The sequence below is a fragment of the Hevea brasiliensis genome, chromosome 6, assembly GCF_030052815.1.
Source record: "Hevea brasiliensis isolate MT/VB/25A 57/8 chromosome 6, ASM3005281v1, whole genome shotgun sequence".
Classification (NCBI taxonomy): domain Eukaryota; kingdom Viridiplantae; phylum Streptophyta; class Magnoliopsida; order Malpighiales; family Euphorbiaceae; genus Hevea; species Hevea brasiliensis.
In genome coordinates, this window is record NC_079498.1 from 108,762,465 (window position 1) to 108,906,643 (window position 144,179).

Sequence of the window (144,179 nt, forward strand, 5' to 3'; positions counted from 1 at the left end):
TTGCACAATATTTTCCACCTGGAAAAACTCAAGAATTGAGAAACCAAATGACAGCTTTCAGACCAAGAGAAGATGAAACTCTTTATGAATCATGGATGAGATGGAAAGAATTAGAGAGACAATGCCCACATCATGCCATTCCAAAATGGATGATAAATCAGAATTTTTACACAAATGTCACCCCTGCAATTAGAGGGATTATTGATGCCCAAACAGGAGGAGAATTTATTATGAACCATGAAGATGAAGCTTATGAGCTACTGGAGAAAATTGCAAAGAATACTCATCTTTGGAGTAGTCCAAGAGAACCAGCTCCAACTAAAAAAAGGCAAGCTGCTGAAATGTATGATCTTGATCCGTTCAACATGATTAATGCGAAGTTTGATGCACTTACAAATGTCTTGGCTAAGAAGATGGAAGATTTGAGTATGTTGGTTAGTTCATCATCATCATCTGGAAGTTCATAACAAGTTGCTTATGCAGAGGGAACTACCAGCTGTGGAGTAGACTATGGAGAGCAAGCAGCATATGTTGGTAATTATGGAAACAAGCAAATGGGGAATCCTTATTCTCAAACTTATAATCTAACTTGGAGGAATCATCCCAACTTTTCATGGGGAAATCAGCAAAGTCAAGTTCCAAACCAGAATTTTCAACCACAACAGCAACAAGGAATTCCATATCAGCAAAATAGGCAACCATTGCCTAATTTTCAGCAGAAAAATATGAATCCTCCACCAAAACAGAAAGAACAAAGTTCCACCACAAAAGCTTTATTACAACAGATTCTTGCTAACCAACTAAGCATGATGAGGAGATGAGAGAGATGAAAGCAAGGCTAGAATAGATGAAAACACATAACAGAATGCTGGAAAATCAGATTGCACAACAAGCATCTTTCTCAAGTACCAAGTCTTTTGGAAAGCTTCCAAGTCAACCAGAAAACCCAAGAGAGCAGTGTCAAGCTATTACTTTAAGAAGTGGGAAAGTTGTAAATAATGAGAAGAGTGAAAAAAATGAGAAAAGTGAAAATAGTGAGAGGAGAGAAAATGAGAAAGAAATTGATGAGAATGAAAAACAAGAAAGTGAAAAACAAGAGAGTGCAGAAAAATGTAAAGAGAAAATTGAAGAGAAGGAAGAGAAGTATATAACTCCAGAGCCTTACAAGCCACAACTTCCCTTTCCACAGAGATTTCACAAAGCCAAGCTTGATAAGCAATTTGGGAAGTTCTTAGAGGTTTTGAAGAAGCTATACATAAATGTGCCTTTTGTTGATGCTCTTTCACAAATGCCCTCTTATGCAAAATTCTTAAAAGAAATTCTCTCAAACAAGAGGAAAGTTGAAGACCATGAAACTGTAGCTTTGACAGAAGAATGTAGTGCTATCCTCCAAAGGAAACTTCCTCCAAAGCTCAAGGATCCAGGGAGTTTTTCAATTCCATGCCACATTGGGAAATCATGTTCTACATAAGCTTTATGTGATTTAGGGGCTAGTGTTAGCCTTATGCCCCTTTCCATTTATGAGAAGCTCAATATGGGAGATCTTAAGCCAACCCACATTTCTCTTCAGTTAGCTGACAGATCAATTAAGTATCCTGAAGGGATTTTGGAGAACGTGCCTCTGAAGGTTGGGAAGTTCTATATACCTGTTGACTTTGTCATCTTGGACATGGAAGAAGATTCTAATATTCCAATTATCTTGGGAAGACCCTTTCTAGCTACAGCAGGAGCATTGATTGATGTTAAGGGAGAAAAATTGACTCTTAGAGTTGGTGAAGATCAATTGGTTTTCAACATTAATAACTCTATGAAGAAGCATCATTCTGAAGCTGATACTTGCTTGAGAATTGATATTATTGATGAGCTGTTTGAAGAACATTTCAAAAAGAAATATCCAGAAGATCCACTTGAAAATTGTTTGGTTCATGGAGGAGGCATAGACTATGACAACCCTCATGTGGCTGCATATGCTCAACATTTAGAGGGTAGTTCATCATTCATTTCTGCTCTAGTTTTTCAACTCACACAAAAGGAAAAAGTCGAATCTAAGCAACCATCATTCAAGGAAGAAGATGCACCTAAGGTAGAACTTAAGCAACTTCCTTCTCAGCTCAGGTATGAATTTCTTGGCACTAATAACACTTATCCAGTAATTGTAAATGCAAACTTGAGTACTTTAAAGGCTGATAAGTTGTTAAAAGTGTTGAGGCAATTTAGAAAAGTTTTAGGATATACTATAGATGACATTAAGGGAATAAGCCCACACTTTTGCATGCATAGAATTATTTTGGAAGAAAATTGTAAGCCATCTATTGAACATCAGAGGAGGTTGAACCCAAATATGAAATAAGTTGTTAAAAAGGAAATTTTGAAGTTGCTTGATGCAGGGATCATATACCCTATCTCAGACAGTACTTGGGTGAGCCCAGTACATATTGTCCCAAAAAAAGGTGGAATGACAGTGGTCAAAAATGAAAATAATGAATTAATTCCCACCAGAACAGTGACTAGTTGGCGAATGTGCATAGATTACAGAAAACTAAATGTTGCCACTAGAAAAGATCATTTTCCACTTCCCTTCATTGATCAAATGTTAGAAAGACTGGCTAGGCATTCTTATTTTTGCTATTTAGATGGATACTCAGGTTTTTTTCAAATCCCTATCCATCCAAATGATCAAGAGAAATGCTTGTCACCTTGTAAAAGTGCTAGTATATGTGTTTTTCACCATTGTCATTCAAAATGAAAGAAATCCACCCAAAGTATTAAAAGAAATGAGTTTGGGGGTGGCAAATTTTAGGGACAATCATCAAAAGAAAATGCAAAATACAAGTTTAAAGAAGCAAATGTCCCTCCATTTTTATGTGTTTTGTAAACTATGCTAGCACTTGACAATCCTCATAGTGTATTTCTCTCCCCCTTATATATAAAAAAAGAGAAAAATATATAATAAAATAACAAATGTACCTTATGTTGTCAAAAATTGAAAATATTCTCATGCTTTGAATCCTTTTTACCCATCTTTCTTCTTAGCCTCATTTTAAACCCCATGGCCCCATTGCATCTCTAAAAAGACATTTGATTTCTTGATAGTACTTGCTACATTAGTGGAGATAGGAGTAGGAAATTTGCCTATGGGATTGGAGAAATTATCTATTCATTCATTTAATTCCATCATTCTATATAGAGACACTTTGCCTATTGATTGTCCTAGAATTCCTTTTAAGCATGACTTTCTCTTTTGATTGGTTGGTTTGGAGATTTTGAATGATAATTGACTTGATGGCTAAGCGGTGAAAGCTTGGATAGGCATTAGATTCTTTGTATTTTGAAGGATGGGTATATGGATTGTTGGTATGGCTAAAGGTGTGTTAAGTTACTTTAATAGGTGATTTTCATAGCTCTTTGGATAAGGCACCCCTAAAAATTTTTTGCATCACATTTTAAAGTTTGCTTGAGGACAAGCAAAAGTTTGAGTTTGGGGGTATTTGATGCATACATTTTGCATAGTCACTTAGGTCTAATTTCATAGCCATTTTTATTTTATTATTAGTCATTTTTAGCCAATTTCATTAGTTATTTAGTTAGTTTTTCATAGTTGTCAATTTTGCATTAATTTGTAATTTTTACTTTGTTTTGTAGGAAAAATGGTGTTTTTGAAGGACTGAAGAGAATTTTTGCCATTGAGGAGTGACTTCTACAGCCAAAGATGTCAAAAACAAGTTTTCAAGTTGAAATATGCATTGACCAAATTGTGCATAACTTGCCGCATAAGCTATGCAGATCTGCATAAGGAGAAAAATCACTGTTCCAATACCTGCCGAATGGTGCATAAGGAGAGTGCATGGCTTATGCAGATTCACGCCTCCCTTATGCACTCTCACGGAATTGTGCATAACCTATACGCCAAGTCATGCAGTTTTGCATAAGTGAACTGGAATAATTAAAATCGCATAAGGGACTGCATAACTTATGCAGTCCACTTATGCAGTCCCACAAAGGTTTAATTAATGAGCTGGCAGAAGATTCCCTCAGAAAATCCCTCCTTAAACACACCATTTTAGGGCTCCATGTCAGAAAATGCTATAAATAGCCCCATTTCCCATTTTAGAAAGGGACAAGAAGGAGAGCAGAAAAGGAAAGGAAGAAGAGGAAAGGCAGCAGCTGAAGAGCCACAAATCTTTTCCATACCATTTCCAACCAGATTTGGAGATTTCTTTCCTTTCTTACATTTTTCCTACATTTCTAGTATTTAGTTTCTTGTTTCCTAGCTTAGATTAAAGCTTTATTTCCATTTAAACTAAGGATATCTTGTAAACATTATGGGTAGTGAGTAGTTTTATTTGATTCTGGAGTAAGGGTTGTAATATTTGAGATATTTTGTGGATTTTGATTGGGTAATCCATATTTTGTGGTCTTAATGAGTTTTATTCATTTCTTGTGTGCTTAATGACATGCTTAGTGTAGGATCCCATTAAGTGATGTTCTTAATCCATGGTTGAGGCACCGAAAGGAGAAGGTCTTGTGATAGATAATCAAGAAATTGGACTTAATTAACTTAGATCTAGAAATAGACTAAGGATTAAGAGGATTTACAGATTAATTAAAGAACTTAATGGGTCTTAATTAACTCTAACTCCACGAAAGTAGGATTAGATTGATTAAGGCACTCTTTGTCTCACTCGAAAGGGTATTCAAAGGATTTAAGAATTAATCTCCTTAAAACCCGTAAGTTCCACAAGATTGGATAACCAATTTAAAATTCCAAAGTAACTCGAATATGAAATCCCGAACTCCGGAATCGCCTTTTATCATTTTTAATTTCTAATCGAATTTAATTAGTTGCCAATTTAAATCTTGCCATATTTGAATTTGCTTATTTCAATTTGGTGCAATTTTAGTTTAATTAATACATTGTTGGATAGATTATTAATTTTACACATATAGATCTCATACTCCAATACCCATCAATTTATTGCTTTAATTTCAAAAATAGTTCAATTTAATCAACTTTTTATATCTAAAATTCAATCATTAACACAACTCCTCGTGGAAACGATATCTTTTCTATATTACTTGTACGACCCGTGCACTTGCGGTTGGGCCACATCAGTTGCTGAGGGTTGTAGAGATCTAGAGAGCCTACATCTTGCTGGATGCAGATTTGTTACTGATGGTGTGTTAAAGTCTCTTTCTAAGAACTGTCCTAATCTCCAGGAGTTGGGCCTGCAAGGATGCACCAACATAACTGACCACGGGCTCACAGATCTTGTTAGTGGTTGCCAGCGGATCCAGTACTTAGACATCAATAAATGCAGCAATATTGGGGACATTGGAATTTCCACTCTTTCAAAGGCATGTTCATCTTGTCTCAAGACACTGAAGTTGTTGGATTGCTACAAAGTTGGGGATGAATCAATATCATCTTTAGCCAAATTTTGCAATAATCTTGAAACCCTTATCATTGGTGGCTGCCGAGACATCTCTATAAAATCATTGGCTGCAGCCTGTAAAAATAGTTTAAGGAATTTGCGTATGGACTGGTGTTTAAGTATCTCTGACTCTTCATTAAGCTGCATCCTCACTGAGTGCAGAAACCTAGAGGCTCTTGACATTGGATGCTGTGAGGAGGTTACAGATGCTGTTTTTCAAGGTTTAAGAACTGTAGAAACAAAATTGAGGCTGAAGGTTTTGAAAGTTAGCAACTGTCCAAAGGTAACAGTGACTGGGATAGGCATGCTTTTGGAGAAGTGCAACACTTTAGAATATCTTGATGTGAGATCCTGCCCACATGTTACAAAGTCAGGTTTTGATGAGGCTGGCTTGCAGTTTCCTGAATGTTGTAAAGTAAATTACACAGGTAGCTTAAATGAACCAGATGTTCTAGTTTGAGAACCCAGATTTTAACACATTGGAAAGTTGTGTCATTGGAAACTTTAAAGCAATCCCTTCCTGAGCAAGTCAACTGGGTATAAGAATGAACAAGGGCTTTTGCTGTTAAGTTTTCTCCTGTTCTTGTACAAACCCTGCATTTGACTTGGATTGAGTAATGTTTGGCATCTTATTGATCACCTTGGATGTTTATTTGTATTTTGCATGTACATTGTTTCTTTTGTTATTTTGCATTCCTATTTTATCTTTGTCTTTGGTTTTCCCTTAGTTCTTTCAGCAGTGGAGTGTTATTGTAAGATGTTCATTATCTTAGTATAATAATAATAAGATGCTCTTTATGATCCCTCTATCTCTCTTTTGCTCATTCTTCCTATAGAAGATTTATATACTTTGCAATGGCGTATGCTAAGTCTTTTTAGATTTCTTAAGAAAATTATATTGCTTATTAAAAAAAAATGTTATAATGCAGTTTGGGGTTGTAGGTAGGGATTTTTGGGAAAGCATTTTTCTTCTAATTTATTTAGTTTTTTAGATGAATTGAAAGAAGCCAACTTTAGACTTCATTGATTGCAAATTAATTAGGTGATATTTAAAACGATTCCAGGTGATAGCCAACCAAACAATACTTGAACCGATTAAAATGTGAAATGCATTCTAGGTGTTACCTGAAGATTCCATCTGATTTATTTCCATGGTGATGGTCTATGAGTTTGCTTCCAGCTATGGATCTTACATTAGGTGCTTTGGCAGTTACGGATTAATGATGGAAAATGTGGGTCCTGATGTTGGAGTTTGTTAGATATGCAATACCAGCAGTGTTTATGCCTACCATGTGAAGGAATGGACAGAGAATCGTGACCTGCTTCGGATGACACACACCAACGATAGAAGGCACACCCTTTCTCTTTTGTCATGAAAGGCTCATCTGGTAGGGTTCTAAATTCCTAAAGATTCTTTTCAACACCAGCCACCAACTTTTGCTTCATAATTTATTCGGCTGTGGGGGATTAATGGTCTGAAAAGCAAGTTGCTTTCAATAACCAGATTAACGGTGCTGCAAATGCTAATTCTTCCAGGCTAAGTTATCATATAACATTCATCAAGTTACCTAATAGCCTAGTTGCTCCACTAGTTTTTGATGAGGCTGCAAGCACACGCTTGGTTACTGGTTTTCAAGTACTTGTCAAGCAGCTTAATAATTGCAATTAGCCTATTGACTTGCTTAAACCAAGCTTCATCTTAACAAACCATCCTTCCAAATGTGCTTCTGGGGTACAGAATTAGCTAAAAGAAGATGCCTCTTAGCTTGTTTAGAAGTCTTTCTAGTGTGCAGAAGACACAAAAATAAGTGATTATATAGCTCCAAAAGAATTCCGACCACACCAATAGGCTATAACCAAATAAGTTGACTCTTCAAATAAGATTGATTAATGGAAGTTGAAAATCACAAACCATTCTCATTGAAAAGAAACTTTGTACAATTTTTATGGTCAACTGTTTTCGTTGACATGTCATCATGCCGTTTAGTTACATCTGATGAAGAAAAGAAGTAAGCTTTGTTTAGACATTTGGATGACTTGTATTCATCCAAACTTGTGATATTGCTTGCTGAAGACAATTGAAAGCTTTCTGATAATTTAAGAAACCCATAAACCAGAAATCAAAATCATCAACAGTTACTATTTCTATGTACTTTTGTGATGGCTTCTTCACATTTTCACTTTGGTTCACAGTCTTTATCTTTCTTAGCGGGATCAAGACCTGCATGAAGTTGGAAAATTCAGGGTTGTTAGCAAGTAGAAATGTTACTATTGCTTAAAGATATCAGAAAGCAAGGGGAGGGAGAGAGATAGGGAGATGCGATGGCATTTTCTTGATTACCTTGTAATGGATTCTGACCATTTTTCCTTCTGAAGAAGACAATTTAATTGCTCTCTCACTGCAGAAGGCAATCTTGTCTGTCGAGATAAAGAGCAATCCTGCAATAGGGCCGGCTGTGGTTGACAAATAACATTGGCAAGCCTTCAACAATCTCTCTCCTTCTCTCACACTAAATAACTGCCTAAAAACTTTCTTCACTCCTCCTACTTGGAGAATTCTAGCTCCCAAGCTGAGCTTCCCCTTCAGAGTTTCAGTGATCTTGGTCCCCAGTCTCACTGCAGTCACACAAAATTGAGATGAATTTAGCTATCATCCATTGTTCATTGAGGTTCTCATAGTGCATGTTTATACAAAATTGGATGATCCTTAATCACAAGGGAATTGCTACCATCTTACCATGCTCTCGGATGCCATGTGCAAATTTGTCAGCTTTTTTCCCTAGTTTGTTCATCCTTTTAAGCACCGAGTCTACTTTATCTGCAATGTGAACGCTAGCTGATTAGTAAAATTGCATCATTAAATTGTTTGGAAGGGCGAGATAGAGAGAGAGGGGAAAAGAGGGATACCATGCTTGACCGTGAGAGATTTATTTGCAGGAGTTGGAACATAACATTGGGAAGCATTTTCAAGTAAAAATCTTGGCATTTTCTGAACTGGTTTTGCTGATGTTGTGTTTGGAACTCCAAAAACTTGTTCCTGAGGAAAATTCTTCATATTTGATAAATAGGGAATGAAGAAGATTCACTTCTAGCCTTTTGCCTTAGAACTTCTGTGTGGATTGTTGGAACAACAGAAGGTGCTTTGCTGTGAGAAATAGAGGGAGCTAAGCTGCTTTGGTTGACGAAAACATGCATTCTGCAAGCTTATATAAAGGATAGCTGTGGTTGGTGATCTCAACTTTTCATTGCATGAGTCATCCATGGCTCATCCACAATGATAAAGTTACACATATTGACTCGACATGATATATTTTAAGGAAAGATAAAAGAAAAGATGACGTGTCTGATTTCTTTTAAGAAAAGATATTGTAGGCCCAATTCTTCCTATCTTCAGTTCTCCAAAAATCACATTAATTAAACAATATCTCTCACCACAAATTTCCTAATATTTGAAATTCATTCTCTATATATGGCCAGTAAATTTAGAATTTGAAGGCTGTGATTCTGGTTATACTGCATGTATTATGGCCCCACTTTCTGACCTATGGAAACCAAATGAGATCATTCTGTTGCAGAGTTAGGGTGAGAACATTCTAGGGTTCTTGAAACTTTCTTTGAAGAAAAAAGGATATCTTCCTTGGAAATCAGTGGAAAATCTCATCTCCATCCAAATGGGACCAAAGGAAAAAGAAATTTTCCTGATCAGTTGAGACATTCTTTTCAGTCACAATCCTAACCAACACCATATTTCTTTCTTTTGATCTTTTATCCCAAATGCTGACTGTGTAGGGGAGTGTCACTAAAACCTTTTGAGCTGTCATTTTAGCTTTCTGATGGAAGCATCTCTCTTCTATTTGCTATAAAAAAAGGGTGAAACCATCAAAAGTCATTGGAAGTACCATGTGTTAGATCAATCACAATTTAAAATGAAAGGCAGCGGGCAGTTGGATTTCATCAAACTACCAAATTGGATTGCTGACTTTTTCTTAGATTGTGAAATTCCCATTAACATTGGGATTGGGATAAGAAAAAGCTCTCTGCAGAAAGGAAATCTTTTTATCCTTTTTTTTTTTTAAATTTTAATCTTAGTGGTGATGAGGTGGGGGTGACTGGGCAGGAGAGGTTTGTGAAGTTGGTATTGAGAGAGAATACCTTATAGGACTTTGAATAAATCTTCATTGTTTACATGCTTAAGGAAAGGAAAGGCAATTAAGCATTCGCCATATCACATCAGCCTCGTTTCCCACATGTTATAGAATCTGGAGTTGGAATACTGCTTATGTCATATGGTGTAAGATTTGTAATACTGCTTATGTTATATGGTGTAAGATTGAATTGTAGAGTTATGAAAAAAGAAAAAAAATTTAGAATAGAATTTGTCTATATCTGAATCTAGCTATAGAAGATTCCTCTCAAGGAATAAGGAGGATGCTGCATAAGCGAAAAAGGTGGAAAACTGAGGGAAAAGCAAAGCCGGTCAATGGCCGTTGCAGAGTGATCAAAGCCTCTTGAATAAATCTTTTTTGGAAGTAAAGTGTTAAAATAATATTTGATGGTATCTTTCAAGGAATAGCTACAGAAACTTCAAATTCTTCTATGTCTTGAGCAATGAGCACCGTAGAACTCTTTTGTCAGTTTTTAAAAATTCAAGGAAACCAAAACCCACAAATACTCTCTTCTATAACCTCTCATATATTTCAAAGGAAATTGTTAAACCAAGTAATTTCTCAAGCCTGAAAGCGTGGTATGAGCATATTTTGATGCTTAGCTTTATTATATTTATATGAGTATAGATATAGATGAGGAGTCTATTATAACCTGGGTGCATGCAAACAATATCGTCAAGGGTTAAAACTGTTATTCCATCGAGGAAGAGCAAGTTTGTTAATGGAGTTATGCATTTCATTGATGGGAATTTGACACCACGAATGAGTTGTTTCTGTGATTTTAATCAATGGGTTAGGATTTTTAAGCTCAACTAACATAGATCTACAGGGCATTGCATGGAAGCTAGCCTCAGTTAATGGAGGTATCGCAATATTCATTTGTAAATACTAGAGGAAAGCCGCATTGAGATTGTTAGAAGTATGCTTCGATAGCTGCAAGACCTATTGACGTGGATGATATGCTGCTAAGTAATAAGTCTTCAAGAATATGTCGGTTTCTTAAAATAAGGAAATAAATTTGTTACAAATTTTTTAGACATTAATAGTTAAGATTTAGTTAGATTTTCATATTTTTGTTAAGATTTTTCATTTTTTTTAGGTTGTATAATTACAACTTTAATCAGTGAGTGTCAATATAGCTGTTCTCCTGGTAAAACCTTTACCTCTGCATTCTTCCTTCAAAAATCAACAAATGGTATCAAAGTTGAATTCTTGAGGACCTTGTGGGTTTACCACAAACACCAAGATATAAAACACAAATCAAAATCAAAACCAAATCATACTTCTTGAGGATCTGAGAGAGATTGAAGATGAAAAAAAAAATTAAAGAGCCATTGTTGAGAACCATGTGCAAGAAAAAAAAAATATAGATAAATGAAAAAAAAAAACAAGAATCCCTAACAAATTAGGCACAAACAGAATGTATGATTAACACAAGGTAGCCCATGAAAGGTTACTGTCATTCAGTCCAAATTTGAAGAAAAACATAACACTATGCCAGACAAGCCAGGAGTAGGACAAATTAAGAAGACTTCTCCAAAAACAACAAAGTTAAGCCAAGAAAAGGAGTAAACTATAACTGCATATGCAAATGACAACAAAATATACTTGACGTTCATCAGAAATGCTGTAATATTATGATCAAGCCTGTTAAATATGCAAGGCGTGCCATTGATGCTGCAAATCATTAAAAAAAAAAAAAAAGTCTACGGTGAAAGAGGAGTGATGGTGTGAAACCACAAACATCTATTCGTAACAAACTTAAGTCAAGTCTCTTATTTGAAAATATGAAAAACCTCAAAGCATTTTTTTTTTAATTTTTTCAATATTTTTAATGCATTAACAATATTTAATGGTGTTGGAGGGAAATGCTTCCTTACTAACAACGTATAACCATAAAATATCACTTTGTTACAAACTTAACCTCAAGTCTTAATTTAAAAATGTGTGCAACCACGTGATAGATTTTTATATTTTCTCCTTAATTTTTTATGAGTTATAATCGATTAGTGATTATTGCCGCCACTTTTTGAGGAGAGTAGAATTTAAAGCCCACACCTCCTTCACCATTTAGTGTTAGACTCAAATGATAGCCGACTAAACTTTTTTCTATCGAAGGAAAATATTTCATTGGCAGGTTAAAAGGTTGGAGCTAGTACAAATGTAGATAGATCCAACTAGGATCCAAAAGTCTATAAAAGAATGCCTAGCTTTAACAAAACGGCCCATAGGCTACCAACAACTAAACCCAAAGCTTGGAACCATGGCTTGAACAAAAGATAAGATCCTAAGCTAATAACCCCGCACCCACCCAAAAGGAAAGGCAAAACCTAAGAAAGAAAACCGTAGGGGCCAGGTAGTATGACCTAAGAGGAAGGATGTAACACCCTAATTTTTAAATTTATTATTTTATGGATAATATTAATATTTTATTTTATTTAAATTTTAAAAAATTATTTGAAATTTTTCTAATTTTAGAAATCGGATTTGATTTTCTGAAGATGTGAAACTTTGATGATTTTTAAAAATTAATTCCAAAACCATGTGATAAAACTAAAAATATATTTAGACTCTATAAATTTTTCTGAGTTTTATGAAATTTTTTCGAAATTTTTGGACCTCATTTTTTGTCCCAAGGCAGAGCAAAAATTCAATTTCGGATATCCTGAATCGAACCTGACCGGGTCTTACCAATCGAATCGGACCGGTCCTCTTCCTTTTCTCCTCTTCTTCCCCGTGCGTCCCAACTCCCTCTCTACCCTCTCCATTCTCTCTCTCCTCTATCCTCCCCTTGCCGCCCCACCGCCGCCCCTCTCTCCCCAGCTAGCCAGCGCACATCCAGGGACCCTCCTCGCCGCCGGTGGACGATTCAGGCTGCCGAAAAACTGCCCCAAAAACTCTCCTTCACGCAATGCGCCGTTTTGTCTTCCCGGATAGATTTCGGTTGATCCGGCTAACAATTAGACGGGGTTTTGTCCCAAAACCCATCTACACCTCTAGATCTTTTCATAGACATCAAAAACACAAAAATCCATTAAACGGTTTGTCTAATTTTTGTTCAGCAAGTTTTAGCTCATTTCAACTTTTGGACTAGATTTCTAGCAAACCGTGAACCCCACGAAAAATCTGAGAGTACCGGAGTGCTCCCCTCGATGAGAGCTTCGCGGCAATACAAATTTCAAATTTTTCCGACACTATTTTTCGGTGAGTCCCACGAACTTCACAGTATTTTTTCGAGCATTAAATGAGCTTAATAAATTTCGTAAAAATTATGTACTAACCCCATATTGTGGGCTTTGCGTAGGTATGCTCGTTTTACATAAATTCAACAGTTACTCGGGTTTGCAATTTCAGGTCAGGCATGCAGACTACCGGGAAAACTTCAAAATTGAGTCGAAGTTATAGGCTACCCCACCATTTTCAGACATCTCGGACGCGTCCCAAGGGTTTGAATTGACATAGATAAACCCGAAACCTCATTTTTCTTAATTATCTAGTGCCTGATTTCGATTAAAAATCTATAAAATATTCGTGGTAGGTTAAAAAATTATAATTCCTTTTGTATTAGTTTAATAATATTGCTAAGGACTGTGGGGCAAAGTTTTAGAATTTTTAGAGCTCATTTGGGCAATTTTTGCAAAATGGTTAATTGTATGGACTAATTTGTAATTTTTTAAATTGTGTTTGTTGACTATTTAAATGGGCCCAGGAGGGGCCATGTGATGTGATTGAGTTGTAATTGTGTTTCTTGCGAATATAGAAGTGTATTTTGAACCCTTTTGCAAGTTGGGTAGGTCCTAGGTATAGGAAAAACTCTGTCGAATTTTCAACACGACTTAGAATGTCTTTAGTCCTTTCTAAACTTGTATTGAGTCAAATATATTAAATAATTGCAATGAAATTGTCAGGTGAGCTGGGACAATCTTCCTCATCTGCCCAACCTTCGCAGTGACCTCGGTTCAAGTCTGTGAGTAAAATATTGATTTTAATTATAATTTTAATATTATTATGTGTTCAGGCATGCCCATGCATCACTTATAAATATGTATCTATGTAGTTAAACAGTAGGCACATTTTTATATTACATTCTTAATTGGTAATATGTTATGAATGTTGTTTTATGGTACTTTGGAGCAGTGCGCGTGTGTTGGCATGCGTGTAGTTTGTGGTATTGGTTACGGACAAGACGGGTAGACGTGGCTGGAGCTTGACTCGCTGGGACCCGATCCTTTTATAGATAAGTCGGGGTAGGCACGGCTCGAGATGATCTCGCTGGCCACCGCATTTTATTTATCAAGTGAAAATCCGGCTTGAGAGACACTCGCTAGCAGAGGTTGGATTAAGAGAATTATATAGGGGATCAGCTCCCATATATGTACTATTTGAACATTATTGGTTGTGTGAGTGCTCCAAATTGCCTTTTTGCTGTTATGATGTGATTTGTATGAAAATTTTGATGGTGCTGCATTTCACTTTTCAGGATGCATTAGCTTTAGATAGCTATAGAAATTATGGTTAAAGTCTACTGTATCCTATTCACCTTATTTTTTTAGGATACAGTAGACTTCTTGTTGAGTTCTAACCTGCCTCTCTCCTTCACAGACAATCTATTAATACTTGTTATGTTCTGTATAATTTTACTAACTTTTAGAATTCCACATGTGTTAAAAGTACTTATTTGATTTGGGTCTGTATTATAATTGCCATGTTAGATCTGTAAACTTATTAAATGCATGTATGATCGGATTGGATGAGGGAGCTGAGCTCCCATTTGATTTTATGTCATTATGAGTATGTGAAGGGTGAGCTGAGCTCCCCAAATTGTTATATATCGTGTTTACAGGTCGAGTGAATCAAAAAATCCCCATTGTATGGTCCATATTATGGCCAGACTCTATTCAGTTGAATTCTTGAAATTTGGCTTAAATGGGCCTTAGAATTGGGTTAAAAATTAGTCAGGCTTACTACGGGCCTCGGGAGCTTTAGGCTGGCTCAGGTCCTAGTGCCGGTCCAGCCTATAGGTTGGGTCGTGACAAAAGAGATTTGATAGACAAGATAAGGCAGCGCTGCCAATCACATCAGATGGACCGGCCTTAGGGTGATGACCAAATACATTGAGCACATAAGAGCCATTCAAGACAGTAACCACCATTTCAAAAGCCTCCAACAACACTTCAACCACAGGAAGCACCAAACCATAACTCAAAACAAGTTCATAGATCCATAAAGCCACACAGAGATGGAGAGCTGGATGAATTGAGTGGCTTGGCAGAGCTATGGCAATCTCATTCTCTTAGAGCCTTTTAGGGATTGGGAAGCCAACATAAGCAGCATTTATTGGAGCCATGAACATCCTTGAGATAAGCATCCACTAGCCACCGAGAAAGCTTATATATGAAATCACCTACAAAAGCACACACAACACAGAAAAAGAGGATACATAACAATACACAAAGCAACCATAAATGAAGCCTCCTCCCATACAAAGCCAATTGCATTATTAAGAACCAAAATGCTATCTCCATCTTGACCCAATAGTGGGGAAGGAACCCACTCATTGGGCTGGGGAGGCAACCTTCCCCTATCGGAGGGGGCAAAGAAAAGCTGCTAACGCAGCAAAAACAAAGAGCCTATGCCCTTGAGAAAAAGTGAAAAAGCAAAAAGAAAAGAAAAGAAAAGGAGAGCTCTGCTCTCTCTAAAAACTTAGAGAGTGAAGTTTTAGAGCCGACTAGGCTACCTTTTATTCATTTCCTCCTCGTTATGAAATTATAAGGTCTCCTTTCTGATATCATTAGACATAAGGTAAATTATGTTCTACTTCCTAGTGATGAAATCACATCACCCTTCATTCCACGTTTAACTAACACAGTGGTGCCAAGCTACCACTACTATGAAAACTCCTAATCCAGTGACTACACTAGACCCTGTGTTAACCCTTTCAATCCCTTTTTAACCATTCGCCAATCTCTTGGAAAACCTCAACATTATCATATACTGTAAACCTTATGCAACCCACCTTAACAACCCTTGCCCACAGCTAACCTAGTTATAATTCCTAGATAAGTGCTTTGCACCATCGCATATACTTACACCTGCAAGCATAACCTAGGCAAAAATTTGATAGCAATTCTCCAAAGAAGCACTTTATAAGAGGAATAAATTAATAGCTAGGCTAAGCATAATATGTGCCAACATATGTTACATAAAATGGTAAAAAGTATAAATGAGTTCTTTACAACTTTGGTCATTAAAAGTAAAATCCCATTAATTGACTACTATTGAGACTAAGCATTGTAAAGTAAAACCAAAAAAAGGTACTAAATTGTTGTCCTACCCATAAATGCTTTTATATTTTCCACAGCTACTGCCTATACAAATGCATGTACTTTCCTCCATATAGGCTTATTTTTTATTGCTACCAAAATAAACAAATGACATCATACAACTCTTGCTTGTAAATAAACAAGTCTTATTTAGGCTAAAATGGAGAAGCCATTAAGCTAACGCTAACACAAGCAACTAGTCTTCTGTCTTTGTACATTTTGTAGCTATACCATGCATATCACCTATGAGTTGTTGTAGATGGCATTGGATATGTAATAAGACCCAAGTTCATTATTGCACCAGGAACCACTACTCCTGGTATTGGGGCTCTAAAGCCATAAGCCATGTATGCAGGGCCAAGAAGATTCACAGGGGTGCCGACCGCTGAAACAAAGGGACCTCTTACTAGTTGCCCTATTATTGGAGGACCATACATGACAACTCCTGGAGGTCCAGCAAGATGTTATGGTTGTTTGACTGCTTTTCCAAAGGAACCTCCTACAATAGAACCATTTGCTTGGCCAGTTATTGGTCTTTGAGGTGCTGAAATGTCTCCATTGCCAACGCTAGTGATGTCATGTATGTTGGATTGCCTCCTATCTTTGTTCATCGAGATCAAACGAATGAAATACTTTTGTGTATGGCTAGCCACTTGTGTAGGCGTTCTTGTCATAACAAAGTTTCTTGAAATACTTTGCCAATCACCTTTCCCATATTTGTCCAAACTAAGAAGAAATAACTTGTTATCAAAGGATATAGAAAGTAATAGGCGTCAGTTAAATCCCAGTATGCTACCTTCCAAGATTCATCAAAATTTAGCCATTGGAAAATAATATTAATAATGCAATAAGAGAAATTCCCCAACCAAAAAATAATCATTTAATATGACATAAACCTATTTAGTCCAAAAATACAGCTTAACAAAAAGCTCATAATAGAAACCCATTTATTTAGCCATTACATAATGAAAGAGCTTCATGCTTTCACAAACTAAATATGCAAGATGCACATGAGAGAGAGAGAGAGAGAGAGCTTTCTGAATCAAAAAACATGAAGCTTCCCATGTCAACTCCTAATCAAAAAATGCAAGTTAGATAAGTTAATGGAAAAGCTGACTAATTTGACAAAACTTGGTTTAGTACTTCCAAGTTCCAATTAGTAAATGGGACAAACAAGTGTATTCTATCTCTTCAAAGAATAGAAAAAGGAGGAAAAAAAAGAGTAAATAGGTGGGTGAAGACTCTTAATTTCACCCAAAAAAAGTGAATTCTAATGGTAGAGTAGAAAGTACTAGGTATGCATAAGACGTCATTGTCATTCTCACAAAAAAAAGTAGCACCATCGCAAAAAAAACCAAATGATTTGATGGGATTTGTAATACATTAAATTCAATGTAATTCAAAAGAAAAAACAAAAATGAAATTTGTTTTAAATGCTCAAACAAATAAGGCAAAAAATTGATGTAGAACTGACAAATGAGATATCTTAAATATTTGGCAAAAAAGGTACGAAGACCACTTAAATAGAAGTAACACAACAAACTAAATAAATCAGCAACAACAAATTTACCTATGCTCCTCCTCCGTCCAAGCAATTCCTTTACGGCGTTCTTGATCTGACCGAGATGCCTTATTTCCATGTTTGAACTCATTGTTATGATACGCCAGATGGCCACCCTTCTTACTAGTTCCTTCATTGCCAGCATAGTTCATTGAACCCTCTGAAGAAGAGTAGTTAGGCAAAGGCACACAGCCAGCTTCAATCTGATTCAAATCCTCCACTAGAAGTTCATAGTGAAGTTTAATCTCTTCTAGAGTTTTCCCAAGTACATTAGCTGCAATTTTTCTCATCAATCTAGAGCATCCTCAGCATATGTTGCAAAGGCATTCTCAAATGCCTTATCCTGCTCTCTAGTCCACAAAGAGCTACAACTTGCTTCATCCACAATCATTTAGACTCGTTGGAATCCCTATCTAGAAGAAACACTCACAAGACAAGGAAAGAAATCTACAAAGTTGCTTTAGAAGGTAGGCTAACCTATAAGCCAATCTCTAAAAGCAAGGATTTTCTAGAACAATTCTTGAAATTTGGATTTGAATTATTTCTAAATTTGGTATCACTGACAACTGGAGGGACAGTAGACAAGAATTATGGGAAAAGCAAGATGTGTTAGGCTATAAAGGGAAGGAAAAGAGAGAAACAGATGAACCCCAAAAAAGGCCAAGACTGTTGAAGCAGAAATCAACTCCAATAAAAATCACAAAACCCCAGCAACGTGTGCGAAGAATTCAATGGTGATTTGCTTCATAATTCAAAAATTAGACTCTTGTGAATTGCTAACCTATTGTTGAATGAAAAGCAACAAAGTTTAGTTAGACCATGAGAAATATCTGAAAACAATTAAATCAAAGATACAATAAATGGGAATTTAAAGCGAATATAAAAAATTGCATAAACATAAATTAATGCGCAGGTGAATTAAATAGTGAATGGTAATTAGGGTTTCGAATAGTGAAATGTGAAAGAGACAAATAAGAAACCAAACAAAGAAGAAAAACCTAGAAACCTACAATGACTAAAAGGAATACTCACAGATGTAATTTCCAATTCCAACAGAAGTCTAATTAACTGTGTGCCCCACTTGATAAGAACAATTTTAATAGAATAAGCCCACAAAAATTCATCATAAATTTAACTTTCAATTTTATGTGCTTAAATTTTTACAACGTAAACTCTTGCTACTCATTCTTTTTATTCTTCTGCCAATCTAACCAAACACTATCATTACCATGCATCACAAATAAATTTGCACAATTGCTATCAAGAATCAAATTTATATTAACATAACGCTTTGAAAACCAGGGAGCCAATGCATCTCACTTTGGAATCAACAATGGCCATGCATAACCCATTTTGGGATCCAAATCATCTCTCTCTCTCTCTCTCTCTCTCTTTTTCTTTTTTTCAGTGAATTAAATCCAGAAAATAGAAATTACAAACTAATACCTCTATTATCAACCATAAATTTGAGTACCCACTAGACGATTCCTAGGGATAGAAAACCATCGATTGAAAATAGGCAAGCAGTAATCCAAGCTTTTTCAACTCCCTAATTAGAAATGAAAGATTTCTTCCTTTTTCATTGTTCAACTCTGGTAACCGTACAAAACATTACAAGAGAATCATTACTCACGAACTTAAGTATTAGCGCTATCAAGATTTTGATATTTCTACCAACATTCAAAAACTCTATTTTCAAAACTAGTACCATTAGTGACAGATTATGCAAAACATAATAATAATAAATAAATAAGTAAATTAATAAACCCTACTACCTTTATCTCTGTGTAACGTAAAGTTTTTAATAGAAAGCTTAGAGCCCTATCAAAATAAATCCAGATGTTAAGCAAAGCAAACACAAATCAATAAAATATAAAAGGGCTAAAAAGGAGTGAAATTTATAAGGGTACGCACAAAAATTATGAATGATGCTGATGGTTATCCTGAAAAGAACAATAAAGGAGGTGGTAAGGAGCAGGATGGGTGAATTGGTCCCACCCCCAACAACAACACCACCTACTTGCTTACGCTTACAAGGATAGTTGGGATTGAGAAAAGCTCGCTCCAGGTTGCCACACTGTGGAATCTGCAATACCCTTTAATATCTGACAAGATAATAGCCTCTAGAGAGATTAAAATAGAGGTTTTAAGAGTGGAAAAAACAGAGAGAGAATTGGGTTTCTCTTCCTCTCCTTTATTTTCTTTTTATCCAAATTTTTTTATTGTCAGTAAATGAGATAACCCAAAAAAGGAAGCAGCAGATTATACATATATTATACTTATACATACATGCATCTATATTCTACAATACAATATATATATAGATACTCATGGGAATTGAATAATTGATTACTTGTTCTTGGTCTCCTCTAAAGTAATTAAATTCAGAGCAAAGCTTCAGTCTTTGATTGGTGGCAGATGTGTTCTTCTCCTCCTCAGTTTAAGAAACTGATATATACCAGAGAAATGATGAGTCAAAAGGGAAGTATATATATTTATGTATATATTACAGATTAAGGATAGAAAGACAAGCATTTGTGTGGAAATCTAATATTTTATCTATTTATTTATTTATTTTAATTAGTTAACAATAATTTAATATACAACTCAACTCAACTAAAAAAAGAGAAATATTTTATTGAATGACATGTTTATATATATATATATATATATATATATATATATATATATATATATATATATATATATATATATATATATATATATATGTATAGACACATACACATATAACAACAACGAAAGATGATGAAAATACCTATTGAGAGTATTTAGTAGAAAAATGATGTGATAAACAGACTTTGCTCTGGAAACCTAATATTTTATCTATTTATTTATTTATTTTAATTAGATAACAATAATTTCATATATTTATCTAAAAAAAAGAGAAATATATACCCTAATCATCTCATTCTATACCTAATAAAACTCTTGAAATATATATACCCTAATCACCTATTTCTGCTAAACTTTGCTTTCAAAACCTGTTTATCACCTTCTTTTTCTACCAAATACTTTCAACAGGTATTTTCATAATCTTTCATTATTGTTATATATATACGATTTATAATCTGATGTGTGCAGAGAATTCAAAAGAGAAATATATACCCTAATCATCTCATTCTATACCTAATAAAACTCTTGAAATATATATACCCTAATCATCTATTTCTGCTAAACTTTGCTTTCAAAACCTGTTTATCACCTTCTTTTTCTACCAAATACTTTCAACAGGTATTTTCATAATCTTTCATTATTGTTATTTCATTATTGTTATATATATATATATATATATATATATATATATATATATATATATATATATATATATATATATATATATATATATATATACGATTTATAATCTGATGTGTGCAGAGAATTCATAAATTCTTACTTTTCTATTCATCACCTTGGATTTTATTTTCAAAGGTAAAAATTCCATTTCTTTGTTCAAGAATGGATGAATTTTATTTTATTTTCCTTCCTTGAATTATTACAACTATAATATAAAAATTCATTTTTTTTCTTTTTCTTTGACCATTGGTATTGAATTGGGTTGATCATGATTACTGTTGGACAATAGCTTATTTTATATCACAAAAAAAAAATATATATATATATATATAAGTTATTTTATTTTATTATTATTTGATATTTTTATCTTTTGAATCCATATCATAGGGTGTGACGAAATTTTTACGCTGGTTGTCACCTACCGCAACCCTCCTCCTTTATCCGGGCTTGGGACCGGCTAAGCGCAAACTACTTAGGCGGAGTCAATAGGAAGCTAGAACTTTGGAGAAGTACTCTAGAGTCAAAAGGTTTTAAGTTAAGTAGAATGAAGACAGAATACATGCATTGCAAGTTCAGTGAAGGCCAAACTGGTGATAGGGAAGGAGTTAGTTTGAATGGAGTGGTACTGTTCCAAAGTAATCACTTTAAATATCTAGGCTCAGTCCTTCAAGTAGATGGGGGATGTGAGGAGGACGTTAGTCATAGGATTAAAGCCGGATGGTTGAAGTAGAGACGTGCCACGGGAGTTTTATGTGATCGTAAGATTCCCAATAAATTAAAAAGAAAATTTTACCGTACAGTCATACGACCGGCTATGTTATATGGTAGTGAGTGTTGGGCACTGAAAGAATCGTATGCATCTAAGATAAGAGTTGCAGAGATGAGAATGTTAAGGTGGATGAGTGGCCATACTAGACTAGATAAAGTCCGTAATGAAAGTATTAGAGAAAAGGTAGGAGTGGTGCCAATTGAAGATAAGTTGAGAGAAGAGAGATTAAGGTGGTTTGGTCATGTGAAGCGTAGACATACGGAGGCTCCAGTTAGACAAGTAGAGCACATTAGGTTAGAGGATAGAAAGAAAAAAAGGGGTAGATCTAAATTGACTTGGAGGAGAGTAGTACAACATGACTTAGAAGCATTACACATTTCTGAGGATTTAATCCAAAATCGTTCAGAGTGAAAAAAGCGAATCCATATAGCCGACCCCAAATTTTTTGGATAAAGGCTTAGTTGAGTTGAGTTGAGTTGATATTTTTCTTTTATATTTTGAGTGTGTAGGAGATTCGAATATTCAATCTGTCAGTTGAAATTGTCTCTCTTTTATTGAATTTAACTATTGTTTTGGAGGTTTCAGGTGAGTGGTAAGGTGAGTGGTAATTATAGTACATGGCACTGTTTTAGTCCATTTTAAAATTTCTTAGCATTAAATTTATTATTTAATGACATTTTAAATCAACATTTTAACAATTATTTTACATGTGACTTTTTAGAGTTTTATTTTATTATTGAATTTTATTTTGATTTTGATTAAATAATTAATTTTGTCAATTATCTCTGCATTAGAGTCATTAAGATTCCGGGAACAAGCCTTTAATGTCTTTATATTGATTGATATCTGACTATAAAATTTACTGATGTGTTACACTGAATTGATTTGAGATTGATTTGATCTTATTGACTCCATGAAATTATTGAAATAAACAGTTGGAATTGCACTATCAGTTATTATTTGCTATGTGAAATTTTTTTGTTGACTTTGATTGATTTGTACAAGTTGATTTTTTTGTTTTGAATTGGAACATGTGCCCAATATCTGTATCTGTTATCTGACCCCACTGTGTAGACTATCACGGTATTAGGTTGCATTGTTGAGTCATGCATCATTGCAATTTATGGTTTGCATTAGTATCATATGCATTGATATCTGTGAAGGAAGAGGAAAGTATCTAATATCTGATAGCGCGCTTACCATCTGACCTTTGCTGATGTGGGGTATCATAACTTTGGTGTACTATACCATAAAATTTTTATTGAATGAATTTCTTTTATATATATGTTTTATAAAATTATTTTACTAATAATTTTGATAGCATAAACATGATTTTATTGAATAGAAAATTTATTATCAAATTAATCAAACATCTGCCTGTTCCTATTCCGTTGTGTGCTATAATTATCATTCACTGAGTATTAGCTCAAATCACGTTTTCTTTATCTGTTATCTGTTTCAGATCAGTAGAATTCTGCAGCTGATCCAAATATTCAATCCATTTTCTGGAGAGGAAAAATCTTTGATTTGTTCTCATGGTATGCCCGAATTCATATTTCCTTGGGCTAATAATTAGTTTAGTTTATTGAACAGTTTAAGTTTTTATTTGAAATCTGTAAAGACTCCGCAATTCACTTATGGGGTATTCATGATATTTATTCAGTATTTTGTTTATTTGAATTTTATCTATTTTTGGGATTAGTAAGTGATAATATATTTATTCAAGATACTCTAATAAGGCTTGCATGATTTAAGAATACTTAAATTATGCGCCGGTCGCGACACAAACTTTTGGGTCATGACAAAGTTGGTATTAGAGCCCGATTTAGGTTTAGTAAACTTGTGGAGCATAGGATCCTTAACATCTTTCTAGTTTATCATTGCTTTAGATATCTGCGTCCTTCGTACTTTTTCACCTATCTTAATTTGGCTCATATTTTCAGATTTAATGCTTGTTTATTAAAATGAATAGATGCCTGGGTCTGTTAAACGTAAGAGGAGAACTAGGGTCAAGGGTCTTAATGGTGCAAACCTTGATCTAATAGGGGAGGTACCACCTCAAACTATTAATCAGACATTTGAACAGAAGCTTATGGCTAAAACTGGAGCACAACCATTCCAATTAGCTACTGCAACTTAAGCACCTAGAGCTGGTCAGGTTACTGTGGTAGATCTGGCAGCAAGATTGTATACAGTGAATCATGCTGTTAATACTATAACTGAGTACCTTATAACTCAATAACAGCAACCAGTGGTTGGCCCTATTTTAGGGCCAGCTCGGGATAGGGCTCGATTTCTTGACTCTACAAACTTTCTCAAGCTAAAACCAAAGGAGTTCACTTAAGATTATGCATTAAGTGATCCCTTAGATTTTCTAGATGACATGGAGAAGTGTTATGATACTATGGGTTGCAATAGTGCTAGGATGGTTATGTTCGCAGGAAATCAGCTTAAGGGAGTTACTCGTGAGTGGTATCTCTCTAAGAAGAATGGGCAACCCGAAGGTTCTATCCTCTGGCTTGAGTTTCACTCTCTCTTCTTAGAGCGATTTCCCCCTCCTAGTGTTCAAGAGGCTAAGGCTTTGGAGTTTGAAACCTTGAAGCAAGGCAACATGACAGTTACAAAGTATGAGATGAAGTTTACCAAGTTATCCTGTTTTGGTAAACACTTGATTCCAAATGAGGAGAAGAAGGCTCACAGGTTTGAAAAGGGTTTACGAGATAGACTAATTGATTGTGTAGCTCCTTTACGACTACCTATATATGAGGAGGTGGTTGATCGGGCTAGACAGATGGAGATGTATGATGATAAACATTGGGCTCGTGAGTAGCGCAAGCGGTTTAAGAAAGATGGTCAGGATAATCAGTTTAACAGAGGACAAAGTCATCAGGGTTCTTATCAGGGTAATAAGCAGGGTTCTCAGTCTACAGTTGACAATAAGGCACATCAATCTGGAGTTGGTCAGGGACGTGAGCAGAGGACTCATACAGGGAATGCTCGGTATAGTCAGATTAGCACTGGGCTTGTTTCCACTCCTTGTCAGCATTGTGGTAAGCTACATAAGCGCACTTGTCATTGGGTCACTGGAGCATGCTTTGATTGTGGACAGCTGGGACACCGTAGACAGAACTATCATAGTAGTGGGACAACTCAGGGTGCTAGTTAGGCAGTACATTCTACTCCCTCTCAGGTTCAGCCAATTTCACAGTATAGTGGCAGAAGTCAGGGTTCTGGTGGTCGTGGTCAGGTTGGTAGAGGTTCTGGTGGTAGAGGATCTGCTCAAACTCAGGGACAGATATCTGGTGGTAGAGGTCAAGCTAGGGTTTTTGCTTTGACTCAACAGTATGCTCAGGCATCTAATGTCGTAGTGATAGGTACACTTTATATTTGTTTATTTAATGCTAGAGTACTGTTTGATCCTGGTTTCACTCATTCCTTTGTTTCTCCATACTTTTTCATGAGATTTAGTACACCACCTACTTTGTTAGAGTTTCCTTTATCTGTATCAATACCTATGGAGAATGCAATAGACACTGATATGGTGTATAAGGGATGTATAGTTCACATTGGAGATAGGGAATTAGCTGCTGATCTTGTTTCTTTGGATATGTTCGAGTTTGATGTGATTTTAGGCATTGACTGGTTAGCCACTTATCACGTTTCATTGGATTACCATAACAAAGTTGTATTCTTTAAAATTCCTGGGGAGGCAAAATTTCAATTTCAGGGAGATTGCAGTATAGCCTCTAGTAATCTTATCTCAGCAGTGAGTGCTAGCCGATTATTGCAAAAGAGGTGTAAAGGGTATCTAGCTTATGTTAGAGACATTCAGGCAAAAGGTGCAGGTGTGGAGAATGTTATAGTGGTTAAGGAGTTCCCTGATGTGTTTCCAGAAGATTTATCAGGTTTACCTCCGGAGCGAGAGGTAGAGTTTAGTATAGACTTATTTTCTAGAACTGAGCCTATATCTATGCCACCTTATCGTATGGCACCTGTAGAACTTAAGAAGTTGAAGGAGTAATTAGAAGACCTACTAGATAAGGGGTTTATTTGCCCTAGTGTTTCTCCATAGGGTGCTCCTGCGTTATTTGTGTGAAAGAAGGATGGGTCTTTAAGAATGTGCATTGATTACAGACAATTGAATAAAGTGACTGTGTGTAATAAGTATCCTCTTCCACGCATAGATGACCTGTATGACCAACTTTAAGGTGCAAAGTGCTTTGCCAAAATTGATATTCGATCTGGGTATCATCAATTGAGGGTCAAGAAAGAAGACATACTCAAGACTGCCTTTAGGACTAGGTATGGACATTATGAATTTCTTGTGATGCTTTTTGGTTTTACTAATGCTCCAATCGCTTTTATGGATCTCATGAATAGAGTTTTTAAACCTTTCTTAAATCAATTTGTTATAGTGTTCATTGATGACATTCTAGTGTACTCAAAGAGTAAGGAGGAGCATGAGCAGCATTTGAGAATTGTCTTTCAGACCTTACGAGAACACAAGCTATAAGCCAAGTTCCCAAAATGTGAGTTTTGGTCAGATAGTGTGGCTTTCCTAGGCCATACAGTATCTAAGGATGGGGTGTGTATTGATAAGAAGAAAGTTGAGGCAGTGCTTTATTGGCCTAGACCAACAATTGTGTCAGAGATTCATAGTTTCTTGGGTTTAGCAGGGTAATTATAGATGGTTTGTTCAAGATTTCTCTCGTATTGCAACACCTTTAACTAAGTTGATATAGAAGAATGTGAAATTTCAGTGGTTTGAAGCTTATGAAAAGAGTTTTCAGGAGCTTAAGAATCATTTGACTACAGCACTAGTGTTAGCTCTTCTGTCTGGATCAGGGGGTTATGCAGTGTATTGTGATGCTTCTAAGATTGGTTTAGGATGTGTTTTGATGCAGCATGGACGGGTTATTGCATATGCTGCTTGTCAGTTAAAAAGGCACGAGTAAAATTATCCAACTCATGATATGGAAATGGCTACAGAAATTTTTTATTTAAAAATTTGGAGGCACTATACATAGTGAGACTTGTAAAATCTTCACTGACCACAAAAGTCTCAAATACATCTTTGACCAATGTGATCTTAATCTTAATTAAATGATCATGGAGTTCTTTGTTATGGCACTAGACTTTGTGTCCCCAATGTTGATGAGTTGAGAAGAGAAATCATGGAGGAGGCGCACCATTCTGCTTACATAGTACACCCAGGTTCAACTAAAATGTACCATGATTTAAGGGAGCATTATTGGTAGGGTGGCATGAAGAGGGATGTTGCAGACTTTGTTGCTAAATATTTGACTTGTCAACAGGTTAAGGCAGAACATCAGAGACTGTCTGGGTTACTTCAGCCATTGCCTATTCCTGAGTGCAAGTGGGAGCACATTGCCATGGACTTTGTTGTGGGTTTACCTAGTACACAAGGTGGTTATAATGCAATCTAGGTGATAGTGGATAGATTGACAAAATCTGCTCATTTTCTTCCTATGAAGACTACATATGACTTTGATAAACTTGCACAGTTGTATATTGACAAGATTGTTAGTCTTCATGGTGTTCCAGTTTCTATTGTCTCTGATCGTGGTGCTCAGTTTACTTCTCGATTTTGGAAGCAATTCCAAGAAGCTTTCGAAACACGAGTAGACTTTAGTATAACTTTATACCCCCAAACAGATGGACAGTCAAAAAAGACCATACAGACGTTAGAAAACGTGCTTCGTGCATGTATTATGGATTTTGGTGGATGTTGGGATCATCATCTGCCTTTAGTAAAGTTTGCTTATAATAGCAGTTATCAGACAAGTATAGAGATGACTCCGTATGAGGCATTATATGGTCGAAAGTGTAGGTCACTGATTTGTTAGGATAAAGTTGGAGAAAGAAGGCTTACTAAACCAAAGTTGATACAATTAACTTCAGAGAAGGTTCGACTAATTCGTGATAGACTTTTGACAGCTCAAAGTCAACAGAGAAGTTATACTGACCCTAAGCGTAAAGATGTAGAGTTTATGGTTGGTGATCATATATTTCTGAAAGTTTCACCTATGAAAGGAATCATGAGGTTTGAAAAGAAAGGGAAGCTTGATCCTCGTTTTGTTGGTCCATTTGAAATTTTGGAGAGAATTGGAGCAGTTGCTTACCGTTTAGCCCTTTCACTTGGTTTTGCACATGTACATCCAGTTTTCCATATTTCTATGCTTAGGAAGTATGTACCAGATCCATATCATGTTTTGCAACCTCAGATCATACAATTTAGGGATTATATGTCATATGAGGAACAACCAGTAAAAATTTTGGATCGACAAATCAGAAAACTCCAGTCTAAGGAAGTGACTTTGGTCAAAGTCTTGTGACATAATCACTCAAGTAGCGAGGCCACATAGGAGGTAAAATCTAAAATGCAAGCCAAATATCCTCACTTATTTAATTTTTCAGATTAAAATTTTGTCTGTTTAAATTCGGAAATCGAATTTCATTGAAGGGGGAAAGTATGTGGAAACTAAATATTTTATCTATTTATTTATTTATTTTAATTAGCTAACAATAATTGAATATATTTATCTAAAAAAAAAGAGAAATATTTTATTGGATGGACTGCTTATATATATATATATATATATATATATATATATATATATATATATATATATATATATATATATATATATATAATTTTTTGAAATTAAATATATATCTGTAATCTGAACAACCTAATTCAATAATAACTCTTATCCCATTCTATACCTAATAGAACTCTTAAAATATATAAACCCTAATCATCTCTTTCTGCTAAACTTTGCTCTCAAAGCCTATTTATCACCTCATTTTTTCTACCAAATATTCTCAACAGTTATTTTCATCATCTTTTATTATTGTTACATGTGTATATATATAAATTTACGATTTATAATCTAATGTGCCCAGAGAATTTATAAATTCTTTCTATTTTCAAGGTAAAAATTTTATTTCTTTGTTCAATAATGAGTGAATTTAATTTTATTTTCTTTTCTTGAATTATTACAAATATAATATAGAAAATTCTTTTTTTTTTCTTTTTCTTTGATTCAAACTATTATTATTTTGTTATAATTTTGATTCAAACTATTATTATTTTGTTATAATTTTATAATTATTATTGTCTAAAAAGTATTAAAAAAATAATATTTATAGATATTTTCATAATATTCATTTAAAATTGCTTGTTTATGTGTAATTTTGATTTATAAGTAACAAGTAATTTAAATTATTTTGCTCTTAAATTTTGATTTATAAGTAACAAGTAACAAGTTCTTCGGCTGCCGCTCCAGGTTCTGCCAAATTTAAAAACAGGAATTTAGGAGTTCGGCTGCCGAATTATGAAGTTTCGGCTGCCGGTTTGCTTATTGTCCAATTTTTAAGGAGGAGTTTGAAGGTCCGGCAGCTGAACTATAGGGCTCTTTTGTTGCTCCCAGTGCATGTGCATCCATGCACAGAATAGGGCAAATCCAAATATGAAATCAAAGAATGCAACAAGAACAAGATTGCCTCTGGTAATCATTTGGAACTAAAAAAAAAGAGAGAAATTCATGATTCACAAGAAAGGCCCAGAGAAGAGGAACCCCACATCTATACACATCACAGCAACAATAAGAACAAGATTGCCTCTAGTAATCATTTGGAACTAAAAAAAAAAAAAGAGAAATTCATGATTCACAAGAAAAGGCCCAGAGAAGTGGAACCCCACATCTAAACATATCACAGCTGCAATAAGAACAAGATTGCCTTGGTAATCATTTGGAACTAAAAAAAAAAAAAGACAGAGAAATTCATGATTTACAAGAAAGGCCCAGAGAAGAGGAACCCCACATCTATACTTATCACATCAACAGAATTACCTGGGAGAGGGCAGAGAACGACTTCAATGGCGACTGAGGACGAGAGAGAGGAGAGAGATGGAGACAGTGGTGGTCTGAGGGCGAGAGGAGGTGACTGAGGGTGAGATGGAGGAGCCAGCTAGAGACAGCGATGATGGCTATTGAGGGCGAGAGAGAGGAGAGGGCTGGAGACGGCTGTGGTCTGAGAGCGAGAGGAGGTGACTGGTGAGATAGAGGAGCGAGCTGGAGAAAGACTGAGAGTGAGATAGAGACTCCCAGTTCTTAAAAATAGAGAATTTTCAGTTTCTGATAGACGTGAGACTGAGACGCAGAGTATATGGACTTTCTGCACTGCATCAAAAGGTAGGAAGGATGGGGGCGGGCGGCAGGAGGAGGCAGAATGACATTGACAATAATATTTTTTCTAAAATAATTTTTATATTATTAGTAAATATATTTATCTCTAATATATTATTTTAATAAAGTAAACATTGTATACTCGATAAAAATTAAAAGTAAATATATATTTTAATATAATATGTTTTTTATTATTTAAAAGATGATTGATAAATTAAATAATAATTATAAATATTTTTTAAATATAAATAATTAATTTATTTTATTTTATTTTATTATCAATAATTAATCTTGCATGTATATTTATTTTATTTTTTATTAATTAATTTTTAAGAGGTTAAAATTTAGTTAAATCTAATAAATTATATAGTGAATCATGTTAATTAAATAAAATATAATTTTTTAAAATAATTTATGAAATTTATCAGTAAAAAAATTATATAATTATATCATGAAACTTAAATCTTTATTATGTTATATTTATAATTATAACATCAATAATTATATTTTATTTATAATTATTTAAAATTAAATATTACATTTAATTTAAATAAAATTCTTTCTTTAAAATTTTAAATTAAAAATATATATATTTTTTAATATAATATGTTTTTTATTATTTAAAAGATAGTTAATAAATTAAATAATAATTATAAATATTTTTTAAATATAAATAATTAATTTATTTATTTTATTTTATTTTATTTTATTATCTATAATCAATCTTGTATGTATATTTATTTATTTTTATTAATTAATTTTGAAGAGGTTTAAATTTAGCTAAATCTGACAAATTATATAGCGAATTATGTTAATTAAAAAAAAAGATATGGTTTTATTAAAAAATTTATGAAATTTGTTAGTGAAAGAATATATAATTATATCGTGAAGCTTAAATCTTTATTATGTTATATCTATAATTATAACATCACTAATTATATTTTATTTATAATTATTTAAAATTAAATATTACATTTAATTTAAATAAAATTCTTTCTTTAAATTTTTAAATTAAAAATAAATATATATTTTAATATAATATGTTTTTTATTATTTAAAAGATGGTTAATAAATTAAATAATAATTATAAATATTTTTAAAATATATATAATTTATTTTTTTTTATTTTATTATCGATAATCAATCTTGCATGCATATTTATTTTATTTCTTATTAATTAATTTTTAAGAGGTTAAAATTTGGCTAAATCTGATAAATTATATAGCGAATCATGTTAATTAAAAAAAAGATATGATTTTATTAAATAATTTATGAAATTTGTTAGTGAAAAAAATATATAATTCTATCATAAATCTTAAATCTTTATTATGTTATATCTATAATTATAATATCAGTTATTATATTTTATTTATAATTATTTAAAATTAAATATTACATTTAATTTAAACAAAATTCTTTCTTTAAAATTTTAAATTATAGTTCGGTTGCCGAACGTTCAAACCCCTTCCTAAAATTTGGACAGTAACCAAGCCGGCAGCTGAAGCTCCATGATTCGGCAGCCGAAACTCCTAAAACCCCTTCTTAAAAATTGGCAGTAAACAAGCCGGCAGCCGAAGATCTATAATTCGACAGCTGAAACTCCTAAATTTAAGTTTTTGAATTTGACAGAACCAAGAGCAGCAACCAAAACACTTATATCCGGCTGCCGAACATTGAGTTTTTAAAACCTTGAATTCCCTCTTTTCTTTTTCGACAGCCTTTTTGTTTTTCGTCTTTCATCTCTTTCTCTCTACCGAATCACTCTTCGTGCCAAATTTCCTCCAAAATCCTTCTTTTTACATACCAAATCTCACATTCACGTCAGATTTCGAAGCCTTTACAATCTTTTAAGGTTTTGCATTTGGGTTTTCTTACGAAATAGGTATTTTCTGTTTCTCTTGTTCTTTCTTTTTAAAATTGCATGTTTTTAACTAGTTTTTATACTTATTGTTTGTATTTCATTATGTAAATTTGCCAGCTTTCGCCTTTTGATTGTTTTAGTTGTTGGATTATTTTCCCCAATTTTTAGTGCTCTTTTTTTTTGGTAAATTTTTGGGCTTGCAATTAGTCTTGGACATTGTTTTTAACTAAATTTAGTTGATGCTTGGGAAATATATATATATTTTTGAATCAAGTGTATGGTAGGTTTCGTATTTAGGTTGATTCTTTTCTCCAATTTTTTGTGTTCTTCTTTTTTCGGTAAGTTTTTGGGCTTGCAATTAGTCTTGGACATTGTTTCTAACTGATATTAGTTGATGCTTGGGAAATATATATATTTTTGAATCAAGTGTATGGTAGGTTTTGTATTTAGGTTGAATTGTTAATTCTTTTTTGAAATGCTAGTTTCTGGTGTAATTGAGAGGTCTTATAGGTTAGGGTTGGATTGGTGTAAGAAGTGGCAGAATTAGTACCAGAATTTACTGGTTTATAAGAACTTTTGGGCTTGCAATTAGTCTTGGACATTGTTTCTAACTGATATTAGTTGATGCTTGGGAAATATATATATTTTTGAATCAAGTGTATGGTAGGTTACGTATTTAGGTTGAATTGTTAATTCTTTTTTGAAATGCTAGTTTCTAGTGTAATTGAGAGGTCTTATAGGTTAGGGTTGGATTGGTGTATAAGTTGGCAGAATTAGTACCAGAATTTACTGGTTTATAAAAACTAAACACTGTTAGTAGTATGTCCTAGAGCATATCATTTAATATGTATCGTGTACATACTTTATTGATAAAAGGCAACTTTACTTTTCCATTTACATAATGTATTTATGTGTAATAAAAAAGGTTCATTGATATTTTGTTAGAAATTCTATTCTTAAGTTGTTAAGAATATGAGTGACAGTATTTCTTGTAGGAACGGAAGCGTGAAATACACAAGTTTATACCATTAAATTCAAAAATTTTCACCTAGGGTCACATGCATCATGCAAGATTTATTTTTATCTATTTGATTTCAATGATAAACAACATATTAAAACTCTTTTAATATATTTTTGGATCTGTATTTGCCATTTAAGATTTTAAAATTAATCAGATTAATTTTAGAACCCTAGATTAAATCAAGAACGATTACACTAACCTCTTGATGCACTGCAGCATGTCTGCGCCTTTGAGATTTGTCTTCAGGACACTAAATGTTGTCCCTCTAATTTGTCCACACCAAGAACACCTATGGCAGCCCTTGAACAGCTTCTAAAGCTTTTTCTATTAATTAGAAATTTAAGTTCTGCCTTTTAAGAGATTAGAGATGTAAACAGGACACTAGAAACAATTTCTAGTGTTCTTAATTCAAGAGATTGATGGCTAATCTCTTTGAATTGATGAGAGATGAAGAAGAATAGATGGAGAGCCTCAAAATGGCGTGACAAAGGAGAGGAGTGGCTACTGGTTGTTTTTCTTTTTCATAACAACACTTATATAGCTAGGTTAACACATTAAACCCTTGCCACATGTCACCCTTTGATTAGCTCTAGGTTTAAGTGATCCAATCACATTATGCCAAGTGTCAAACCTATATTTAATCTTGATTTTAATCATCTTACATGATTAAAAAACATTTAGCAAACTTATGTACAACGTGTCACCATCTCATAGTGCCACGTGTCACACTGTGAAATGACCAAAATGCCCATGTGTCTTAATTTTGAGTTCTTAACCCAAAATAATTATTTTTCTTCTTCTAATTTATATCAAATATAAATTAATTAATTAATTTCTCATTAATTAAATTCATATTTAAACACTTTAAATATAAATTTAACTTATACTATACATCCAATAATCTAGATTTGGTTTCAAGTCATGCTAGGGACTTTGCAATTTAATTGCAAACCAAGCCTATTTAATTAATCAATTAAACTCTTTAATTAATTAATTAAATCATATTTAAATAGGTGATAACTTGTGTATGTGTGTGACTTACTAGGCTCATCACTAATTGGCAATGAGACATGATATCAACTCTTAATATCATCAGAACTCTTTCTTACCATAAATGATTTCTCTAAATCATTTTATGAACCTCATAGACCATGGTTAACACTTAGCATAGCATGCCATGGCCACCCAATTAGTAATAAGGTTTACCTTAAATGAACCTATAATCATATGTTACCATGCACTAGAATCTCTCTGTTACAAAATCCCAACTCAAGCTGGAGTCATGGTTTATATCAAACTCCATTTGCTATGAATATTATGTTCTCTTTTAATTCCAGTTCTTGATTAAAAGATTTTCTCATCGAAACTCTTTTCAATAAATCTATCTGTCTGGCAGAACTTGAAACATCAAGAACAATTAAATGAACATAGGATTTTAACTCTATTTACTTAGATGAACAGATTCCATCTTGATCAACACCTACCTCCATATATAACTAGTAGGAGTCAACACATGCCCATATACCCATACACAGTACAAGTATGAAAGTAGTATCAAACTCAAACTACCTATATACAAGATAACTGTGCTATCTCAGGTCTAAAGATTATATGCACTGATATGATTTATGACAAAACATTGACAAGAGTAAACTCCATATGCTTGTCATAAGTGTCACTGGTTCAGCCTACTTATCATGTATAAGTGCCTATTATGTTTGTTATATGGCATGAGACTCATCATTCCATCTTATTTATATCTCATATAAATAACTTGGTAACAAACATGAATACAATCTTTCTGGATAAGTCATGTCCTTATTATGAAGTATCCTCGATTGTAAACCTATTTATGATACTTTGTGCTAGAAATTTTGTCACTCATATTCTTAACAACTTAAGAATAATATTTCTAACAAAATATCAATGGACCTTTTCTATTACACATAAATATATTATGTAAACAGAAAAGTGGAAATGCCTTTTATTAATAAAAATATGTACAAGATACATACTAAATGATATGCTCTAGGGCATACTACTAATATTTCTAGCACAAAGTATCATAAATTGGTTCACAATCGAGGATACTTCACAATAAGGAAATGAATTATCCAGAAAGATTGTAATCATATTTGTTCTCAAGGTATTTATATGAGATGTAAAAAAGATGGAATTGTGAGTCTCATGCCATATAACAAACATGATAGGCACTTATGCATGATAAGTAGGCCGAACCAATGACACTTATGACAAGCACGTGGAGTTTACTCTTGTCAATACATTGTCATAAATCATATCGGTGCATATAATCTTTAGACCTGAGATAATATAATTATCTTGTATATAGGTAGTTTGAGTTTGATATTGCTTTCATACTTGTACTGTGTATGGGTATATGGGCATGTGTTGACTCCTACTAGTTATATATGGAGGTAGGTGTTGATCAAGATGGAATCTGTTACCCTAAGTAAATAGGTATAAAATCCTATATTCATTTAATTATTTTTGATGTTTCAAGTTCCTAGCCAGGACAAACAGATTTAATCAAAAAAGAGTTTCTGATGAGAAAATCTTTTTAATCAAGAATTAGAATTAAAAGAGAACATAATATTCATAGCAAATGGGGTTTGACATAAACCATGACTCCAACTCGAATTGAGATTTTGTAACAGAGAGATTCTAGTGCATGGTAACATATGATTATAGGTTCATTTAAGATATTCCTTGTTACTGATTGGGTGGCCATTGCATGCTATGCTAGGTGTCAACCATGGTCTATGAGATGCCTAAAATGATTTAGAGAAATCATTTATAGTAAGAAAGAGTTCTGATGATATTAAGAGTTAATATCATATCTCATTGTCAATTAGTGATGAGCCTAGTAAGTCACACACATACACAAGATAATCACCAAGTTAAATGCGATTTAATTGATTAATTAAAGAGTTTAATCGATTAATTAAATAGGTTTGGTTTGCAATAAGATTGCAAAGTCCCTAGCATATCTTGAAACCAAATCTAGGTTATTGGATGTATAGTATAAGTTAAATTTATATTTAAAGTATTTAAATATAAATTTAATTATGAGAAATTAATTAATATAGAATAATTGATTAATTTATATTTGATATAAATTGATTAGAAGATGAGAAATAATTATTTTAGGTTGAGAACTCAAAATTAAAACACAAAGGTAATTTGGTCATTTCACAGGGTGACATGTGGCACCATGAGATGGTGACACATGGCACCATATAAGTTTGCCATTTGTCTTCCTATCATGCAAGGTGATCAAAGTCAAGATTAAATCTAGCTTTGACACTTTGCTTAATGTGATTAGGTCAATTAATATTAAGATGCAATTAGGTGATGACATGTGGCAAGAGTTTTAAGTAATGGCCTAATTATATAAAGTGATGTTATGAGAAAATAAAAATCAGCCACTTTTCTTATTTTCCCTCAAGTGTGCTGCCACCTCTATGTTCTCCTCTCTTCTTCTTCTTCTTTCATCAGTTCAAAGAGAATTGCCCAAATTCTTTTGAATTAAAATTACTAGAAATTGTTTCTAGTATCCTATACACATCTACAACCTCTCTAAAGGCAAATCTCTAATTTCTAATTAGTTGGCAAGGCTTGAGAAGTTGGTTTAGGGGCTGCCCATTGGTGATCTTGATGTGGACAAGCTAGAGGGACAACTCTTAGGGTCCTAGGTGCTTCCCAAAGGTATCAATTACATCTACAGTGCATCAAAAGGTTAGTGCACATATTATTCTTTTAATCTAGGGTTCTAATGAATTAATTTATTAATTCAAAAATCTTAAATGGCAAATGTAGATCCTAATACATATTAAAAGAGTTTTAATATGCAATTGAACATTGAAATCAATTAGATACTTAATGGATATGGCATGATTCGTAAAACTCTAGAAGAAAATTTTGAATTCAATATTCTAATCTAACAATTTTCATGTTTCCACTCCCTTCAATTGGTATCAGAGCCACTAAATTTGCCATTTAGATTGTTTAATATGAGATTTAATTGTGTGATTTAATCAATTTTGATTGATTCATTGCTGGTTGCATCAAAAGTGTGGCGGCATGGATGGCACCTCGATGGTGTGCATGGTTGTTTGATAGCACCTCAATGGTGCGCATGGTATGGGGATGATTATACAATTGTTGTATGCTTTGATGCCCATAATTATGCACATGACTAATTAAATTGTTTAATTAAGAATTATAATCATATAATTAAATTTGTTTGAATGTGATTTAAATCTGAATTTTAAATTTGTTTGAATGTGATTCAAATCTGAATTTTTAAATTTGTTTGAATGAGATTCACATCTGAATTTTTAAATTTGTTTGAATGAGATTCAAATCTGAATTTTTTAGTTGAATATGATATATTCAATTTAATTTTAGTATGTATGTTTTATTTAATTATTAAATGGTAATATGCATGATCAATAATCATGGACAATAAAAGACCAATATGATTGGATTTATTTCTTTTATTTTTCTTTGTATTGTAAATTAATTAATTTATTTTGGTGGCATGTATTATAAAGGTTGTAATAATTTTGAGTTATAATTTCATTTATTTGAGGACTTTGAAGTCTATATTCTTGTAAATTCGCCTTAGCATGTCAATGATTACTATGTAATTAGATTACAAGAAGATCAATGAGGTCAAGAGCATTGGTGGGACCAGTGGGAGGAATTCAAGATCAAGTGTTGATTATGTACTCCTTCAGCAATTCTTGTAATATGAATGAATGAAATGCACCTAGGAATGCCCTGATTCAATTCTTGGTGGCTCATAATTAAATCCCTTAGAAAGTCCATGATCATACCATATTTATTGTTTATCCATGTATGTATGAGATGTATAGAAATGTATGCAAGTATATGATATATGCATGTTAATTGAATATAATAGTAATTAAGCTGACCACTAAATCTTCCAAACAAATGATTAAGTTGAAAATGGTATAATTAAAATAATTATATCATGGACCCTCCATTGAGGCAATTATTTTAAGAAATTTTAAATACTTGCATATGATGCAATTAATTTAAGAGATTTTCTTAAGAATAATTATTAAGCATGAGATGTTGCAAATATGTAAATGGTTTGGTGGCCAATAATGGATATGCTTGAAGACATTAAAATTATTTGCATGTTTACTGGCTTAATGAGATCAACTTAACTAATGCAAGATAAGTCAATAATGGATGTGCCTGAGATTTTGAGCATTAGAGACTAGGTAAAGGATTGAACCTCACATGAGATGTGATGGGCAAAGAGTTGCTCACTTATAGTTTATTGTAATTCCAATAATGAATGTGCCTGAGGATGATCAATAAGACTATAAGAGTTCAATCACCCTCTAGAAATCCATCCAACTAGGATTTTCATTTCCTATTTTGGAAGTGTAGGATTCGCTAAGTTAGTGGAAGGACCAATTTGATTAAAACACCATAATCATTTTGGTTAATTACATGATACATCTACTAATTAATCTGGTTATTTTCTATAGTTATTCTTCTGATAATAATGAGCACACAACAACCACCACCATCCAATATCCTTGAGAGCATACTTGATCACAATAGGTTGACAGGACCTAATCTTTCTGATTGGCTAAGAAATTTAAAACTTGTCCTGAACCTAGAACGTATTGGATATGTTCTAGACTCAAATGTTCCTGGTCCCTTACCTCCAGAGGCCACTCAAGAGGAACATGACACTTTGGACAAGTGGAAGGAGCATGATATGAGAGCCAAGTATTACATGCTTGCTTCTATGAGTAATGAGTTACAAAAGCAACATGAGAACATGTAGAGTACAAGTGAGATCCTCCTCTACCTACAAGAGTTGTATGGTGAGCATAGCAGGAATGCTAGGTATGAGATATCTAGGCAGCTATTTAGAATGAGGATGTTTGTGGGACAAAATGTTGGGGATCATGTCCACAAAATGATTCGGCTTATAGAATAGCTAGAACATCTTGACTTTAACATGGATTTCCAACTGCAGATGGATTTGATCCTTCAGTCCCTACCTGAGTCATTTGGAAATTTTGTGACAAATTTTCATATGACTAAGCAGGAATACACCTTGGCTGGTTTACTTAACATGCTTGTTGTTGCCCAAAAGAATATACCGGACAATAAAGAAAAAGAGGTAGCTTTGATTGCATCTTCTTCTTATATTGGAAAGTCCAAAAAGAAGAAGGGCAGTAAGAATAAGAAACCTCAAGTTTCAGGATCTTCCAAGAAGATAGCCAAACAAAAAACAAATACCAAAGCTGACAAAGGTAAGGTAAAGTGTTTTCACTGCCAGAAGGATGGGCACTGGAATAGGAACTGCCTAGAGTATAGCAAGAAGTAGTAGCTTGCAGTAACGAGATATTAGACTCCGGGTTGGCAATGGCTCAACTGTTGAAGCTTTAGCCATAGGATCTAAATCTTTATACATGTGTGGACATGTTTTGTCTTTAAATAAGGTTTTGCATGTATCTGATGCTTTTGAGAACATCATTTCTATATCTAGTTTGACTAAAGATGGTTATGAATTTCAGTTCATAAATGATGTTTGCAATATTTATTTTGGAAATAAATATGTTGGTTCGGGTTATATGCATGATAGACTTTATTATTTAGATAATAATGTTAAATACAAATCTAATGCAAGTAATCTAAATGAATGTAATGCCATGATGAAAATCAACTCAAGTTTAAAATATATTTGGCACTTAAAATTAGGTCATGTTGCAAAAGATAGGATTACAAAACTGGAGAAAATGGGGATTTTATCCTCATTGGGTTCTGAACCTACTCCAACTTGTGAATCCTGCCTTTAGGGCAAAGTGACTAGATCACCATTTGTTGTACAAGGACTAAGAGCTGAAAATATTTTGGAACTAATACATAGTGATGTATGTAGTCCACTTAGAGAAATGGCTAGAGGCGATTTTCATTACTTTATTACCTTTACTGATGACAAATCAAGGTTTGGATATTTGTATTTGATGAAATACAAACATGAATCCTTAGAAAAGTTCAAAGAATTTAAATCTGAAGTAGAAAATCAAACAGGAAAAAGTATTAAAGCTCTTCGATCAGATTGTGGAGGTGAATACTTGAGTACTGAATTTGATGAATACTTGAAAGAGCATGGCATTATTTCTTAGCTGACTCCTCTAGGAATGCCACAGCTGAATGATGTATCTAAAAGGAGAAATCGTACCCTATTAAATATGGTACGTAGTATGATGAGCTATACTGATATGCCAATCTCCTTTTGGGGATTTGCATTAGAATCAGCTTTGTATATTCTGAATAGGATTCCATCAAAATCAGTTTCTTCCACACCTTATGAGATATGACATGGAAGAAAACCAAGTCTTAAGCATGTTAAGATTTGGGGTTGTCCAGCTTATAACAAAAAGCTGAACACTGATAAATTGGAAACTAGATTAGAAAAAGGTCGATTTATTGGATATCCAAAAGAGAGTTTTGAATATTATTTTTATTTTCTTACATCACAAAAGGTTGTGATAAGTAGAGATGCCACATTTATTGAACAACAGTTTATTCAAGAAGGAGGCAAAGGAAGGCAAATAGAGTTAGAATTGGAGAATTCTGACCAACCAATAGATCAAATGGATATAGATCCATCTAGTCAATCTACACCTGTTGATGAAACATCTACAGTAATTCCTCGCAGATCGACCAGGATATCTCACCCACCAGTGAGATATGGTTTCCTTCATAAAGATGAACAAGAGTTGTTTACTCATGAAAAAGTAAATAATGGAGATGATCCACTTACCTATGAAGAAGTTATATTAGATATAGACTCTTTAAAATAGATTAAAGCTATGAAATTCGAAATTGATTCCATGTATAAGAATCAAGTTTGGGATCTTGTTCACCCACTTAAAGGTATTATACCTATAGGGAATAAATGAGTTTTTAAGAAGAAAATTGGTTCTGATGGAAAGGTAGAGACCTATAAAGCAAGGCTAGTAGCGAAAGGTTTCGCCAAAAGCAAGGAATCGACTATGAGGAGACTTTCTCGCCTGTTGCCATGCTTAAATCAATTAGGATTTTATTAGCAATAGTTGCATACTATGATTATAAGATTTGGCAAATGGATGTCACAACAGCTTTTCTCAATGGATACATTGAAGAAAACATTTTCATAGAACAACCTAGGGGTTTTGAATCCCAAGATGGTTCTAAGGTATGCAAGCTAAAGCGATCTATTTATGGGTTAAAACATGCTTCAAGGAGTTGGAACATCCGTTTTGATGAAGCCATTAAGTTATTTGATTTTATTAAAAAAGAGGATAAGCCATGTGTATATAAGAAGGTTAGTGATAGTGCTATCACTTTCCTTGTCTTATATGTAGATGATATTCTGTTGATAGGTAATGACATAGGTATGTTGACAACTGTAAAGGTATGGTTGTCAAATACATTCTCCATGAAAGACTTAGAGGAGGCAACCTATATTCTTGTGATTCGCATCTACAGAGATAGAGCGAAAAGAATAATTGGTTTATCTCAAAGTCTATACTTGAAAAAGATGTTAAAAAGGTTTAACATGCTTGATTCCAAGAGAGGATTATTACCAGTGAGACATGGTATCCACCTTTCTAAAGAGATGTCTCCAAAGACACCTGAAGAAAGAGATAAAATGGTCAGGATTCCATATGCTTCGGCTTTTGGAAGTTTGATGTATGCAATATTGTGTACTAGGCCGGATATCATATGTGCTGTTAGTATGACTAGTAGGTTTCAATCCAATCCAGGTTTGGAACACTGGATAGTTATCAAGAACATCCTTAAGTACTTGAGAAGAACTAAGGATTTATTCTTGATTTATGGAGGCGGTGACTTGCAATTGGATGGTTATACTGATTCTGATTTCCAATTAGATATCGATGATAGAAAGTCTACCTCTGGGTATGTGTTCATTTGTAATGGAGGTGCAATTAGTTGGAAGAGTTCCAAACAGAGTACGACTGATGATTCCACTATAGAGACTGAGTATATTGCTGCATCAGATGCTGCAAAAGAGACTGTTTAGATATAAGGAACCCTGGTCTCACTAGAATTCTAAACACATAGAATGGCGCTACCACATTATTAGAGAGATAGTTGGGCAAGGTGATATAGTCATGCAGAAAATAGTATCAGCGAAAAATCCAGTTGATCCATTCACGAAGGCTATGTCACAAGCTCAGTTAGACCGACATCTTGACAAGATGGGTCTAAGATATTGTAATGAATGGCTCTAGTGCTAGTGAGATATTATTAGTAGTATGTCCTAGAGCATATCATTTAGTATGTATCTTGTACATACTTTATTAATAAAAGGCAATTTCACTTTTCTATTTATATAATGTATTTATGTGTAATAGAAAATGTCCATTGATATTTTATTAGAAATTCTATTCTTAAGTTGTTAAGAATATGAGTGACAGCATTTCTAGCACAAAGTATCATAAATTGATTCACAATCGAGAATACTTCACAATAAGGACATGATTTATCCAGAAAGATTGTAATCATGTTTATTCCTAAGGTATTTATATGAGATGTAAATAAGATAAAATGGTGAGTCTCATGCCATATAACAAACATGATAGGCACTTATGCATGATAAGTAGGCCGAACCAGTGACACTTATGATAAGCACGTGGAGTTTACTCTTGTCAATGCATTGTCATAAATCATATCAGTGCATATAATCTTTAGACTTGAGATAAAATAGTTATCTTGTATATAGGTGGTTTGAGTTTGATACTGCTTTCACACTTATACTGTGTATGGGTATATGGGCATGTGTTGGCTCCTACTAATTATATATGAAGGTAGGTGTTGATCAAGATGGAATCTGTTACCCTAAGTAGGGATAAAATCCTATGTTCATTTAATTGTTCTTGATGTTTCAAGTTCCTGGCCAGGACAGACAGATTTAATCAGAAAAGAGTTTCTGATGAGAAAATCTTTTTAATCAAGAATTGGAATTAAAAGAGAACATAATATTCATAGCAAATGGGGTTTGACATAAACCATGACTTCAGCTCGAATTGGAATTTTGTAACAGAGAGATTCTAGTGCATGGTAATATATGATTATAGGTTCATTTAAGATATTCCTTGTTACTGATTGGGTGGCCATTGCATGCTATGCTAGATGTCAACCATGGTCTATGAGATGCCTAAAATGATTTAGAAAAATCATTTATGATAAGAAAGAGTTCTGATAATATTAAGAGTTAATATCATATCTCATTGCCAATTAGTGATGAGCCTAGTAAGTCACACACATACACAAGATAATCACAAAGTTAAATGTGATTTAATTGATTAATTAAAGAGTTTAATTAATTAATTAAATAGGTTTGGTTTGCAATAAGATTGCAAAGTCCCTAACATGGCTTGAAACCAAATCTAGGTTATTAGATGTATAGTATAAGTTAAATTTATATTTAAAGTATTTAAATATAAATTTAATTATGAGAAATTAATTAATATAAAATAATTAATTAATTTATATTTGATATAAATTGATTAGAAGAGGAGAAATAATTATTTTGGGTTGAAAACTCAAAATTAAAACACAAGGGTAATTTGGTCATTTCACAGGATGACACGTGACACCATGAGATGGTGACAAATTGCACCATATAAGTTTGCCATTTGTCTTCCTGTCATGCAAGGTGATCAAAGTCAAGATTAAATCTAGCTTTGACACTTGGCTTAATGTGATTAGGTCAATTAATATTAAGATGCAATTAGGTGATGACATATGGCAAGGGTTTTAAGTGATGACCTAATTATATAAAGTGATGTTATGAGAAAATAAAAATCAGTCACTCTTCTTATTTTCCCTCAAGTGTGCCACCACCTCTATGTTCTCCTCTTTTCTTCTTTTTCTCTCATCAATTCAAATAGAATTGCCCAAATTCTTTTGAATTAAAATTGCTAGAAATTGTTTCTAGTGTCTTATACACATCTACAACCTCTATAAAGGCAAATCCCTAATTTTTAATTGGTTGGCAAGGCTTGAGAAGATGGTTTAGGGGCTACCTATTGGTGATCTTGGTATGGACAAGCTAGAGGGACAACTCTTGGGGTCCTAGGTGCTTCCCAAAGATACCAGTTACATCTACAGTGCATCAAAAGGTTAGTGCACATATTATTTTTTTAATATAGGATTCTAATGAATTAATTTATTAATTCAAAAATCTTAAATGGTAAATATAGATCCTAATACATATTAAAAGACTTTTAATATGCAATTGAACATTGAAATCAATTAGGTACATAATGGATATGGCATGATGCATGAAACCCTAAAAGAAATTTTTGAATTCAATGTTCTAATTTAATAATTTTCATGCTTCCGCTCATTCAAACACTGGCTTAGATGACATAATTGGTTTCCCATTACACAAAAGCAACTGTTCTTGTAACTTTACTATCTCAAAGGCATGAGCAAGGGTACTTGGCCCAAACATTTTCACCATAGGCCTAATTTCATCCCTAAGTCCCCCAATATAGATTCTCAGTGGCCTTTTAATGTTTCTTTGAGCCTCTAATAGCTATTCCCACAACTTAGCTGCTTTAAAAGCATCAGCTAATGTTGCTGGTTTAAGCATTCTCACCATCAACCTTATATCATCCCTTAATCCTCTAATAAATCCAGAAAGAAAATAGAATTCCCCCAAGTCTGGCATTACCCTCTCCATTCTCACCCTTAAATTCTCAAATTTATCTTGGTACTCATCAACACTCTCCTCTTGCCTTTTTTTCATGAATTCTTGCACTATATCATCCAACCCTTGCTCTCCAAACCTCTTACATAAACTTTGCTCAAACTCTTCCCAGGTAAATGAAACCAAGCATCAGCTCTCCCTATTAAAAATAGACTAGCCATCTCCACCATTTGCTCTCTAGGAACCCTATAAACTTCAAAAAATTTCATACACTTCCTTACCCAAGATCTAGGATCTTGGCCATAAAAAATGACTAATTCCACCTTAGGCAACAGTTTGGACCTGGCTTCCCAATCCATGACAACTGTGGTAGAAGAACTTCCTACCTCTTTTAATTGAGGATTCAGGTTCTCTTTAGTGTTTGGTAAAATGCCCTTTCCCTCTAACCCTCTCCATTATCACTGTTAAATCCTCAAATTTATCTTGGTACTCATCAATACTCTCCTCTTGCCTTTTTTTCATGAATTCTTGCACTATATCTATAACACCCCTATAGGCATAGTCTTATACAAATCACTGTTCCGGTGACTGGTATCAGTCCGGACAATTAAGAGGATTAGAATCATATTTAAGTCACTGAAAAAAATGTTGAATGAAAATTAGTAGTGATTATCATAAGGTTAAATACAGATCAGAAAAATAGAACATACAAGATTAAATAAGCCGGGGGTTACAGCGATAGGTGACCGAACCGGGAAGTGACTGCGAGATCGGTCAAAACCCTAATTTTGTACGGGGCATTATGACACTGTAGTCCTAGAAAAAATTGCGAAGCTAAGGGAAATATGAAAATCATGAAAAAAAGGTTGAGAACTAGATTAAATAATTAGGTCAGAGTTATGGAAGAAATATAGTATTATTGGTAAACTGGATCAGACCGACAATGGGCAAATTGGTCAATTCACCCCTAGAGGTGACTCACGACCTAACTGTCCAATAAAATGTGAGAAATTAAAATTGTGAAATATATAATTAAATTGAAGAAGTGAGAAAAAAGAAAGAAAAAGAAAATAAAAGAAAATAAAATATTAATGACATCATGTAAGTGGCATAAGCATGAACTAATTAATCCATAATTTTAAATTTTGAATATTATGGGATAATTATAATATAAAGTAACCAATTAAAATAAAGTTTTCATTTTCCCATTTCTCTTCTTCTTCTTGCCGAATTTCTCCCCTCTCTTCTCTCTCTCTCTTTTCATTTAATCCTCCATTAAAGCTCACCTTGGAGATTCCCTAACCCTAAATTTCACTATAATTTCTCTAGCTTCTTAGATTAAATCTTATGTTTGAATTTTGAAAAGAAGCTTGGAGATGTAAATTGAAGGAAGAGTTGGAGAGATTTGAAGATAGAAAAACTACACAAAAAGGTTAGTGATTTTCCTTCAAATTCTTTCTATTTTATGAGTTAGATACTTGAATCAAGTTGAGATTGATGAATTATTATAGAAATAAATGATAAATCATGCATGTATAACCAACAAGAATTTCGGCCAGCCATAGATTTATGAGGACATGATGTGTTTTGATTAAATTAAAAGTGTATGTAAGCTTAAATGAGTGTGTAGATAATGTGTATACATTTTAATTTCAAGAATTAAATCAAGTAGCAAAATTAGGGTTCTTGACCTTTAGGGTTTTTGAGAGAAAATTTGAGAATTTAATAAATTAATGTACTTTGACCTAAGTGAGGTTTTAAATGGTCAATTGAGACCAATTGAAATGTGTTGGAGTGAGTAGAATTGCAATGAAATTCAGATTGGTGAGGGGTCATTACTGGACAGCCTGACCTAGGTCTATTTCAGGGACCAAAAATGTAATTCTGCCAACCCAATTGGTGTGAGGCCAATTGGATATGAAAGTAGACACATAATGACACAATTTTTGTGTGGAACCATGCCCAAAAAATGATAATAAGATAGTGAATAATTAGATCAAATCCGGGTAATTTGCACTGCCACTATACCAAAATGACCAAATAAACAGTATTTGTTCATTTGGCCATAACTTGGCGTAGAAATGTCCAAATGACCTAAATTTTATACCGATGGAAACCTGAGACATAGCACTACAACTTTTATGAAGAACACAAACCCAAATTCTGACTATAACTCATCCAAAAAGTGAGCTGAAGTCAGCACACCAAAACTGCCAAAACCAAGAAAGTGCCTAGAATTCTGGATTTGGACCAATCCGGTCAGCCTTAGAAAAATAGGCATAACTTGGCTAAAAAACTCCAAATGGAGTGATTCAAAAAGGAAATTAAAGCTAAGACAATAAGAAACAACTTTGATGAGGGATACTTAGCCAAATTCTCACAGTAACCAGACCAATGGAACAGTTGAAAATATGGACCAAAACTAAAAAATTGTAATTTCTCTTAGGAGACTTAGAAATTGAATTGGCAATCAATGCCAATAAAATTGATACCCAAAATGTGGTATATATGTGCAATTAAAACTAATAAACCTATTAAGTATAGAAAAGTCAATATTTTGACTTGAATAGTATCATGAATAGTGCCACCATATACGAAAATATGAAAGACCCGAAATTTATAAACCGTAATAGGTAGGATAAGTCTATAAAGAAATTATTGGAATTTAAGTATTAGAAATGGATATTGAAGCACTTTAAATTTATGTGTTTCAATTGGAAAAGGATCTTCAAAGGAGAAACGAAAGTTGAGTAAATTGAGTCGACAAAAGAGGTTTGTGCACAACTAGTTTTAAATTGCTAATATTTTGCATATCTAATTAGAGTAAATGATTTTATGCTCTTTATTTATTATGTTTACCAATTATTAAATTTATTTCAATGATTATTGAAATGTGTCATAGTATAAATGAGTTTAGTTGTGAGAAAATGATTAAGTTATGAATTTATTTTAGATATGAATTGAATGAGTTCAGTTTTGGAAATTTGTTAATGAAATGGGATTTGCATGGAAAAATACAAATTTATGTTTTGAATTGTGATGAGCATAAAAATTATTGGATATTAGAATTGACTTTACATTGAATTGTGTTGTGATTTATGCTCCCAAAAAGAACAAAAAAATTCATGATATTATTTTATATCTCACTATAGATGCTTAACTAGATTATTACTCGTCTCCCTCATTTATTGAAGAGACAATAGAGTTAGCTTTGTTTTGTTTTGAATATCATGGTATGTGCACAAGCTTAGATTCTCCTCTTATTAGAGGTTAGATCTAAGTTTTTCGTTGACTCTTTCGGAAGTTTCATTATTGTGTTGTGTACTATACACGATGATTCGACCTCTCCGACCATAGGGAGTTAGAATTCTAATTCGACCTCCCCGACCATAGGGAGTTAGAATCGCCCCAAAGATGGCCCTTATGGATTAGTCTTGCATAGTTAGTGAGATAAAGAATGGATTTTGAATAGTAAAAATTGTGATTTCAAATGGGATTTATGCATAATTGATTTTATTGAAATTAAGATTTATTTCCACAAATTACTGGAATTACTTTAAATGTTCAATTATGATTTGATAAATTGAAATTCTTGAACAGAGTCATTTTAACAAATGATTTATTTTATTGGCAATGAATATTTTAATTTTTGGAATTTTGATTGAATTTGAAGATTTCCAAATTCTTTACTAAAATTTTGGTAAGGCATTGTATATTGTGTTTTAAATCATGGTTGTGCACCACTGAGTTCACCACTCAGTGATAACTTAGTATGCTGTCGCAGGTGAAAGTAAAGATAGAGCAGTCAAGTGAGATTGCCGGTAGCTGCTCCTTGAAGACTCATTAAGATTAACTTCGGGTATATTAAAGGTATACTCTTGTACATTAGATTTTGATGTATGCATATAATTATATATATGTAAATTGTTTGAGCAGTTGTACAAAAACTCTTGTAATATTATTTTGGTATGTAATGAAATGCAAATTATTGTAATGTTCAAATTTATTTTTGAGTTTTGTAATTACTGTAAATAATTAATTCTTTTTGTAATTTGTGAATGATAAATTATTCTTTTTTTTTTTTAAATGAGATGCTTCGAATTACAGTTGATTTTGAGTTGAGCTTCTTGTATGAGATTGTAAGATGAAATAGATTTGTATTGGAGTTATGATTGAGTAAAAATATTGGAAGTGTGTTTCTTTTCAGGTTTTGAAGAACTATTTTTTCAAAATACAGCCGGTACTCTATGGAATTTTTATAAAAATTGCGGTAGTTTTAAATATTCAAAAATTTGATTTGCGACTTAGTACCAATTAAAAGTTTTTAATATCTGTGAAAAATTTACTCACCAGCTTAAAAATGAACATAAATTATTTTAAAATCCCTTGTAGTACATTTAATGGGTTATCGGTAGGCGAAGTATGGTAATTCGTTAGGTGTACTACAGGATCATGTTATGCCTTACGAAGGAGTAGGGTGTGACAATATCATCAAACCCTTTCTCTCCAAACCTCTTACATAAACTTTGCTCAAACTCTTCCCAGGTAAATGAAACCAAGCATCAACTCTCTCTATTAAAAACAGACTAGCCATCTCCACCATTTGCTCTCTAGGAACCCTATAAACTTCAAAAAATTTCACGCACTTCCTTACCCAAGATCTAGGATCTTGGCCATCAAAAATGACCAATTGGTATTAAATTTGGTTGATCTTGATTATTGTTGGATTAGCTTATTTTTATATCACAATATATATATATATATATATATATATCCTTGTTCATCCTATATCTATCCTTGTTCCCTGTTCGTCCACGTCCACTGAAAAAATATATATATATATATATATTAAAGTTATTTTATTTTATTATTACTCGATATTTTTTTTTATATTTTGAGTATGTAAGATATTCGAATAATCAATCTGTCAGTTGAAATTGTCTCTCTTTTATTGAATCTAGCTATTATTTTGGAGGTTCCAGATGAATGGTAATTATAGTACATGGCACTGTTTTAATCTCTTTTAAAATTTCTTAACATTAAATTTGTTATTTAATAAAATTTTAAATTAATATTTTAACAATTATTTTATTTGAAATCCGTAGAGATTCTGCAGTTTACTTATGGGATATTTATGATATTTATTCAGTATTTTGTTTATTTAGATTTTATCTATTTTTGAGATTAGTAAGTGACAATATATTTATTTAAGATACTCTGATAAGGTTTGCATAATTTAAGAATACTTAAATTATGTGTCGATCGTGACACAAAATTTTAGATCGTGACAATTTGTTTGTAATTTTTTCTAAGTTCAGCTGAATTTTAAAACTTCTAAATTAAAATAAAAGTTGCAGCTTTTATTTAGGTGTCTAATTGGAAGTTACTGTCAATGTCATTACAACTATGCAGGTTTCTTCATAATAAAACATTTTACTAACATAATGCATATTTGTGTGAGTGTAAATCTAAATAATTTAAAAAAATTAATTTGAAAAATATTAAAGCATCACAACTTAATTCAACTATTTTCAAGAAAAAAAAAAGTTAGTAGTTTGAATGATTTAACAATGTACTCAATTAAATTTCACTTTTATAATAGTGTAACTTAGGGACTAAGACAAGTGGCTAGAGTAGACTTGACCCTTTAAATATTTTTAAAAAACTTTAATCGATATATTATTTTTTATTAATTGATCTTTCAAATTTTATATTGATCTCTCTAAATATTTATAAAGAAAAAATCTAAAATAGGTGTAACAATTTTTTACTTTTTCATCAATCGGTCCCTTCAAATTTTCCATTAGACCTAATAAAATAAAATTTATATATTATGATTTAAATTAAAATATTAAAATTACTTGATTAAAATTAAATAAACAAAAGTTCAATTAAATATTAATTATTTAAAATTTTACATTTACATTAAAATTTAATTAATAATTGTTATTTGAAAATTAAATTCAAGATAATCTAATAATTTTCTATCAATATAATCTAAAACTATATATGATTTTTCAATTTTTATTTTTGTTTTCCCTCTCATTTTATGGTATAATATAAATTTTTTCTTTTTTTTAATCTCCTTTTCATTAAGCTTTTTCTCATTTAATTCAAATTTAAAATTTTTTTTATTTATATATATACAATTAAACAAATTAATGATTACAACTCTTATATAAATTTTAAATGAATTAAATTATATATATAATTATTTTATTAATCTCTTATTTTTCATCCTTTTTCATTTAATGATTACTATTTTTTAATTTTATGCTATTATGCCATATGGTCTAACTATATAAGATTTTTTTTTTTAGATTTTTGGGTCTATCATTTTATGCAATGATTGGTAAAATAATTTGATGTATTGATTTTTATTTATGTAATTAATATAATGTATATTATGAAGTTATATAAGAGTAAAAACTATATATAATATTATAATACTTATATTTATTAGAGAAATTTTGTTATAAATTTTTAATCAATAAAAAATAATCTTAATTTGATATTTTGTATTATTTTTATTCGCTATATGTTTTATACACTCTGTTATATATATATTACTAAAATAAATAGATTAGAAGACAATTAAATTTTAATTTATCCCTGAATATGGTCCCTTTCCTCACAAATATTATAGTGTATGATTGACTCATATTGAAAATTTCTGACATCACCCATGTAACTCATATAATTTTAATATTTATAATATAAACATTTTTCTTTATGATCATCTACAGTTGTAGAACAGAGTGAGGGCTTTATAAGAGGAACTCATCCTTAATGGGTAGAATGTGAATGAAGGTTAATTCTTTAATATTGTTTGTGAGTTACTTTATGAAATCCCTCATTTTAATGGGTGATGAATTCTCACCATGAGCTGCCCAATTACTCTGGCTTCTACCATAATTAAAGGAACCATAAGAATATTAAAATGAGTTAGCTAATAAAGTAAAAAAAGATAGGAAAATCTAAATAAAATAAGCAAGTGATGGGCTTGTAATATAAAAGCCCACTCAGTTTGTGAAAAATAGTTTACCTATTTTTGTTAGTTTGAATTCAAGTTGAAATCAATAGTCCAAGCTGTTGATTTTAATTTGATTTCCATTCAAAACTAAGACAGAAGGAATCAAATTCGGCTAATCGATTTGGTTTTGATTTAAATCCTTCGATTATTATTAAGAATATTATTTGATTTAAAATATTTTACTTCATATGATATAAATATGTTTGAAATACAAATTTATTTCTCTAAAAAGTAGTTTATTTTTAAATTATAAAATATAATAATATCTATAAAATAATTTTAAATATAATAAATTAAAATGTAAATTAATAAAATGTATTACACTTAATTAAAAAAAGTGACACTTATCAAAATCTCGCATAGGCAAATTACTTCAAATGCACAAATAAAATGTCCTATTCATTGGGAAGTTGATTAAGATCATTTTATGTATTTTCTAAGAAGTTTTACTTGCTTTCTCTATTTACCCTAATCAAATAAAAGCCTATAATTAATTTTAAGTCTGACTTAAATCAATTTCAATCTAATTTAAGACCTTAATTGACATGTGAAAGAACTTAATGATATCCAAATTATTTTTAAAAGAGTAAATTATTATTCAATCTTTGTGTTTTAACAAAATTAATTATTTGATTTCTGTATCTTGAAAATACATTATTTAGTCTATGTATTTTATTTTTATTAAATTATTTAGTTCTTTTGTCAATTTTTTCATTAGTTAATATTAATCAAACTGCTATTTAATTCATCTATTTTAGTAAAATTAATTAATTAATCCTTATATTTTTAAATAACATATTAGTTAATCCTTGTAATTTAACTCTATTAATTATTTAGTCTCATAATTATTTTTTATATATAAGCTATTTGTTATTTTTCTCTCTTTATGTTATTCTTTTTCCTCTATACCCACACCCTTATTCTCTCCATTCTTTATTTTTTTTTATTAGTTGATAAGAATTGTATAAATCATCTACACAAAAAGTTAATCAATTTTCTTAAATTTTTAGATAATTAAAAATAATTATTTCCAAGTAAAGAAAATACAAAATAATATTAAAAAAATAAAAATTTAAAAAAATATAAATTAAAATTTAATCACTACATAATAAAATTTTTATTTTTATCTAAAAATATATTTTTCAAAATATTATATTTTTTAAATACATTAATCAAATAACTATTTTTACTAAAATATAAGAATTAAATAATAATTTTTTAAAATATAAAAATTAATTAATTAATTATTTTAAAATAAAAAATTAAATAATAATTTAAATGACATGAATGATGAAAAATTTAAAATATAAATTAAACAATTTAATAAAAATAAAATATATAAACTAAATAATATATATTTAAAAATATAAAAATTAAAATAATTAATTTTAATAAAATATAAAAATTAATTAGTAATTTTAAAATGATAATATTTTGAGTTTGAGTAGATAAAAAAAAAAAAGAAAAAAGCAAGTGGCTAAATGCATAAATTGGTAATATATATAAGCAAAAACTGATGGAGTTGTCTTCTTCATAATTTCATCACCGGTCCAAATCGTCAAACTCTCTCTGTGTCTTCTAAACTAAAATCCTCTTTCTTCTCTCTTAGATCTAAAACAATGCCCAAACTCTCCATTCTCATTTACCTTACTTTAGCTTTTCTCTTCCTTCTCCTTATCTCTCGCAACCCTTCCAAGCCCTCTAACCAACGTCACCGCCGTCTCAAGCTCCGTTCTACTTTCAACTTCTCCGACCACTACCACCACCACCACGACCCTATCGTTTTCGACCCTCTCGTCGCTGACATCGAGCGCCGCCGCGAGGACGAGCAATGGGAGAAGCACTACTTTGACCAAGTACATCCTGAAATCGCTACCCATGCTGACCACCATGACTCCGCTCCTGCTCATGAGGCCCAGCCTGATTGGGAGGATTTCATGGATGCCGAGGATTACTTGAACGACGAAGAGAAATTCAATGTCACCAATAGGTTTTCTTCTTCTTTGATACTTACCTTTTATATATAATGCCTTTTATCCAACTAGATGTAACTATGCGTTTGCTAATTTGTCTGCATATGTGCATTGATTGAGGAGGAGACACGCCATCTAAATGAATGTGATTACGTGTTTTTCTGCTGAACACAGTTCTCTAGTGGCACATAGTACCTTTTTTTTTTCTTTTTAAAGAGAAATTGATCTAACTAAATTGTTTGGATTTAACTTACTTGAAGAGAGCTCGAGTGTTTCCTGACGCTTATCGATAATATTGCATTGCATTTTTTGAGGAGAAACTGAAATGTAGTTAATTGGTGGTTATTATTCTCCTACTATTTCGCATTTGCCGCATTGATTGAGGACATGTTTAACATGATGGATAGGTTATTATTGCTTTTTCCGAAGATTGACGTGGACCCAGTTGATGGTTATGTGAGCGACCTTGAATTGACTGAGTGGAACTTGAATCAAGCAGAGAGAGAAGTCATGCATAGGACTCAAAGAGAGTTGGATGTTCATGATAAAAATCATGATGGATTCATTTCTTTTGCTGAGTATGAGCCTCCTAGTTGGGTTCAGAATTCAGGTCATTGTCCTCTTGTTTCCTTTCTTATTCAGTAATTGAATTTGTTTATTTAACTTTATGGAATTGGATATGCTGGTTTTTTTTTTAATAGATTCTATATTTTAGCTATTATTTCTGGTTCTCTTTTGAAATTAGTCTGATGCATTGCCTGATGTAGGCTTTTCTTCTTGTGAATTGCTGTTTTAATATATATATATATATATATTCAAATAACTTTAGTAGCGTTGCTGCATATGCTTGTGAACTTGAATTCTGACTGATGCTTGATATTTTCTTGTTCCATTTTGTATATAGACATACTTGAAAGACATTAAGGGGATTCTAACCTTATATGCTAGTTGCTAGATGAGTAGTTGAAGATGAGAAAGTTAACACAATCTTGAACTTTCATTTCGTGTATTTGATGTATAAATTATAAGTATTGAGTTGACATCATATTCGCCACCTTGAATTGTTTGATTCATTTGGTAGTAATTTTATGCCCAATTGGAAGTTTAGTAATTAAAGGAAACTGCATCATTGGTGAGGGTCACAACAAACTGCAATACAGTGACATTAAAAGGGGGCAAGCAGTGATGTTGACCTTAAAGTCATTTGATGGGATATCAAAATCAGATTTCTTAAAGTTTTCTCGTTCGATGTTGCTGTTAGTCCTCTTGGATATTAACATGGTTTTCTGCTGATACAAAACTAAATGATGGGTTTCCTGCTTGTTTACCAGCTCTACCAAAATGCAATTCTTTTTGCTTAATTTCTAATGTGGTTTCAGACTTTAAACTGTCCAGTTTATTTACTCTCTCTCTCTCTCTCTCTCTCTCTCTCTCTCTTTTCCCTGGGATTTAATTACCATCAGTTTCTCCTTATTTCTTCAGTACAATTATGAGTCAGTGATAGCAGGTTTGTGAAGTTTTTTTTTTGGTGATTATTTTTTTTGTTTTGGCAGATAAAAATTCTTTTGGTTATGATATGGGCTGGTGGAGAGAAGAACATTTCAATGCATCAGATGCAGATGGAGATGGTCTTTTGAATATGACAGAGTTCAATGAGTGAGCTTCTACTTGATTACCAAATACCAATTCTTATTAGCTTCTTCTAGTGATTCTCATATTCCTGATTCTTCTATGTGATCTCTTTAGGTTTCTGCATCCAGCTGACAGCAAAAACCCAAAGCTGCTTCAATGGTTGTGCAGGGAGGAAGTAAGGTGACATTGATTACTTTAATTTATCATATCTAAGGGTTTTACATTCTCTCTGTTCTCCTAATCTATGTCTTCTAAGCCTATGGGCTTTGGCTTATATGGGAAGAGAAAAAAGGGAACCAGGGGAGATGGACATATCTGTAGATAGTTGGAATTAATTATTGGATAAATTAATCAATATAATTTTCTCTGCCTTTCTTCTCCTTTCCAATGAATTCAATGAATTTTAAACAAATTTTAATATTATTCTATCTAGATATCTAGATGTCCTTGAATGACTGTATTGCTTTTAGTATCATAACACCCAGACACAAGCCATTTGTGGTATGATGGGAATTTCATCATGGGCCTATTCGCAATCTATTGAGACTGTTGTGCTCTTAGGGATTTGAGAAATATTTCACAGGCTGTTTTATTTGAAACACCAAATTGTCCTCAGAAGCATAATTTGGTGGGTTCTCCCTAATACAAGTGTATCAATTATATCCAACTATGCGGTTCGATGAATTCAGAGAGAAAACTTAATAATAAAAACATGGAGAAATTTTAGGCACTAAAAATGTTGTAATGTTAGGTATGAAGTCAAAATTGAATGATTTCTATTATCTAATGAATTCATTTTGTTGCCATCTATCTCTACAGTTCTACTTATCAGTCGTGATTCTGTATGTAATTATAGTTGATCTCATTGTGACTTCATTGTATTAGCTTAACCAACTGATTGCTTTTTTCTTTTCCTTAGGGAAAGAGATTCTGACAAAGATGGGAAGGTTAATTTTAAAGAATTCTTCCATGGACTATTTGACTTGGTGAGAAATTATGATGAAGAAAGTCATAATTCCTCACATCTCTCTGATGATTCAATGGAGGCCCCAGCTAAGATGTTATTTGCTCAGCTAGACAAAGATGGTGACGGGTACCCTTTTGGAATCTATTAATAGATTATTATCATTATTCAACAAGTATATTATAAGCTATGTTAATGATTGAACTTGTCTATGCTCTTTATAGATATTTGTCTGACACTGAGTTGCTGCCTATTATTGGAAAGCTTCATCCATCAGAGCGTTACTATGCAAAACAACAAGCAGATTACATCATATCACAGGTACTGGAGAGAGCTTTTAGTTTAAGATTGGGCACGTATGTAAAATTTTTGGTTTATATGTTTGTAATTGCTGATAGAACTATGCATATGTGGACATGCATGTGAAGAGACTTATATATATATATATATATATATATATATATATATATATATAGGAGAACAAAAGGAGTAATTATAATATCTAAAGGTAGCTCTTGCATAATTCCTATGTACCTTGGTTATATACTAAAATTTTTGGTTTATGTGTTTGTAATTGCTGATAGAACTATGCATATGTGGACATGCATGAGAAGAGACTTATATATATATATATATATATATATAAGGTATCTAACCAAGGTACATAGGAATTATGCAAGAGCTACCTTTAGATATTATAATTACTCCTTTTGTTCTCCTATCATAGAACAATAACTCAACTGTGCAGTCTTACATTGGCTAATAGATTGAAGAAATCTTCTGGATGAAGCAGTCCACTGGCAACATGGTTATTGATGATGTCCATAAACAAAGAATATAATTTAGTAAAAGCACTAAAGTAAAAAAGCTACAATAGGTTCATCTATGTATTTGGATCCTACCCCTAACTTTTACCACTCTTTACCTGCTATATGACATCCTACGAAGATAGTGTTCAAGTCTAAGTAAAATTTAGGGACTTCTGTTGGCAGCTAATTTGAGTGGTCTTCACGAACTGTTGTGACTTAGATAAGAGGGCTAGAGTGGCAAATTCAATAAATTCTGTGCAGAATTTTGTTATGTTAATATATGTTGAAAAACCAATGCATCAGTTGCCTTCTCCAACTCCAAGCACATGTATTCTGCGCGTAGATTTTGTTATGTGCCAAAAGAATGCTGTTCCTTGGCTATGCCAACTTTTCTTGCTACTGGAACTGGATCATTGTTAAATAAGAACCAAAAGGAACACAAACCAGTTCTGTTCTATTCAATGTTTTTGTGCAACCGTAATATCTCTTTTCGCATGGTGTAAAACTGTAAGGCAGAGGCAACGCATGCTTGCCACTATTTTTTATCATATGGGAAATAGAAGGTTTTCAGATGTTATTTTCTTAATTCAGTAAGGCATTACATTAGACTTCTTGTTTTTCAATATGTATGTATTTGCTCAGGGTATAGGTGCTTCTTTATCAAGATGCTCTCAATGTCATTAAAATTGACTGCTGTTGCATGCCATTATGTAATTATCTGTTTCCCCCCTCCTGTTTGATCTTGTTCCTTCTGGAGGATCGGTTGTCTTTGCTACCTGGTTCCTTAAAACTATTGGCACATTGAGATAGTAGTTGAAATACAGTGTAAACTTTGATGAGAAGAAACCCTATGATTAATTAGAAATGAAGATAATCAGTTGGGCTGTCTTTGCTTTCTGTTATAACAATAGGTATGCAAATTTGCATGTTATTAAGTATGGAAGCTGTCATTGAACATTGTGTGAAGCACATGGCAGGCTGATACAGATAAAGATGGGCGGCTATCCTTGATGGAGATGATTGAGAACCCATATGTATTTTACAGTGCTGTTTTCAATGATGAAGAAGACGAGGATTATGATTTCCATGATGAATTCCGTTAATTTCAACAGTAGGTAAGCACTCCGAATTTTTCATACCATTTCTTTTGATTATGACCATATACATTTTATTTTCATTTCTCCGCCTCCCCCTCCCTCCCCCCAACCATAAATGCAGGCTACCAAGAAAAGAAAAACAGAGGTAGATTTCAAATTCTTATTTAGCAGGAGTTTTGTGCATTATAGAGTTAGTAATTATAAAAAGGTTACAAACTTAAAAGGAGATCAAGCTCTAAAAAATGGTAAATCTGGTGAGTTACCCTGCTGTCGTGATTTTAGTTATTATAAACAATTATCCAGTGACTGCAGCAAGGCTCAGATTTTTCTCATTTTTGCAGATTATGGTGCTCTGACCAAACCTGCATTGCAAATACCCCCAACAGATGGTAGCTGGAATATCAACCATGGCAAAACGTTTTTGTTAAAATTAAGTTGGATGTCTAATTTGGTTTTTAGATGCTTAATTTGTTGATGCGTTGGAATATCCAATGATACATTTTTTTAAAACTTGTACCACTGTACTAAAGAATGATATCAGGTTCAACTGAAGTAGTAATTGGGACCAAAACCTTGTGATTATATCCTCAAGGGATTATTGAAGTTTTGAGCGTTTCTATTCAAGTCTGAAAACTCGAATTTTGTTCAAGTAAATTTCAGAGATCGGAATCATGAAATCAATGTAAAGTAGATTAGGAAATTTTCAATAATCTTGACGTGGTGGATGAAATAAGTTAACATACTAATCTATTAATAATAAGGCGTTTAGCATATGACCATCAACATCTGTATTCTACGATCATTTAATTTAAAATATAATAAATATTATTTTATTATAAAAAATAAAGTTTCATCTAATTTTTATAAAATAATTTTTTAAAAATAATTAATGATAAAAAAATTTATTAATTTAACTAAAAAAATAAAATAATATATAATATGATAATTTAATATATTAAAAATAAGCTAATAAAAATTTTTATAATTAACTACCTTTTTTTAAAAAAAAATTTTATAAAAATTTAATGAAATAAATTTTAAAATTTACAACAGTATTGTTACAAGAATTACTTTGTATTAAACAATAGAATACACCTAATAGATATTAAAACTTGCTGAAATACCTTTAAAAATAAAAATCTTTTTTTTTTTTTTTCAAATAAACCTACTAGTTACACTTTGTCTTGTCCACTCTGTTTTTATCCTCATCCTCGCCGTCCGTTGAATCATTGTCGTCATCAATTACATCATCATCGGACGGTGGGGAGGGGTCGAGACGAGCAGCGTCCTTGGCCCACTGAATGATCTTCTCAACCTCGTCCTCTTCCTCGTCGCTGTCGCCGCCACAATCTTGACCAAATCCAGCAACAGCACTAGCGGCAGTGGTAGTGCTAGATGATGAAGCTTTGAGAGCAGCAAATCTGGCCAACAGATCATCGGCATCAGGCGGTGGTTGGCGATTTGTTGAGGCTGATGATTGATTAGCGTTGGGGTTTGAAGATGGTCGAGTTTTGAGAGCCTGAAATCGACGATCTAGATCGGGAAGGAGGTAGTCAGGGGAGACACGGGACATATGAGAATCGACGGAGAGCTTTAGAAGCAACTCGTCTTGAGCGGCCTGAAGCAGCTGCTCTACTCGGTCTCCATCCTTATTTTTATTTCGCCCCTTGTTATTCATATTTCTTATTTTTCTGCTTCGAGTTCCAGGAACACCGCGTTTATATAATCAAAATCCCTGACCCTGCCTAGTCATGCCTTTTGCTTTCCCACAAGAAATAGTCCCACTGATCTAATTGGTCCACAACGTTCGATTTGATTCTTTTTTTTTTCAACGATTGATTTTATTTGATATATCAATAAGATATTATTATTTTCCCTACAAAAAAATATTATTTTTTAATAGAATTATCATGGAATTAAAAATAAAAAAGAATTTTCAGGAATGAATTAGTTTAGTTCCAAATCCCAACTCCTTTGCATTATTCAATGGAAAATTTCGATCTCTCGCTCCATAGGGATGAACAAACTGCAATACAACTGTTTGAAGAGTTAATAAATCTTAAAACTACCTGGTTGATGACCTTGAATCATAAAAATCTTTTTGCTTGGGAGCTTCTGATATCACAATATCAAGAATAAAGCATCAATTATATTCAATGAAAACCTTATTGTAACAAGCATCTGCATCCCTACTTTTCATTGACATAAAATTGTACACCTCTAAAATGGAAATAAAGAGACAGCTCTGATGATAACTACCAATTCAATGAATACTGAAGCTAAAACTGTTGGCAGCAGCTGCAACTGCCCCACAAATAATGTTTGCTCAAAACAGTACAAAGAGTCCCTTGACCTTCAGACCAAACGAAGTTGACCTAGAAAACTCGCCCTTGTGTAAGATTTGATGATACACCCTTCAATTCAATTACCCAACTGTCAACCCAAATCCAAATTTGTAGTCTTTCTTCTTATGATCTAACTGCAAGCCATAAATACATTCAAATCCAGTTAGAAGGTGGTGTGGATTGTGCTCTTGAAAATCCACCTTGATACAATAAATATAATGCTGCACAAACTATATAAAGGTGCCTTTGTAAATATATATCCATCCGTGGTTTGCCATATAATTGTGGATTACTACAAGGTTGCATGAGACTTCAATGAATACAAGCAGATTGAAATTTGTACTGTAGTTTTCCCTAAAAAAGGAAAAAAGCATCATAGTGGGCAGGATGGATCCCTTACCTCAGCGGAAAGAATAAAATTGAGACCCATATTTAAACGCTCCTCCAAGAAGGCCGCTGCACAGCCATTGGAATCAATCTTTCCTCTTAGACGGGCCTGAAACAACCACAAAAATTAGCATCCATAATAAGATTCTCTCATCAAGAAAATTTTTAAAAGTTTGAGGTAGGGGTGAGCATTCGATTCGAATCGAACTGAACCAAAATAGATAAAAAATCAAATCGAATCGAACCGCTTTATTTCGATTCAGTTCGATTCAAACCGATCAATTTTGATTTTTGATTGATTTTTTAATTTATGCTTAATTTTCAAGTTATTTGGTCTAATTTTAACTTTAGTTTGAACTTAATAACCATTCAACTCAACTCAACTCAACTCAACTAAGCCTTTATCCCAAAGATTTGAGATCGGCTATATGGATTAGCTTTCTCCACTCTAAACGATTTTGGGTTAAATCCTCAGAAATGTATAATGCTTCTAGGTCATGTTGTACTACTCTTCTCCAAGTTAATTTAGGTCTACCCCTTTTTTTTTTTCTATCCTCTAACCTAATGTGTTCTACTCGTCTAACTGGAGCCTCCGTATGTCTACGCTTCACATGACCAAACCATCTTAATCTCCCTTCTCTCAACTTATCTTCAATTGACACAACTCCAACCTTTTCTCTAATACTCTCATTACGGACTTTATCTAGTCTAGTATGGCCACTCATCCACCTTAACATTCTCATCTCTGCAACTCTTATCTTAGACGCATATGACTTTTTCAGTGCTCAACACTCACTACCATATAATATAGCCGGTCGTATGGCTGTACGGTAAAATTTTTCTTTCAACTTATTGGGAATTTTACGATCGCATAAAACTCCCGTAGCACGTCTCCACTTCAACCATCCGGCTTTAATCCTATGACTAACATCCTCCTCACATCCCCCATCTACTTGAAGGACTGAGCCTAGATATTTAAAGTGATTACTTTGGGACAGTATTACTCCATTCAAACTAACTCCTTCCCTATCACCAGTTTGACCTTCACTGAACTTGCAATGCATGCATTCTATCTTCGTTCTACTTAACTTAAAACCCTTTAACTCTAAAGTACTTCTTCAAAGCTCTAGCTTTCTATTGACACATTCTCGTGTCTCATCTATCAGAACAATATCATCTGCAAACAACATGCACCAAGGAATACTCTCTTGTATATGTTTCGTCAATTCATCTAAAACTAATGTAAAAAGATAAGGGCTTATGGCTGATTCTTGGTGTAATCCAATTGAGATCGGAAAATCTCTTGTGTCCCCTCCCACTGTGCGTACAATAATAATTGCTCCTTCATACATATCTTTCAATACTTGTGTGTGTGTGTGTGTGTGTGTGTGTGTGTGTGTGTGTATAATTAAATATAATTCATAAATTTCCCATAAAAATAAATCAATTCAAAAATTGATTCGATTCGATTTGGTTTGGTTCGATTTAAATATATAAAATTACTATTCGATTCAGTTCGGTTTAATCGATTTTTTTCTCTTCAAAATCGAACCGAGCTGAACCGAAATAACTGAAATTTTTATAATATAAAATCGAACCAAACTGATTAATTTTAAAATTGAACCGATTGAACTGAATTGATTCTATTTGATTCGATTTTTCGGTTTGAACCAAAATCTGCTCACCCCTAATTTGAGGTGCACAAAAAGAAATTGTATATTATAACATTAAATACAGATTTGGCAAGGGAATCCCAAATAGATAACAGCATAGCTTGATAGCTCCAGTTTTTGGCTACTCCATAGAGAGACAGGTGGTTTCATTATAAGCAATCCAAGATCCAAGTCTAGCACAATTTTGCTCCAACATCAAACCATATTTTATCACTAAAATACTAAAATAAAAAAGGTAGTGCAAATATGCCATATTGATAAAAGTGCACTACAAACAAACCATCCATATATTACTTTTCTATCAATGACAAGAACCACTCAGAAGAATTTTAGAGGGGATGCAGAAATGACATGCCTATTTGTTGAAAATTCATATTTCATAAACGTCAAAAGCTTAGCAATCATAACACTTACTTGTCTAAGGATGTAATCATAACCAACACTTGCTGTCACATCTCTTGACATGTAGTTGTACATGAAGTCTGTCGCTAGTGAAACCTTGATGGGACAGAGTCGTGTAAGCATTATGGATAACTAACAAATTAAAAAGCTTCCTCGAGAAACTACGATACCTTCTCAGAAACCTTCTGAACATAGCTCAAAGCAACCATTCCAGTGCTAGCAACTTGCCCTGTTGCAACCTGTTGGTAATATGTAACATGTTAATTTGGCTTGGTCAAAGCAAGTAATGCAAGAGAGTAAAGTAAAAACAAAACAACTCCATTCAATCAGTGTGTAACTGGCAATTATTCCAATACATGTGTGTTTGTGTCTGACATGCACGTGTTTCGGCCCATTAAATGTGCTTTATTCCACACAATGAAAATTTGTAGAATCCATGGCATAGGACCCATTCACATGGTATGCAATGGCAAATTTTAGGTTCCACTTTAAAAGATGAACTAAGCAGAAATCAATTGATTTTGCTCTCTACCGACTCACATTTCACAACCACAGTGATCTACTCCTGCATGTAGATACATGACATTAACATTACCTACAAATTTTTCACAGAATGTACATACAGGTCGAAGCTGTGATCGTGCATGATTTTTAATAAATAACTAGTTTAATATTTAATTTTCTCTCTGCCACAAATCACATCTAACAAATTAACAATCAAATGAATTTACTAATCCATCACTTTCTGAGTCTGGAATTGCAAAAGAGATGAGTTCATTGCCTCCTCAAGTTTATGAAAACATTTGATGTCTCCCTTCAGCATTCTAAGGAAGAAAAATTGCAGTTTCCATTTTAGTTTGACCGACAACGTGGGGAACAATAACTTATTACATAATTGAATACTAATGATAGTATGATACACCATATAGTGGCCGTGCAGACATGTGATAAAGGATGAAAGTAAGGTAAAAATACCATCTTATCTGTCTCATATCGAACAGCATATCCAAGACCAGACTTTCTATGTTGACCAGCCCAAAATACTTCACCACCCAAAGACAAATGTGGGGTCACACTCTGCATCAATACAACAATTCAATAAAAAGAAAAATAAGATAAAAGAATTTAGGAAAATGAAGCTATTCACAATGTACAAAGAAGAACCATAATACATAATTTGATCGCTTAGAAAAAACAAATAAATACATACAATGTACCAAGACCAATAACAAAGATAGGTAGATGGAGAGAAATAGTGTGGTTGGGGGTGGGGGGGGGGGGGCGGCGCGAGAGGGGGGATAGAGAGACAGAGAGAGAGAGAAGTTAATTTCGCTTACCCATATTTTAGATTGTTCCTACTTCCTATCACAGAAAACTAGAATAAAAAATTCGATATGATTTACCAGTTCAATGTCAAGCAAGCTCCATATATCATATTTCATTCTTCAAGATTATCTTTACATCATTAAATTCACTACAAATAGCTATTCCATACTTGATTCAGATGAAGTACCTGAATGTAACTGGCTCCAAATAAGGCCCCATTTCCTAGTTGAAGCTGGGTCCTATAGTCTTTACCCTACACAAGGAAAAAGAATGTCAGAATAGAAACAGGTAAGAAGCAACACAGTTGAGAATGAAATGACGAAATGTTCTTGAATACAAGTTACATAAATTATTAGATATTTCCTATCATTATGCTGCTCAGAAACATGAGATGACCCTATAGATTATATTCTCTGAACACTTGTGAAGACTATGAAAAGAAAAAGAGGGCCGAAGATCGAGATCAAAATGTAAGCAATATTTAAAACCGCTGCATTGAGTTATTTGCAAGAAAATTAAGGTTAACAGAGAAATTGCGCATCATTTTCACCCTCTGGAGAGGATACATAAACCAATTAATTTCATCCTGAAGATTGTTGCTGCTGCCATAAATGCATCAATGAAAAGTAAAGCAACAACAATGTGTGTTACACCAATTATTTATTATTTAAGAAAATTATATAACCAAATAAAAAACCCAAAATATGGCAAAGCAAAAGAAGGTTAACCTTATAATCAAAGTTGAACATGGCATGTGACATATGGGGCTCATTCGTAAGCTGGAGAAAAACATAACAAAAGTTAAATCTCTTAAATATACATCCCCCTTCCTTTAACAATCAAAAAAAGGAGGAGGGTCTGCAGGAGTAAGAAATGAGTACAAGAGCAAATGAAATGAACAAATATTCCACCTGAGCATTGGCCTTCAAAGTGAGATCCTCAGTCAAATCACACTTCACTCTAGCATTTAGTCTCCCATCCGTCAACACCCTCCCAAAAAGCATTAACTGCAGACACCCCTCTACTAATCTTACTATGTTGATTGTCAATAACGATGCAATAATTCAAAAGGATCTATTAATAAGAGGATTCTGAAAAAGTAGATAAGGTATATATGATACAAATGACTACCTTAGGGTCTATAAAGTTAGCACCAAACTCATAGTGGGCGGTAGGGATTTTGATAGTTTCAGCAGATTGAGAAGGAAGTTCCATAGGTCCCATAAACACACTGATAATAGGTGATAAATCATTAATAAAAAAAGGAAAAAAATCCCATGAGAAAATTGTCAGAGAAATGGCAGATGAAATTTTGAAAAGTATCTAAAAACAGAAATAATAAAGCAACCTGTGGCTGAGAGAGAATTTCTGATTGAGTCCCTTGGTAAAATCAAAGCGCATACCCTCAAAAAACTCTGGCTTTAAAGACACTGCCAAAGATTATCAAAAAAATTCAACAATTTGAAGATGGCAAACTTTTCAGTTCTAAACTTTTGCTACACATCAAGTAAACCATGTGACTTTCTCTTAATGCTTTTACTAGCATATTCCAAATCCAGAAGGAATGATATTATCACCAATTTTTGCAACTTTCATCACATACAGCTGGGCATTTCATATTAACATATCAGCAAAAAAGATCTACTTCAGTACAACAAATCTAAATAAATTATACAATATGCCAAATTAAAGAGAGAAAACCCATTTCTTTTCCACTTTTGGCAATGCTTAAGTGAACTAAGCTTCAGTCATTTTTGCAAACAAGAATTCAAATATCCTTACTCCAATTAAAATTGAAATCATTAAAGCTTTTGCAAGCCATAAAATTACAGATGCCCAAACTCTATCCCTTATTGTTAACTTCATACAATGCTGCTTCGTCCGCAAACTTCCAACAAGGAAATAAGAACTCATTGTATTTGCATGAAGAACTATGAATAACCGATAAAGGCACTTCTCTTTTCATTTTGAAAACAAACCCATAACAGATACGAAATTTACTAATTAAAGCAAATTAGGGTTTCACCCTTAGGTTAACTGCTAGAACTGAATCTCCGGTGTGTCAGTCGAGAGTAAGGAAAGTCACATATACACAGCAAATAGACAGATCCAAAATCGATGTAGCAAAAAAGAAACTAAAAAGCATTTTGGAAGAATCCAGGAACAAATTATTGATTAAATCGAAAGGCACGTTAATAATTAGCAAGCCTAAGCAAACGCAGATTTTTTTTTTCAAAAAAAAGAGGAAAAAATAATAAAAGGCAATTGAAAGAAAGAGGGAAACAGAGATAAAGAACTGAACTAAGAGCTTCGCGATGGAGTTCTTCATAGGGAATAGGGCAAGGAAGGTTCATGTAATCGACTTTCTTCCCAACTTCATTGATATTCTTGGCCGATGCAGCAGCAGAAGCCTCGCCTAGCACGGCTGTACCTGGAGGTACCATCCCCGCCATTGCAGTGTGTAAGCTTCAATTCGATGAATCACAGTAACAGAGAGAAGTGAGATATGGAGACCGATAGAGAGACGCGAGAGTGGCTGTGAGTCTCTGTTCCTATAAGGTTTAAGGAAGGGTTTTAAGGGACCTACTTTTAGGGCGGGGTATTTTATTAAAAAATAAAATAATTTAATAAAAATTCACCTCATATTTAATATATATATTATTTTAACTAAAATTTAAGATATTCTAAAAAAATATAATAATTTAAAATATTAAAGAAATTTTATTTTTTAAAGTTAATTATTTTTTATAAAAATATAACTTTACTTTATTTTAAAATAAGTAATAATACACCTTATTTTTACTTTAAAAAAAAGATAAGTAATTCGGGCGGGTTTTCGGAGTCCGGAGTGAACCACGCCACTGTCAAATCGTCAGGGTGCAAAAACGCTACCGTTGAGAGGTTACAGTGACTGAGTTGCTTCTCTTCCTCGCGCAGCTCCTGAGTGAATGAATTGAGACTCTTCTCTTGAAGCGAACGACATGAATTCGACTTCGGGTTACAGTAATGGCTACGTCAACCAGCCGCAACGAGTTGGGGCTAGTCACCGGGAACGAGCCAGAAGAGGGGCACGTGGCGGTCGCTCTCGCGAATCCAGAGATGGTTTTAGGGTTTCCGGAGAACAGCAGCAGCGGGAGGGTGAGCAGAAGGTTACTCCTTGTACCGATTTCGACATGGCATACTTTCATTCCTACGCTCACGTTGGTATCCATGAAGAGATGATCAAAGTATACCCCTAACTCCCCTCTCTCTCTCTCTCTCTCTCTCTCTCTCTCTCTCCTCTATAATGTGCTAGCTTCTTCTACCTGTTTAGATTTTCAGCTTTGTGTTTTTGTTCCATTTGCATAGGTGTTATTATTATTATTATTATTTTTTTCTGAGAAGTGGGAATTCATGTCATTCTTTTTTTTTTTCCCCCTTTTTTTTGGGGGGTTGGGGGAGGGGAGTTGAGGTTTATGATTATGTCAAATGTCACTTCGTTGGCTAGCAACTTTTTCTCGCGTTTATTTCCTTTTCAGAATCTGTGTTGGACCTAGGAGTGTGTTTATTTCCTTTTCAGAATCTGTGTTGGACCTAGGAGTGTGAATGATAAATGAAAAACCAAGAAAATGTGAGGAATGAATTTGATCTTAGCTCCTAGGAAAGATAGCTTCAGTGGTTAATAGCGTTTAATCATGTTACTTGTCTGCTGTGGAGATCTGAAACTTGTAAAAGGGATCACTTGAGGAGGAATGTGTATTGATTTGTGAAAGTTTTGAAATCTTTACAAGTCGAGAAAGATGTTTTATTTGATTGGATGGGTGATAATGATAGAGAAAGATGTGTAAATGTAATTGATAGAGATGCATGGTAATGATGGATAGTGGATACTCTCGCTGACTTAGCCCAGTTACAATTCAAGTGTCTAAATTTGCACTAAGAGTGAGAGCTGTAATGTCATTGTGAAATTTACAAACATCCAGGCTGTGAGCATCACCAGGTTGTGTTCATAAGCTTGTTGTTGGTGTATGCATTTTAAATAGACATAAAGTCATGATATCGTTAAGCGTATACCAAGATAAACCTGTATGTGACACTGTTGCTGACTGTTAGGGTGCATTAATGTCCACCTCCTTTCAATTAATTTCCTTGAGTCCCAGAAACTAGAAGTATACTTTTCTATTTAGTGCAAGCAAGGTTTGTGGAATGGCATCTAAAGTGAGGGCAGGAATGAAATTACATGGCAATAAGATATTGAACTCTACTAATTTTTATTTTTTGCATCTTTCATTTGGGCTTCCTTTTCTTTCCTGCCTTCTTTCTAATTGAGGATTTCACAATGCATGTTTTTAACAGCTAGGAAATTTTTATCACTCTTTTGAACACTTCTATTGGTCTTTCAAAATAACTGATTGATTAAATCTTTTAGATTTTGACCATTGGGAACTTGCCTCATTCTTGGGTTTTCTTTTGGTTGCCACAATATGTCATTGGCTAACTTGGGAATAATGAATTTTTTTTTATCTATACAGGATCGTGTACGAACAGAGACTTATAGGGCTGCAATCATGCAACATAAGAGTTACATCGAAGGCAAAGTAATATCATTGTTGTTAAGATTTCAGTCAGTAAATGCTCTGCGATCTTTTTTTTCCGATAAAAGAATTATGTTGAGTGATTTTTGAATCCGCATAAACTTCTATACTATGACGCATGCCTTAAGAGTGTAAATAGAACTGCTCCTAAACTCTAATTCAATCCTGAAAGGACTGAAGTTTGAATAAGATTTATGATTTCACATATTTCATGGCTTGATGAAAAGTATATGTCAGTATTGTGCTGTGAAAACACCAATATGGAACTTCAAGTTTATTTTTTCTGTTGTATGTCAATTATCTGCTGAATTTCAAGAATGATTTAGGCAAAAATCTCTTATCTAAATTGCATACTCGTGCTCACATATAACATATGTTCAGGTTGTTGTGGATGTTGGCTGTGGCACAGGAATTCTTTCTATATTTTGTGCTCAGGCTGGTGCAAAACGGGTAAGATATCTTGGAGCTTATATTTTTAGAAGGTTCTACGTATTATTCAACAAATTGTGTTATGGGGTTCATGGGCAACATACATTATTCGTGGAGTGTTATATCAATTGTCACTGCTGTTTCTTGCAATTTTGGCACTAAAATATTTCTTACAGGGATTCGGGGTGGGGAGACTTTCTTCTTGTCTCCGCACAATATCAGGGTCAGGGAAAATCCATCAAGTGCGGGCGGGGCGGATTGGGTTCGGGAAATTTCGCCATCCCTAGACCCAATAAGCCTCCCAATGGCTCTTTAACTCTCTCATCATATGCAAAAGTAATAAAATAAAATAAAATTAAAAAGAAAGAAGAAGAAGAAATGAAGAACTAACCTTTGATTCTTTCCTTATATGTGAAAGTTTGACACTGTCCTTTTTTCTTAGTTTTAGTTCTTTTTCGAAGAGATATTATGCATATTTCTATTTCTGTACTTGCATTATTTTCATTGTAATTGTGGATCATGCTTGAAATGATATTGTTTGGCCAGGTATATGCCGTGGATGCAAGTGATATTGCAGTGCAGGTACTGCTGTTGAAGTTCTTATTAGTTTCTATAAGAGTTTTAAATAAAATGTAGGTGAAGTTTTGGGCTTGAATTGATCTTGCTGTTTGTTTAAGCAGGCAAATGAAGTTGTTAAAGCAAATAATTTATCTGAGAAGATCATTGTATTACATGGACGAGTTGAGGTATGCTTCTTTGTACTGGGTGATATGATAACTGTTCCATTGAAAAGGCTGCCAGGCTATCCATGCAAAATATAAAATGGTAGAATAGAAAATTAACATAATAAGGTTCCAAGTCTGAGATCAAGTTACATGTCTATGGACTTGTGGATCGAATAAAGGATCAAGAACTTTCTCTCTTTTACATTTTCTTCGACCTATGGTGAAATAAATTGGAGCTTGTTAGAGAGAACCTTGGATCTCTGAGTTGCATGGACTCAAGCCTTTTGGTAAAAAAATAAAGTATGCTGCCTCTTCTTAAATAGTGAAAGGAATATCTTATTCTTCCTAATTAGAATATTACTAACTATATTCCCACTTAGACTATGAATACATAATATTCTCTTATTTAGACTAACTTCTTACTTTAGAAAACTTTCAATTTGTGACTTACATCGTAATACACACTTCTCTATCAGCTTAAGCTTTTGGACTTTGTGATTGTTCAAATGGGAAATTGACATTTTGGGAATATATCGTTCATTGCACAAGTTGCATGTATATTCACATTGTTCAGTTATTGAAGGTTGGCGGATATGAAGAATTTGGCGATTGGAAAGACTGGTAGAACTAAATAGACACAATTTGGATTGCTGGAGTGCTATTGGTACAAACAGCAAAGAGAATGGGCAGACCACTGCCGATACCATGTCCAATTACTGTTCTGAAGGTGTATACCTTTTTATAACAGAATTACCTTAGGGTTGATTTTTGATGTTCCCTCCATGTTTGATAAACTTGGTAAGCTGGGCCACCAGTCAAATGCATTAGTTGGTTGATGCATAACAAGGGTAATTTCGTGCAGATGCTTCTGTTAATAGTGAAAAGTTATATGGGTTACTACTTCAAAGTCTTGTAGCGGAATGCCGCTTGTGCCTTGTTTAGGGGTTTAGTGAGGGTGGGTTTTGGATAAAGGTCTTTGGTTTGAGCCTTAGTGGGTATTTGGTACGAGATTAACTAGGGGTAATTGTTATTACCCTTGCAACTTTTAACCTATCATTAATGTTGTTTGGATATTTAAAGAAATTAGGTTAACTTTTCACCCCATTTATATTTATACCTTCTTGAGGGGATTATATGTTAACCTTCAAGGGCCTAGGTTAATAATTACCTTATTAAAAAGTTAAAAGTTATAAGGGTAACATTTAACCCTTGATTTTTAACCTTCTACCAAATACATCCTTAGTATTATGCCTGCTTCTCCGCTTGTTTGGGAAAAGAAAAGATTGGATAAGGAACAAATATTAGGGGAAGAGATAATCAGACCACCAACTAAATGCATTTCCTTTTTCTTGCACTAATTTGTTTGCTTCCATTCTCTAGTTGAATAATTCTGATAATAATTTCTACAGGATGTTGAAATAGATGAGGAAGTTGATGTTATAATTTCAGAGTGGATGGGCTACATGCTTTTGTATGAGGTGATTATCAAAATTGCTTTAGATATTATATCTATAATAATCTTTATACATATCTCTATAATGAGGGTTTCTTGTTTCTAAACTGTAGAGCATGCTGGGAAGTGTTATCACTGCCAGGGATCGCTGGCTAAAATGCGGAGGTATTATTCTTCCATCAAATGCAACGGTAAATTTTCTTTCATACTTGATACTGCAACAGTAATATGGAGATACATTTCTTTTGTTCTACTTCCAGTTCATTTTGTATAGACAGTCAAAGCATGTCTTTCAAATGCAAGATTAATTTGTTAATAAGTTGAATGTTTTGCCAAGGCCACAAGGGAGGAATGTCATTTTTAATGTGTTGAATCCGGTGCTGATCTTGTAGTTAATCCTGATTTTCCACAATTGCTGACTGCAGTTGTACATGGCACCTGTCACACATCCTGACAGATACAGTGAAAGCATCGATTTTTGGCGCAATGTTTATGGAATTGATAGTGAGTGTCAACATATGTGAAATTCTGAAAATTCATGAATCTAGGTTCCATTTGTTTTGCTTTTACGTGTCTACATGTGAATTTTGTAATGTTACCTATAAGGGAGTTTTTTCTCATTGTTCTTGGTTGCAGTGTCTGCCATGATGCCATTAGCAAAACAGTGTGCATTTGAAGAACCATCTGTGGAGACAATATCGGGTGAGAATGTTTTGACATGGCCACACATGGTGAGTCTCCTTATTTTAACTATTTGGTGCACTAGTTGCTAAGCGTTACATGCACTCTTGTTTTGTGATTTGTTACATATGACTTCTGTTTCTGAAGTTTGGGAATATCAAGGTTCCTAATGCCCCTTCATGATACATCCCAACTAGACATGGCTGTCTCTCCATGTGTTTGCCATGCATGAATGCATACTTATGCTTGTTAGGGAGAGAGAGGGGACCTACAAAGAAATAAAATAAAACTGTTGTTGAATCTAAAGCTCTGATGAAGCATATTTAAGAGGTGAATATGCATAAGTTCCTGTATGGAAAATTATTTCACTTGGGCTTTAGAAATTTCTGATAGAGTTAGGAACAAATCTGGATTGTAAACAGAAAATAGCTTGTATTGATTAACAATGGCAGCATTGCCGAAAATACAAATCAGTTTCAGTAACTCTATACAATATGACTCTCCTTCTCTTTTCTAACTCAACCAAACAGGAAATGTGAATTCAAAATAACAAAGGAAAACTAAGAGAATAAGTGGTTGCCAAGCCACACTAATAATTTCTGGATGCCCCTCTTCTTTCTTCTCTTCTTTATTTATAGACTCTTCCTTACTATTTGCACTTCATGTGACTCAGTTACACTAGCTGGCACTTTGCATTTCCCTCTATTCCTTCTGTTAGCCTTTTCTTTAGAATACTCCATTGCTCTTTCATCTATATCCCTATCAATTTCTACGGAGTATGTTCTATAGTTTATAAATAATTAGTTTCCTTTTTTCTGTCCCAAGTATTGTTTTTTGAGGCAACTCTGACATGTTTAAAACTTATACTTGCTCCTAGGGGCTTTCCTGGCCTATAAAAAACAGGGGGGAAAATCATGTAAACTAGAAAATGGGTCTTTTTGCTAGATATAAATTCTATGATTTGCACCACAATTGTTAAAGGCTGGCTTAGTGCAAGGGCATAGGGGACTAGCTCTAGTTTGTCTGGCAAGGTGGGCCCAACAGAAGAGTTGCACCTCATGAGCCACCACCATCAGCAAGCTGTGTCTCTGGTTGAGGCCACATCACCATTCTCATAACTTCCTGATTTTCTAGGATCCAGTGTTGATGTGCTGGAAAGCCATTGAAATCTTACCAAACCACCGCACTTGGAATTGTCTGCAGCTGATACTTCTATTTTCAACATCCATGTACCTCAGATCTCCTTCTACCTTGTTTTTGGGTCCTCACTCATTCCCTCTACTTTTTTCCCTTATTTCCTTCTCTCTCTTCCCCTTATCCCCAACCCCACACCAAACCAACCCCCCCCCCCCCCCACCACAACCTTCCCTCCTCTTCTCTCCCCTCTCTTTTCCAACAATACTAACAAACATCTTGCCTAGACAAGAAAAGACTACAAGTTTTTGTCTTAAAATATAACAAATATTTGTCCTAAAAAAATCTGTATATGCACTACTTTTGTTATAGTCTGGGAAAATAGTTTTAAAGATCACACTAGTCATTGTTAATAACACTATGTTTTAGAGTTCTCAACATTTTGTCATTAGAACAAGTGATGAAAAAGATTGATGTTTTTGTTCAAGTCTATGTTTGTTTTCTGTGCTTTTTCCTCGGGCTTAGATTGTTAAATTTGAGTTGATGCTTTAAGATTGTTAACTTTGGTCAATTGGCTCAATTAATGCTAATATATTGAATATGTTATGAATATTGGGTCTTAGTTTTGAATTTTTCTTGCATTCTATTTTTGCACCTGACCCTCTGTGCACATGTGCCTTGCAGTTGCACCTAAACTCCTGGACCTTTTCGTGGCTTACTGCACCTTTAATATCCATGATCAGCACCGTTGATATTATTATAGTAGTACTTTGGTTGTAATAAAAAATTTACTTTAATCCACCTCATTCTATTATATTTGACTGCTTGAAAGATACTTCTGCATGAATTGTGGATGTTGCCCTGATACAAACTGTTATGTGTGTCCCCACTGTGTTGAGATGTCTGAACGAGTTTCTAAACCTTGGCGTTTCTGAAGGTTGTATCTTGAATTCCCCCTGCAAAACATGAAATGTAGTTAAAAACATGAATTTGATTATTGTTTACAGGTTAAGCATGTGGACTGCTACACAATTCAAGTTCATGAGCTAGAATCTGTTACAACAAGATATAAGTTCAAGTCTATGATGAGAGGTAAAATATCTTTTCCTACAATCAAATTTATTACCATTCTCCTCCATTATGAAATTGAGGTAAGGATTTTATATTTAGCACCAAGCGTATATGTAAGCCTCATTTTTTTTTCAACTGTAAGCGCAACTAAGAAAAAAAAAATGAGACACTTTAATGTTGTTTACTCAAGATTTTTTGCTCTAATGCAGTGCTATAATCATCCACTAAGCATGATACAGTATGATACTTGACACAACATCTTGTCACCTGCTTTTTATACTCACTTTCATTTTAGACTCTCTCTCGGTTTTTTTTTTAATTTTATTTTATGAACAGATTTTAACCATTCTTGTCTCTGTCCCTGTTGTTTATCATGTGGCCTTAATGTTTCAATATATTCCAGCTCCATTGCATGGGTTTGCATTTTGGTTTGATGTTGAATTCAGTGGGCCGGCAACATCTCCTATAAATACTATTGCAAATGATCCTCCTGTTGATGGAGTTCAGAATAAGAAAAGGACAAATCCAAATGATGCACTTGTGCTGTCTACTGCGCCTGAGGACCCTCCAACACACTGGCAGCAGGTACTGTAAAGTATAAATTCATGTCCTTATTTGTATACTCTTGTTTCTGCGGTAGCAACATTATAGATGCTAACAATTTGAAATTACAGTGTTTTATGCTCTTTCAAATAAACAAAACCATATTATTGGTTAGCACAGCCTACAATACTTTGTCATTTTAACATGGTAATGGGTTGAAATATATGAATTATTACAAGATTAAGGTCAGCAATCACCATGATCAATTTGTTGTTACTACATAGTGTTTGTTATACATGTATTGATGATGGACTAAATTGAATACCAAGAGAAGCATTTATATTAATGAACACAGAGTTTGCTACGTGTACGTTAACACAGAGTTTGCTAGCCGATAGAATTTTCTTTTTATTTAATGAACCATTGCATGATATACTGGTGGTCATTCTGCTCAACTGAATTGCATTTTGCAGACAGTGATATACTTCTATGATCCAGTAGAAGTGGAGCAAGATCAGCTGATTGAAGGTTTAGTGACACTATCACAAAGCAAAGAAAACCGTAGATTCATGAATATTCACCTTGAATACACGTGAGTGAGCAGATTCATTTGATCTAATAGACTTGTCTCTTCCTCTATGTTGAAAATAAATTGAGTTTCTATATATTTCTCTTTACTGATTGCTCAGATATTTGCTTTTGCAGTTCTGGTGGTCGGTCCTTTGTAAAAGAGTCAGTAATGAGGTGATCTCCTTAGGAGTCAAAAGTCATGACCACTTTTACAAGGTTCAACAATGAATCCCAGGATATGATAATTTTCAAGTCTTACCATTTTGCATTGCTCAATGTGTGGCAATCTTGCTGGCAAAACCCTGCGAACTTCGACTCTTCTGATGACTACGCAGATTCATGGCTCTTACTAATTGTTACCTTTGAAAAATGAAACTGTTAAAAAAATAGAAACAGGTGAAACAACTGAGAAAAATAGATTTTGACCCTATTAGTGGCCTGAGATTGCTGTTTTAAGTCAGAGGGATTGTTTTGTATTTGTAGGAGATGTAAACAATGTAACAGAGGTCTCTAGTTTGTGTCTATTTGTTGTATTTGCGTCTTGTGAGCTGTGAAGCCATTTTTATGAGCGCGAGTTGCGTAATGGATTTCTGACCATTATGCAATGAAACTACAACATTCACCATTTGTAGTGGCTTCCATTAGTTGTTTTACCATTCGTTCCCATTTCATGGTAGTGATGATGATCAATGATGGAAAATTCCATCTAGAAAATCTTAATTTGAATATCTTCTCATAATTCAGGTGAACCTGGACCCAAGATATTGTGTTTAATTGTCTTGTCATGATGTGTACAAAAACCAAGATGATATATGCACAGGATATTGGAATATTAAGGCCAACGGAGGGCATCACCAACAACAGATAATGAAGCTCCTTGCAATTACATATGATATGTTAGGACTCAGACGTCCCCCATGGGACCATATATTGTAACAGTTTAAATTCTCTTCTCAACTAGTTTCCATTCTTTCTGATTGAAATCTCAACTATATGCTTACGCTGAAATTAACATTCAAAATTCTAACCAACCATTTTCTTGTTATATAAAATATGTATTTATAGCTGTGTTCCTACCCATTTTACCAGTGTGTGTGTGCCCAAATGCTAAGAGGGAGAGAGAGAATTAATAATATTGCATTGCTGTAATTATATATTGAAAATAAAGGCAACTTTATGAATCAGTTTTAACCATTGGATAGATCATAATCTTCTCAGAGTAATTAGATCATCGATCATCACCAAATCATGCTTCGAAATTTCGTTAAGAGCCAGCCCAGCCAATTAAGTCATTATGTGGGTGTGTATTAGGGGTGGTCACAGTTCAGGAACTGCCGGTTACGATTCTTGAATCGCCGATTCAGATTTAATGAAATCATGAACTTTAACAAAACCATCATGGAACGGTTTGGAAGACAGTTCCTGAACAACTGGTTTCAGTTCAAGCCCCGGTTTAAAGGATGGTTCAAAAAATGACAGTTCAAAACGGTTTGGAAGTGGTTTAGAGGCGATTTAAGAGCGACTTAAAGGAAAAAATTAAAAGAAAATTTTATTGATTTAGAATTTAGGTTATATTTGTAAAAATATTTTAATTTTTCTTAAAAATCTTTCAATCAAAATAAAATAAGAAAAAAAAGAACAAAAATAACTTATTTTTAAGAAAAATTTAATAAGTAAAGACTTTAACTTATTAAAAAATTAGAGATGAAATTAATTTTTTTTTTAATTAAAAAAAGGTGTATGAACTTAATTTTGCCTATATATCCCTTTAGAATTTAGAGCAATCAAAATTTTCATTTATAAGTTGAGAGAAGAGAGATTGAAGTGGTTTGGTCATGTGAAGTATAGACATAGAAAAATTCCAATTAGACAAGTAGAGCACATTGGGTTAGAGGATAGAAAGAAAAGAATAGGTAGACCTAAACTGACTTGGAAGAGAATAGTACAACATGACCTAGAAGCATTACACATTTTCGAGGATTTAATCCAAAATCGTTTAGAGTGGAGAAAGAGAATCCATATAGCCGACCTCAATAAATTTTTAAAATAAAAGTTGAGTTGAGTTGAGTTGAGTTGAGTTGAATTGAGTATTACTTGCCATTTTTTAAAAAATTATATGATAATTGATAATTAAAAAAATATAAAAGACAAAAAATCAAAATAGAGGGTATTGAAAATTTTATTGAAGATATAAAATAATAACAGAGTAATTGAGATAGTATTAAAAATTTCAGTGAGCATATAAAATAATAAAATAAGAGAATTGTGAAAGTACTGAGAATTAAAAGAAGTGTAGAAAATAATTATTTAGAAAATTTGAGAGAAATTGAAATAGTATTAAGAATTAAGAGTGTAGAGAATAATTGTGTAGAGAATTAATTATATATATATATATATATATATATATATATATATATATATATATATATATATATATATATGAATTAGGAGTGGAGTGATATATTTATTGAATTTTTTTGTATTTAAATAGCCTGTTTGGTCTGGTTCGGAACCACCGGTTCACGATTTCTAAAAAATATGAACCTGACCTAAATCGTAGAAAGACGGTTTCGATCCGGTTCGAAGTCGGTTCCAGTTTTAACCGATTTCTGTCCGATTTTAAGTAAATCGGTTCCAATTCGGTTCCAGTTCGAAACCGGACCGTGGCCACCCCTAGCGTGTATAATAGATGATTACTTTGATACAAAGCATAGTGAGCAGATATTATTGTAGTAGAATTCTGCCAAAAATAATGAGCTCAGCCTCCATTAAATAGTTAAAATAGCAGATCCGAAGCAATCTTTGCTTTTAGATTAACCTTCCACACTCATCAAGCGGAAAAGGAGATGTTAATGTTCGGTGCATTTGTATTCCCGCTGTTCGGATCTTAATAGTATAAAGAAAATAAAGAAAAATTAAATAATAAAATAGAAAAAATAAAAAAGAAAGAAAATTTGATATACTTTGTATTATTTTAAATAAATTATCAGAATAATTAAAAAAATACAATTTCTTCTTTAAAAGAAAAAAAGAAAATAACTATTTTTTTTTCTTATATTTTTTCTTCCAATTTAGAGGGAAATATTTTAAGTTAATTAAAAGAAATTGATAAATGAATTTATCTTCTTTATTTCTTCTATTTGATGTCTAAATAAAAAAAAATTTAACAAAATAAAATTTCTTTTCTTTTGCCTACTTACCATTTCCCTCCACCTAAACGAGGGTTTAATAACAATGAAATTGATCTTATGATGCAGCAACTAAAGAAACATAGCGTTCCCCTCAGAGTGAGAGGGGGGGAAGGGGCATTCGCATATGCTCTAAATTAATAAATATATGATCATTTAACCAATAATGGTTTGATTAATTATACAAATTCAACCTGCTGACGAAACCAAGTTTTGAAGGTCAAAGGAGGGCGACCTTGGCAGGGCTCAGAGAATGGCCTATCTAATTGAGTGTCCGCGATTGGGGCATCCCAAAAGGGGAAAGGAGAGTCCCATTCCCATGTTATGCAATTATCAGAAGCTGCCTGCTCCTGCACCACGCGACCCTGTGCCGTAGCTAACACTAGGCACCTATTTGCTTGCTGAAGTAGGTATTATTCGGTGAAGAAGCTCTCTCACACGCACCCCTTCACCTATGTATCAGTAAAATGGTCTGTTTAATGAGTAGAAATATCAAATCAATGGGCTACTTGATATAGTCTGCGCCCACCCCAGAACTCATATAGTCTTACAGTAATATAAAAGCTTAATTGCTGGCAAAAACATAGTTTGTTCGTTGTTGGATTGGAACTTGAATCAAGAGTGATTCTTCAACGTTTAATTATGGCCACTCACTGCAAACCCAACTTCATGATTCTTGAAGCTAGTATGATTTTCTTTTGTAACTATAGGTTAATTAAGGGTTACAAGTATGAATATTCTCTCCTTAACAATAAGCTTAATCACATAGAGAACATGCATATATAAGCACACACGTAACCTCCTTAATTAATGATTTGATAATGCAGTGAGTGAAAAAGGCTATGACGGCTATTCTACCTACTCATCTCTGGGTTAAAAGATATGGAATTAAAAAAATGTAAAAGAAGAGATTGCTTTTGATAACATCTAAATGGCTTAGTTAGCGTGTTATTTTAATAATCCTTTAGCCTCTTTTCTATCTCTGCTGCTTTTCACTTGAAAAGGCTTATGCTATCAAATACATTCATCCAGAGCTTATAAACAATAAGAGAGAGTGAGTGCTGCAGCTAACTTTAATTGTCTCTTCTTCTACTCTTTGCCATGGAATTGCAGTGCAACATATATGTAACATAGTTAATTGATAGTTTGCATCTATTCTAGGATATTTCATTTTCTAATGGAACTGATATGCTCCCCATAGAGGCACATAATTTCCATACCATTAAGCAAGAAGAAGAATATATATAGAAATTTGATTGACAAACTATGCTAATTAATCACTTTACTAGAAATTAACTATATAAGTGAGAATTATTTCTCTGTTCATATTACTAATTCACACGCATTCAAGATTTTACACTGAAATATGAAAATATTGACCAAATTCTCCAACAACTATACTTTTAAATAGACTAGACTTATATATGCAGATACTGTATCCTGAATTATATGTAAAGTATATAGTAAATACTAAGCATATATATAAAAGCACTGAAATATAAAAAAATGATTGAAGGATGAGATTTTAACATTAAAGAAAAGAAAATAAGCATACAACCCAAGGTCACAATATCACTCTTGTTCTTAAAAAGAGAAGAGAAAGCCAAAGTTAAGCAAGCACCAGCCAGACACACTAGCAAAAAAGAACCTCTATCAGTCAGTCCAAACCAAAAACTACAAAGAAAAATATCTCTCCAATTATTTCAAGCCCCACAAACACTCCTTTTTTCCTCTTCGCATCTCAAAACCCAACGCAAATAAATCCCTCTCCACCCTCACCCTTTCCGCCCAAAAACCACCAAGAACAAAAATCATGCTATTGCTACCCCCTCACCCACTTGTTTCCCTGCCGCTGCTGCTGCTACTACTACTTGTGACAAGCATCACAACGAATACCATCTCCTACCCTGATTTCCAATTCTTGAACGTCAAAGAAGCTATCACGGAAACAAAAACTAAGTCTTTCAAAACATCCCAATATCAAGAACCCTTCAAGAATCAGAATGACACTCAAACTAACGGACAATGGAAGCTAAAACTAGTCCATAGAGACAAGATAAGTTTCAACAACTCCAACCTTCTCCATGCACGCATACACAGAGACATGAAGAGGGTGGCTAGCCTCATCCGTCGCCTTTCAGGCACCGCCAGTTATACGGTGGAGGACTTTGGAGCGGAGGTGGTGTCCGGCATGGATCAAGGTAGCGGAGAATATTTTGTTAGAATAGGCGTTGGCAGCCCGCCAAGAGATCAATACGTTGTTATTGATTCGGGCAGTGATATAGTTTGGGTCCAATGCCAACCTTGCACCCAATGTTACAATCAAACCGACCCAGTGTTCGACCCGTCCAACTCTGCATCGTTTATAGGGGTGTCTTGTAGCTCGGCGGTTTGTGACAGAGTTGATAACTCGGGTTGCCATGCGGGTCGGTGTCGGTATGAGGTAATGTATGGTGATGGGTCATACACCAAGGGGACCCTTGCCCTCGAAACGCTTACATTCGGGCGGACAGTGGTCCGCAATGTGGCCATCGGGTGCGGGCACAGGAACCGAGGCATGTTTGTTGGAGCAGCCGGACTACTAGGCCTCGGAGGTGGATCCATGTCTCTGGTGGGACAATTGGGAGGTCAAACTGGCGGTGCATTTAGTTACTGTTTAGTGAGTCGAGGAAGCGAAGTTTCTGGATCATTGGAATTTGGGCGTGGAGCAATGCCCGTGGGTGCTGCTTGGATTCCTCTGATCCGTAACCCACGGGCCCCAAGCTTCTATTATATCGGGCTTTCGGGTCTAGGAGTCGGAGGCATGAAGGTGCCCATATCAGAAGAAGTTTTTCAGTTGAATGAAGTGGGCAATGGGGGAGTTGTTATGGACACTGGGACTGCTGTCACTAGACTTCCTACGGTGGCTTACGTGGCATTCCGTAATGCTTTTATCGCACAAACTGGAAACCTCCCTCGGGCTTCCGGCATATCCATATTCGATACTTGTTATAACCTATTTGGGTTTGTGTCGGTTCGGGTACCAACCGTCTCATTCTATTTCTCGGGCGGGCCAATCCTGACCCTTCCAGCAAACAACTTTCTGATTCCAGTGGATGATGTGGGGACATATTGTTTTGCGTTTGCAGCATCCCCTTCAGGACTATCCATCATAGGGAACATTCAGCAAGAGGGGATTCAAATTTCTTTTGATGGGGCAAATGGGTTTGTGGGGTTTGGCCCTAATGTTTGCTAAGTAGATGTAACTATGGAATTTTGCTAGTGTCTTTAGGCTCCAAACACAATATTAATTGCACTACATTAATGAATGAATGAATGTATTTGTGATTTATGCTGTATTGTATCAGGTAAAGTTTGTGCTTTTCACCTAATGAAAAAATAAAATAGTTGGGAAAGATGATTTACAAAAGAGGGGTAATTATGGTTAAACAACAGTCAAAACATTTTTGGTGGTTAAGTCAAAAGAATCAGAAAAGAGAATGCCACAGGATAGGATCCAAGGGAGTCCTTTACCCTCTCATGTATCATACAAAGGTTATTAATTCAGTCTCCAATGGAAATGAGAATGATACTGCACATTTGGTCATAGCCTAGCCCTACACCTTTATTTCCCATCTTCATAATAGATCCTTTTCCCTCTCTCTCACAAGACCACAGTGTTAAAATGATGAAGGAAGGGAGCCACCAACTCAGCTGAACATGTGAAGGCAGAAGGGGTTTTGATCTACCCAAGTTGGAGTGCATTCAAGCAATGACTTTTTACAAAGGTATTGGCTTTTTCCTCTTTTGATAGGTTTGAAAGCATAATTGCTTAACCTCTTTTCACATTGGTAACAACTTCATTTCTCTTCTCCTCACCTAGTCTGCCTGCCCTGGTCAATACTATTACTTTTTCAAATTAACCCAAGTGCACCCTTGCAAGCACTTTCTTGAGGCCCACAAAAATGAGGGATTTGTTTCGTGGAATCGGTGAAAGGAAGGGGGAATCAATAAAGCAATGAAAAGCTGTGCTCATAAATTAGGATCATTTAGGATATCCATCCTAATAATTTTCTTTCTGGACCTTCGCCAGAATTAATGATTTTGCACCCATTTGCTTGACAAGAATACATGTCTCAGGGTCAACATATTTCTCTAACCCAAATTCAACATGCCCTCAACGGTTTTTAAGAAAGCTTTTGCAAATATTGTCTCTAAAAAAGTTTAAGGGTTACATACACAAATGGGCTCCAACTGGCAACTCTTCTTTTTGACCATTTTTTCCCCTACTAATTGAACGGCTGGATATCATGAAAATGTTAAATTTGAACACCTCTATTCAATGTAGCGAGTTCTTATCAAGGACAAAAAAAAAAAAAAAAAAACAGCAATCCAAGTATCACAATATCAACATTTGACAAAAATACCACTAGGCTCCATTTAAATATGTATGAATTTGAAATGATCAGGACAAAAATACATCTTTTGAAAAGTTGCACATGCTTGCTTGTTTCCTCTCCTGTCTACCTTTACCCCCAAGCCCCACCTATAAAATGTCATCCACCTATTCTGATTCCAATATTGGTTACCACCGAAAAGAAAAAGAAAAAAACACCACCTTGAAAATATGGGGTATTGCATTTGATGAGTGACTATTAACCACAAGGGAGCCAATTTAAAAACAAAGGAACCCTCAACGGAAAAGAAAACAAAGGTACAAATAGAGATGGTTACTTCAGCGCAATAATCTGCTTCCTGGAGGAGCTTCACATTTTCATTAGCGCTTTGCTCCAGGTTCAGCCAGCTTCTTTCCAACAGAGAAAGTTGACACCTATTCTCAATCATCTCATCGTCTTATCAAATGAGGACACTTCTAAAAGAGCATAATATTTGTCCTCCCATCTCCCTTTCACACCAAAATGTGGACAATTCCTTGATTTTATACATAATTAACTAAAGAGAGTATGAAGTGGAAAATGCACCTTGACTGGTGAACAATGTTAGCTAAGAGAATTCATAATAAACCAGCCTTCAAACCCGTGTTGGCCTCACGTTCTTGGAGCTGTGGCAACATCCAAATCTTGAGAAGCTTTTCTGCAGTTAGAAACATAACTCCATAACATAAATGCAGCTAGCAATCTTAGGGCAAAATAGAGCTTTCATTCTCTTTCTTGACCTTCAAATCCAAACATCAATTTATGGAATTTTGCTATCCATATTACTTGCTCACATGAATTATTGACTACAAACTATTGCTTTGATACTAAAGAATATTTACCGGTGGACTTGACTTGCTTTCCTCTGCACTAGATGAAAACAAAAATGCCTTTATGGGCCTCAAAACACAAAACAATTACCACCCAAAAAATCTACCAATCCTATAGTTCTAAACCAAGTCACAATCTAGGCAGGCCTTACAAGTGCAGCCACTGATTCCCTACTGGCTCCTTTACTGATCAAAATTCATGTCAACTCCTGAAAACTTCTACTAAATATATTTGTATCACCATACGAACACTAAACTCCTGGAGTACTGCGTCCCATAAAGAGATACTTGAGATCTTCAACTTTCAAGCGAGTAGCTGAGCCACCACTTGGATCTTCAACAAAAGCAGATGCAACCATTTTTCTCTTCTCCTCCTGCAAATCAAGATCAAGAGCAAAGAAAACTGCAATCAAAATTTGTAACATCTAGACGTACACTAGGACACAACAAACCAAAAATATTTAATACTTGTTTTCAGAAAAAGAGAAATTCTCGTGGACAATAGAACTTATGTAATAATACCTGGAGAGCTAATATTCAATCTTCCACTGTGTTTTTAATAGTGAGTCGGGTTACAGTAACAGGACGAGTCTGACCAATTCTATGTGCTCGTTCTACAGCCTGATCTTCAGTAGTAGGATTCCACCCCAGATCAAGAAGGATAGCATGCCAAGCAGCAACCATATTCAAGCCAAGATTTCCTGCCTTTAGCGACATTACCATTACAGTTACCTGCAAAAAATTTTCAATAATTTTGATGCTCAAGGCATTCGCAGATTAAGGCAGTATGAATATCCATCATGCACAATTTCATTGATTTGACATATTGCAGAATTCGCCTGCATATTATGAAGAATACCTAACAAGGTACCCCTTCAAGCTTCAAATAGACTTTTCAATAACTAACTCCATCATAAAGAAAAGTAAAAAAAACATTCCAACTTCCAAGGCATTGAAAAATGTAAGAACCACACCACAGGATCAGTGGTGAAATCTTTAACAGCCCTGTCTCTAGCAGCCAAAGTCATTGTGCCATCAAGCCTCCTGTACTGTATACAATGCTGGTTCAATGAAATCTCAACCAAGTCCAACATGATAGTCCACTATGAGAAAACAATTGATTTTATTTGTCCTTCAGTTGACGAGCTTGAATAAGCTGTTGAAGTTCCATTGCATCCTGCGGCATGATTTAGCTCTGGCCTTGGGCTCTTTACCTGACAATGGGATTGGAGAATCTCCAGAACAGCTCTAATTTTTTATGAGATATACTCATGCTGTAGAACCATCGATTTATCATCAAATTCAGGATGCTTAGGACCAACATCACGATTATCAGACACACAACTTTTAAGAGTAGCTTCAGAGAAAACAACATCAGAACCGAGTTGTTCTTTACAGCCACGAGAAGGGCACGTATTTTCATCGCCTGTTAAGTAGTCTGACACACATTGATAGCAGAAAACATGGCCGCAAATGGTAACAACAGGGTCCTCAGGAGGATCCTGAGATAGCATCGAGTAATTCAAAAGTTATATAACTGTCATCAGATGCCACAAACTTTCATTTTGATAGACAAAAAAATTGTTAATTTGCATGTGTATTGTGCACACACTACAAATAACTAAAGAAGAAGCATATAACAGATTCTGGAAAGAAACCACGCCGAAGACTCCTCCAACAAACCTTTCAACACAGAGAAACAGAATTAGTGAATTACTATTGCTTAAACATTGAAACATTGCCAACATAAAGGACATTCAACTAAAGATGTGTCCATAAAATAGCAGTAATTAAGTCAACAACAAGAGCTTGGAAGAATTCAACTAACCCAAACTATCAAAAATCATCTCGCATGCAGCATAGTAATTTGCCCCTCATATTCAGAATTCAAGTATATAAATTGAAAAGAAAAAAGGTGCAAAGCCCAATCAAACACAAAAAAAAAAAAAAAGGGAGAGAGCAACACACGCACATATAGTAGTTCTGATGATTCAATAATATTATTGCTTCAATTCGAAGTTCTTTGTTACTTCAACCGGATAAAAATCTTATTGATGAGATGAATAATTAAGTCATCATTTATTAGTTGATTGTATCATTAACCATTTCTTTATTTTGTAAACTGATATTGTTTTTTGCAAAATAGTTAATTACGAAAAATTTATTAACTTAACAAAAAAAGTAAAGTTTTTTCACATGCAAAAACACATACAAATTATCATATTTTCCGTAACATCTTAAATTTTAATTAAAATCATATATTTTAAATGTGAAATGCTAAATAACTATAACTTATAACTTATTTGGTATTATCCGTAATTAATATTTTTTTAATATTATTAAAAATATTATATGTTTTTTTCTTATGAGAGGAAACTTTATTTTTTCCGTTAAGCTAATAAATTTTTCTTAATTAACTATTTTGCGTAAAACAATATCAGTTTACAAAAATCTCATGAGACAAATTATAAATTTTGTTGAACTATCTCATTTTCTATAACAAAGTAATTTTACTTTGTATAAAACTAAGTAACCATAGAAGACACCTCTATATCTACATTATTAGCATCAAAATGAGAACATGTATGACTATTTACAAGGACAATTATGACACTACCAAAACAATTGGTAATTAAAAATGTGCAAAATAAAAAAATGTGTATATGACTATTATGGAATGTCAACTTTGTATATTTATTTGTATCCCTAACTTATAGCATAACAAATATGTATTAGCTTAATTATAGGATTACTTTCCTTCTTAGTTAGGATCACAATTGTATAAATATGTTATAATCCTTCTTTGAGATATGAGAAAATATTTTCACAACATGGTATCAGAGCTATTGTGAAGGAAATTCCTGTTTCTTTTTTTTTTTTCTCTTTTCTATTTTTCTCTACGTTTTTGGCTACTGGAAAATTGGGTCACCACCAAAGGTGACCATCTTGTCTCATCTCCCACCCCAAACGCCAGTTGGGTTGCCGGCGACTAGCTCCCCGGAGGTCCCATCACCAGTGGAGCCGCGTGTGAGCTGCACGCGCCGACAAAAGGATTAACGCAGTTTCACGCATCGGTGCATCAAAGCACGTGCGCCGTCCAGTCGCCGTCCTTTTCTTTTTCGAGCACTTCCAACGGCCTCTTCTTAGATAGGGATAAGTTACTCAGTGTGTAGCTTTTTGATTCTTGTGCCTTTTGTGATTTGGAGGTTTAAAACGGTATTGTTTGGATTACACCAAGGATCAGCCATAAGCCCTTACCTTTATATATTAGTTTTAGATGAACTGACGAAACATATACAAGAGAGTATTCATTGGTGCATGATGTTTGCGGATGATATTGTTCTGATAGATGAGACACTAGAAGGAGTCAATAGAAAGCTAGAACTTTGGAGAAGTACTCTAGAGTCAAAGGGTTTTAAGTTAAGTAGAACAAAGACAGAATACATGCATTGCAAGTTCAGTGAAGGCCAAACTGGAGATAGGGAAGGAGTTAGTTTGAATGGAGTGATATTGCCCCAAAGTAATCACTTTAAATATCTAGGCTCAGTTCTTCAAGTAGATGGGGGATGTGAGGAGGATGTTAGTCATAGGATTAAAGCCGGATGGTTGAAGTGGAGATGTGCCACGGGAGTTTTATGTGATCGTAAGATTCCCAATAAATTGAAAGGAAAATTTTACCGTACAGCCATACGACCGGCTATGTTATATGGTAGTGAGTGTTGGGCACTGAAAGAGTCGTATGCATCTAAGATAAGAGTTGTAGAGATGAGCATGTTAAGGTGGATGAGTGGCCATACTAGACTAGATAAAGTCCGTAATGAGAGTATTAGAGAAAAGGTAGGAGTGGTGCCAATTGAAGATAAGTTGAGAGAAGGGAGATTGAGGTGGTTTGGTCATGTGAAGCGTAAACATACGGAGGCTCCAGTTAGACAAGTAGAGCACATTAGGTTAGAGGATAGAAAGAAAAAAAGAGGTAGACCTAAATTGACTTGGAGGAGAGTAGTACAACATGACCTAGAAGCATAACACATTTCTGAGGATTTAACCCAAAAGAAAGCGAATCCATATAGCCGACCCCAAATTTTTGGGATAAAGGCTTAGTTGAGTTGAGTTGAGTTGTTTCTACTATTTTTTGACAACCCCTGCGTGTTTATGAATCATCTCGTATTTGTTTTGACATTGCTTTCTATGATTTGGTTTGCATCTTGGTAGTTTTGAAGAAATTTTGGGTAATTTGCTCCTTGATAAATTGGTTGTGTTAAGTTTCTTAGAATGGCAGATACTAAGAATGTAGTTGCTGATGTGATTCCTGTGATGACTAAAATCACGGAGCTCAAACTTAGTGGTTTCAATTATTTAGAGTAGACCGTTAGTATTTATTTGTAAAGTATTGATAAGGATGATCACCTTACAAAAGATCCTTTTAATGATGATACAAAGCAGACTTGGATGAGAGAAGATGCTCGATTGTTTCTACAGATTCGAAATTCCATTAGTAGTGAAGTAATTAGTTTAATGAATCACTGTGAGCTTACTAAAGACATGATGGATTGTTTAAAATTTTTGTAGTCGGGAAAAGGAAGTATTTCTTGTACTTATGAAGTGTGCAAGGCATTCTATAGAGCAGAAAATGAAAATAGGTCTCTTACGGCTTGTTTTATGGATTTTAAGCGAGTTTATGAGAAACTCAATGTATTGATGTCATTTAATCATGATATGAAAGTCCAACAGGCTCAAAGGAAGCAAATGGTTGTGATGAGTTTTCTTGCAGGCCTTCCTCCAGAGTTTGAGACTGCCAAATCTCAAATTCTTTCTGGTTCTGAAATTTCTTCACTGCATGACACTTTCACTAGAGTACTTCATACAAAATCTTCCCAACCTCCCCAGTCTGTTAACAGTGCTTTGGTTGGTCGCAATGATAGTGGGAGGCAGGGCCACAGAGGAGGAAACAGAGGAGGGTTCAATGGCAATAGGGGTAATCAGCGAAGTGGGAAAGTTGCCCATAACTGTGACTCAGGGGGCATTGTGTGCTATTATTGCCATGAACCAGGGCATACAAAAAGAACATGCCCATAGCTTCAGAATAAGAATAAGCGGATTCAAATGGCGAATATGGTAGCCGAGGAGTCTACCATAGCTCCTCCTTCTGAAAAAACTATTTTAGTTTTAGCTGAAGAATATGCACAATTCTCTCAGTATCAGGCATCACTAAAGCCCACTAATTCACCAGCCGCTGCTATTGCTGAGTCAAGTAATTCCACTATATGCCTTGTGTCATCTTCTTCAAAGTGGGTCATTCATTATGGGGCTACAGACCACATGACAGGTAACGCTAGTCTTTTATCTCAATTTCAACTTCATTACTTGTTTTCTTCTGTCACTTTAGCTGATAGGTCCAAAACTTGTATCATGAGTACTAGTGTAGCCAATATATCAACCTCAATCTCTATCTCCAGTTTTATGCTTATCTAAATTTGCTTTAATTTACTCTCTGTTAGTCAACTTACCCGTACCCTCAATTGTTGTGTCTCATTTTTTCTCAATCATTGTCTCTTTCAAGATCTTATGACGAAACAGATTTTTGGTAAAGGGTATAAGTCTAGGGGCCTGTACATCATTGACAAGCAGGTGCAGAGATCTCTTGTGTGCTCCAGTGCCTTAAGTCCTCTCGAAGTTCATTGTCGGTTGGGCCATCCTTCCCTATTTGTCATGAAGAAGTTATGTCCACGGTTTCAATCTTTGTCAGTTTTAAATTGTGAGTCATGTCATTTCGCCAAACACCATCGTTTATCTACAGTATCTCGAGTCAATAAACGAGCTTTGTTTTCTTTTTAATTAGTTCATTCTGATGTATGAGGTTCATGTTCTGTCATTTCTAAAACTGGGTTCAAGTATTTTGTTACCTTTGTTGATGACTACTCTCATGTTACATGGTAATTTTTAATGAAAAATTGTTCAAAGTTATTTTCTATCTTTTGTGCCTTCTGTGCTGAAATCAAAACACATTTTAATGCATTTGTTCATACCTTGAGAAGTGATAATGCAAAAGAATACCTTTCCAGCAGTTTCAGAAGTATATGTCACAAAATGATATTAGACCTCTTATGTTGATACTCCTTCTCAAAATGGAGTTGCCGAAAGAAAAAATCGTCACCTTCTTGAAATAGCTAGAGCACTTCTTTTCCAAATGAAGGTACCTAAACATTTTTGGGCTGATGCAGTATCCACGACTTGTTTTCTGATTAACCGTATACCATCATTTGTCCTTCACGGTGACATTCATTATAATGTGTTGCTTCCCTCTAAGTCTCTGTTTCCCATTGAACCTCGTATCTTTGAGTGCAGTTGTTTTATTCGTGATGTTCGTCCGTAAGTCACCAAATTAGATCCCAAGTCTTTCAAGTGTATCTTTCTTGGGTACTCTCATCTTCAAAAGGGGTATTGGTGTTTTTCTCCTACTCCCAATAAATATATTGTGTCTACTGATGCTATATTTTTTTAGTTTACCCCATTTTTTTCTCAATCATCTGTGTATGACAGTCAGGGGGAGGAGGATAATCTCTTAATATATACTACGTCTAGTCCTCTCCCGTCATCTAATCCTTCAGCCTCAGTACCAGTTCGGCCTAAACCACCAGTTCATCATGTTTATTCCAGGACCTTTCCTAGGAGGATGGAAGAGATCTAAGACTCAGACTCACTCTGTACTGGCTTCTTCGTTGGGAGATCCAATTCCTGCTTCTGGTCCTGATTGGGACCTTGATTTACCAATTACTCTTTGTAAAGGTAAATGCACGTATACTTAACCTAGTTCATCTTTTGTTTCTTATAATCAGTTGTCTTTTTATTCTCAGTGTTTTATTACTTCTTTATACTCTATCCACATTTCCAAAACTGTTAGTAAGGCATTATCCAATCTCGACTGGTGTGATGCTATGAGAGAGGAGATGGAGGCTCTAGAGGCTAATGGTACATGGGACTTGGTATCTCTGCCCACTGGTAAGAAGGTTGTAAGTTGTAAATGGGTGTTCACATTGCAAGTGAATCCCAATGGATCTATGGCTCGGTTAAAAGCTCGTTTTGTGGCAAAAGAATACGCTCAAACCTATGGAGTTGATTTCTCTGATACTTTTTCACCTGTAGCTAAACTTGTTTCTGTTTGCTTGTTCATTTCTATAGCAGCTATATATGATTGGCCCTTGCACCAGTTGGATATCAGGAATGGCTTTTTTCATGGTAATCTTCAAGAAGAGGTGCATATAGAGCAACCACCTGGGTTTGTTGCTCAGAGGGAGTCGGGCAAAGTTTGCAGGCTTCGCAAATCTCTTTGTGGCTAGAAACAAAGCCTCGAGCTTGGTTTGGAAGATTTAGTGAGGTGGTACAACAATTTGGTATGCAAAAGAGCAATTCTGATCATTCTGTATTTTTTAGGCATTCTAAAAGTTGTCTAATCTTACTTGTGATATATATTGATGACATTGTCATTATTGGAAGTGACTCTGCTGGCATTTCATTACTTAAGTCATTTCTTCAAACTCAATTTCAAACAAAAGATTTGAGTTTATTAAAATATTTTTTGGGCATTGAAGTTTCAAGATGTAAAAAAGGCATCTTCTTGTCTCAAAGGAAGTATGTCATTGATTTCTTAACAGATACTGGAAAATTAGGTGCTAAACCATGTAGTGCGCCAATAACTCCTAACGTTCAGCTTACAGCAGGAGATGGTGAGCCATTTGATGATCTTGAGAGGTATAGGAGATTGGTTGAAAAGCTGAATTATCTAACAGTGACTCATCCAGATATTGCTTACTCTGTTATTGTTGTGAATCAGTTTATGTCTTCCCCTACTGTTACTCATTGGGAAGCTTTGGGACAGATATTGTGCTATTTGAAAGGTGCTTCGAGTCGTGGTCTTTTGCATAGCATTAATGGAAATTTAAATGTTGAGTGTTTTTCAGATACAGATTGGCAGGTTCAAAGATTGACAGGAGATCAATAACAGGGTATTGTGTTTTTATTCGAGGAAACTTGGTGTCATGGAGAAGTAAGAAGCAGAGTGTGGTTTCTCATTAAAGTGCTGAATCAGAATATCGGGCTATGGCACAGTTAGTATGTGAAGTTATGTTGGTGCTTCAGTTACTGGATCAGGTTAGTCTTAAGGTTCCATTACCTGCAAAATTATGGTGTGATAATCAAGCAGCTCTCCATATTGCTTCTAATGATGTGTATCATGAGCGAACTAAACATATCGAGATTGACTGTCACTTTATTCGAGAGAAGATTCAATAGAAGGCCGTCTCAACAAGGCATGTCAAAACAGAAAAGCAATTGGGAGATATTTTTACAAATGCTCTAAATAGAGCTCGAGTTGACTACATTTGTAGCAAGTTTGGCATGATTAACATCTATGTTCCAACTTGAGTGGAAGTGTTATGAAATGTCAACTTTGCATATTAATTTGTATCCCTAACTTATAGCATAGCAGATATATATTAGCTTAATTATAGGATTACTTTCCTTCTTAGTTAGGATCACAATTGTATAAATTTGTTGTAATCCTTCTTTGAGATATGATAAAATATTTTCACAACAATGACCAATGCTAAAAATTTTTTATTAATCAAGTTGATAAGATTAGCCATTAAAAATATTCAAGGCATTTTAACTGGGATTAAAAAGCATCAGTTTCCACTGATTGGTTAAGTATTTAATCCCAATTCAAAGAATCCAACAACTACATTACCTTTTCAACCACAAATTTAGATTTATATCATTGTCCACCACTCATCAATAATGTACTAAAATAATCAATCCCTTACGCAAGCCGATCTACATGTCTTGTGTAAGAATTCTCAGTAGCCTCACAACAAAATGCAGAAAGAGTGATTATTTTCAGGTCACTGAACCTAGACGACAGAAACATCATTTTCATTTCATGACACAGGGCTCCCACAAACATATTATCATCCAACAACTGCATAGGAAAGATAGCAATAATGCATAGGAAATTCATCAGGGAAAAGGTTGCACCATTGCAACAATAACTACACTCACCAATTCTTGTAGGGTGTAAGCAGAGTGTTACTCAACTATAAGAAGTTTAAAGCACTCACATTGCATGCATGAGAGATCGCAGAGGAAGTAGCCAAGCATTTCATTAGATCAATCACCATATCACTAGGAAGTATCTTTGCCATTTCTGCAGAAACTTTTCCAAACAAATCAGAATTAAAACTTTTGACAAGAAGAGGGTGGTCACAAGCCTGACGAAGTCGGAAAAGCATCAAAAGAATGTTTGCATAGTTTTGGTTTACTGTGCCAGAAGCAGCACAAGCCTGCAAGATAAAAATCTACAACTTTATGTTGCATAAGAAGTTAGCATAGGGAATATTCAGTACAGCCGAATTCAACCTCACAAGACCACCAAAAGAACCTTATTCTCAGCTGAAACTGAAACTGGAAGGATGGCAGTGTTTCAATACTTCAAAGAATGAATATCAGTATCATAGAGCAATGCATGTCAGCTAGTATCAGAAAATGGTTCTTTGAAGTAGGCCTTTTTTTTTTTTGAAGAAAATAACTTAGTTATGGAAAATATTCCCTGATCAACATTTTCTGAGAAAATGAATTGTTTTCTGCTAATTTGGTTGTGACACTGGAAACTATTTTCTGTTGTTTGAAGTGCAATAAACCATGAACTATTAGTTTCAGAGCCATCACCAGCATTTCTAGTGCCCATTGATGCTTACCTTTCCACAAAAGACGAGATGAAATAGCACAAATTGTGCTTATTTTCAACAACATGCTGCTGGGACTGAGGAGACCAAACCACTCAGCTAATGCTGGCCATTCAAAATTCTCCACAAGTACAAATTTACAAAGAATGAAAAGCACCTTGAATTTAGAACGAGAATCAGCTTCTAGCTGGGTATAGAAAGCCCGCTCCTCCATTGAGAAATCTACCTTTGTCAAGCATATTGATTTTGGGGGTAACTTAATTATGGGCTCCCCATCAATTAATGTTCCTAAATCAAATAAACTAATGATAATAAACACCAAACAGTAACTATGATACAATTTAAAGTTTAAACATTCAAAATAACATCTCTATTAGGTGACACAGCTAAAGCAATAAAACATCTATGCCTAAGTATTAAGAATTCCATATATAAAGCCATAGTCAAATTCATCAATCATCAGGATGTATTTAAAGAGGATTAACTAAAGGTGGGAAAGGTTATCCACTAATATTGAAAATCCTTTGGAGAAACTCTGTTTAGAAATATTCAAACTTACTTTTTATCAAGTAAACGTATAAAGAGACATTAAATCTGAATGCCTATTTCAAGAAATTCTGAAAAGTTCTGATTTTGGAGAGGCTGATCATACAAAATCCACAAAACAATACCCCATGGATCCACTCGCAGGTTTTCTTCACTTACATTACATTTGATATAGCTTTAAATGCTTTAAAAAAATCTCTTCAAAACAACTGGAAATTTGGCACTATAACCATTTAAATGATTTAAATACAAAAATGGGGGTCAAGAAAACATCCAAAACTGAGTCAGACACCAAGGATCTAACAAGTAAATTTTCAGCTGATATAAATAAAAAAATAAATACATGCACCACCACCCATGAATCTTTTTCCCCAATTGTCTGACCTAAATGTCATATTAGAGGCCCAGCCTGATAGGGTACTCCTGTATCGGTAGAAATAGAATACTCTCCCTAAACTGGGAGAGGCACCTTCCATTATAAAAATTAGAAGCAAGCAAAAAGCTATTTAATGCCTTTCCTATTGTGAAGGTACTGTTGTTCAAATGGCCATTGCCAGATGATAATGGATTAAAAAAAAGGCAGATGCCAACAATTGTAAACGAAACTATTGAAAGAAAAATGAATAAAAAAAGAAATCTAGGAAAATCTGCCATGAACAAGTCACAATTGTAACCAAAAAACAGTGTGTTAATATCTACCTATGTCTGAACACCTTGATGATTAAATGTCCAAAACATAAAACAATTTCCATGCTAAAACATAAGAATTATTAGATGCAACTAGAACTAGGAGAACACCTAAACATACCATTAGAATCCCTAAGAGTACCTATGAGAAAATGAGGCCACCCCTATATATCTTTTTTTTTTTTTTTTTTTTTTGCTTCATTTCAAGACAGTGAACTTCTTGTTTCTGTGCACATATTCTAAGTCAAAATGGCTCACCATTGGGATGCACCATCTATGCAGAAGAAGAACTCGCAACAGGAAGTGCAGTAAGACTCCAGGAAGGATATTAAAAGAAATAATCTATTTGGAATCCATAGAATGGCTAAAATCATTTGATGGCATGTTCAACATTTAATACATGCACAAAAATGATTGAAACCCAACAAACCACTGAAACAAAGGGAGAGAAAGCCAGCACCTTTTGTACGACACAGCATTATTGCTCTAAGAACTACTTGTATTTTCTTGTAACCATGGAGTGAATTTCTAGATATTGGAACCATTATAGTGGTATAAAAAGATTTGTAGATAGCATAAGGATCATATCTGAGAAATCTGAAATAGCTATACAAATCATCAATTGCATTTTGAATAGGTGTTCCAGATAAGCACCACCTTCTTTTGGTACGAAGACTGCAGCAGGCTCTAGCAACTTGAGTACGATGATTTTTAATTGTTTGGCCTTCATCTAGTATCACCCTAAACCAAGCAACGCTAGCAAGTGGACCACAATCATAATCAACAGAGGAACTATCTATTCCCTTCCTACCCTTCTTTCTCTTCTTACTAACATTAGTCATCTTCCACCTCTTCTTATTAATTAAAAATTCAGAAGATAACCCATACTTCTCCCCATCCTTTTCATCAGCCTCATCCTCATCAACTAGAGGTCGCTTTGGAACTTCATTAGCAGCAATAGAATGTGTGGTCAGAACAACATCATAGTCTGCCAATTCAACAGGATCCCTTGTCCGACTGCCTCCATGATAAACAAGGAAAGTAAGCTTAGCTTCATCCGCAACTTTATCATCCAATTCCCTTGCCCATTGCTGAAGAATACTTGCTGGACACACAACCAGTGTACCAGCAGCTGATCTCTTTCTCCTAAATGGCCGCATAGAAGTACTAACTTCTGGAATTGATTTGATATCATCAGATTCTCCAGTTCGCTTAACTTTGTGCAAACCAGGGCAGCTATTTTTATCATCATCATCTAAATTCTTCTGACTTTGATTTTGATTCCAAGGACTTTTGCATTTGTATGAGGGCAATCATTGAGACAGTTTTACCAAGACACTATGGAATATAAAAGCATAATGAGCATTGATGGAGAACATAAAATAGAAAAACAAATAAAGGCGATGAAGCATTAACTAGATGTCTATATCAGTAACCTGATGATCAACTAGAATTCCACCTAGACAATGTAAACTTCTAGTTTCCTTCTGAACCATCCAGGCCAATGCAATCTTCTGTAAAAATAAATAAATAAATAAATAAAATTGGTTTTAAAAATTGTACTCGACAAAATGAAAGAACATCTTACAGTAGATAAATGAAAACACCTGATGTCTTAGAAGAGGCACGGACAACAGACCATCAGGTGGAGTAGCCGCGGTTTTTGGCTGATTGAGATCCTGGTAAAATCAAGATCCAACAAATTTGAACTGAGATCTTCAAATATTAACTCCACTAGCAAATTAAGATGTAAAGTGAAGAAGCAACCTAATTCCTTTGTTCAGATTGGAATCTCATATATCACAATCAGAGAACATGGAGAATTATATTTCCCTAAAACTTTACAAACAGACTCAAATGTGTGACATAATTGTAAGTCAAGGATACCAGTCATTCTTTTTTTCTCATTTAACAAATATGAAAGAAAAGAACTGAGTCTATCCTAGCAACTGCTCAGAGTTATCTTTACCAGACATGAGATTAGAAATCAAACATGATGACAATTAGGATAAAAATGCTTTTTCAAGTTCATTCATCAACCAGCTTTGAAAACAAATTTAGCTGAATTACTAGAACAGCCATTTCTATATACTATTATGCTCAACAACAACAACAACTAAACTTTTATCTCAAACTAGATGGGATCAACTATACGAATTCTTTTGCACCATTTAGCTCTATTTGAAACCAATTCCGCACCAGTATTCTTAAATTGCAAATCTTTTGATACATATATACTCATTATGCTCAGCTCAACAACATTGTAAGCTGAGATACATTATTTTGTATAGATTATGAAACAAACACTTAATTGAGAATGCATATAAATATGCAAAATTTTTATATTATAAAGATTATTAAACTCAACTCAACTCAACTAAACCTTTATCCCAAGAATTTGGGGTCGGCTATATGAATTATCTTTCTCCATTCTAAACGATTTTGGGTTAAATCCTCGGAAATGTGTAATGCTTCTAGGTCATGTTGTACTACTCTTCTCTAAGTCAATTTAGGTCTATCCCTTCTTTTCTTTCTATCCTCTAACCTAATATACTCTACTTGCCTAACTAGAACCTCCGTATGTCTACGCTTCATATTGTTTATGTTTACTTAATCCTTAAACTCATGAACAAGCCTTGAGGTCATGTGAAAGTTTGAGAATAAAATAAATGCATCGTATAGGAATTTGAAAAAATATACATATTGAATTACAAGGGGGAAAAAAAGAGCTTACCAAATTAATAGTTTTTCTTGTTAGAAATTGAAGAGGGAATTGGCTTTCCAAAGGCATGATTTCATCAAACTGAGGACTTATCAAACTTCGACAACTACCACTCTATGACTTTCACTCAAGCTAGATTCAAATCTATATAATTATAGAGCAATCTTTAACACCATGGTGCTCAATTTGGCTTTATTTGATTACAACCCCACCAACTCAACTCAACTCAACTCAATTAGGCCTTTATCCCAAAAATTTGGGGTCGGCTATATGGATTCACTTTCTCCACTCTAAACGATTTTGGGTTAAATCCTCAGAAATAGAGGACGCCCCAACGTTTATATCATTTGAATCCATATCATAAGGTGTGACGAAATTTTTATGCTGGTTATTGCCACATGGAATTATTGTGAAAATTTAAATTTTTAATTCAAACCTAGCACAGTAACTATTCAAACCATTTGTTATCTCTAAACCATCAAAACATAGAAACAATAACTCCAAGAAGTACCTCCAATGCCGCTTGATAAATCAGTCTCTCATCATTCCCAGCAACACTTTCTTCACCAACCATGGGACTATATGCAGGATCACTCGAACCAAACTAAGCAGAGGAAGCGGGCTTTCCATGCATCAAGGATGGAGGTAGTATCCTACTTCTGTTGTTTTCATACATCACAATATCCTCATAATTTCCCCTTCGGTAATGGGCCCTCATATTATTGGTCAAACTTGGCCCTACCAAATGGTATGCGCTTCCATAGATATCATGAGTATGACTACTACAACCATTCTCCACTAAGTTTGCCGATTTACTACTAATTGGAGATTGATGAAGAGAAGCAGGGAGGGTCCTCTTCAGAGCTTGTCGAGAATTAACAGTCTGAGGCTGACCCATATTCCCATTTGCCATAAAATCCAAAGAATCATCTGCTTGTGTAGCTAGCCTATTTGAAGATTTTAGAAATGAATGGTCATTTACACTTGATGATATCCCACTAGAACTATATACTCTTGTGGGAGAAGTATTATGAGTGTGCACATCATATCTCGCAGATTTAACCAGTACCCCACAATTAGGAAACAAAACAATACATTCAACTTTCAATTCTCAACCTGTTATGTTCTACCAACACCTACTGAGAATAAAATGGCATCAGGAGGTTTTGGAGTTAGATATTGAATAAATAACCAAAAAAATAAAGGGAAGTCTGACACGTACTCCCAAAGTTTGTCCATGATGTAGTAGCCCAAGATGGAAGAACGCTAGACTCAGTATATCTCCTTGTAGGTGATTTATCAAATTCATCATCTTCTAGCAACACATCACTATCACTATCAGAACAGATATCTATGGGAACTATTGCAGCCATCAGAGATGAATGGTAAATGTCACGACCCAACCTATGGGCCGGACCGGCACTAGGACCTGGGCCAGCTTAAAACCCCCGAGCCCCGTAGTAAGCCAAACTATTCTTCAAATCCATAACCAGGCCCACAATTTAGACCCAATATGCATATAAGATAATTTAAATCAAATTGTTATAATTTCATTTCGGGCCAACTTAGCCCAGAAATTTTCAGAAACTAAAATCAGGGGAACCCGGCTCAACCCTGTTATCTCATTTACAAACTGTTTAAATACCATACAAATCTTCATTTATTAATCTCAAAATTTTTAAATTAACACAATTTCTAACAAGGTTCACACTATTACTAACACATGCGGAGTTCTAGATTTTAAATTTAGAAAAGATAGTAAAACAATTAAATAATCGACGTTAAACCTGCGAGGAAGAAAACAGGTTGCTCTGTTAAATAACTCCTCCTGTGGCCTGGAAAAATATTGAACAGGAGTGAGCGTTCGACTCAGAGAGTAAAATATCAATTTTAACCATAATCTCTATAACTATCTAAAACTAATGCACCCTGTAGAGTGAAATGCAACATCAGCAACAAATTCACATCATAACAGCAAAAAGGTAATTTGGAGCACTCACACACCCAATAATATCAATCATAATATATGGCAATTGATCCCCTATACAGCTCTCTTAAATCCAACCTGGTGCCAGCGAAGAACTCAAGCGGGACTTTCGCTTAATAAACCAAATCGGGGTCCCAGCGAAGAACTCAAGCCGTGACTACCCCCGAAGGATCAGGTCCCAGCGAAGATCTCAAGCCGTGACTACTCGTCCTATCCATAGTACACCCCACATCACACGCACTCCAACGCACGCACACTGCTCCAAATTACCATAACAACATATATGGCACTTTAACAGTTGTGAATGCAACATAAAACGTGCCTAGAGTTTAACTACATAAATATATACATATAAGTGATGCATGGACATGCTTGAACATATAATAATATCGAAATTACAATTAAAATTAATATTTTACTCACAGTACACCGATGACTATTATGGCTGCTGGATGCAGAAAAATAGCTGACCTCGACACCTAATAATTAAATTATAAATTTATTAGTACTAAGCTAAGATAAAACTCTAAAGCGGCAATAGAAAGCCTAATTCATGCCGGAAATCCAGCAGAGTTTCCCCTATACCTGGGACCTACCCAACCTGCAAAAAGGCTCAAATAACACTTCTAAATTCTCAATTTCCACAATCACATCTTATCAATATCACATGGCCCCTCCTAGGCCCTCCAAATCAGACAATACTCAAAATCTTAAAAATTACGTTTTAGTCCCTATACTCAACTCAACTCAACTAAGCCTTTATCTCAAAAATTTGGGGTCGGCTATATGGATTCGCTTTTTCCACTCTGAACGATTTTGGGTTAAATCCTCAGAAATGTGTAATGCTTCTAAGTTATGTTGTACTACTCTCCTCCAAGTTAATTTAGGTCTACCCCTTTTTTTCTTTCTATCCTCTAACCTAATGTGCTCTACTTGTCTAACTGGAGCCTCCGTATGTCTACGCTTCACATGACCAAACCACCTCAATCTCCCTTCTCTCAACTTATCTTCAATTGGCATCACTCCTACCTTTTCTCCGATACTCTCATTACGGACTTTATCTAGTCTAGTATGGCCACTCATCCACCTTAACATTCTCATCTCTGCAACTCTTATCTTAGATGCATACGACTCTTTCAGTGCCCAACACTCACTACCATATAACATAGCCGGTCGTATGGCAGTACGGTAAAATTTTCCTTTTAATTTATTGGGAATCTTACGATCACATAAAATCCACTCAAACAAGATCTAAAAATTCTAAAATTTTGCCCCGCGGTCCTTAATAATATTATAAGGCTATTGCAAAATGAATTATAATTTTCTAATCACCCATGAATATTTTATTCAAGAATTTTACTCGATTCCATAAGTTTCCAACATCTAACATATTCTTAATTCAACCTAATTAAATATTCACATATTTAAACCTCCATCCTCAAACTTCAACCAATTATATAAAATTTAATTATCTTAATTTCAAATAATCTTATATGCCCATGTGCTAAAAATCTAACTAAATTCCATCTATATTTTTCAAAAATATTCTACAATCACTCAAAAATTCAACAAACACCATAGAATATCTCTAAATAATTTTACTTTCATCATATATTTTTCTTAGAATTTTTCTCCAATTTTTCCTGTTTAAGAAACACTGTATTTATGCTCCACAGACAGAGAAATAATAAAAATTGTCTTACCCGAAGTTTATCTGTCTCAAAAATTCCAAAAATTTATGAGGAAGCCTATGGAAGTTGAATCACCTCCATAGCCTATCGAAGCCACCGCCGGAACCACCGCGCACGGTGGCTGGCCGCCGGCGACATTTGCCGGATCTGATCATACCACCATGTTCCTCTCCTCTTCCTCAGTCCATAGGTGGTCTCGGATCGTCGATCCAACGGTCGGATCGTCCTAGATCTGACGAAAAAGCTTGAAAAACCTGAAACTTCTCTCCTCCATATCTCACTCATCCGACCTCCATTTGCTGCAAAATTGGTATCAAAAGAAAGCTCTCGGAACAAGCTTTCCAACGCCACCTGAATTGCCTCGATCGGACGTCGGATGAAGCCGGAATCGGGCCGGAAAGCCGCTGCCCACTGTGCGCGCGTTTTCTCTCTTCTCCCTCTCTTGCCGCCGTTTCTGGTGGTTCTGGCCGTCGCCGGCCAGGTGGGGAGCTGCTCGGGAGGTCGCCGGCCGGTCACCGGAGAAGGAAGAAGAAGAAGAGAGGGGAGGAGAGGAGAGAAGGGAAAAATGGGGGGGGGGGGGTCCTCCTCCCGTTTTTGAACTTTTTTTTTTTTTTTTTAAGAAAAACTTTGGCAGTGACAGTGGAAATCCACTGTCACACGCCAAAGTCTCATCATTTCATTTTTTTTTTTTTTCTTGGTTGTTACATTCTTCCCCCCTTAAGAAAAATTCGTCCTCGAATTTTTAAATAAACAATAAATAAGGAAAATAAGATTATTAGAATAAGTGCAATCATTACTCCTCCAGCTATGCAGAGATTGATAAAACATTTATTCTTCAAACTCTTCGTATATTACATATGACATTCTACCGCTCTCTGATTCTACTATAGTGTCCTATTTGTCATCATCTCTTTCTAGAGGGCTTTTATCTTATAACTATTCATTGACCATTTTTCTGGCGTTTCAAGTATTCGCTATACCTCACTGTTCTTGACTTGATGTCTCATAACTTCAATCAACTTTGGTGTTTACCTCACTTTTATTATGCTCTAACGTGTCTCTTGGTGATTTCAGTCATCATTCCTTTGTTTTAATAATCTCTGTTTCTCCAATGACATAACTTATGTTCCTTATTCCATGGTATTCTATGAGTAGCTTTCCTATAGCACCTAATCTAGGCATCTCGTTCGAGATCTTCACTCTTCTTATGACCTCAGTGGTCAATACCTATAAATCTTCTCACTCCCATGATACTTCAAATTTTTAATCTCTTTCGTGTCATTACTAAGGTACTTAGACCAACCTCTATCCATCTTATGTAACTAGTCAAGTAGAGTCTCCTCCAAGGGCCAAGTGTATCATTTATCAACATTGGAAAGTAAACTGGGTTTCTCCTTCTAGGTAACAAAAGTGTTTATATTCCCTGACAACTCAATCCATGCGACTTTATCAATTCTCACTCCTTCTCTAGAATGGAAATATCTAGACTTCTTCTTTTAGCTTCTTAGTATGTGGTCTACTTCTGACACATTAGCACTCAGATCGAGGCTCTACTACTCCTTTAATCTATCATCTCATAATAACTTGTTTTAAACATCTCTTAGTGTGTTCCTAGCATACCTATTCCTCCTTATCCTCATCATTATAACTAGCTCTATCGAGCTTTCTTCCTATCCTTTGGATCTTATCCACTTCCTTTTCCTATTTCTGCTATTGTTGATATCTTTTCGACCTGCTGCACTTATTCCTTAATCTTAATCCTATTTCACACTTACACTTTTTTCTTTTTCCTTCAAGGATGTCCATCCCATCATCAACTTTAACTTTCATCTTATTTCTGAGTCTTATCTTGATTACTAGTTCTATTACTCCGGGAATTCTAACCTTACGATTTACTCCTACCAGCACATTCTTCACCTTATGTAACACTTATAGTTAACCATAGAAAATTTTTCTTGTATCCCCTTTTTCCAACTTAACTATCAGAACATTATCATTCCCTACCCGCCTTAGTAGGAAATTGCTTATCCTGGATGGATATGAGCCCCAGAAACTATAAGTTCCATCTGAACTAACACGGCTGTGGGAAATGTGTGCCATGCCTTAATTCTAAACAAAATACTTCCCATGTTCATTTTCCTTAATATAATCACATATACTGCCCATAGCTTTCCAAACTTCAGTCTCCACTTTTCCCATTAGCAACAATTCTATTCACTGTAACTCATTAGCAATTAGCACTTCCTCCAGTTCATAATTTAAAATAGTCACAAGCCTTAGTAGCTAACTCAATTTGACTCCTGTTATTACTCTGATCGTCCTTTCATACTTAACACTAGGTAAGTACTTACTGTCATTCTCATATCAGGAAATTATGTATGAATTGGTGCCTACCAAACTCTCAAATAACTAGGTCTCCTTGACTCAGTCTCTGTTCCTTATATAACCTTCTAGAACCAAAAGCACAACTAAACTTGAAAAGAAAGAAAAATACTCTTATATTCAACTACGCTCGATTGTCCATATAATAATGTTTAACCTATGTATCTTGGTTTTTCTCTCCAAATTTCATTATTTCTTAGCACAATTGTGCTCTACCTATAAGGTATCATCTGCATGAACCCTTTACCGTACCATTGTCCTTCCTGACATAATATTTTATAATCTATTAACTTTACTTATACTCGACCTATGATTCATATCTATCATCGTTTATATTGTGCCCTTAACTTTTGTTGATCCCTGAAAGATTTCTCTCGCTAGTAGATTCTTCCAACACTAATTCCACCCTTATCTATGGTCATTAATTTGATCCTTGAACTTTCTAGTGATTTATAACCACCCAGACTTATCACTTCTCGTTCTACCGCTACTGTTGTTCTGTCGTTATTGCTTTACTGCAAAGTGATTCTGTTGGTCACACTAAAAATGTTTGCCTGACATTTATAATGAACCTCTAACTACCTTTTCACTATCTCAAAAGTCTAACCTAAAGCCTATGTGTCATTATCTATAATTCTTTCCACTCATCATACCTATTTGATCCCTTAGACTGACTTTTATTCAACTTACTGCTTACTAACTCCTTTGTCTCTGCCTAATTAGATAGTCCGCAATACCATCGCACACCTTCTAGCATTTACTCATTATTATTGTATTCCATACCTCCATCACTTTCATCATATATTTTTCTTAGAATTTTTCTCCAATTTTTTCTGTTTAAGAAACACTGTATTTATGCTCCATAGACAGAGAAATAATAAAAATTGTCTTACCCGAAGTTTATCTGTGTCTCAAAAATTTCAAAAATTTATGAGGAAGCCTCTGGTAGTTGAATCACCTCCATAGCCTATCGGAGCCACCGCCGGAACCACCGCGCACGGTGGCCGGCCACCGGTCGCCTTCGACATTTGCCGGATCTGATCATACTACCATGTTCCTCTCCTCTTTCTCAGTCCATAGGTGGTCTCGGATCGTCGATCCAACGGTCGGATCGTCCTAGATCTGACGAAAAATCTTGAAAAACCCGAAACTTCTCTCCTCCATATCTCACTCATTCGACCTCCATTTGCTGTAAAATTGGTATCAAAAGAAAGCTCTCGGAACAAGCTTTCCAACGCCACCTGAATCGCCTCGATCGGACTTCGGATGAAGCCGGAATCGCGCCGGAAAGCCGCTGCCCACTGTGCACACGTTTTCTCTCTCTTCTCCCTCTCTTGCCGCCGTTTCTGGTGGTTCTGGCCGTCGCCGGCCAGGTGGGTAGCTGCTCGGGAGGTCACCGGAGAAGGAAGAAGAAGAAGAAGAGAGGGGAGGAGAGGAGAGAAGGGAAAAATGGGGGGGGGGACTTTCTTTTTTTTTTTTTTTAATAAAAACTTTGGCAGTGACAGTGGAAATCCACTGTCACACGCCAAAGTCTCATCATTTCATTTTTTTTTTCTTGGTTGTTACAGTAAATCTCCCCTGTTTCAAACAAATAAATTTCCCTTCCTTCAGCAAACTTGGTAAAAAAATTCTTCAAAAGGAAGCCACCCTGCACATACAAAACATCCGTATCTCATGAACATGCAGAAGGAACAAAAAGACTAAGCCATCAAGCACAAAATATCCTAACTTACCAAGTCTTTGCAAGGTCTTGAAATTAAGCCACAAATCCAATCACTTAAAAAGGAGCAACATCTCCAAGTTGCACCAATAAAATAACGAAGATAATCGACATGTTCTGGCATCTAACCAAAATGCATTCCACTTCCTTCAAAAATCAAATAGATCAGCAGTTAAATTTAAGACATTGGTTTTTATCTATTAAATTCGGAAAGAGTGCGAGACAAATTACGTATTAATTTATTTTAATCTGAACTTATATAAATGATTAAGTTATTTTGCACATCAAAATGACTAGCCAATTTAATGTTGCAATCCAACAACTTATACATTACCCTTTTACTTCATATTCTTTCGATGTTGGATTTCCAACACTCCCCCCTCAAGTGCAACCACATGATTGTCACTTGACAATTAGCTAGTATTTTAACCCAATATGAGCCCAATTATATAACTTTATAGGTGGCTAAAACCTATAACCCAGCCCAGCCTCTAATACCATGTAGAGAAAATGGACTGGGTCTAACTCCATCTCAAAAGCTAACTCAAGAGAGGAGGTTTACTCAAGCCTTTTATATAGTACAAATATCTTATCCCAAATCAAAGTGGGACAACACACCTTCCTCATGCCTAGGTATGAACATCTGAAGCGTATAATTTGCAGACAAACACGTCTACAGATAACCAACATTGAAGCAGAATAGGCTATAATACCATATTAAATTAAGCGAAAGTGTCGATTAAATTACGTATTAATTCATTTTAATATGAGCTTTTATAAGTAATTAAATTATTTTATAAATCAAAATGACTAGTCAATGTAATATTGCTACCTAACTACTTATATACATATTGTCCTTTTATTCCATATTCATATTCTTTCGATGAGGGATTTTACTTCCCCTGAAGTGCAACTACATGATTGATTGTCACTTGACAATTAGTTAGTATTTTAACTTGATACAAGCACAATTATACAGCCATGAGCCGCTGAAACCCCACAATTAGTTACATTCAAAAATGAAAATTTGCTAAACTAACTTCAATCACAAATCATCATCAATCTCTGAATTAACTTAGACACCAGCGATATTATGATAGAAAGTAATGAAAACAACAACTCAAAATTCCTGACAATGATCGAAGTTCTATATCTCCTTAAGCAAACAAATCCTACCAGCAACGTTTCTATGTCAATGACATTGAAATGGGTTCACTTGCAAATTGTTTCTCGATTAGGAAAAAAGAATAACCATTTTAAACTCCGTCGCACAAACTACAGTAATATCCACAGAAGGAGAAAAGAAAAATTCAAATTGTATACAAAATTGCACCCTGAACTAAAAACCCACCAAAGGAAGAAAAAGGGGGGGAAATGCAGAAATAACAAGAGAGCAACCGAGTAAAGCAAATACAAAGACAAAATAAGACTGAAATGCATAGATAATAAAAGGAAAAAAAAATATAAAAAGAGCCGAAGAGAGAGGATAAAAGCCTACCTGGGTCGCCATTGTAGTTCAGTGGAAGAGTATTAAGGTTCGGATTGACCTAACAACAGTAAGCTCGCAGTGTGACAGAATCGAAAGAAATGGACTGACGAGTGGCCGGACGACGAAGAGAACTGTGAAAATAGTGGGGAAAGGGCAGACGGTAGCGTTTCGAGAAAGGAAGGAGACGTTTTTTTACCGTTACGTGCAATTCCCTTTAGATTTTTTACACCTTTTTCTTCATATTTCCTATATGTTCTATAAGTAATTTTATTTTAAACTAATGGTTGAATTTCAATTCCACTTCCATTTAAATATTTAATTTTATAATATTATTTTATTAATTATAAAATAATTTTAATTACCTTTATAAATATTATAATGTGAATTTATTAAATTGACTTAATTTTTATTAATCCAAATAATTTTATTACCATATAATATTTTAATATAATTATTTTTATGAAATTAATTTAAAATTTTGAAATTATTGAATGTATTTTAATAATTTGCTTAAAAATCTTGATTGTTATTGAGTTTCAATGCATTGAATAATGTTAACATGTATAGGTATATTATGTGCATAATAGTTTATATGAGAGACAAGTTAATAATATTAACCTAATATTTTATTTATTTATTTATTTTAATTAACTAATAATAATTTAATATATTTATCTTAAAAATATATTTTTTATTGGATTGCTTGCTTATTTATATATATATATATATATATATATATAATTTTTGAATTTAAATATATATCTGTAACTTGAATAATCAAGTTCAATAATAACTGTTATTTTATTCTACACCTAATGAAACTCTTGAATACATATACGTTAATGATCTCTTTCTGCTCTCAAAACATTTTTATCATCTCATTTTTCTACTAAATACTCTCAACAGGTATTTTCATCATCTTTCATTATATATATATATATATATATATATATACGATTTATAATCTGATGTGCGCAGAAAATCCCTAAATTTTTATTTCTCTATTCATCACCTTCAATTCTGTTTTTAAGGTAAAAATTCTCATTCTTTATTCAATAATGGGTGAATCTGATTTTATTTTCTTTCCTTGATCTGTTACAACTACTCTAGAAAATCATTTGTTTTATCATTGGTATTGAATTGGGTTGATCATGATTACTATGAAAAAAAAAACATTGAATTTAGATTATATATCTATATATTTTACTTTATTTTTATATATATAATTTTTTTAAAATTAATCTATTTTAATTAATTTCATTATTATTATTATTATTATTATTATTATTATTATTATTATTATTATTATTATCAACTTTTATCTCAAAATAAAATTTTTATATATATTTAATGGGTCTGTCATATTAGTTTAGTTGACCAAATTTTGCTATATTTTGAGTATGTAGGAGATTCAACTATTCAATCTGTCAGCTGAAATTGTTTATTTTATTGAATCTAGCTATTGTTTTAGAGTTTCCAAGTGAGTAGTAATTATAGTACATGGCACCGTTTTACTTCTTTTAAAATTTCTTAGCATTATGTTTGTTATTAAATGAAATTTTAAATCAATATTTTAACAATTATTTTACATGCGATGTTTAAGAGTTTTATTTTATTATTGAATTTTATTTCGATTTTGATTAAATAATTGATTTTATCAACTACCTCTGCATTAGAGTCATTAGGATTCCGGAAACATGCATTTAATGTATTTATATTGATTGATATCTGACTATAAAAGTTACTGATGTGTTACACTGAATTGATTTGAGATTGATTTGATCTTATTGACTCTATGAAATTATTGAAATAAACTATTAGAATTGCACTATCAGTTATTATTTGCTATCTGAAATTTCTTTGTTGATTTTGATTGATTTGTACAAATTAATTTTCTGTTTTAAATTGATATTTGTGCCCAGTATCTGTATCTGTTATCTGACACCACCGTATGGACTATCACGGTATTAGGTTGCATTGTTGAGTCATGCATCATTGCAATTTATGGTTTGCATTAGTATCATATGCATTGATATCTGTGAAGGATGAGGAAGATATCTAATATCTGGTAGCGCGCTTACCATCTGGCATTTGGTGATGTGGGGTATCATCACCCTGGTGTACTGTACCATAAAATTTTTATTGAATGAAATTTCTTTTATATATATGTTTTATGAAATTATTTTATTAATGATTTTGATAGCATGAGCATGATTTTATTGAATAGAAAATTTATTGTGAAATTAATCAAGCGTCTACCTGTTCCTATTTCATTGTATGCTATAATTATTATTCACTGAGCATTAGCTCAAACCACGTTTTCTTTGTCTGTTATCTGTTTCAGATCAATAAAATTCTGCAGTTGATCTAAATATTCAGTCCATTTTCTGGAGAGTGACAATATTTGATTTGTTCTCATGGTATGCCCGAATTCATATTTCATCGGGCGAATAATTAGTTTAGTTTATTGAACAATTTAAGTTTTTATTTAAAATCTGTAGAGACTCCGCAGATTACATATGGGATATCTATGTTGTTATTCAGTATTTTGTTTATTATGATTTTTTCTTTTTTTTTTTTTGGATTAGTAAGTGACAATATATTCATTCAAGATACTATGATAAGGCTTGCATGATTTAAGAATACTTAAATTATGCGCCGATCATGGCTCAGCATTTTGGGTAGTGACAAAGTTGGTATCAGAGCTCGGTTGAGGTATAGTAAACTTGCGGAGCATAGGATCTTTAACCTTTTTTTCTATTTATCATTGCTTTAGATGTTTGTGTCCTTCATAATTTTTAACCTGTTTTAATTTGGCTCAAATTGTCAGGTTTAATGCTTGTTTATTAAAATGAATAGGTGCCTGGGTCTGTTAGACGTAAGAGGAGAACTAGGGCCAAGGGTCTTAATGGTGCAAACATTGATCTAACAGGGGAGGTACCACCTTAAACTATTAGTCAGACATCTAAACAGATGCTTATGGTTAAGACTGGCGCACAACCATTCCAATTTGCTACTACAGCTCAAGCATCTAGAGCTGGTCAAGTTATTGTGGTAGATCTGGCAGCGAGATTGCATGCAGTGAATCGTGCTCTTAATACTATAACTGAGTACCTTACAACTCAACCACAGCAACCAGTGGTTGGCCTTATTTCAGCATCAGCTCAGGATAGGGCTCGATTCCTTGACTTAATAGACTTTCTCAAGCTAAAACCAAAGGAGTTCACTGGAGAGGATGCATTAGCTGATCCTTTAGATTTTCTAGATAACATGAAGAGGTGTTCTAACACTATGGGTTGCAGTAGTGCTAGGATGGTGATGTTGGCAGGAAATCAGCTTAAGGGAGTTGCTCGTGAGTGGTATATCACTAAGAAGAATGAGCGACTCGAAGGTTCTATCCTCTGGCCTGAGTTTCACTCTCTTTTCTTAGAGCGATTTCTCCCTCCTAGTGTTCAAGAGGCTAAGGCTTTGGAGTTTGAAACTTTGAAGCAAGGTAAAATGATAATTTTAGAGTATGAGATGAAGTTTACCAAATTATCTCGCTTTGGTAAACACTTGATTCCAAATGAGGAGAAGAAGGCTCGCAGGTTTGAAAGGGGCTTACGAGATAGGCTAATTAATCGTGTAGCTCCTTTACGACTATCTAAATATGAGGAGGTGGTTGATCGGGCTAGACAGATGGAGATGTATGATAATGAACGCTGGGCTCGTGAGCAGCACAAGCGGTTTAAGAAAGATAGTCAAGGTAATTAGTTTAACAGAGGACAGAGTCATCAGGGTTCTTATCAGGATAATAAGCAGGGTTCTCAGTCTACAGTTGGTAATAGGGCATATCAATCTGGAGTTGGTCAGGGACGTGAGCAGAGGACTCATGCAGGGAATGCTTGGTATAATTAGATTAGCACTGGGCCTGTTACCACTCCTTGTCAGCATTGTGGTAAGCCACATAAGGGCACTTATCATTGGGTCACGGGAGCATGCTTTGGTTGTGGATAGCTGGGACACCGTAGACAGGACTGTCCTACTAGTGGGATAACTCAGGGTGCTGGTCAGGCAGCACATTTTGCTCCCTCTTAGGTTCATCCAATTTCACAGTATAGTGGTAGAAGTTAGAGTTCTGATGGTCGTGGTCAGGGTGGTAGAGGTTCTGGTAGTAGGGGATCTGCTCAAACTCAAGGACAAACATCTGGTGGTAGAGGTCAAGCCAGGGTTTTTGCTTTAACTCAGCAGGATGCATCTAATGCAGTAGTGACAGGTACACTTTCTATTTATTCATTTAATGCTAGAGTACTATTTGATCCCGATTCCACTCATTCCTTTGTTTCTCTATACTTTTCCATGAGATTTCGTACACCACCTACTTTGTTAGAGTATCTTTTATCTATATCAACACCTATGGGGAATGCGATAGACACTGTTATGGTGTATAGGGGATGTATAATTCACATTGGAGATAGGGAATTTGCTGCAAATCTTGTTTCTTTGGATATGTTTGAGTTTAATGTGGTTTTAGGCATAGATTGGTTAGCCACTTATCACATTTCATTGGATTATCATAATAAAGTTGTACTCTTTAAAATTCATGGGGAGGCAGAATTTCAATTTCAGGGAGATCGCAGTATAGCCTCTAGTAATCTTATCTTAGTAGTGAGTGCTAGCCGATTATTGCGAAAGAGGTGTAAGGTGTATCTAGCTTATGTTAGAGACGTTCAGGTAGAAGGTGCAAGTTTGGAGAATGTTGTAGTGGTTAAGGAGTTTCCTAATGTGTTTCCAGAAGATTTATCAGGTTTACCCTCGAAGCGAGAGGTAGAGTTTGGTATAGACTTAGTTCCTGAAGCTGAGCTCATATCTATGCCACCTTATCGTATGGCACCCACAAAACTTAAGGAGTTAAAGGAGCAGCTACAGGACCTATTAGATAAGGGGTTTATTCGCCCTAGTGTTTCTCCATGGGGTGCTCCTATGTTATTTATGCGGAAGAATGATGGGTCTTTGAGAATGTGCATTGATTATAGGCAATTGAATAAGGTGACTGTGCATAATAAGCATCATCTTCCATGCATAGATGACCTGTTTGACCAACTTCAAGGTGCAAAATATTTTTCCAAAATTGATATTCGATCTGGGTATCATCAATTGAGCGTTAAGAAAGAAGACATACTCAAGACGGCCTTTAGGACTAGGTATGGACACTATGAATTTCTTGTAATGTCTTTTGGTCTTACCAATGCTCCAGTAGCTTTTATAGATCTCATGAATAGAGTTTTCAAGCCTTTCTTAGATCAATTTATTATAGTGTTTATCGATGACATTCTAGTTTACGCAAAGAGTAAAGAGGAGCATGAGCAGCATTTGAGAATTGTCCTTCAGACCTTACGGGAACACAAGATATATGCAAAGTTCTCAAAATGTGAGTTTTGGTTAGATAGTGTGGCTTTCCTAGGCCATATAGTATCTAAGGATGGGGTGTGTGTTTATAAGAAGAAAGTTGAGACAGTGCTTCATTGGCCTAGACCCACAACTATGTCAGAGATTCATAGTTTCTTGGGTTTAGCAGGATATTATAGACAGTTTGTTCAAGACTTCTCTCATATTGTAGCACCTTTAACTAAGTTGACAAAGAAAAATGTAAAATTTCAGTGGTCTGAGGCTTGTGAAAAAAGTTTTCAGGAGCTTAAGACTCGTTTAACTACAGCACCAGTGTTAGCCCTTTCGTTTGGATCAGGGGGTTATGCAGTATATTGTGATGCTTCAAGGATTGGTTTAGGGTGTGTTTTGATACAGCATGGAAGGGTTATTGCATATGCTTCTCGTCAATTGAAAAGGCACGAGCAGAATTATCCAACTCATGATTTGGAAATGGCTGCAGTAATTTTTGCTTTGAAAATTTGGAGGCACTATCTGTATGGTGAGACTTGTGAAATCTTCACTGACCACAAAAGTCTCAAATATATCTTTGACTAACATGATCTTAATCATAGGCAAAGGAGATGGATAGAATTGCTGAAGGATTATGATTACACCATACAGTATCACCTTGGAAAGCCTAATGTGGTGGCTGATGCCCTAAGCAGAAAGTCTTCTGGTAATTTAGCCCACATATTTACCAAGATGAGGCCTCTGATTAGTGAATTACACGAGTTGCTGGATCAGGGAGTAGAGTTTGAAATCGTTTCTGGATCATTCTTAGTACATTTTTGAGTTGGGCCTATCTTGATTGATCGAATTAAGGCTGCTCAGAAGAGGGATTCTCAGTTGTGTAAGATTATAGATAGTATTCATCAAGGCCAAGCTCAAGGGTTCATGTTAAATGATGATGGAGTTCTTCATTATAGCACTAGACTTTGTGTCCCCAGTGTTGATGAGTTGATAAGAGAAATCATGGAGGAGGCACATTATTCTGCTTACACAGTACACCCAGGTTCAACTAAGATGTACCATGATTTGAGGGAGCATTATTGGTGGGGTGGCATGAAGAGGGATGTTGCAGACTTTGTTGCTAAATGTTTGACTTGTCAACAGGTTAAGGCAGAACATCAGAGACCATCTGGGTTACTTCAGCCATTGCCTATTCCCAAGTGGAAGTGGAAGCATATTGCTATTGACTTTATTATGGGTTTATCTAGTACACGAGGTGGTTACAATGTAATTTGGGTGATAGTGGAAAGATTGACAAAATCTGCTCATTTCTTTCCTGTGAATACTACATATGACTTTGTTAAACTTACACAATTATATATAGATAAGATTGTTAGTCTTCATGGTGTTTCAGTTTCCATTGTCTCTGATCGTGGTACTCAGTTTACTTCTCAATTTTAGAAGAAATTTTAATAAGCTTTGGGAGCACGAGTAGACTTTAGTACTATTTTTCACCCTCAAACAGATGGACAGTCAGAAAGGACCATACAGATGTTGGAGGACATGCTTCGTGCATGTGTTATGGATTTTGGTGGCTGTTGGGATCATCATTTGACTTTATTGGAGTTTGCTTATAATAACAGTTATCAGGTAAGTATAAAGATGGCTCCATACGAGGCATTATATGGTCGAAGGTGTAGGTCATCAATTTGTTGGGACAAAGTTGGAGAAAGAAGGCTTACTAGACCATAGTTGATACAGTTAACTTCAGAGAAGGTTCGGCTAATTCGTGATAGACTTTTGATTGCTCAAAGTCGACAGAGAAGTTATGTTGATCCTAAGCATAAAGATGTAGAGTTTATGGTTTGTGATCATGTATTTCTAAGAGTTTCACCTATGAAAGGAATCATGAGGCTTGGGAAGAAAGGGAAGCTCAGTCCTCGTTTTATTGGTCTATTTGAAATTTTGAAGAGAATTGGAGCAGTTGTTTACTGTTTAGCCCTTCGATGTGGTTTTGCACATATACATCCAGTTTTCCATATTTCTATGCTTAGGAAGTACGTACCTGATCCATCTTATATTTTACAACCTCAAACCATACAATTTAGAAATCATATGTCATATGAGGAGCAACCAGTAAAGATTTTAGATCAACAAATTAGGAAACTCTGATCTAAGGAAGTGGCTTTGGTCAAAGTCTTGTGGTATAATCACTCAAGTAGTGAGGCCACATACATGGGAGGCAGAATCTGAAATGCGAGCCAAACATCCTCACTTATTTAATTCTTTAGGTTAGGAATTTGTCTGTTTAAATTCGGAGACCGAATTTCTTTTAAGGAGGGAAGTATGTGGAAATCTAATATTTTATCTATTTATTTATTTTAATTAGCTAACAATAATTTAATATACTTATCTTAAAAATATATATTTTATTGGATGGCCTGCTTATATATATATATATATATATATATATATTATTTTTGAATTTAAATATATATCTGTAATCTGAACAACCGAGTTCAATAATAACTCTTATTTCATTCTACACCTAATGGAACTCTTGAAATATATATATCCTAATAATCTCTTTCTGCTAAACTTTGCTCTCAAAGTCTTTTTATCACCTCTTTTTTCTATCAAATACTCTCAACAGGTATTTTCATCGTCTTTCATTATATATATAAATTTACAATTTATAATCTGATATGTGCAGAAAATTCTTAAATTTGTACTTCTCTATTCATCACCTTCAATTCTGTTTTCAAAATAAAAATTCTAATTATTTGTTCAATAATTTATGAATCTGATTTTATTTTATTTCCTTGATCTATTACAATTACTCTATAAATTTATTTTTTTTTATTATTGGTATTAAATTGGGTTGATCATGATTACTGTGAAAAAAAAAAATATTGAATTTTGATTTTATATATATAATTCCTGAGTTTCGGCCCATGGTGTCGTCCATTCGTTTCTTGAGTTTCGGCAGATGGTGTCGTCCATTCGTTCATCCTCCATCTATATATATATATATTTATTTATTTATTTATTTATTTATTTGTTGTTAAAGTTATTATTATTATATATTTTTTTTTACTTCATTTTTATATATATAATTTTTAAAAATTAATCTATTTTAGTTAATTTCATTATTATTATTATTATTATTATTATTATTATTATTATTATTATTATTATTATTATTATTATTATTATTGATTTAAAAATAAAATTTTTATACATATTTAATGGGTCTGTCATATTAGTTTAGTTGATCAAATTTTACTATATTTTGAGTATTTAGGAGATTCGACTATTCAATCTGTCAGCTGAAATTGTTTCTTTTATTAAATCTAGCTATTGTTTTGGAGGTTCCAGGTGAGTGGTAATTATACTACATGGTGAATGAGCAGAAGCATGAAAAACATAAGTTTAGATCATTGAATTCAAAAATTTTTCATCTAGGGTCACATTCATCATGCAAGATTCATTTTTATCTATTTGATTTTAATGATAAACAGCATATTAAAACTCTTTTAATATATTTTTGGATCTACATTTGCTATTTAAGATTTTAGAATTAATAGATTAATTCATTAGAACCCTAGATTAGATCAATAACAAATACACTAACCTTTTTGATGCACTGCATTGTGCTTGGCACTTTTGGGATGCGCCTAGGACACCAGATATTGTCCCTCTAGCTTGTCCACACCAAGATCACTATTGGCAGCCCCTTGAACAGCTTCTCAAGCTTTTCTAATTAATTAGAAAATCAGGTTTTGCCTTTTAAAAGATTACAGATGTATACAGGACACTAGAAATAATTTCTAGTATTTTTAATTCAAGAGAATGTTGGTAATTCTCTTTGAATTGGTGAGAGATGAAGAAGAAGAGAGGGAGAGGCAACCAAGGGTGGCGGCACCAAAGAGAGAATGAGTAGCATATATTTTTCTTTTCATCATTTTCCTTATATAGCTAGGTCACCATTTAAAACCCTTGCCACATGTCACCTTCTGATTGGCTCTAGGTTTAATTGATCCAATGACATTGTGCCAAGTGTCAAACCTATATTTAATCTTGACTTTGATCATTTTACATGATTAAAAGATAAATAGCAAGCTTATGTGTAGTGCCATGTGTCACCATCTCATGGTGTCGCATGTTATCCTGTGAAATGACCAAAATACCCCTGTGTCTTAATTTTGAGTTTTCAACCTAAAATAATTAATTCTCTTATTCTAATCAATTTATATCAAATATTATTTAGTTAATTAATATCTATTAATTAATTTCTCATAATTAAATTCATATTTAAACACTGTAAATATAAATTTAACTTATACTATACATCCAATAACCTATATTTGGTTTCAAGCCATGCTAGAGACTTTGCAATCTAATTGCAAACCAAACATATTTAATTAATCAATTAAACTCTTTAATTAATTAATTAAATCATATTTAATTTAGTGATTACTATGTATGTGTGTGACTTACTAAGCTCATCACTAATTGGCAATGAGACATGATATCAACTCTTAATATCATCAGAACTCTTTCTTACCATAAATGATTTCTCTAAATTATTTTATGCAGCTCATAGACTATGATTAACACTTAGCATAGCATGCCATAGCTACCCAATCAGTAATAAGGTTTACCTTAAATGAACCTATAATCATATGTTACCATGTACTAGAATCTCTCTGTTATAAAATTCCAATTCGAGTTGGAGTCATGGTTTATGTCAAACCCCATTTGCTATGAATATTATGTTCTCTTTTAATTCTAGTTCTTGATTAAAAGGATTTTCTCATCAGAAACTCTTTTCAGATTAAATCTATCTGTCCTGGCTAGGAACTTGAAACATCAATAACAATTAAATGAACATAGGATTTTATCCCTATTTACTTAGGGTAACAGATTCCATCTTGATTAACACCTACCTCCATATATAACTAGTAGGAGCCAACACATGCCCATATACCCATACACAGTACAGGTATGAAAGCAGTATCAAATTCAAACCACCTATATACAAGATAATTGTGCTATATCAGGTCTAAAAATTATATGCACTGATATGATTTATGACAATGCATTAACGAGAGTTAACTCCATGTGCTTGTCATAAATGTCACTGGTTTTGCCTACTTATCATGTCTAAGTGCCTATCATGTTTATTATATGGCATGAGATTTACCATTCCATCTTATTTACATCTTATGTAAATAACCTGGAAACAAACATGATTATAATCTTTCTAGATAAGTCATGTCCTTATTGTGAAGTATCCTCGATTGTGAACCAATTTATAATACTTTGTGCTAGAAATACTGTCACTCATATTATTAACAACTTAAGAATAGAATTTATAACAAAATATCAATGGACCTTTTCTATTATACATAAATATATTATGTAAATAGAAAAGTGAAAATGCCTTTTATTAATAAAACATGTACAAGATATATACTAAATGATATGCTCTATGGCATACTACTAACAATCTCCCACTAGCACTAGAGCCATTCATTACAATACCTTAGACTCATCTTCTTAAGATGGCGGTCTAACTGTGCTTGTGACAAAGGCTTAGTGAATTAATCAGCTGGATTTTCAGCTAATGCTATTTTCTGTATGACTACATCGCCTTGCCCAACTATCTCTCTGATAATATGGTAGCGCCTTTCTATGTGTTTGGATTTCTGGTGAGACCGGGGTTCTTTATATCCAAACAGATTCTTTTGCAGTATCTGATGTAGCAATATACTTGACCTCGGTAGTGGAATCTGTAGTAGTGCTCTGTTTGAAACTCTTCCAACTGACTGCACCTCTATTACAAAAGAATACATACCTAGAGGTAAACTTTCTATCATTGATATTTGATTGGCAATCAGAATCAGTATAACCATCCAATTGCAAGTCACCACCTCCATATATCAAGTATAAATCCTTAGTTCTTCTCAAGTACTTAAGGATATTTTTAACACCTATCCAGTATTCCAAACCTGGATTGGATTGATACCTGCTAGTCAGACTAATAGCATATGCGATATTCGGCCTAGTACACAACATTGCATACATCAAACTTCTAATAGCCAAAGCAGATGGAATCCTGGCCATTTTATCTCTTTGTTCAAGTGTCTTTGGAGACATCTCTTTAGAAAGGTGGATACCATGTCTCACTGATAACAATCCTCTCTTGGAATCAAGCATGTTAAACCTCTTTAACACCTTTTTCCAAGTATAGACTTTGGGATAAACCAATTATTTTTTTCACTCTATCTCTATAGATACGAATCCCAAAAATATAGGTTGTCTCCCCTAAGTCTTACATGGAGAATGTATTTGACAACCATACCTTTATAGTTGTCAATATACCTATGTCATTACCTATCAACAGAATATTATCCACATATAAGACAGTGAAAGTGATGGCACTATCACTAACCTTCTTATATACACATGGCTTATCCTCATTTTTTATAAAACCAAATGACTTCATCAAAATGGATGTTCCAACTCCTCAAAGCTTATTTAAACCCATAAATGGATTGCTTTAGCTTGCATACCTTGGAACCATCATGGGATTTAAAATCCCTAGGTTGTTCCATGAAAATGTTTTCTTCAATGTATCCATTGAGAAAAACTGTTTTGAAATCCATCTGCCAAATCTCATAATCATAGTATGCAGCTATTGCTAATAGAATCCTAATTGATTTAAGCATGGCAACAGGCGAGAAAGTCTCCTTATAGTGGATTCCTTACCTTTGGCGAAACCCTTTCGCTACTAGCCTTGCTTTATAGGTCTCTACATTTCCATCAGAATAAATTTTCTTCTTGAAAACCCATTTATTCCCTATAGGTACAATACCTTCAGGTGGGTCAACAAGATCTTAAGCTTGATTCTTATACATGGAATCAATATCGGATTTCATAGCATCAATCCATTTTGAAGAGTCTATATTTGATATAGCTTCTTCATAGGTAAGTAGATTATCTCCATGATCTACTTCTTCATGAGTAGACAACTCATGTTCTTCTTCATGAAGGAAACCATATCTCACTGGTGGGTGAGATACCCTAGTTGATCTACGAGGAAAAACTATAAATGTTTCATCAATAGGTGCTAGTTGACTAGATGGATCTATATCCATCTTATCTGTTGGTTGGTCAGAATTCTCCAATTCCAACTATATTTGCCTTCCTTTGCCTCCTACTTGAATAAACTGTTGTTCAAGAAATATGGCATCTCTACTTATCACAACCTTTTGTGATGTAGGCAAATAAAAAAAATATTCAAAACTATCTTTTAGATATCCAACAAATCGACCCTTTTCTGATTTGGTTTCCAATTTATCAGTGTTCAGCTTTTGATATAAGCCGGACAACCCCAAATCTTAACATGCTTAAGACTTAGTTTTCTTCCATGCCATATCTCATAAGGTGTCGAAGATGCTGATTTTGTTGGAATCCTATTCAGAATATACAAAACTAATTCTAATGCAAATCCCCAAAAGGAGATTGACATATCAGTATAGCTCATCATACTACGTACCATATCCAATAGGGTACGATTTCTCATTTCAGATACACCATTCAGCTGTGATGTTCATGGAGGAGTCAACTGGAAAACAATGCCATGCTCTCTCAAGTATTCATCAAATTCAGTACTCAATATTCAACTCCACGATCAGATCGAAGAGCTTTAATACTTTTTTCCGTTTGATTTTATACTTCAGATTTAAATTCTTTGAACTTTTCAAAGGATTCATGTTTGTATTTCATCAAATACAAATACTCAAACCTTGATTTATCATCAGTAAAGGTAATAAAATAATGAAAATCACCTCTAGCCATTTCTTTAAATGGACCACATACATCACTATGTATTAGCTCCAAAATATTTTCAGCTCTTAGCTCTTGTCCAACAAAGAGTGATTTGGTCATTTTGCTCTGAAGGCAATATTCACAAGTTAGAGTAGGTCCAAAACCTAATAAAGATAAAATCCCCATTTTCTCCAGTTTTGCAATCCTATCTTCTGCAACATGACCTAATCTTAAGTGCCAAATATATTTTGAACTTAAGTTGATTTTCATCATGGCATTGCATTATTTTAGATTGCTATACTCTGGGCAGTTCCTTTTCCAGTGCCCATCCTACTGGCAGTAGAAACACTTTCCTTTGCCTTCATCAGCTTTAGTCTTCCCTTTTTGTTTAGCTATCTTCTTAGAAGGACCAGGAATTTGAGGTTTCTTTTTCTTATTGCCCTTCTTCTTATTGGACTTTCCAGCAGAAGAAGATGCAATCAAAGCTACCTCTTTTCCTTTATTGCCCGACATATTCTTTTAGGCAATAAATAACATGTTGAATAAACCAGCCAAGGTGCATTCCTGCTTAGTCATATGAAAATTTGTCACAAAATTCCCAAATGACTCAGGAAGGGACTGAAGGATCAAATCTGTTTGTAGTTGGAAATCCATGTTAAAGTCAAGATGTTCCAGCTACTCAATCAGCCAAATCATCTTGTGGACATGATCCCCAACATTCTGTCCCTCAAACATCCTCATGCGGAATAACTGTCTAGATATCTCATGCCTAGCATTCCTGATGTGCTCACCATACAACTCTTGTAGGTGAAGAAGAATCTCACTCGCACTCTGCATATTCTCATGCTGCTTCTGTAACTCATTACTCATAGAAGCAAGCATGTAACACTTGGCTCTCATATCATGTTCCTTCCACTTGTCCAAATTTTCATGTTCCTCTTGAGTGGCCTCTGGAGGTAAGGGACCAGGAACATTTTTGTCTAAAACATATCCTATATGTTCAAAGTTCAGGACAGGTTTTAAATTTCTTAGCCAATCAGATAGATTAGGTCCTGTTAACCTATTGCGATCAAGTATGCTTGCAAAGATATTGGATGGTGGTGGTTATGGTGGACTCATTATTATCAGAAAATTAACTGCAGAAAATAACCAGATTAATTAGTAAATGTATTATGTAATTAACCAAAATGATTATGGTATTTTAATCAAATTGGTCCTCCCACTAACTTAGCGAATCCTACACTTCCAAAATAGAAAATGGAAATTCTAGTTGGATGGATTTCTAGTGGGTGATTGAATTCTTATAATCCTATTGATCATCCTTAGGTACATCCATTATTGGAATTACAATAAACTATAAGTGAGTAACTCCTTGCCCATCACACTCATGTGAGGTTCAATCCTTTACCTAGCCCTTAATGCTCAAAATCTCAGGTACATCCATTATTGACTTATCTTGCATTAGTTAAGTTAATCCTATTGAGCTAGTAAATATGCAAATAATTTTAATGTCCTCAGGTACATCCAATATTGGCCACCAAACCATTTACATATTTACAATATCTCATGCTTAACAATTATTCTTAAGAAAATCTCTTAAATTAATTACATCATATGCAAGTATTTAAAATTTCTTAAAATAATTGCCTCAATGGAGGGCCCATGTTATAATTACTTTAATTATAGCATTTCCAACTTAATCTTTTGTTTGAAAGATTTTGTGGTCGTCCTAATTACTATTAAGGTCTCACTTTGCACATTATCCAATTAGCATGCATATATCATATACTTGCATATATTCATATACATCTTGTAATACCCTCCCTGTAGCAACTCCGTACATTCTACTGTTTCAGTTATCAGTGTCGGTTTGGACAGCTAGAACGTCCAGAAAAATATTTAAACTAAAGTGAGAAACTATAATTAACTCAAATATTAATAAAAAAAAATTTAGGAAAAATTTTAGAAATAAAATACAATTAAGTTAAATGAGCCGGTACCCTAGCGATGGGTAACCTAGTAGGAAGTTGCGGTTCTCACAACTAGGAGCCCTAGACCTGAGAGAAAATTCATAAAATAATTTTTGGGACTCCAGAGAAGGGTCATTGAGGTTCCTATGACATTAGAATGCCAAGAAAATGCTTAGAAAAATTTTTCAATTGATACAGACGATTTTGGCTCAATAAGCCAAACGGAGGGCATTTTGGTCATTTCGTCTTCATAGATGATTTTTGGCCGACTTGTCCAATTAAGTAAATAATTATTATGACATAAAATATGAATAAATATTGCTACAAATTAAATTAAAATTTAGTAGAAAAGAAAAAAAAAGAAAATAAATTAAATAAGAAATTATGACGTCACATGATGTCATTAGTGTGCCTCCACCCAATCACATGGTGACACATTGCTGTAACTCACTTAAAATAAGTTAAATGGGCAGAAATGAAAGAAAAAATCAGATTTATTTTTTCCTTTCTTCTTCCATCCATAGCCTTCCTTATCCTTTCCACCTAAACCTCCATGAAAGCTCCACCAAAGCTTCATAACTCACCAAATCTCACCCCAAAACCCTAAACATCCTTCACAAAAATTAATCCCCACATCAAGAGCAAGGTTTTGATTATCATAAAGTGAAGAAATTTCAAGGTTTATACAAGCCAATAAAGAGACCAAAGAGGTTAGTGCATGTTAATTACTTAATCTTGTTTATTTTTTAAAATTTAGTTTGAATATGAACAAATAATTAAGAAATTGAGATAAATCATGTGTGAAATTGAGAATAGAATTTTGGCCAGCTTTATGGGAGTGATAGTTGATGGTTTTGATGGATTTAAAATGGCTAAGAAATGGTGTTGATGTATAGACATAAATTTGAAATGGATTAGTATGCCTAATTGACATGTGTTGTGTGAATCTTGAATTTGAGCTAGGGTTTGGACACAAAAACTTGGATCTTGTTCATGTGTTAGTGAAAGTAAGTTTTAATGGTCAATTAGTGACTATTTGGTTATGTGTAAACAAGAAATGAAGTGGTTTGTATAGTGGGAATTGAGGTTAGTATGGCTGCCCTTGGTGACCTGTAGGACTGGGCATTAGTCCAACAGTTTTGGGTAGCAATAACTAAAGTTGTAGAGGTTCAATTGGTGCAAGGCCAATTGGACATGAAACTAGACACATAATGACACAACTTTGGTGAAAAAACCATGCCCATAAAACCAAACTAAGTTGACCTAAAGATTGCCCTAATCCGAGTGACCTGTATTCTGCCTGGGCAAAATGACCAAATGAACAGTGTTTAGTCATTTGGCCATAACTCAGTGTAGAAAGGTCCAATTGACTTGAAATTTTACCAGCAACAAGGAGAAACCTAACCCAAATTATGACCATAACATATTCAAAAAGTGACCTGCAATCACTGCTCAAAATACTGTAGATTTGGTCAGTCCAGAAAATCTGAAAAATTTGTAATCCAGCCAGTTGTGGTTTTTGGGTTATAACTTGAGCTACAAAACTCCAAATGAAGTGATTCAAAAAAATAAATATAACTAGACAAAAAAAGGAACAATTTTCATGTTGATCACTTTGTCAAATTCCCACTACAAAAATGACTAATAGAACAGTAAACACAAAGCTTGAAATCTGAAAATTTTGAATAATTAACATTAAGCTTAGAAATGGTATTGGCAACTAATACCAACAATTTTAGAATGCAAAATGTGGTATGTTAGGAGTATTAAAACTAATGTACCTATTGTCTATGCAAAAGTTAACATTTTTGTTGACTAATGGAATGAATAGTAACACCTAAACTTAAATTTCAAGAATTATATAAATTAAGAGTATAACATGCCCTAGTATACCTAGAAAGATTGATTTGGATAGGTTGGCATGCCAATAGGGTTCAGTTAGCAGTACTGCACATGGCATTATGCCATTCTGTGATTTCATGGCTTTTAGCCATTCTGACACTATGTTGATACTTGGCCTTGTGCCTAATGTTATTACAGCTTATTAGCCATTCGATTTACTGCAGGAGATACATATGTGACCGATGGTGTGACGGCCCGAGGTACTTGATACCCAGTGCCAGTTTACCTGTTTATCCAGTCCAGTCGTCCAGTATAGGTTTCTTGGGCAACCAAAAATGAAAGTAAGTAAATTAATGAAATTATGAATATAATAAGTACAAAATAAATAAGATTACCAATAATGATCGAAAAATTATCTGCATAAGATATCAGGACATGCACTGCATATTTATTTTATGTTATTTCTTTTTATTTTATTATTGGCACCACTAAGCATTATTGCATAGCGCGTTGCTTTTTGCCATGCGTAGGTTCTGGAGAGACCGACTGAGAGCCCAGTAAACCACAGACTGAGTGAGACCTTCTGCAGCTCTGCATAGTGTCCGTGTCACCTCACCGTCATCAGTGCATTGGTAGGACACTAGGTTTTATTTTGATATTTTGTAATTAACTTTTACTTTCTCATGTGCAATTGAAACTCATGTAATGTATTTTGGTATTAATGTAAATAGTGAGAATTGTGTTTATGAATGAAAAAAAATTGAATATTTATGTATGACTTGTATATAAATTTCATATGAAATGAATGAATGAGAATGGGAGTATATATGAGAAATATTGAGATTTTGTTGATGAAATGAAGTTTGAGAATGATTGAAAATTTTGGAAGTGCTTTTCACAGGTTCGGAAGAACTGTTTTATCCATTGTTAGCCGACACTCTGCCGGATTTTCTATAAAATTTGCGGAACCTCAAATAAATTATAATTTCAATAAATGACTTAAATGAATTATATTTCACAAATTGTACTTCATAACAATGAAAAAAATAAATTAGGAAGAATAAAAATGATTGAATTAAATAGGGTGTTCCGGTACACTGTGTGGCATATCTTACTCAGCTACACTGTAGACGGGTATAGACGGGTAAGGGGTGTCACCCATCTCATGCATTCATGGATAATAAATAAATATGGTATGATCATGGACTTTCTAAGAGATTCAATTCTGAGCTACCATGAATTGAATTAGGGCATTTCTAGGTGCATTTCATTCATTCATATTATAAGAGTTGCTGAAGGAGTACATAACCAACACTTGATCTTGAATTCCTCCCACTGGTCCCACCAATGCTCTTGACCTCCTTTATCTTCTTGCAATCCAATTACATAGTAATCCTTGGCATACCAAGGCGAATTTACAAGAACTAAATAAATGAAATTACAACTCAAAAATATTACAATCTTTATAATACATGCCCAAAATAAATTAAAATAAATTAATTAATTTACAACCCCAAGAAACATAAAAGAAATAAATCCAATCACATTGGTCTTTTATTGTCCATGATCATCTATCATGCATATCACTGTTTAATAATTAAATAAAACATACATACTTAAATTAAATTGAATATCTCATATTCAACTTAAAAATCTAGATTTGAATATGATTCAAACAAATTAAAAAATTCAGATTTGAATCACATTCAAACAAATTTAAAAAATTCAGATTTGAATCTCATTCAATCAAATTTAAAAAAAATTCAGATTTGAATCCCATTCAAACAAATTTAAAAATTCAGATTTGAATTTCATTCAAACAATTTTAAAAATTCAGATTTGAATCTCATTCAAACAAATTTAATTGTGTGATTGTAATTCTAATTAAACAATTTAATTAGACATAAAATGGAGCTTAAATCATACAACAATTGCACATTCAATATCTATCATACCTTGCGCACCATAGTGGTGCCACAACCATGTGCACCATGGGCACAACCAAGCATGCCGCCACCTTTGTTTTGCAACCAGCAATGAATTAACCATCTCATGATCAAATCACATAATTAAATCATATAATCAACAATCTACATGGCAAATATAGTGGCTCTGATACCAATTGAAGGAGCAGAAGGATAAAAAACATAAGTTTAGATCATTGAATTCAAAAATTTTTCATCTAGGGTCACATGCATCATGCAAGATTCATTTTTATCTGTTTGATTTTAATGATAAACAGTATATTAAAACTCTTTTAATATATTTTTAGATCTACATTTGCCATTTAAGATTTTAGAATTAACAGATTAATTCATTAGAACCCTATATTAGATCAAGAATAAGTGCACTAACCTTTTTGATGCACTGCAGTGTGTTTGGCACCTTTGGGATGCGCCAAGGGCACCAGATGTTGTTCCTCTAGCTTGTCCACACCAAGATCACCATTGGCAGCCCCTTGAACAAGTTCTCAAGCCTTTCCAATTAATTAAAAAAATCAGGTTTTGCCTTTTAAGAGATTACAGATGTATACAAGACACTAGAAACGATTTCTAGTATTTTTAATTCGAGATAATGTTGGCAATTCTCTTTGAATTGATGAGAGATGAAGAAGAAGAGAGGGAGAGGCAACCAAGGGTGGCGGCACCAAAGAGAGAATGAGCAGCATATATTTTTCTTTTCATAATTTCCCTTATATAGCTAGGTCACCACTTAAAACCCTTGCCACATGTCACATTCTGATTGGCTCTAGGTTTAATTGACCCAATCACATTGTGCCAAGTGTTAAACCTATATTTAATCTTGACTTTGTTCATTTTACATGATTAAAAGACAAATAGCAAGCTTATGTGTAGTGCCATGTGTCACCATCTCATGGTGTCACATGCTACCTGTGAAATGACCAAAATACCCCTGTGTCTTAATTTTGAGTTCTCAACCTAAAATAATTATTTCTCTTCTTCTAATCAATTTATATCAAATATAATTTAATTAATTAATCTCTATTAATTAATTTCTCATAATTAAATTCATATTTAAACACTGTAAATATAAATTTAACTTATACTATACATCCAATAACCTAGATTTGGTTTCAAGCCATGCTAGGGACTTTGAAATCTAATTGCAAACCAAACCTATTTAATTAATCAATTAAACTCTTTAATTAATTAATTAAATCATATTTAATTTGATGATTACTTGTGTATGTGTGTGACTTCCTAGGCTCATCACTAATTGGCAATGAGACATTATATCAACTCTTAATATCATCAGAACTCTTTCTTACTATAAATGATTTCTCTAAATCATTTTATGCAGCTCATAGACTATGGTTAACACCTAGCATAGCATGCCATAGCCACCCAATTAGTAATAAGGTTTACTTTAAATGAACCTATAATCATATGTTACCATGCATTAGAATCTCTCTGTTACAAAATCCCAATTCGAGCTGGAGTCATGGCTTATGTCAAACCCCATTTGCTATGAATATTATGTTTTCTTTTAATTCCAGTTCTTGATTAAAAGGATTTTCTCATCAAAAACTCTTTTCTGATTAAATCTATCTGTCCTGGCCAGGAACTTAAAACATCAAGAACAATTAAATGAACATAGAATTTTATCCCTATTTACTTAGGGTAACAGATTCCATCTTGATCAACTCCTACCTCCATATATAACTAGTAGGAGCCAACACATGCTCATATACTCATACACAGTACAAGTATGAAAGTAGTATCAAACTCAAACTACCTGTATACAAGATAACTGTGCTATCTCAGGTCTAAAGATTATATGCACTGATATGATTTATGACAATGCATTGACAAGAGTAAACTCCATGTGCTTGTCATAAATGTCACTAGTTTGACCTACTTATCATGTATAAGTGCCTATCATGTTTGTTATATGGCATGAGACTCACCATTTCATCTTATTTACATCTCATATAAATAACTTGGGAACAAACATGATTACAATCTTTCTGGATAAGTCATGTCCTTATTGTGAAGTATCCTCGATTGTGAACCAATTTATAATACTTTGTGCTAGAAATACTGTCACTCATATTCTTAACAACTTAAGAATATAATTTCTAACAAAATATCAATGGACCTTTTCTATTACACATAAATATATTATGTAAACGGAAAAGTGAAAATACCTTTTATTAATAAAACATGTACAAGATACATACTAAATGATATGCTCTAGGGCATACTACTAACACATGGCACCGTTTTAGTCTTTAAAATTTCTTAGCATTATGTTTGTTATTAAATGAAATTTTAAATCAATATTTTAACAATTAGTTTACATGTGATTTTCTAGAGTTTTATTTTATTATTGAATTTTATTTCGATTTTGATTAAATAATTGATTTTATCAATTACTTATGCATTAGAGCTATTAGAATTCTAAAAATAGGCATTTAATGTATTTATATTGATAGATATTGTCACGACCCAACCTATGGGCCGGACCGGCACTAGGACCTGGGCCAGCCTAAAGCCCCCGAGGCCCGTAGTAAGCCTAACTGTTCATTAACCCAACTCTAAGGCCCATTTGGGCCCAATTTCAAGAAACCAACCGGATAGAGTCCGGCCATAAAGTGGACCTTTCAACGGGGAGTTTTTGACTCACCCGACCTGTAAACAAAATATATCATCAATTGGGGAGCTCAGCTCACCCTCCACATACTCATATCGGCATAAAAATAAATGAGAGCTCAGCTCCCTCATCCAATCCATCAAACATGCATATAATTTTACAGGTCCACATGACAATTTATATTACAGACCCGAATCATTTAAATATTTCTAACACATGCGAAAATTCTAGGAGTAAATAAAATTACAAAACTATTGATAAACAACCTGCGAAGGAGAAAAGCAGGTTAACCACAATAAAATCCTCCTGTAGCCTGAGAAAAATATTGAACAGGAGTGAGCGTTCGACTCAGAGAGTAAAATATCAATTTTAACCATAATCTCTATAACTATCTAGAACTAATGCAACCTGTGGAGTGAAATGCAACAGCAACCATATTTTCACATCATAACAACAAAAAGGTAATTTAAAGCACTCACGCACCCTGTAACATCAATCATAATATATGGAGCCGATCCTATACTGACTCTCTTAAATCCAACTTGTGCCAGCGAAGAACTCAGCTCGGACTTCCACTTAATAACCAAATCGGGGTCCCAGTGAAGAACTCAAGCCGTGTCTACCCCGAAGGACCGGGTCCCAGCAAAGATCTCAAGCCGTGTCTACCCGTCCTATCCATAGTCCACACCACATCACACGCAAGCCAACGCACGCACACTGCTCCAAATTACCACAACAACATCCATGGCACGCTAACAGTTATGAATGCAACATAAATCGTGCCTAGAGTTTAACTACATAAATATTTGCATATAAGTGATGCATGGGCATGCTTGAACATATAATAATATCGAAATTACAATTAAAATTAATATTTTACTCACGCAGACTTGGCAATCACCATGGCGGTTGGGCGAGAAGGTCATCGGCTCACGACAATTATATTATAATTATTTAATACAAATGACCCAATACAAATCAAGAAAAGACCCAATACGTCCTAAGTCGTGCCAAAAATCCGGCAGAGTCTCCCCTATACCTAGGACCTACCCAACCTGCAAAAGGGCTCAAAACACACTTCTATATCCACAAACCATATATCCACAACTCAATCACATCACACAGCCCTCCCGGCCCATCAAATCAATCATTTATCACAATATGTAAAATTTCAATTTAGTCCTTATAATTGATCATTTTTGCAAAACTACTCAAATAAGCTCTAAAAATTATAAAACTCGCCTTGCGGTCCTTAGAAATATTTATAAGCTATTGCATAAAGTATCTTAATTTTCTAATCTACCACTAATATTTTATGGATTTTTAATCATATTTAAGCACTAGAAAATTACGAAAAGCAAGGTTCGGGTTTACCTTTGCCGATTCGGGAATGCGCTCGGGATGCCTGACAATGGTGGGGTAGCCAAAACCTCGATCCAATTTGGAGACTTTTCCGGTAGCTGGTCTGTCTGGCCGGAAATTCACAGATCCGGACAACTGTCGAATTTCCGCGAATTGAGGATACCTACACGAAGCCCAATAATAATATATAAAAATCGGGTGTTACATTCTTCCTCTTACAGAAAATTCGTCCTCGAATTTTACACAAGGCAGAATAAAGTACATGATTACACATTGAACAGATAAGGGTACTTGCTACGCATGTCCCGTTCTGACTCCCAGGTGCACTCTTCCACTGACTGGCTCCTCCACAAAACCTTAACCATAGGGATCTGTTTTGATCTTAGCTGTCTCACTTGGTAGTCCACTATGGCTACAGGTTGCTCCTCAAATGTCAAGTTCTCTTTTAGTTCTATTACATCCGACTGTAGTACATGAGAAGGATCGGGAATGTATTTCCTGAGCATAGAGATGTGAAACACGGGATGAACGTGAGAAAGGTTGGGTGGTAGCTCCAACCGGTAGGCAACTGCTCCAACTCTATCAGTAACCTCAAAAGGTCCAATATACCGAGGTGCCAACTTGCCCTTCTTTCCAAATCTCATGACTCCCTTCATTGGAGAAATCTTCAGGAATACATAGTCGCCCACTGCAAACTCCACATCCCTCCGTCTGGGGTCTGCATAACTCTTCTGCCTACTGAAAACTGTTTTCAGTCGTTCCCTGATTAAAGGAACTATCTCTGAAGTGTACTGCACTAGGTCTACATCATGCACCTTCGCTTCCCCCATTTCCGTCCAACACAGAGGAGACCTATACTTTCTTCCATATAGTGCCTCATAGGGTGGCATCCCTATACTGGAGTGATAACTGTTGTTGTAGGCAAACTCCACCAAAGCTAGCTGCTCATCCCATTGACCTCCAAAATCCAAAACACTCATGCGAAGCATGTCTTCCAGTGTTTGGATTGTCCTTTCGGACTGTCCGTCTGCGAGGGTGGAAAGCCGCATCAAGTTCAATCAGTGTGCCAAGTGCCTCCTGCAACTTTCTCCAAAACCGAGAAGTGAATCGGGCCCTCTCGGATATTATGGAAGTCGAACTCCATGCAATCGATTATTTCGAATGTAGAGCCGCGCATCGTGCCTGTAATATGTAGTCTTCACAAGCAATAAGTGAGCTGATTTGGTTAGGCGTTCTACAATTACCCATATCGAATCATATCCTTGCGTGGTACGAGGCAACCCAGTCACAAAATCCATAGTGATCCTTTCCCACTTCCATTCTGGGATAGGGAGCTCTTGCAGCTTCCCTGACGGTCTCTGGTGTTCAAACTTCACCTTCTGACAAGTCAAGCACTTGGACACAAAGTCTGCTATGCCTCTCTTCATGCCATTCCACCAATAGCTATCTCTCACATCATGGTACATCTTGGTGGAACAGGTGGACACTGCATGCTGTATAGTGTGCCTCTCGCATGATTTCATTCCTGAGGTTGTCCACATTGGGCACACATATCCTAGAACCTTGCACTAGGGCGCCATCATTGGCAAATCCAAACTCACCACCTTCACCCTGCTGTACTCTTTCTATGATCTTCATTAATTGTTGGTCTCTGTGTTGGGAAACTCTAACTTTATCTCGCAAGTCTGGCCTCACTGAAAAATGAGCCAACAAGACCCCCTCATCTGAAAGATCTAGGATTAAACCTTGATCCATCAACTCATGTACTTTCTGAATCAACGGTCTCTTCTCTCTGAAATGTGCGCCAAACCGCTGTAAGATTTTCTCGCTAAAGCATCTGCTACTACATTGGCCTTCCTGGTGGTACCGGATGGTGCAATCATAGTCTTCGAAGCTCCATCCATCTTCTCTGTCTCAAGTTTAAATCCCTCTATTGGAAGATGTACTTCAAACTCTTATAGTCGGTGTATATCTCGCACACTTCACCATACAGGTAGTGTCTCCAGATTTTTAGTGTAAAGGCTACAGCAGCCATTTCTAAATCATGGGTGGGATAGTTCTGCTCATGCCTCTTCAGCTGCCTTGAAGCATAAGCCACTACTTTTCCATTCCGCATCAAAACACACCCTAGGCCAACTCTGAAGGCCACGTGTATCATTCACCGCTCATAGGTAGTGTTAACACAAAGGGTGGTTAGACACTCCTTATCCTAATCATTATAACTGACTCTATCGAGCTCTCTTCCTGTCCTTTGGATCTTATCCACTTCCCTTTTCCTATTTTTGGTATTGTTGGTATCTTTTCAACTTGTTGTACTTATTCCTTAATTTTAGTCCTATCTCATCCTTACACCTTTTCTTTCAAAGATGTCTATCCCATCATCAACTTTAACTTTCTTTTTATTTCTTAGTCTTATCTTGATTACTAGTTTCATTACTTCGAGAATTCTAACCCTATGATTTACTCCTACCCATTCTTCACCTTATGTAACACTTATAATTACCCATAGAGAATTTTTTTGTACCCCCTTTTCCAACTTAACTATCGAACATTATCATTCCCTACCTTAGTAGGAAATTGCTTATCCTGGATGAATATGAGCCCAATAAACTATAAGTTCCATCTGAACTAACACGGCTATAGGAAATATGTGTCATGCCTTAATTCCAAACAAGATACTTCACGTGTTCATTCTCCTTAATATAATCATATATACTGCCCATAGCTTTCTAAACTTCAACCTCAAATTACCCATCAGCAACAATTTCATCTATTGAAACTCATCCATAAATAGTACTTCATCTAGCTCATAGTTTAAAAGCCTTAGTAGCTAACTCAATTTAACTCCTATCATTCCTCTGATCCTTTCATACTTAACACTAGGTATGCACTTCTTGTACCATTCTCATATCAGAAATTGTATATGAATTGGTGCCTATCAAAATCTCAAATAACTAGGTCTCCTTATATAACGCTCTAGAATCAAAAACACGAGCTAAACTTGAAAAGAAAGAAAAATATCCTCTATATTCAACTACGCCCAATTGTCCATATAATAATGTTTAACCTATGTTTCTTAGTTTTTCTCTTCAAATTTCATCATCTCCTAGCACAATTGTGCTCTACCTATAAGGTATCATCTGCATGAACCCTTTACTATACCATCGTCCTTCCTGACATAATCTTTTATAATTTATTAACTTTACTTGTACTCGACCTATGATTCATATCTATCATCGTTTATATTGTGCCCTTAACCCTTGTTGAATCCTGAAAGATTTCTCTCGCTAATAGATTCTTCAAACACTAATTCCACCCTTATCTATGGTCATTAATTTGATTCTTAAACTTTCTAGTGATTTATTACCATCCATACTTGTCACTTTTTATTCTACCTCCTGATCTGCCTCCAAATCCACGTCCCCTTGTCCTCGCCCCCTGTGCCGTCGATCGATCCGCCATGTTGGAAGTACCGGATACAACTGGCGAGGAACATTTGCAACAGAACCCTGTGACCCCATCTGTGGCTCACTGAAAATGGGGCATTCTCTAGCAAAGTGACCCGGTTGGCCATACCTGAAGCATACTCCTGATCCCATCAAACAAGGTCCTGAATGTCCTCTTCCACACTGTGCACAAGGTGCCAAGGAGGATCCTGAACCAGACCCAGAACTGCTGTACCCCGAACTGTGACCACTGCTGGATCCGTACCCTGGTCTGAATCCTCGTGGTCTGTGTCTAAAACCACTTCTCTTGCTCCTACCCTTTCCTCTGTAATTACTCTGGCCACCACTATCCGGAGTACCCATTTGGGGAACACCTGAAGAACCCTCTGCTCTGTTTTTCTTTGCTCTTCATTGTCATCCACAAAGATAGCTAATCTCAATCATGCAGCTCGATCAACCACCACATCAAAAGACTGACCAGATATCATGGCCAGGTTTGCATACCTCCTGTCAAGCCCCTTTAGGAACCTCTTCACCTTCATAGTTTCTGTAGCTACTGCTGTAGGGGCATATCTGCTCAATTCGAATTGCAGAGCATATTCATCTACTGCACTGCCATTACGCCTTAGGGCCTCAAAGGCCCACTGTTTCTGATCTCTGAAACTTTCTGGCACAAACCGATTGATGAACAGTTCCACAAACTGAGCCCATGACAAACCCTCCATCCGAGGTAACACGTAGTCATTCATCCATTGTCTAGGCATAGGCCCCATGACATGCTGCATACACTCTATCAGTCTCCTATCACCAATCGTAATTACTCCTGCTGTTTGCAAGAATCCAAAAACCGATATGCATCGTCTGACACATCATAAGTTCCAGGCACCAACTTCTTGAAATTAATTATCTGTTTATAAGGTTCCCCTCTTGGTGCGGTGGACTGCTGCTGCTGTGGAGGGTGTACCATATATTGCGCCATCATATCGATGGTTCTCTGCAGACCAGCTAGAGTAGCTGCCATGGGGTCCATGGGACCCTGTGCCATAAAAGACTGATCCTGTACTGGTGGTAGCTGCTCTTCTACTTGAGCAGCTCTAGGCCTCCTACCCCGCCTCCTCGGGGCAGGCGCCTCATCCTGTGCTGACACCTCGTCAGGCACATCTGGCTCTGGTGCAGTGGCAGCTCTCCTGCTTCTACGCATTTTCCTGAAATTCAGCAGCATTAGCCCACAAAATTTAAAACTGCACATTACACAGCTCTATAGACTCATATTTATACACAATATATGAAGCAGAAACTAGAAGCAAAGACGACAATGCAAGACGAATGTGGACCCTATTTTTCCGCATGTGACTCCTATTAGACTCTTCCCGATATTTTAGACAAACATTCCCTAAGAATCTGGAGCCTAAGCTCTGATACCACATTTGTCACGACCCAACCTATGGGCCGGACCGGCACTAGGACCTGGGCCAGACTTCGGGAACGCGCTCGGGATGCCTGACAATGGTGGGGTAGCCAAAACCTCGATCTAATTCGGAGACTTTTCTGGTAGCTGGTCTGTCTGGCCGGAAATTCACAGATCCGGACAACTGTCGAATTTCCGCGAATTGAGGATACCTACACGAAGCCCAATAATAATATATAAAAAATCAGGGGTGTTACAGATATCTGACTATAAAATTTACCGATGTATTACACTGAATTGATTTGATCTTATTGACTCTATGAAATTATTGAAATAAACTATTGGAATTGCACTATCAGTTGTTATTTGCTATCTGAAATTTTTTTGTTGATTTTGATTGATTTGTACAAATTGATTTTCTGTTTTGAATTGGTACCTGTGCCTAGTATCTGTATCTGTTATCTGGCCCCACTGTGTGGACTATCACGATATTAGATTGCATTGTTGAGTCATGCATCATTGCAATTTATGGTTTGCATTAGTATCATATGCATTGATATCTGTGAAGGAGGAGGAAGGTATCTAATATCTGGTAGCGCGCTTACCATCTGGCCTTTGGTGATGTGGGGTATTATCACCCTAGTGTACTGTACCATAAAATTTTTATTGAATGAATTTCTTTTATATATATGTTTTATGAAATTATTTTATTAATGATTTTGATAGCATGAACATGATTTTATTGAATATAAAATTTATTGTGAAATTAATTAAGCGTCTGCCTGTTCCTATTCCATTGTGTGCTATATTATCATTCATTGAGCATTAGCTCAAACCACGTTTTCTCTGTCTGTTATCTGTTTCAGATCGATAGAATTCTGCAGCTGATCTAAATATTCAATCTATTTTCTAGAGAGGGACAATCTTTGATTTGTTTTCATGGTATGCCCAGATTCATATTTCCTCGGGCCAATAATTAGTTTAGTTTATTGAATAGTTTAAGTTTTTATTTAAAATTTGTAGAGATTCCGCAGTTTACATATGAGATATTTATGATGTAATTATGTATTTTGTTTATTTAGATTTTGTCTATTTTTTTGGATTAATAAGTGATAATATATTCATTCAAAATACTTATATAAGGCTTGCATGATTTAAGAATACTTAAATTATGCGCCGGTTACGGCCCAAAATTTTGGGTCGTAACATAATAATAATATATAATTTAAATAAGTGTAATGATTTATATATATAATTTTTATTGATTTATTATTTTATGTAAATTATTTATATGAAATAACTGATTTACTATATAATTTCTTGATGTATAAAAATGATAGATTCACATTTGCTAGTATGGATATTTTTTACGTATTTGATCACATTATATTGAGATAAATTTAAATAATTTTAAAAAAAAATTTAAAATACATTGAAATATAAAAAATAATACATAGAAGATATGAATTTAATTCATTTGGGTGGATATACATAATTGTCCACTAATAAATAAGGACATATTAATGTATTCGATGGTATTCAAACTTTAAAAATGTAAAATTACATAGTTTATAATTATGCTATTTAATTATATTTATTAAAATTATAAAACTAATATATATATATATTAAAAAAATAAACTCTTCATTAATTAATAAATTATATTTTTAACTGTAAATTTTATAGTATAATATCAAAAAATGATATAAAAAACTATATATGATTAATATAATCATAAATGCATAATAGTTAATTGGTTATGTATTAGTATTTTTTTAGTATGATTTAAATTTTTAATAAATTAAGATAAATAAGTAAAATTTGTATACGAGAGTTATATAAAACCAATATTTATTGAAATCTCTTCTATGATCCCTTCAGCCATAATCTTTCTAGTCTTCAAGAATACCAAGCCACACCTAGAAGTAGAAGTCGCTGCCTCCCTCCCTAGCCAGCATTCCAAAAGAAAGAAATCCTTTAGAATTCTAGCCCGAAGGCTATCTTCAATGAGCAATGAACAAGACAAACTCTACTTGGCTAAACATGCCTAGTTAAATTTCTCAGAAACTCCCTCCATTTTTTGGATACAAAGGTTAGGACTGGCTCATCAAGTGCATATTTTTCATCTCCTTGCACAACACACACACGCACACACACACACACATGCAAACTACGCCATTCACGTAGTTATATAGAGTGTGCCTACTACTGCATATGAAAAAGTTAGACAGAGCATTGTCTGATTAGCTTGCTTGAGGAGTTTGAAATATAGATCTCTCCCTGATAAATCACAGACCTGCACTTTTGAATATCATTTCTCTTTTGGATGGAATTATGGGAGACTCGAATACGTTTTTACATGTAGGTCTTGAAGTAGTTCAGTTTAGAAATTGTAAGTTTAAAATTTATTTTTTTTTATTAGTCATAATTCTTGACTTTTCAACTCTCAATTCCTTTAATTATTTTTCGAAATGTAACTTACTTATCTTCATCCATCTAAATTACTTCATTAAAAATAAAAAAAGCTGGACAAGGCATAGGCTAATTAATAGATTATATCTAGTTAATAAAGAGAGAGCAGTACAGAAACATATCTAATCATCTGTCTGTCAAAAAAAAAAAAAAAAAAAGGCTAAAAGGCAGAATCCACACATCCCTTCAAATAAATACATATATGGTGGGTAAATGATAATGCAAAAAATTTGCAAGCTAATGCCATCAGCTTTCCAAAGCAAGGCTTGTATGGAGGCAAATTTTTACATGTTAACGTACTCTCTAAGCCTCTCAGGCCCCATGTCACTATCATCATCCCAGTCACAACCCTAGACTTTCATCAGTGCCATTCTCACAGACTTTCATCAGCTTTCTCCAGCTTTAAAACTACTGGCCTCTTCTTGTCTCTCTCCAATCCAAACCCTCCGAGGCCACTTTCATAGTTTCATTTTATTTAACTGCCATTGCCCATAAATCTTGCCTGGCTTTTCTTTTTTAGGGTTTCGGAGGATTCAAGAATATGGGTGTTGTGAGATTTTGCTTTGATCCAAATGTGGTGCTCCTATGTGGGAAGAGGAAATTCAGGAGCTTGTTTTGGAGGGTAAGGGCAGAGATAAGAAGACAAGTGAAGAATCGGTCCAAGCAAAGGTTCAGCTTCCACTATGATCCCTTCAGCTATGCTTTCAACTTCGATAATGGCAATTCCGGCTTCTTCTGCTGATCTACACTAGCTTCAACAACAAATCTCTAGAGAACTATTGTAGAAGAACAAGTTTTAGTTAGGAGGAGCAGTGTCTAATGCAACTAGTGGAGAAGCTGATGATGAACCAGAACATGAAAGGATGACTTTTTTTTTTTAATTGGCTAGCTACTTGTGATGCTAGAAGACAGCATGGTATTAGTTATGTAACTAAATAGAACCTAATTTCAGAATCCCTAGCTATCTTTTATTTTTTAAATAGTTTAAGTTGATTGCTATATCTTTATTTTTCCCTCTAATTGCTTTTAATATTGATGCAAATCATTCTTTTAACAATTAATAGTAATTAATTAACAAAATAAAAAAGATAAAAGACTCAAGATTCCAATTAATGCAGAGTTAATTTGATAATTCAGATAAAAAATTTGATTCATCAGCTTTTTGCCTGCACTGGTTTTTAAACTTTCATTCTTTTGCCATCTTGTGTGTTGGAATTTGCGGATAGTCCGTCTGTCTGATTCATCATTTTCTTCTTAAGCAGGCTACCGCATCAATCCAAACTGGAATCGAATTGGGAGGAGAGGGTGCACCTTTTTCATTTTTGTTGAAAGTCTTCCAATCCTTTAGCAGCATACGAGGCCAAAAGCAAACCTTGGCTGGATCATTTGTCAACGTCTTCTTCTTCTTCTCTAGCTACCACTACCTTTTTCTGTTTATCATCATCACTGTCCTTGCCTCGCCATTAATTTGGTGTCGTACCCCCATTTCCATATGCCCCCCAGGAAAACTGACTACATCATTGCGCCAAATCAGAATTTGGTCAATTTTTACCGTTTCCTTCCAGTTTTGCCCTGCCCTTTCCTTCCATCCAAGTAATTCGAGTCTATAAAAATTGGGATAAATTTTGACAATTGTCCTTTAACTTATCTAGTTGTGACATTACAGTTCTTCAACTTAAAAATATAATATAAAATCCCATCAAATTTTAAATTTTACACAGTAAAATATCTTACTTTTAATTACTGATTTTTCAGATAGAAACTGATGTAAATAGCTCCCACACGATACTTAATCAAAGTTTCTCTCTCCTCTTTTATGCAAAGTGTAAAATTATTCTCCTTACGCATGAAAAATTATTCTATCTATAGAGAGAAAAAGGATTCAATTTACACATGACTTGAGAGAGAAAAGAGAAATATTGACTAAGCTTCATATTGGAACTATTCAGATAAACGACTAACTGAAAAACTGGTAATTAGAAATTAGAGAGATTTTACTGTGTAAGATTTAAAAATTTAAAGGGTTTTATGTTATATTTTAAAGTTAAAGGATTTTAATGTTACAATTATATAAGTTCAGGAACAATTGTTGAAATTTATCCTTATAAATTGTTGCACATTTATTCTCCGGAGATGGAGATAGATCATATTGAATTGTTAATCAAAATGAAACTAGAATTTTGCTAGGTATGATCTAAAGTTACACCTCTTAACAGGATTTTTCTTGGAAAAATCCTTGAATTCGTGTACTAAAATATTTCATAAGTGGCTACTGGTCCATGGCAATGGCTACTTGCGTAAAATGGAGGGACTATTGCTTTGTAGAATAAAAAAAGAAGGCCAAGGGCCCGAGGCCCAACTTTGCTTTGGAGGCTAGATCAAGAATTTTTTGAGAGTACTAGGAATTCTGCAAAAGAAATCAGAGCGCGCGGTTTCTGGCCGCCAAAAGGAAAATTCCATGTCGCATTTTCCCTCTCTATGCTCTTTCGTATTATTCGTCTTCCACTCCATTGCCATTCTTTCTATCTCTACCCAATTCTCTCTGTCGCCTCAGTTGATTACAACAAGGCACAAATGGCAAGGAAAAGAGTGGAGGCTGAATCTGCTACTGCTACTGGGACTACCACTTCCATGGTTCGCGGAAAGGATGGCAGTGCTTTTGGTAGATGGTACTTGTTTCTTCGTATCTGATGTTTTTTAAATGCTTTGGCAAATTCTTTTTCTGGGTATTGTGGGTATTGTAGGGATGAATTTGTTATATTTTGGCCATTATGTGTTCTTTTGTTTTTTAACATCTCTGTTTTGAACTTTATTATACATTCCACAACTCTGTTTCTTTAGGAAATCATTCTGATTGTGGCCCTTCCTTTTAGATCAGAGTTTTTAATTGATTTTTCTTTCTGGTGTTTCAAGCTTCTTAGGAAATAATCTTGTAATTAGTGAGAAACTGTTTGGATTCTGGGTGTTTCCTAGAAACTTTTCCGTTGAATAGTAAGTCATTTTCAAAGGTTTCTGTAGATGGTTGTTTGATTTAACTTTTCTTTGCCACTAATGAAACTATCCAGTTTGCCCGGGTTCTTATAGGTCATTAGCTATAGTTTTGCACTTGGGGACGCATTGGCTTTATATATCTTTCATTGGTAATGAAATTCTCTCGAATTGATCTAATGGGAGACACTGAAATGTGGGAATGCAGTGAAGAGTGCAAGAAGCATGTTCCTGTGGCTCTTATCAGCATGCACAGCTGTAGCCTTGATGCTAGAATCAAGATGAACTTGGGTGAGTTCCATCATTACATTCACTGATTCACGTCTTAGTATTAAAGCATCCCTTTCTTTCTAACAGGTGGGCTGTCTAATTAACAAATTGGTATCACTTGTCTTGTTTTAGAGGCTCAAGTCGTGGAAAAGCCCGCTGAAGTTAAGAAGAAAACAGAAAGGTAGCTTCTATTTGTTTTCTTCCTTCAATTATGCAAGAAAAAGTTTTCTAGTTTGTTATTCTGAATTTTTACTTGGGTTTTGGTTATATACAGGAAAAAAGCAACATCAACAGAACCAAAGGCAAAAAAAGCTAAGAAAGAGAAGAAGGGCAACAATCCAAACAAGCCTAAACGTCCTCCCACTGCCTTCTTTATCTTCATGTAATGTGTGCTCTTTGTGTGAGCATGTTTCATAAAATGATGGATGTGCTGGTGGTATTAACAGCAACATGTTACTGCTATTTGTTAGGGATGAATTTAGAAAAGCCTTCAAGGAAGCAAATCCAGACAGTAAGGATGTTAAAAAGGTAGATTCTGCAGAGTTTTATATGCATTTCTTCACTGCTATATGGGGGTGTTTATAATGCTTTGGCAGATTTTTTTATAATGCTTTTAATCGGATTTAGGTTGCAAAGGAAGCAGGTGAAAAATGGAAGTGTATGACTGATGAAGTGAGTTCAGTTGATTCTCATTTCTGAAATTTGTTCACTAGGAAGCTACTTAATAACATCAATGGCTTTTAATCGCTCCTTTTAACTTTTTTTCAGGAAAAGAAACCGTATGTGAGTAAGGCTGCTGAGCTTAAGGCTGAGTATGACAAAGCCTTGGAAGCTAACAATGCTGAAATTGAAGATGTAAGGTTCTCTTTAATATTTTTATTGAAAGTTATTTTACATTTTATTCATTTTATTACTCAAATTTCTTGTTCTGGGATTGCAGTTTAAGAAGTTAGATGTTTCTTTATACTTGTTTAGGATCAGGATGAAGGGGGTTCAGAGAAGGAAGGAGCTGAGCAGGAAGTACAAGAAGTGTTGGATGAAGAGTAGCATAGTTTGAAGATTTTTAAATGTTTATTGTGGGAATGACTCTGCCAATAGGATTGTAAATTTTAGTGTCTGTTGCATTCAATTGGTAACGTTAGTTGTTTTATATTGTTAGGACTTGAGAGAAATATGATTTCCAAAGACTTGCTTGGATCATAGATTGTTAGCAATCATTTTGGCCTTATCTTCAATTTCTTTCTGAAGTGGTAATTTTTTGTTCTAGGATACAAATTATTATTTAGCTGGACAATCAATGATATAGGCATGGCTGATTCCATTGGATTGCAATCATTTATTTTGCGGTTTGAATGTTAAACCTTTCTTTAGATTTTCTTGAATTGTGCCAGTGGCAATTATACTCAAAATGATCACTGATAATGAACTAGTTTTTTCCCCCTCGTGTTTCCATTTCATAGGACATCTCCGTAGAGATGATTTTCTGTCCATGTGATGTGTACGCTAGCTGATGGTAAATTTCCTCAAACTCTTGTTTCATTACTCTGCTGTCATACATTGGAAAATTGGAGTAAAATGGGCACTTTTTAATTGTAATTTGTGTTTCTTCAATAATTATGTATTATTGACTTTTACTACAGAAATTGTAAGCATTAGAAAAAAAATAAAATAAAATTTAAACTGTTGCAAAAAACGTAAAATGTTGCTTCCCTTCCATGTGATAATGCTCTTTAGATATGAGCTTTCATCCTTTGGTAATTTGAGTCAGCATCTCACTGGCCCAATTTCCCGTAGTTCTTTCCTCTACATGGTGGCAGAGGTTTGCCACATAGGCATTGGTTGTGAGCATAGGCACTTGCAGGGAAGATATCATATGGCCTCCCTTGTGGGATCTCTCCGCAAAGTCTGTTGGCTCTGAAATTTGCATGTTTCAGATTTTTAATTCCCAACAAGCTACTTGGGATTGACCCTGTGAGCTCATTGATAGACATATCAAGCCATTGAAGATTTGATACGAGACCCAGGCTTGTTGGAATGGTGCCCACTATTTTGTTCCTGGAGATATCTAACCTTTCTAGTTCAGCCAAGTTTGAAATTGAACTAGGGATGCGGCCTGCAACCTTATTGCTTCCTACGTTGAGGACCTTCATGCTTAATCCTTCGGTGAATTCTGGAATCGTGCCAGAAATTTGATTTCCTGATAAATCTAAAACCTCCAAAAAGCTGCTTGTCCTGTTGTTTAAGATCCTCGAGAGAGACCCTGAAAGCTGATTTGTTTGGAGCTGAACAGAAGAAATCCCACCTGGGAGTTTGATCTCTAAAAGATCAAACTTTAATTGGTTAGTAGAGAGCTTGAGTCTTTGCAAATTAGACATATTGGTCAAGAAACCCGAAATGCCACCAGTGAAAAAGTTATCTGAGAGGTCTATGGAGTTCAAAGAACCTGGTTTTGTAAATTTTGGAAGGCTTCCTCTAAGTTTGCAGCCAGCTAGATGAACATCTGAAAGTTCCTTGTCTAAGATCCAATTTGGAATTGTCCCTAGACTGAGATTGTTGTAAGACAGGTCTATTGACAATAAAGAAGGAAGACCCCTACCTTGAACAGCGGGTAAAGGGTCTAAGAATGCATTTCTAGATAAGTTAATGTACCAGAGGTTCTGTAATCTTGAAATGGACTCTGGAATTTGACCTGTAAGCCTGTTGGAACTCAGTGAAAGATGGGTAAGGGATTTGAGGCTACTAATCTGGTTTGGAAGTTTTCCTGTCAGCTGGTTATGGTCCAAGGACAAGTCCTGAAGTTTGCTTAAGTTGAATATGGAATTGGGTAGCTGCCCTGACAATTGGTTATTGGAAAGATCAAAGAGGGTAAGGTTTTGAAACTGGCCCAGAATATCTGGAATCGAACCAGACAACAAATTGAAACTAAGCTCAAGAGTTTGCAAACTAAGAAGATTTTGGAAAGTGGTTGGGATAGAACCTGTTAAGGAATTTCTTGCCAAACCCAATATTTGAAGCTTTCTCAAATTCCCCAGGCTTGGAGGAATCTGCCCCGCCAGATGGTTTCCATTTAGTGAGAGGGTGTTTAGGTTGGACAAATGGCCGAAGCCAGGAGGAATGTTCCCTTGAAGAGAATTGTCTTCCAGGATCATTTGTGTGAGGTGAGTCAAACTCGAGAAGCTTTCTGGAATAGGACCAGTAATATGCTTCATACCACTTATCACCATCACCTCTAGGAAAGACAAACTAGCCAGAGAAGGTGACAGTGTGCCCCTCATGTAATGGTCGCTGTCCCTCTCAGGCCCCTGCAACGCCAACTCAGTTACTCTCCCTGTAGCAGGATTGCACTGAACACCCTCCCAATCTCCTCCACAGCAATCTCTCCCGGTCCATGAAGAGAGAATCTGTGTAGTGTCCTGGAGGATTCTGGCTTTGAACCCAAGAAGAGCTGCCCTATCTGCTTCTGAGCAAACCGGCGTCTGTAGTGGGGTTGTCTGAGCAAGTGATATTGAAAACACATGAAAAATGGAATATAGGAAAAAAAGCTTGGAAACCCACCAAAGAATCTGCATTTTAGGAAGTGGGTCTTGATCAGATCAGAGAGATAGGTAGTAGAATAAATAGAAATTTTTTTCTGACAAGAGGAACTTTGGATGGGAAAAAGATATATATTTTAGCATGAATAAAGTAAGAAAATGTGCAAAGCAGTCATTGTGGTTTATTCTATTCTTTTCTATTCTAATCCCTTCACGTAGACAGGAAGGTATAATGATGATAAAGAGAAGTAGGAGATAAAAGAATTCAAAGTGTGAATGACAAGTATAATGTGGTTTTCTGCTGGACCTGCAAGAAACTGAGCAATGTCTCCTTTATTTATACTAACATAAAACACAATAACTTTTGATGGGTATGCTTAAATCAGTTTGAAGATATTCACATGGAAAATTGTGACCGTTCGATGGATCACGAGGATCCCAATTGTTACTTGAACGTTGGA

At 34.4% G+C, this 144,179-nt stretch overlaps 9 protein-coding genes, 1 non-coding gene and 2 pseudogenes across 12 annotated transcripts in view; 5 read left to right on the forward strand and 7 right to left on the reverse strand.

The window, feature by feature from the left end:
- Nucleotides 1-32: 32 nt before the first annotated feature.
- On the reverse strand, nt 33-139 carry LOC131181113 (small nucleolar RNA R71). Its single transcript, XR_009149741.1, has one exon. It is a non-coding gene; the product is annotated as a small nucleolar RNA R71 (small nucleolar RNA).
- Nucleotides 140-5,091: 4,952 nt separating this feature from the next.
- LOC110666599 (uncharacterized) lies at nt 5,092-6,220 on the forward strand (the record flags this gene model as incomplete). The annotated part of the gene is made up of 1 exon (XM_058148098.1): nt 5,092-6,220. A coding segment is annotated over one exon (801 nt), but the record flags the coding sequence as incomplete, so codon positions are not given.
- A 1,103-nt stretch (nt 6,221-7,323) lies between these two features.
- LOC110666600 (GEM-like protein 4) lies at nt 7,324-8,639 on the reverse strand. The gene is made up of 4 exons (XM_021827156.2): nt 8,340-8,639; nt 8,170-8,250; nt 7,774-8,048; nt 7,324-7,653 (listed from the first exon to the last, which is right to left on the reverse strand). The coding sequence occupies exons 1-4, from the start codon at nt 8,485-8,487 to the stop codon at nt 7,453-7,455; spliced, it is 705 nt and encodes a 234-aa protein (XP_021682848.2). The 5' UTR covers nt 8,488-8,639; the 3' UTR covers nt 7,324-7,452.
- A 7,149-nt stretch (nt 8,640-15,788) lies between these two features.
- LOC110666625 (transcription factor SRM1-like) lies at nt 15,789-19,890 on the reverse strand (annotated as a pseudogene).
- A 33,045-nt stretch (nt 19,891-52,935) lies between these two features.
- On the forward strand, nt 52,936-58,536 carry LOC110666603 (uncharacterized). 3 transcript variants are annotated; one of them, XM_021827160.2, is made up of 9 exons: nt 52,936-53,427; nt 53,818-54,020; nt 54,964-55,066; nt 55,157-55,222; nt 55,962-56,135; nt 56,231-56,327; nt 57,727-57,930; nt 58,034-58,166; nt 58,254-58,536. In XM_021827160.2, exons 1-7 carry the CDS (start codon nt 53,057-53,059, stop codon nt 57,748-57,750), a joined length of 1,038 nt encoding a protein of 345 aa, XP_021682852.1. In that variant the 5' UTR covers nt 52,936-53,056; the 3' UTR covers nt 57,751-57,930; nt 58,034-58,166; nt 58,254-58,536. The 3 variants fall into 3 exon arrangements, with proteins under 3 accessions (XP_021682852.1, XP_021682849.1, XP_021682850.1); XM_021827157.2 differs by having other exon boundaries at nt 57,793-57,930; XM_021827158.2 differs by having other exon boundaries at nt 57,793-57,926.
- Nucleotides 58,537-58,967: 431 nt separating this feature from the next.
- Nucleotides 58,968-59,689, reverse strand: LOC110666605 (uncharacterized). Its single transcript, XM_021827162.2, has one exon. The coding sequence runs from the start codon at nt 59,588-59,590 to the stop codon at nt 59,081-59,083; it is 510 nt and encodes a 169-aa protein (XP_021682854.2). The 5' UTR covers nt 59,591-59,689; the 3' UTR covers nt 58,968-59,080.
- A 352-nt stretch (nt 59,690-60,041) lies between these two features.
- Nucleotides 60,042-66,618, reverse strand: LOC110666604 (mitochondrial import receptor subunit TOM40-1). Its single transcript, XM_058149222.1, has 11 exons — nt 66,348-66,618; nt 65,394-65,475; nt 65,177-65,276; nt 64,957-65,052; nt 64,774-64,824; nt 64,233-64,298; nt 63,695-63,796; nt 62,890-62,958; nt 62,732-62,815; nt 60,658-60,753; nt 60,042-60,391 (listed from the first exon to the last, which is right to left on the reverse strand). Exons 1-11 carry the CDS (start codon nt 66,496-66,498, stop codon nt 60,338-60,340), a joined length of 951 nt encoding a protein of 316 aa, XP_058005205.1. The 5' UTR covers nt 66,499-66,618; the 3' UTR covers nt 60,042-60,337.
- A 248-nt stretch (nt 66,619-66,866) lies between these two features.
- On the forward strand, nt 66,867-75,891 carry LOC110666607 (probable protein arginine N-methyltransferase 6). The gene is made up of 13 exons (XM_021827163.2): nt 66,867-67,272; nt 68,557-68,622; nt 69,001-69,069; nt 69,595-69,630; nt 69,729-69,794; nt 71,183-71,251; nt 71,340-71,417; nt 71,652-71,730; nt 71,863-71,957; nt 74,049-74,133; nt 74,516-74,697; nt 75,129-75,247; nt 75,361-75,891. Exons 1-13 carry the CDS (start codon nt 67,027-67,029, stop codon nt 75,401-75,403), a joined length of 1,233 nt encoding a protein of 410 aa, XP_021682855.1. The 5' UTR covers nt 66,867-67,026; the 3' UTR covers nt 75,404-75,891.
- A 4,117-nt stretch (nt 75,892-80,008) lies between these two features.
- LOC110666608 (protein ASPARTIC PROTEASE IN GUARD CELL 2) lies at nt 80,009-81,744 on the forward strand. Its single transcript, XM_058149223.1, has one exon. It carries the CDS (start codon nt 80,227-80,229, stop codon nt 81,646-81,648), a length of 1,422 nt encoding a protein of 473 aa, XP_058005206.1. The 5' UTR covers nt 80,009-80,226; the 3' UTR covers nt 81,649-81,744.
- Nucleotides 81,745-82,805: 1,061 nt separating this feature from the next.
- Nucleotides 82,806-106,846, reverse strand: LOC110666609 (helicase-like transcription factor CHR28; annotated as a pseudogene).
- A 32,499-nt stretch (nt 106,847-139,345) lies between these two features.
- Nucleotides 139,346-141,420, forward strand: LOC110666624 (high mobility group B protein 7). The gene is made up of 8 exons (XM_021827189.2): nt 139,346-139,596; nt 140,124-140,206; nt 140,318-140,366; nt 140,460-140,567; nt 140,656-140,713; nt 140,813-140,857; nt 140,954-141,040; nt 141,161-141,420. Exons 1-8 carry the CDS (start codon nt 139,406-139,408, stop codon nt 141,230-141,232), a joined length of 693 nt encoding a protein of 230 aa, XP_021682881.2. The 5' UTR covers nt 139,346-139,405; the 3' UTR covers nt 141,233-141,420.
- Nucleotides 141,421-141,696: 276 nt separating this feature from the next.
- Nucleotides 141,697-144,179, reverse strand: part of LOC110666610 (DNA damage-repair/toleration protein DRT100-like) — a 2,581-nt gene continuing 98 nt past the window's right edge. Inside the window, exon 1 of the mRNA XM_021827167.2 lies at nt 141,697-144,179. This exon is cut by the window's right edge and continues 98 nt beyond it. Within this exon, the coding sequence (XP_021682859.2) occupies nt 141,958-143,754 (1,797 nt within the window). The 5' untranslated portion in view covers nt 143,755-144,179 and the 3' untranslated portion in view covers nt 141,697-141,957.

Coding starts and splice junctions, on each gene's coding strand:
- LOC110666604 (XM_058149222.1), bottom strand. CDS start 66,498: ATGGCGGGGATGGTACCTCCAGGTACAGCCGTGCTAGGCGAGGCTTCT. Junction 64,299..64,773: donor TGTTCAACTTTGATTATAAG/GTTAACCTTCTT, acceptor TTCCTTGTGTAG/GGTAAAGACTATAGGACCCA. Junction 60,754..62,731: donor ATGATTACATCCTTAGACAA/GTAAGTGTTATG, acceptor TGGTTGTTTCAG/GCCCGTCTAAGAGGAAAGAT.
- LOC110666607 (XM_021827163.2), top strand. CDS start 67,027: ATGAATTCGACTTCGGGTTACAGTAATGGCTACGTCAACCAGCCGCAA. Junction 67,273..68,556: donor TCCATGAAGAGATGATCAAA/GTATACCCCTAA, acceptor TTATCTATACAG/GATCGTGTACGAACAGAGAC. Junction 71,252..71,339: donor GCTACATGCTTTTGTATGAG/GTGATTATCAAA, acceptor TCTAAACTGTAG/AGCATGCTGGGAAGTGTTAT.
- LOC110666605 (XM_021827162.2), bottom strand. CDS start 59,590: ATGAATAACAAGGGGCGAAATAAAAATAAGGATGGAGACCGAGTAGAG.
- LOC110666603 (XM_021827157.2), top strand. CDS start 53,057: ATGCCCAAACTCTCCATTCTCATTTACCTTACTTTAGCTTTTCTCTTC. Junction 53,428..53,817: donor AAATTCAATGTCACCAATAG/GTTTTCTTCTTC, acceptor CATGATGGATAG/GTTATTATTGCTTTTTCCGA. Junction 55,067..55,156: donor AATATGACAGAGTTCAATGA/GTGAGCTTCTAC, acceptor TGATCTCTTTAG/GTTTCTGCATCCAGCTGACA.
- LOC110666600 (XM_021827156.2), bottom strand. CDS start 8,487: ATGAAGAATTTTCCTCAGGAACAAGTTTTTGGAGTTCCAAACACAACA. Junction 8,049..8,169: donor ACATGGCATCCGAGAGCATG/GTAAGATGGTAG, acceptor GTGTGACTGCAG/TGAGACTGGGGACCAAGATC. Junction 7,654..7,773: donor TGGTCAGAATCCATTACAAG/GTAATCAAGAAA, acceptor AACTTCATGCAG/GTCTTGATCCCGCTAAGAAA.
- LOC110666608 (XM_058149223.1), top strand. CDS start 80,227: ATGCTATTGCTACCCCCTCACCCACTTGTTTCCCTGCCGCTGCTGCTG.
- LOC110666624 (XM_021827189.2), top strand. CDS start 139,406: ATGCTCTTTCGTATTATTCGTCTTCCACTCCATTGCCATTCTTTCTAT. Junction 140,207..140,317: donor TAGAATCAAGATGAACTTGG/GTGAGTTCCATC, acceptor GTCTTGTTTTAG/AGGCTCAAGTCGTGGAAAAG. Junction 140,858..140,953: donor GGAAGTGTATGACTGATGAA/GTGAGTTCAGTT, acceptor ACTTTTTTTCAG/GAAAAGAAACCGTATGTGAG.